At 36.5% G+C, this 114,948-nt stretch overlaps 2 protein-coding genes across 14 annotated transcripts; both read right to left on the bottom strand.

Moving 5' to 3' along the window:
- Positions 1-8,201: 8,201 nt before the first annotated feature.
- On the bottom strand, positions 8,202-103,159 carry LOC127798213 (probable peptide/nitrate transporter At3g43790). Of its 9 annotated transcripts, none has more exons than XM_052331606.1 (19): positions 102,971-103,159; positions 102,711-102,893; positions 102,149-102,189; positions 101,260-101,320; positions 101,055-101,157; positions 100,829-100,931; positions 86,636-86,689; positions 86,493-86,555; positions 59,353-59,402; positions 59,090-59,165; positions 57,466-57,531; positions 56,923-57,138; positions 35,005-35,092; positions 28,399-28,484; positions 28,189-28,296; positions 21,542-21,586; positions 21,312-21,400; positions 18,744-18,787; positions 8,202-8,579 (listed from the first exon to the last, which is right to left on the bottom strand). In XM_052331606.1, exons 2-19 carry the CDS (start codon positions 102,865-102,867, stop codon positions 8,482-8,484), a joined length of 1,548 nt encoding a protein of 515 aa, XP_052187566.1. In that variant the 5' UTR covers positions 102,868-102,893; positions 102,971-103,159; the 3' UTR covers positions 8,202-8,481. The 9 variants fall into 9 exon arrangements, 8 of the variants coding, with proteins under 8 accessions (XP_052187566.1, XP_052187577.1, XP_052187627.1 ...); XR_008022353.1 differs by adding an exon at positions 18,962-19,241 and having other exon boundaries at positions 8,464-8,567; positions 102,711-103,158; XM_052331617.1 differs by having other exon boundaries at positions 8,202-8,567; positions 102,711-103,157.
- A 3,306-nt stretch (positions 103,160-106,465) lies between these two features.
- LOC127810347 (ABSCISIC ACID-INSENSITIVE 5-like protein 2) lies at positions 106,466-114,250 on the bottom strand. 5 transcript variants are annotated; one of them, XR_008025414.1, is made up of 5 exons: positions 114,140-114,222; positions 111,015-111,751; positions 110,841-110,912; positions 107,098-107,839; positions 106,466-106,848 (listed from the first exon to the last, which is right to left on the bottom strand). XR_008025414.1 is itself a non-coding variant. In XM_052349780.1 (4 exons), the coding sequence occupies exons 2-4, from the start codon at positions 111,657-111,659 to the stop codon at positions 106,774-106,776; spliced, it is 792 nt and encodes a 263-aa protein (XP_052205740.1). In that variant the 5' UTR covers positions 111,660-111,751; positions 114,123-114,250; the 3' UTR covers positions 106,466-106,773. The 5 variants fall into 5 exon arrangements, 2 of the variants coding, with proteins under 2 accessions (XP_052205740.1, XP_052205747.1); XR_008025415.1 differs by having other exon boundaries at positions 107,616-107,839; XR_008025416.1 differs by having other exon boundaries at positions 107,722-107,839.
- Between the last annotated feature and the right edge of the window lie 698 nt (positions 114,251-114,948).

Raw genomic sequence — 114,948 nt, 5'->3', positions numbered from 1 at the left:
ATTTTCGGCGATTATAATTACTGCCGGTAAAACTTTTATTGGCAGTTTTTTTTACTTTTTCCAGCGATTTTTTCACCGTCGAAAAAAATCGAAACTCTTGTAGTGGATGGTCGGCAGTGGTTTTTCTTTGGGTCTGAGTTATTCATGCTTTCGTATACTGCTTTATTGATGCTCCTATTTGCTATATGCTTGCTGAGTCTTATGGCTCACTTTTGCTTATTTTGCCATTCCAGGAGAAAGGAAAATAATTATTTGAGGCGAGTTCTGAATAAATATGTATAGAGATGTCTCGGCGTCAAAGATCCATGGGTGTAGTTTTGAGGGTATAAGTAAAGGGTTTCATGTTGTATCTAAAGTTAGTGCCCTTGTATATTTTAAAATGTTTATTTTTGAAAGTGTATGAGTGGTAAGCCCTAGATGAATGATGTAATATTTGTTATGGCTCCTTTGATAGAGAGCAAATATGGAAATGATGTCTTGTATATGTATCCATCTTGAATGCACCTTCTCTCGAATTTCCTATACTAGCGGGTAATTCGGGAGCGGACCTAACAAATAATAATATAAACTTTCAAGGTAAATTATTTGCAAGAAATATAGTCTAGAACAAAATGTATAGTGACATATAAATAAATTCAAACTTACATATTATGTCAAAAAAAATCTCTAACTTAAATAGTACAGTAATCCATAAAAGAATTTAATGTCTCAACAATGCTTACCTTAAAGCATAAAAAATAAATTAAACAGTAGAAACTAAACTTCTACCATATTTTCCTCTTCTTTACTAGAGTTTAAAGTTACTTGAGGCGTTTGAATATGACTATATAATAAATGATCCTTTTAGTGAGGGTTAAAATTATTTTCATGCATGAGTGATACAGATATGAGACTCTTCAGGTCCTAACATCACCATATGATTTAAGAAAGAGTACATTTTCATACATGGTTGATCGAAATCTAATACTACTAGGTGATACAAACAAGGGGGTATATCAATTTTATTTATCACATTATATAATTTTGATAAGTTAGGATCGAGATGAGATCACCTATTCATACATAAGTAATGCAAACCTAATATCGTCATTTGATATAAGGGGTACACCAATTTTATTTATTATCAACCCTTTCATATGATTCTTCCATCTCGAAATGATATAAATCTTGCACAACATAAATTTTAAGATTTTAGAAGAAATCATTCACCTTGATTCACTTAACTCTATATAACTTGCTTATTTGATATTCGTACTAGCCTTAAAATGACATTCTTGATTATCAAATTTCCTCAAATTATTTTCTAAATTTTTTTATTTTTTTCTATTTTCCCTATTATTCTTTTTTTTTCTATTTTACCTTTTTATTCTTTTATTTTCTATTTTTCTCTTAGGGCGTGTTTGATAGCCAATTTTTTCCATAAAAAAGGCAATTTTTTCACCCAATTTTCTACTTGTGCATTGTTTGATAGCCATTTTTTTTTATAAGGAAATCATTTTTCTTGCAATGGTCACGTGAGGCTATTTTTCTTCAAATCATGAAAATCAAATTCATTGAGGAGGGGGAGATGAAATTTTCTAAGCAATTGAAAACAGGGGGTGGGTGGCGGCTGGGGGATGAGGGAGAAGGGCAGGTGGGTGGGGAGGGTTTACAAATTACTTATATTTTGTATTTTTAATAATTAATAAATATAAATATATAAAAATAAAAAAATATTCTATATAAATGATTTCTTTGAAAACAAAAAAAAAATTTGTAGTTTTATTTCTTTGAGAAAATAATTTAATTAATTTAAAATACATTATTATTTTATTTTTTTTGTACAAAATTTAATTTTTTTCAATACATTTTTATCATTGAATTCCATGAAAAATGATCATATTCTATGAAAAATATTACCAATCAAATACCAAAAGATAGAAAATAACATCATTTTTCAGGTAAAAAATTATATCAATCAAATAGATTAAATTTCTAATTTTCAGGAATTCATTTTCTTTCTACTCAAATTTCACCCCTACAATCAAACGCACCCTTATTGACATGCACCCATCTCACATGTGTCTCCACCACATGGATATATATGCTTCATGCACCCAAAGCCTTTCACCTTTAATTATCTTTTTCAGCAATTTTTTTGCCATGAACTGTCACTATAAATTCTTTGACCACCATTTTCTTCTCATTTTATTTTTTCTTCTCTACCATTTCATACTCTCAATTCCTCGAAACAACCATTGGAGGCCAAAAATACCATAGACCAGCCAAAAGCACCTTGAAACACCTCCAAAACCTCCCTTATAACCACCACTCAACTCTTCAAAACCACCATAATAGTAACCCTTTATCAATGTACCTTAAAAACTCTCAAAAACTGATTGATTTTTGGTTTAATTTCTTTAAAAATTTTAACCAAAATTCTTGAATTTATAACCAAACTTGAAGCCTTATCGCCCTAGAGCCGAGATCTGCTGTTTCCAGTGGTTGTCCCCTTTCCTATCCACCCAATGAAAATCAGTCACATCACCAATTTTTAAACAGTGATTTTTTTAAAAAAGTTATAAAATCAAACAAAAAAATTATAAATGACATATATATTAATTATATATGTATTATTATTTGATTTTATAATTTTTTTTTTTAAAAATCACTATTTGAGAATAGATGATGTGGTTGATTTTTATTAAGTGGACAAAAAAAGAGAACCACTAGGGACAGTAAATCTTAGCTCATCGTTCTATGGTCAGTTGTAGGACCATCATTACTCTATGTTCTAGCCCTTCTTGAGATGCCACAGTAATTAGAGGTGACAATGCCCTAATGTAGTGTTTACACGGTTAAATTTTGCAAAATTGCACTTTTCTCTTCTATTTATTACACAAGCCCTACTAGATTTTTATTTATTACATTTTGACCCTTTTAATATATAAATATTACAATTTGTTCCCTCAAAAATTAGAATTTTTTTTCTAAGTCCTCAACATATTTCAATTTTTTATTTTCAATTAAGTCTCTTAATCATTACCTTATCTTATCTTGGTAATGATTATCATCCAAGATTTTTTTCTTAATTTTCTAAATAGTATTAAATATTGATAATTTTTTTGTTATTATTTTATTGTATATATATATATATATATTCCTTAATACCTTGTTGATCAATTGACCTTATAATTCATCTCATAATTCTTTTTGAGATTTATTTTTAATTTCTCCCTAAATAAGAAAAAGGATTTTTTATCTCCAAAAATTTTGGGATATTACATATTCAATATTAAAAATAGAAGATTTCATATATATAATAAAATTGATTTTAGTTTTAAATATTCATCAATATTTCCTATTCAATAAAATGTATCACCAATAAAAATCACATCATATCACATGACGTAGTCGTCATTTATTTATGATGTATCTAAGGAAACCACAATAATTAGTAATCAACAACCAATATTGATCATAAATATCTCAATGAGGAGTATAGTCATAGATCTAACAATGTACAAGTGGACCTAATAATTTTCTTGGGATCTATTCCCAAGTACTTGACAAGGCGTCTCGCGATCAAATTATACCAATCTTTTCTCCTTCTGTTGAGTACCTAAAATTTGCAACAATGTATAAGTAGCCAAACTTTAGTTGTCAAAGTAACTTTGGATTTCCTCAATGGTTCCAAGAAAATTTATAATCACATGATAGCACCATCGATAGGTTTTCCAAAACAATTTCTATAAATACATGTTCTCAATTTGTTTTCAAGTCTATAATTCATTGTCAATTACACAACTCGTAGAAGGGTAGCACTTCATGTTTTGTGTGTGCTTGGGACTTACTGAGCTTTCAAGCTCACAGTTGGATCTTTATCATTTTCCAATTTGCAATGAGGAGATTGATAATATTAAAGCATCATAGGAGGGGATTTGATTGCATACTGTTATCTTTGAGTCATTTAAGCTTGTGGTAATGTATGAATAATATATTTTAATGGTTTGCACAAATTGATTAGGGATGTGATACCTTTATGTTTTATGAAGTTTATTAGAGTGGTTAAACATATTTGGGTTTAACTCATGAGATTTGGGAGTTAAATCACATTTTGAGACATGTATATAATTTAACTCAAGGTTCAAAGGTGTGAAATATGTGGAAGTGATTTTCTAGTTTGTGCATAGACAAAGAAGTCTATGAATCATCTGAATAATGTTAAAGTGGCTTCTAAAAAAGATAAAAAGAAAAGTTTAGAGGTGATTATAGCGACATCTGGTGAACCTAGTAACAGTTAAATTATAATGGGAAACTAGTCGATTGATGGAAGAGGAAACGTTCGAAGAAGTTTTTCAACCTTGTTGACTTGATTTTTGTTTGTCTTTAAATTGTAGCTTATTGAAAGACCCTTCTAGTGGAGATGGATAAGATTTGAGAAATTATTTGACAAGTCAAATGGTGTAGAATTTTTAGCACTTAATAGAGCTAGGAAGGGTTTTAAGAGGAGAAAAGTTCATAAATCTTGGGTTAAGGTTTAAGAGGTCTAATAATTAAATTATGACCTGATGTCATAAGAGAGTTGCCACATAGGAAGTCCAATAAATATTGGGCTATTTTGAGGATTGTTAATCCACAATTAAAGGATGAATTAAGTTCAATTCCCACACCTCAAAATAAACATATTCTCCCTCATTTTAATTGGATTGGAAAATTTTGGATGAGAATTTGCAAAGTACTTGTCTCAGACATACACTATTAATTGGGTGCTAAGTGAAGCCATGGGATTTCCCAAGATAAAGATTTCGCTGTGAAATTCGGCCGAAAAGTGTTGAATATAGGAAGATGAATATTATAAGGAAAATTACATGCAATATCTCTAAGATTTCAGAAAATTACAAAAATACTTCTAATGCTTGAAAAAATATAGTGAATACCCTTAAGATTCAATGCTATGTTTTAATTTTTCCTTGTTATTTGTTAAGCTCAATTAAATATTAAAAAAATTCATCTCAAAATTCGTTTGAAATTTCCTTCTCAAATTTTAGATAGAAAAAATTTGTCTAAAAACTTCATTTCAATTTTTGTGACAAGTATTTTTTTGACGGTTTGAAATTTGTCTCAAAATTCGTTTCAAATTAAAAATTTATCTCAAAATCTGTCTCAATTGAAAATTTACCTCAAAATTCGTTTTAAATAGAATGTTTTCTTGTAGTAGTATAGATCGTTACTCTACTTATATTATGACATTACTCGAGTAACATAACTCACACATCTTAAAATTTTGAAATTTCTAGCTATTGGGTTGCATTTAATGTAGTATGAAATTGCATTTAATGCACTCCGAACAAATCTTTAATATATTTCTTTTTAATATATCTTTGAGTTTTTTGAGATTACAGGTACTAACATGATTTGTTTACAACAATGAATGTTTTCTATCTAATTATATATAAGAAAATGATTGTCTTTTCACCTAAAGTGTTGAGAAGGCATATATAAAGCTCACATCAGTTTGCATGAAACGTGGAAGAAGATAATGAGAAACAAACTAAAAAGAACAAGAGCTCAAAAAGAAAAACCATCATTTTTATTCACAAAAACATAGACCAAGTGATTCATTCTTGTCTATGTGAAAACCTAGAGTGTCATCTTCTCTGTATTGAACTTATTTCAAGGACTCCAAGTATTGAGAGTATTTTTTGAAGCCTGGAGTGTCCTCTTCTCTATATTGAATTTAAATCAAAGGACTCCTAGCATTGAGAGCATTTTTCTCAAGTTGTATTTCATTCTATTTAAAAGTTTTGTAAGCGGGTTGTTGCTTCGGCCCAATGAAAAAGCATTACAAGAGGGTTATTGCTTGAGCCCGTTAAAAAACACTATAAAATTATAACTAAGTTTGCCAAAAGTTAAAAAGTTTGTAAAGAGAATAGTACTTACTTCTCCAAAAAGCACTCGGTAGTTGATTTAGAAAATCCTTAACTGGAAATCAAGATAGTGGATATAGGCAGTTGGTCGAACCACTATAAACACCTATGTACAATTTTTTCTCTTTTTCGTGGATTTACTTTTGTGTTTATTTATTATATTATAATTTTAAGAGATAATTTTGAGGAGTTTAATTCACCCTTATTTTAAGGTAATATGTTTTTCAAAATGAATGTATGAATTATTATGAGTTTTACGGATAATTTACCTTTGTTTGACTAGAGATGGGACGAGGGTACCAAACTTGATTGATTTGTAATCATTAAAAATTGATGATTTGGTTGATATGTAGGTACTTTAAAGTTTTATTTTGGTTTAATGAAAATCTATTAATTTTTAAGTACTAAACATGTAATGACAAGTGATTTGTGTGTTCTAAGATGATATTTAATCATTAAGGGTCATGAGGAAAAGATTTAAGTGAAAATAAGATAAAAATTGAGTGTTTTTAGGGAAAAAATAGAGGGAAACAAGAATAAAGATAATTAATTTTGAAAAAAGTTCGATATGTTTCTAAACAAATACCAAGTTTCGAAACTTGTAGATCAATGTTTCAGAACTTGTTGGGAGATTAAAATCCCACCTTTTGGAACTATTTGTTTCAAAATAAAAATGGATTAGTTTCGAAGATGGGACTTATGAGTTATTAATTATTTAAAATAACCCATACTTTTTCATTTATTATTGAAAATAGACTGTATACTCTTTGGGCATTGGCCTTTAATTCCTTGGATACCACCAAATTAATCTCAGAACTTTTCCAAAATGGATACGACACCTTCTATTAATAATGAAATTAATTAAATCAGAATTAAGGTAAAACTAAATTAAATTAAGAGAAATTTATAGAAGAAGAAAAGAAGAGGAGAATTAGTCGATGGGTACCCAAACCCATCAGCTGGTGGTTGGTTGGAAGAGAAAGAGACAGAGACAGAGACCACAAAGATGAGAGACGGTGGTGGGAGATAAGATGAATGATGGCGATTGAGCAGATTGGTAGAGATTGTAATGTGGCCTCAAAGGAAGGGAAGGGAAGGGAAGGGAAGGGAAAGAAGAGTAAGATTGCGATGCGATGGAGCAAGCAGAGAGGCGAGCTTAGAGAGGAAAGAGAAGTCCACTAATTAATGAAAAGAGGTAATGAGAGCGAGTAGTAAGACGATGGGTGTGTGGGTGGGTCTTCACTAGGGATAGGGATGGCAATGGGGAGGAGGGAAGGATAAGATAAATGCCAACTTCGACAGCTAAAAAGTTTGCGGCCGACCACGTCTGGTTATTATGGCAACAATAAGCGCAGCTGTGGCGGCACGGCACGGAGGGAAAGAACGATGGGGATGGTGGCCAACTTTAATTTTATTTTTAATATAAAAATAATTATTTAATTAACATCAACTTTCATTCACACAAACATAAATATAAATGATCTATATCCTAACATAATTATCGAGACAATAAAAACATAATTATTTTTAAAATCAAATTGAGAGAACGGATAAACACTGAATTGCGTGAGTGAGCATATAATTAAGGGTGATATAAATGCCGTTCTTTTTATATATATATATATATATTAATATTTGGATGGCTGAAACTGATATAGACTAAAACTCTTCTAAATCTGCCCCCTATTACTTCTATCTTTATTTGTGATTACAAAATAGATACATATTTTAAATATTTTTTTAATATTGTAAAACAAGTTTAAAATGTTTTTAAAATTACAAAATCGAGCCCAAAACATTTTCAAAAATATGAAAATGGGCCAAAAACAATTTTTTTTAAAACTTTTCTTGACATTTCAAGGTAAAAAACATTTCAAAAACTCCAAAATGACACCATTTCGGTATTTTCGTGCATTACAAGTTTAATCGCCTAATTTTTCAAATAATAGATTTGTTGCCAAAAACTTAAAATAGTAGTTTTAAGCACTAATATTTAAAAAAAAAAAAAAACAGAGAACTCCACAATTAACACTCTTTGTCAATTCAATTTTTTATTTTTTTTTGCGCGATAATAATTCTACAAATAGAAATATTTAATATACTTTAAAGTTAAGAACTGTTAGTAAGAAGGCACACAACTTTTGCTTGAATTTCAGATTTTTTTCCTAAAGTTTAATTTGATGAATTTATCATTAATCTTTGAACAGTGTTATATTGCCATTAAAGTTTTTGTCAAGGTCACATCATAAGACAACAACATTACATTGTAACAGATAAGATAATAACATTACATTGTAACATATTCTGACTACTTGTATGAATAAATCTTTCAAATTTCAAGGCAATAAAAAAGTTTCATATCTTATAAAATAATAGAGGGATGCTACCCAAACTCTCTTTTAACATTATCATTTTACCACTTTCTCTTATACTACTGCCACATCACCATCAAATGAGATTCCTTCTTCATGAGTTAACAACGTGATATATACATATATTAAGAGTATTTAAGAGGGATATGATTTGACATCTCTCTTCCCTGAGTCATTGCAATGGACACCAATGGCTCTGCTCATGGGCGTGCAAGGAAAGGCTTGAAGGTCAACACCAACCCAATGAACTGTATCAGGTTTAATACGAAGAAGACCAGCTGATCACCTGTGCCCAATACTCCACGCAGGGAAAAAAAAGAAAGAAAGAAGAAAAGAGCACAGAGAATAAAATATAAGAAACAGGTAAAAAACAATGATAATGTGTATTAGACAATTTTACACAAGAATATACATCTATGAATGCCTCAGGTCGTGTTAAATTTTTCTGGGAAAGTGGTATGTGAGCCTATCTAATGGAATATCAAAAAGCTGCAAACTTGTATTACTGCAAGGACAAGATTCTATCCCAATTTTTGACCCGTGAGATCAAGTGAATTCTGTCTAGAGACCATGTCTACTGCTACTGAATTCAGTGGTGCATCTAAGGCACCTGTTACAGTACCTATCATTAAAGAGAACAAGGCTACAAATCCAATCGAGGAATCGTAGAATATTCAAACAGCCTATAGGCTAAATGGTAAAAATTATTTGAAATGGTCTTAGTTGGTTCGCACGTTCTTGAAAGGAAGAGGCAAGTCATTCACTTGCTCTGGGCCTAAGAAAGGGAATCCTAAATTTGAGGCTTGGGATGAAGAAAACTATGGTAATGTCTTGGTTATGAAATTTAATACTTCCGGAAATAAGTGACACTGTCATGTTTCTAAACACAACTCAAGAGATTTGGTATGCTATTAAGCAAACATACTCTAAAGTCCGAGATGTAACGTAGATTTATGAGATTAAAATGAAATTTTTTAGCTACAAAGCAGGGAAATCAATCAATCATAGAATACTCCAATCTCTTGCAAACTTTATGGAATGAGATGGATTATTATTAATGTATCAAGATGACTTGCAATGAGGATTTAGCTCTTCTAAAAAGGTTTGTTGAAAAAGACAGAATTTATGAATTTCTTACTAGACTAAATACTGAGCATGATGTAGTAAGAGTATAAATACTTGGTAAAGAAGACTTGTCATCCCTAAATGAAACTCTAGGTATTGTTCATGCTTAGGAAGGAAGGAGAGGACTTATGCTTGAGACTTTTATGGTAGATAGTTTAGCTCTACTGACAAGAAGAGTGAACCTATGACAACCCAATTCTGAACAAGTAGGTGAGGTTAAAAGGACACCAAATGGGTCTCGGTCAAATAAGGATCTATTGTGGTGTACTTATTGTAAAAAGACTAGACATATCATAGAAAAATGTTGGAAGTTACATAATAAACCTCAAGCTGAGAACAAAGTGGCATAAAGCAAACAAAAAAGATAGGAGTAGGCATATGTGGCAAACACTCAACAATCTCGGGAACGAGATTCTCCAGAATCACTAACCAAATTTAATAAGAAAGAAATTACAAAGCTAAGATAGTTACCTGGGTCCCTAGAGAATCCAATTGGATTAGGTACCTATACTTTAACCTTTTCACGTATTCCTTCCTTCTTTCATGCTCTAAAACACCCTATCGGGCGTTTGGATTATTGATTCAAGGGGCACAAATCACATGACCTATTCCTCCTAGAAGTTTATTTCATATACTCCCAGTCCTAGTAATAGAAAGATAACTATAGTTGATGGCACAATAACTATGACGGTCGGCCAAGGAGATGTTTACATCAATAACTCTTATATTAAGAAATGTCCTGCATGTACCTAAGTTGTTCACTAACCTTGTCTTGATCCAAAAACTCATCACAGACTAACTGTAGGGTGATTTTCCATCCTTATTATGAAATTTAGGAACATGACACAAGAATGATAGGGCATGCTAGAGAGAAGGATGGTCTCTACTATCTTAAGGAACCCAGTGGACAGAAGGATAGGACAGCTAAGTTCTCTCCATTATCTTTTCTGACTAAGTCCTCAAAGTCACGAAAAGAAAGTGTTGACTTTGCAATTACTATGGGATAAGTTCCTTAGTGGGCAAAGTGATGGGATAAGTGGTTGGAATTGGAATTTGAATTTGATATTTTATCTTCAAATCCATCAACATTTTGATTTTAAAAAGGGATATATTTGTGTGATATATATTTAGATACAAGAACAAAGCAGATAAAGGGCTACATAACTCTCTCACGTTCACAGCCTTCTCTATTATTCATACACCATCTTCGGCATACGAACAAAGGGTGGACAAAAGAGAGGGAACTTTTATAGCTTTATTCACAAAAGGTTGTCAGACAAATTGTGAATCGATTCTTCCACCTCAATTCAAGTATATATATACATTCTAAATGTTGTTTTATCAGATTTAAACATAAATAATTTGGTTACAGCACTTACGTTTTGGTCATTCATATATTCTTAGATTGATGTATCATTTATTGTTCAAATGATTAGTTGGAGAGGACTTTCAATGTGATATATGTGAACTTGCAAAGCATAAAAGAACATCCTTTCCAATTAGTATAAAAATAAGTTCTTCTCCATTTTCTTTTATCCATAGTGACATATATATGGGGTCCCTCTCCTATTTCTAACATCATTAGGGCTTGGTGGTTTGTGTCTCTTATTGACGATTGTACTCGTGTCACTTGGGTTTATCTTTTGAAAAATAAATCTAAAGTGAGTTCCATATTTCTAGTTTTCTATAATATGATGAGAACTCAATTCAATGTTGACATTAAAAGAATTATTTCTGATAATGCCAAGGACTATTTCAATTAATCCCTTTCTTCCTATTTTCAAACAAGAGGTATAATCTATGAATTCTCTTATGGTAATACCCCACAACAAAATGAGGTGGTCAAGAGCAAGAATTGTCTATCTTCTTACTATTGCAAGAGCCCTTCTATTTCAAAACATGTTTCAAAACAGTATTGGGGGAAGCTATTTTAACTGCTACTTATCTTATAAACAGGTTGCCTTTGAGAAACCTTAATTCCCAAAACCCACTTAAACTCTTTTCTCAATTTTTTCCACAGTTTTCAATCTCTAGCGGCCTTATTTCTAGAGTGTTTCGGTGTGTAACGTTTCTTCATTTACACTCTCAACACAGAGGAAAACTTGATCCTAGAGCTCTTAAATATATTTTGGTGGGATATTCATATACTCAAAAAGGTTATAAGTGCTTCCATTCACCAACCAAGAAGTTCTTTGTATCAACAGATGTTACATTTGCTGAACAAAATCAATATTTTACTTAGCCTTCTCTTTAGGGGGAGACCTCAGTACTTGAAGATAAGGACAAAGACCTATTCCTTCTTGAGTTTCCATCCTCATCAACTCCCTTTGTTCCACTCTTACAAACTGTTGTTCCACCTTCACAACTTGCATCTAATAATTAGTTCAAGACCTAAGAATTGATATAGGAAGGTCCAACCCGAGAGCCTACCCACCGTCCACTTCAAGTATACTCAAGAAGAAAGGAAGCAGCTGCTTATCTGGCACTTGTTCAACCATTAGGCTCTACTCCTAGTCCTGACACTGGTAATAATGGGGTAATTACTTCTCTTTCCACCTCACCTAATGAGATTGAACCTATTGTTGAACCATCTAACTCAAGTGATAGCGAACTTCCTATTACTAATTGTAAAGGAACTAGAGCTCGCACAAAGCACCCTCTATATCTATTTATATCCTACAAAAATCTGTCTCGTAGCCATAAAGCTTTTCTTACCAACATAAGCTCCATTCCCATAACAAAAATAGTATTTGAGGCATTAAGTGATGAGAACTGGAAGAATGTTCTGAATGTAGAGATGCAAGCACTTGAAAAAAACAAGACATGAGATTTGGTAAGCTTGCCTAAAGGGAAAAAATTCGTGGGATGTAGATGGATATTCATAGTTAAATATAACTCAGATGGGTCATTAGAAAGATATAAAGCAAGGTTGGTTGCTAAGCGTTATACGTAACATCCAGCATCGAGCGGTAAGAAGGACCATATCAACTTACCCTAATGGGCCTACGCGAACTTCACAGGAGTCATCCATCCTTAAGCTTCCCCAGGTTAAACACGTTTAACCCGGGAGTTCTTTTCTTACATTCAGTCTAAAAGGTATTCAGTTGGTGTTGTTTCTTTCTTTACTTATCCTCAATATATACTATCATTCTTTGGGCTTTTGGGGTATTACATTCTCCCCCCTTGAGCACATAACGTCCTCGTTATGCGACCTTACAACCGATCACAGCTCTCCCCCCCTTTGGGGGCTGCCATCCTAGAAGCTTGTCAGGAGTCGCTCCTTATTCAAGCCCTTATGCCCCGGCGCCACTCCCCGCCCTCATTGGATCGCCTTCTCCAAGGGTTGGCTCTGATGCCACCTTGTAACATCCCGCATCGAGCGATAGGAAGGACTGGATCAAGTTAGCCTGATGGGCTTACGCGAACTTTCCAGGGGCCACCCATCCTTGAGCTATCCTAGCTCAAACACGCTTAACCCTGGAGTTCTTTATTCACATTTAGCTCAAAAGGTATCCAACTGGTGTTGTTTCTTTCTTTACTACCCTCGATATATGTACTAGCTTCTATAGAGTCATTTCTTAGACCTGATCTTGGGCTCTCGGGCTTCTCTAGAGTCCTTTCCTGTAAGCATTGTATCAGATAGAGATAGTACCCCTAGGAAGTTTGCGTAGGCCCATCAGGGTAAGTTGATCTGGTCATTCCTATCGCTCAATGTGAGATGTTGCAAGTGGTATCAGAGCCGACCCTTGGAGAAGGTGGTTCGATGAGGGTGGGGAGTAGTGCCGGGGTGCGAGGACCTGAACAAGGAGCGGCTCTTGACAGGCTTCTAGGATGACAGCCCCCAAAAGGGAGAAGATCTGAGATCAGTTGCAAGGTCACATGACGAGGACGTCATATGTACAAGGGGGGGAGAATGTAATACCCCGAGAGCCCGAGATCAGGTCCACGAAAGGACTCTAGAGAAGTTAGTATATATATCGAGAATAGTAAGAAATGAAATAACGCCAGTTGGATACCTTTTAGGCTGAATGTTAATAGAGAACTCCTAGATTAAGCGTGCTTGAGCTAGGATACCTCAAGAATGGGTGACCACTGGGAAGTTCGCATAGGCCCATTAGGGTAAACTGATCTGGTCCTTCCTATCGCTCGATGTGGGATGTTACATTATACCTAAACCTATGGTGTATATTACCTTGAAACCTTTGCTCTGGTTACAAAGATGACCACGATAAGAATATTGTTGTCTCTAACAGCTAACCTTAGTTGGAAATTGCAGCAATTTGATGTGAAAAATGCCTTTTTACATGGAGATCTAGAAGAAGATATCTATATGGAAGTTCCACCAGGATTATGTTCAAGTGTAGGAAAGGATGTTGTATGCAGGTTGAATAAGACATTATATGGCTTGAAGCATTCTCCAAGAGCATGGTTTGGAAGGTTTACCAAAGCTATGCTCAATTTGGGATACAAACAAAGCCAAGGTGATCATACTCTGTTTATAAGACATTCTATTTTCGGAAATGTAACTATGACATCATAATGATAGGGGATGACTTGGAAGGAATGAAAAATCTGAAAAAATGTTTGATAAAGGAGTTTGAAATTAAGGAGTTAGGAAAATTGAAGTACTTCTTGGGTATTGAAGTGGTTTATTCTTAGCAAGGGATTTTTATATCTCAACAGAAGTATATCCTTGATCTATTAATAGACACAAGCATGCTAGGGTGCAAACATGTTGAAACTGTTGAGATTTGTGATATTTTTCTTTAATTAAAGTTGGTTTAATTTTTTGGTTTTTTTATTTATGTCTCCATTATTATATTTTCTATTATATTTTCTATTTGTAACTGAAGTTTGGCATTCATTTTTGGAATGCAAAACATCCTGCATTTAAAGTTTTATTTATAGCTTTTCAGTTTTATTTGCTTAATGCTATGTATTCAAGTCCTATATAAATAGGACATCATTTCTATCCTTTGTAGTAGTGTAAGTTTTAGTGCAAGCTTTCATTTCAATAAGAAGTTATTTTTCTCCCAATTCTGCTTTTCTTCTTCTCACATTTTTCTTTTTTCTATCTCTTTGTCTAACATAACATTGAGACTTTACCATTGCTTCCGTAATACCTTCTTCTATTTTTTATATTTCAACAGTGGTATCAGAGATTAAAGGGCTGTGATTTTGTTTGAGAGAAGAGAATTCTAGTTTTATACTTTACAGTATGTCTTCTAATTTTGGTGTTTCCACTCCTCCACAATTTAATGGTGACAACTACCAATTTTGGGTTGTTAAAATGCAATCCTATCTCAAAGCACTTGGCCTTTGGGAATCTGTTTTGAATGATGCTGATCCTCCACCATTGGTAGCAAATCCAACCTTGAATCAAATAAGACAACATGAGAAGGAGAAGTCAAAGAAGCCCAAGGCTTTATCTTGTATTTATGCTGCTTTATTAGATCCCATTTTTGCAAGGATTATTGATTGTGACACGGCCAAGAAAGCTTAGGATAAGTTGAAAGATGAGTTTGAAGGAAGCACAACGGTGAAGACTGTTAAATTAATAACTCTCAAAAGAGAGTTTGAGATGCTGAAGATGAAGGATTCAAACACTGTGAATGAGTACACTACCAAAGTGATGACTATTGTGAACCAAATCAGATTAGCTGGCGAAGATTTTCCAGATCAAAGGGTTGTGGAAAAAATAATGGTAAGTGTCCCTGATAGATTTGAGTCGAAGATCTCAGCCATAGAAGAGTCCTGTGACTTGACTACTCTCTCTATAGCTGAGTTAATCAGCAAATTACAACCCCAAGAGCAAAGGGATGCAATCCGTAATGAGGAGCATGTTGAAGGTGCCTTTAATGCCAAATTCAAAGGCAAGAAACCTGTTGCAAGGGATGATAGAAAGGCAATCGAAGATTAGGGAGCAAGGGAAAAGGAGCATCAAGGAGGGGAAAATTTCCTCCTTGCTGTTTCTGCAAAAAGACCAATCATGCTAAGGAAAATTGCCGGTACAAAAACAAGCAAGTCTACCATTGTGATTATTGTGATAAGAACGGTCATACTGAAAAGTTTTGCCATGCCAAGCAAAAACCAATCATCCCAATAGCCCCCACAGCAAGCTAATCGTGCAGATGATCAAAAGCAAGAAACAACTTTCTTGTTTATGGCTTCTCATGTTGTTGAAACAGATATAAACTCATGACTTATTGACATGAGTTTATAAGGACCACTCACATGGCTAAAAATATCAGTCTTTTTAGCCAGATTGACAAATCTATAAGGACAAAAGTGGTCCTTGGACATGGAGAGACGGTACTAGCTGAAGGCAAAGGTAATGTCATCATGCATACTAAGCAAGGTGAAAAGAAAATCTCTAATGTTTTATTTATTTCAAGATTATCTCAAAACTTGCTTAGTATTGCTTAGTTGATGCATAGCAAATTTTCTGTGTTTTTCAAAGATCGTGTTTGTACTATTTATGACCCACAAGGAGTGGAGATAGCAAGGGTCAATATGGTTGACAATGCATTCTTTTTGAATGGTGAGAAACTCTCCAAGTGGAGATAGAAGTTTGGTAGGAAGTTTGCTATATTTGATGACATCCAAGCCGGATTTAATGTTTGTTGCAAGTATGCTCTCAAGATATATGAATTCTCCTAGTGAAGTTCATTTTGGTATTGCTAAAAGGGTGCTTAGATACATAAAGGGTACTCTTGATTTTGGAATTTGGTTTGAGTCCATTGGTGACTTGAAATTGATTGGATATGCTGATAGTGATTGGGCTAGTTGTGTTGATGATTCTAAAAGCACTTCTAGTTATATTTTTTCTCTTGGCATTGGGGTTTTTTCTTGGAACTCAAAGAAGCAAGAAGTTGTGGTTCAATCCACCGTCGAAGTTAAATATATATTTCAGCAGCAAGTGCTGCAAATCAAGCAATATGGCTTCGCAAATTGCTTGGTGATTTAGGATATGAACAAAAGGAGCCTATGGAATTGTTTTGTGATAACAAATCTGCTATTGCTATCACCTTCAATCCAGTACAACATGGTAAAACAAAACACATTAAAGTCAAGTTTCATTTGTTGGTTGAAGCAGAGAAAGAAGGCGAGATCAAGCTCACTCATTGCAATTAAGAATTTCAGCTTGCTGACATCCTCACAAAAGCTTTACCGTGTGGTCAATTTGAATTTTTACGTTACAAGTTGGGCTTAACAAAGAAAAATCTCAAGGGGTGTTGAGATTTGTGATATTTTTCTTTAATTAAAGTTGGTTTAATATTTTGTTTTTTTATTTATGTCTCCATTATTATATTTTCTATTATATTTTCCATTTGTAACTGAAGTTTGGCATTCATTTTTGGAATGCAAAACATCCTGCATTTAAAGTTTTATTTATAGCTTTTCAGTTTTATTTGCTTAATGCTATGTATTCAAGTCCTATATAAATAAGACTTCATTTCTATCCTTTGTAGTAGTGTGAGTTTTAGTGCAAGCTTTCATTTCAATAAGAAGAAGTTATTTTTCTCCCAATTCTGGTTTTCTTCTTCTCACATTTTTCTTTTTTCTATCTCTTTGTCTAACATATCATTGAGACTTACCATTGCTTCCGCAATACCTTCTTCTATTTTTTATATTTCAACAGAAACCCCTATTTAACCTAATCATCGACTTGGTGACAACCCAAATGAAACATCAACAGATAAGAGCCTCTACCTAAAGTCAGTTGGGAGGCTCATCTATCTGTCACATACCAGGCCAGATATAGCATATGCTGTTGGAGTTGTTAGCTAATTCATGCATAATCATAAGAAGGTACATTTGAAAGTAGTGCATCAAAGTTTGCATTACTTAAGGGTACATCAGGTAGGAGAATCTTGTTTAAAAGACGACAAGAACTAACTCTTGAGGCTTATACAGATGCTGATTATGCAAGGTCAATGATTGACATGAGATAAACATCTGGGTATTGCACATTTTTAGGGGGAAATATTGTGATTTTGAGGAGTAAGAAGCAGAGTATTGTAGTAAGGTCTAGTGTAGAGGCTGAATTTAGGTCAATGGCTCTTGAGATTTGTGAGATTTTATGGGTAAAAATAATCCTAGAAGATCTGAAAGTCAGGTGGAAGGCTATTATGAAGCTATATTGTGATAATAAGTTAGCTATTAATATTGCACACAATTCAGTACAATATGACCGAACTAAATATGTGGAAGTTGACAGACATTTTTTAAAAGAAAAACTTGAAAGTTGTCTGATTTGTACACCATTTGTGTTTATAGGAAATCAGCTTGCAAATGTACTCATTAAAGGGCTTCCTCGTGCAGTTTTCCAAAAGATAATCAGCAAGTTGGGAATGGAGGAAATCCATTCATCAGCTTGAGGGGGAGTGTCGGAAGATAATGTCTATTTCTTAGTTTTATCCGATGGTTTTTTATCTTATTGTTTTTATCTTTTATTTGGTTAATCTTATCTTGTTGTTATGGTCAAACTTTGATCCATAAGTGGGCTGAGTCCTGATCCTTATTGTTTTGTCTTTGTTTCAGATTAGGTGGTTAGGTAATGTCTTATTTTTAAGGAAGTGGGTTGTTGACCCTTAAAACTGTATATATTAAGTCTTATGCTATAGGAAATGAAATACACAATTTTCTTGCTCAAGTTCTATCACACAGCCATATGACAGACCTAGAATTGAGAAGCAATGAAAAATGTTTACAGTAGGCCTCTTCTAGTGGCCAAGAGTAGTCCATTGTGCATCTGGAGTGCTCCGTTTCAAGAATTCCATATATATGATGGATTTAATTCAAGATTTGTAATAAAAAATCAGGGAAATTGTTTAGTCCTCTCTGTTGAGTAGCCGAAAGAACCAAGAGAGTATGACCGTAGCCCAGTTGCATATCTGAAGTTAGATACGCCTAATATCACCTTGAAGGGGTTTTTACGGTTGAAATTTTATACCACTTGACAAAGCCAATATTTGCAAGAGTGCTACAAAGAAGCAGTCAAGTATGATTGGGTAGAAGGCTCGGGTATCCTGAAAAGAAATAGAATACTATTGTTTAAATACTTTGGCATCCTAAAGTTCCTTAGGTATGTGAGGAGAATCAACATGAAGTATGTTAATTTGGTAGATGGACACACAAGTAATGTAATCAGGGCAGCTAATGTAGTGGCTTAATCTGGCCATGTATTAAGCAGGCACGCCGGATAACGCATTTGGACAGAAAGATAAAACATAAGCATCTGCCCGTGTGTGCATGCACACACACTACAAAGAATATAAATAAGTAAGCAGGAATTTTTATCCCCCAATTAGACTCATTGCAATTGACTGCAAACCTGGGAGGAAAGCAGCAACTTGGCGCTTTTGTGCCAAAGAGAACCTGTAAACATTGGGGCAGAATGTTGTTATCAGAAAACCAGAGTATCCATATGGAATAGAATCTTAACACCTAAAGATGGATTCAGCTTTGTTAATTGTATCCACACAATCATATGCATGTATAATGGACAGATCGCACGCTTAAAATAACTTTAAATTGGATAGTAGAGCTTACAGTTTAGCATGGTGACTGGGAGAGCTTATGCAAGAACTTTGGAGATGTAGCTCAAAATATTTCCATATTGACCTGTATGTTTTAGTCAACCTTTCTCAAAACTTGTAAGTGATATAACATCCTATAATCATCGATGTTATTTTGTTTTCACTTCACATCATTATTCATCAAGCTTCTCCTTAATTCACTGTGGCTGCTTTTAGTGCCTTTTCATCTCCAACTCATTCCTGATGGTTGATACAACCTAACAGGACCCTCCTTTATCTGGGCTTGGGATCATCTGTAAATCAAAATTCAGAGCCTTGAGTTTCATCTCCAACTAGTTAAGGCATGGTTTTCTATTCTTGTGAACAAGTTTCGTTTTTGAAGTTCCTTATGTACAATAATCTGTACATCCATTCAGATGATTAATAAGGGATCATTGGACATTACAAATTGTGTCATTATATGCAGGTATGTTATTGGCTTTCCTATCACTATAGGCTGCATTGACCCCTTGTTTTTCCCCGTTGACAACAGCAGCAGAAACAACAATTACAAGCCTTAAAAGCCATTATATCCTATGCCGGTGATTAAGGGTTTTTCACCAAGTTTTCTTTGGTCTTCCTCCATTTTTGCTACAAACTCTCTCTCTCTCTCCCCCTCCATTGATCCCTCATGTGAAGACCGGAATTGGTTACGTAGGAGGATCTTTAGCTCCTCCCAACTCCAAAGTCCCCTTCTCCGTCGCTCCCATTGATACCAAGCCAAGGCTCCTCCTTCGAAACACAATGTTGCCATCTCGAGTTTCTCCGTCTTTGTCAATTGATTCACTTCGAAATACCTTTTTGCCTGAAACAACCACTCATCTGAGTTGTCTCCGCTGAAGATCAACATCTCTAATCTTGTGTTACAGACTTCCGACCTCCAATTTCTGTTACCCACCTCCCCTTTTTCTCTACTTCCACTTTCAATACTATGGAAAATCCCAGAATTCAAAATGGATTCTGGCGTGGGTTGCTCCATTGTTCCCTTGCACTTCCTCTCCTTTTCTTGTTCCTCCCATTTCAATCGCATGAGGTTGAATTGCTCTATCATAATCCCCATATTCTTCTCCAAGCTCTGCATCCACTGCATCTCCGATTTCAGCGAGTCCAGCCCACTGTGCAATCCATCCAACTGCCCCTCCAAGTCTCCTACTCGCTCAGTGAGGTTTATCACAGGGGTCGATTTTTCTACTCAGATACCAAATGATAGACTACTGATGGTAGTCTAGCTTAAATTACTGAGAATAGAAGGAAATTACAAGGCTAGAGAATTACAGACATGGAAGAAAAATGGACTTTCGAGAGGTCCACGCTCTCCCTCAATTTTCACCAAAATATTACCTACCTTCTACTCTATTTGCTTCCAGATTTACAGGTTGTTAGCACCCCCACCCCTCCTCAACTGAATCTGTTACCTGCACATGCCCCCCCTTGTTCGCTCTTCCCATTCTACCAACTGAATTTGTTGTTTGCACATGCACCAAGTGGTCTTCTCCCATTTCAGTATTCCCACTCTGCCCTTGTTTCTTAAGTCTTTGGTATCAGAATTTTATGGGCTGCCTATTAACATTTTACTAAGTGGATAGCTTTTATTGTTGACCTACCAGATACAAAATCAAATTGGTTTTTGAGACCTTGGTTTCTCTCCTTAACCATTGCACAATTTCTCTCTCCCAAGTTTTTATAGTGTAGCTCATTAGATTGATCACCCTATAATTTTCACAACTTTGAACATCTTCTCTATTCTTATAAATAGGCACCAAAGTATTGCTTCTCCACCTATCAGGCATTGTTTTTGATTTAAGGATCACGTTAAATAATTTTGTTAACTAAAAAATACCCATTTCTCTGTGCATTTCTGTGCTTCTCCATTACTTATGGATTAATTAACAAATGGTGAAACATGTAACAAGATGAGGTACACCATGAAGTATGCAATTTGTTGACAAGATTGCTTTAGTTGACGAAAAAAAGAAGGGATGGTTGACTGATTTCCCCTATTTCTCATATTTTTCACTAATATCCTATAAGGCGGCATAACATCAATTCTTTATTCATCTCATGGGCCCATGATGTTCACTTATACTTTAAAAAATGCTCTAATGATGTTTTAACATTATTATCTACAATGTCATCTGGATTGGACATTAACTTGTCTAATCACAGTTCAAATCATACAATCATCTTGGGGGCCCCCAGCATCTTATACCATGATCTTCTAATAAAAAGTCTGGCTAATGTCAAATTTAGTCATGCTACAATGCATCTCCATGAATATTAACTTGAATTCAAAGGAAAAATGACTATAATCTCACAAGACTTACAAAGCACCTCCTCCTGCTGGGCCAAATGCCTTGGAAACAGACATTGCAGCCATAGAAATCCCATTAGCAGCTCCTCTTTGATGTTGAGGCTGCCATTAAATATTACATTAAAAACTGGATTGTTATCAAAATACACGTTTATGTGAAAATAATTGTTCTCAGTATAAGAATTGAAATGAGTGAAGAAGCATCTAGCTGCATGAATAATGGTATAATAAAAAATAACTTACCACAGCATTGTTCAACAAAATAAATATTCCGGTGACTAGAGATACCTGCGTCGTCGTAGTCAACAAAGTATTTAGTAAGAAACCATTTAGTGAGGCACAGCATAAAACACATAACCTGGGACTAACAAATCAAAACCCTTTTAAGAAATGAATGCTCAGGCATACAAGCATTTTATAGTCAAATAAGCAACAGAAATACAAAATTCTTCTCATTAACTGGTTCATATTTCTATTTTTGCTGGCATGAATTTCTTTTAATTCCCTCCACGTCCCATTTTATTCCAGTTTACCATTTTACATAAACAGCGGTGAGTTGGTTTCTGATATGAGAATGATGAAAAAAATTAATCACACTTGCAGGAATTATGGTGCACTCATTTTCAAATTAATGCATCAAGTGTATGATTAATTAATTTTTCTCTAAATTAATGATCAAATTATATGCTAACGTTTGCTTTGAGTATAAAAGCATACATGACCTTTGTTCTACATGGACCTAGCACTAGAATGAAATGCATTTTATAAATCAAATCCATCCAATTCTAGATCTATATGTTCAGACAGCATGGGTTCACATTGAAAGGATGAAATTTTTTTATGCAACTGAGCAACAGTTGAGAAACTGTGGACAGCATATGCCAAGTAGGTATATATGATGAAGCCAGCACTCACTTTGTATTGTTGTTCCTACTGGTTATCCAAAACCTAAAGGATAATTTCCTAATCCACACGATAAATCTAACACAAGTGTCCTTTCCTAGAAGGGAAGTTTGTATGGTTTTCTTTCACTTAAAACAAGTATCCTTTCCCAGAAGGGAATCCTGTGCGGAGTTCTTTCATTTCTCTTTTCTTTTCTTTTGTCCTCTTGTTTTTTCTACACTCAGCAAAATACAACCTAGAGCAAGCTACTCATGAATGTTGTCTCATTGAAGCATGCTATATTGGAATTTTGATAATTATCTAAATCTTCAAGCAAAGAAATCCTGGAATATTTTCTTATGCATAGCAGTTTGAGTTCTTTAATAGGTAAGCTGCCCAGACACAACACCCCCTCTGATTTGTTTTTAGTGAAAGAAGTCCTTGTACTTTTTCTTTATTGAGAGGGCACCACTTCATTAGGTTTTCATACTGTAGAGAGTAAAAAATGATAGCATAAAAGATAAATATAAATTCTCTATTTAACAACTTAGACTTTTAGATGATATGGTGGTTAACTATTTCACATGGTATCAAGGCAAGCAAAGATCTCAAGTTCAGACCTCATTGCTAACCCACTATTTAAATTGTGATACGTGTTTAGTCTAGTTATGCAATGAAGCCTGATCACATGTGAGACGGTATGTTGAGAAGTAAAAATAATATTATAAAAGATAAAATTTAACCTTTTATTTAACAATTTAAGTTTTTAGATGGGATGGTGGTTAACTATTTCACATGTACAAATGCCGTTAATTAAAATAAGATTAAATAAAATTAAACAACTTGAAGAAATATCTCTATTTAATTTAAAAATGAAAAAAAAAAAATACAACATTCATTGTCCTAGGTTTGAAAATGCCCATTGCTGGTGGTTGGGTGGAGAGAGAGAGAGAGAGAGTTCCTACTAATGGTACTAGGTGCCCATGGCTGATATTCATACAAGGGCAATTCAATATGGGAAGTTCCTACTCGAGAAACTTAATTTTTGATTTTCACGGTCTACTTGGTACCATCAGTTGATGAACATCGACGCTTTTTAGTCACAACAATTGACAAGCAGTGTAAATTCGAGAAAATTTTGAAAATACTATAAATTTCTAAACTATTTAACAAAATGCTACACTTTCCAAACAATTTAACAAATAATTACGAAACATTCACCTAAGCATTCCAAGTTGGAAAATGGGTTCCAACATGGATTTCACAAGAGCAAAACCCACTATTGGCAGTAGCAAGTTTCAAAAGAACTTGCTGCTAGCACTAGCGAGTTCCTAGTACCCCAACCCTTAATCGGATTTTGGTTAGCTGCCCCAGTGTGTTGCCTCTAAGTAGTCTTTATACTTAGAAAAAATTCAGATATCTTGAATATCATGTTTATACAGGTGTTTTTCATCTATTGGATGTTACTTCAATGCTTAGTGCATCCAATCCAAACCATTGTATCTTGTTACTTGGAGTAGCAAGACCAACTTCAACTCACTACTCCCAGTAGCGAGTTCAGTTCAACTTTGCCTTTTTCATTGGCACTTTTGCTTAGTGAAAAATTTTAGGGAATTTGCTACTAGTAGTAGCAAGTTCAAGATAGCCAAAAATTTTCTAAGTATAAAGGCTACTTAGAGGCAACACATTGGGTAGCTTACCAAAATTTGGCCAAGTATCGGGCTCAAGGAACTTGCTACTGCTAGTACCCAGTTCTTTAAGAACTTGCGACTGCTAGTAGGGGGTTCTGCTCTGCTTGCATGAAATCCATGCTGGAACCCTCTTTCCAGGTTAGAATGCTTAGGTGGATTATTTGTAGTAGTTTGTTAAATTACTTGAAAAGTGTAGTATTGTTAAATAGTTTAGAAATTTATAGAATTTTTAAAAATTTCTTATGTAAATCCTTATGAATGTTAGAAAGACAACAAATGACTTAAAGAAGCTGAATGAGAAAAGCAAGTATACAAGATAAAGGGTGAATTAGAATTTCATGTGTGAGGCATCCTGGGTAACCAAATTTTCAGGATGCTCATTTGGTGTATTAGCTTGCTTACAATTGAAGATTCAAGATTTATAAACATTGATTAGAGGGGTCTGGGTTTAATTATGTTACAATTGCTTCACGTGGCCTTTATTTGTTCTAGAAAGTTCTTAGAATTCAAGTTTCAGAATTTCTAGTTTGGAGACTATCCTTTTTTATTTTTTCTCTCTTCACTCATACATATCCAAGTTAGTCTCCAAATTACTCCTAAGACGAAGAGAGTTTTTAAGACTGATTGTGGCACCCTATCCCAATCCTGATACCCAGGGTTCGCCATAATGCCACACTTGGCATGTGCTAGCGTGGTCACGACTTGCCACAACCTAGGTACTGACCTGTAACGCAAGGCCCCATTTTCTTGGCCTGTGTTTGGGGGTACTTTTATAATTTCTCAAGTGTAAGACTTGCCCCACATCTTGTGTCCAAAATTTCCACTTCCACCACATTGAGTGTTTTCTCTCATTTTAGCCCCAAGGGGCCTCTAGCCAATGCCCACAAGCACTCTCCTTCCATTAGGCAGTCAAGAATGCCTTCTCTATTTATAAGCATCCATGGGAAGAATGTGTGGCTAGGGTTGTGACATGTCACTCATCTAATATACATGTAAAGATAAACACAATTTACTAGGAAACTCTAGAAATATCTACAATATCTTACTCTTGTTTAGAATATCTTCTAGGGATCCTAGAACCTTCTAAAGAACTCTAATGACCTCAAGAATTTCTAGATCCTTCTAGTACCATCTAGAATATTCTAGACACTTCTACAATGTTGTAGAACTCTGGAAGCATATAGTATTCCCTAGATTTTTCTAGATATCTCTAGAAATTCCACATTCTTTTGGCTCTCCTCTACACTTTAGGTGTGATCTCTATTTTAAGTGGCTAAGGTCAACGCCTATTTATTCAACTTGTGACACACTCCACAAAGCTAAAGAGAGAAATTCACACTTTCACCCAATGTAGAGAGAAAAGCTCCCAAACTATCATCCTTTCTAAGGAATACCTCATTCTATTTCTAGGATGATTTCAAATCAAACTCTATAACCCACTCTATACTCAAACTCCATACTAATTCTAGAACCTTCCTATTAAATGCTATCTTCCTACCTACCCTAGAACATTCCAGAATATAGGGTATACAAGTAAATACTCTAGAACATATACTAGAATAATCTAGATATTCTAGATCCCTCCAACGTGGTTCAGGTTTTCCAAAAAACCCTAGAATCCTTTGGAACCTTACAACACCTAGAAGACTAGAATAACACAAAAAGCCCTAGGACTGTCTAGAGATTTTAGGACAAGTCTATGACATTTAACATCCATTTGGAATCGTCTAAGACCCATCTAGAATAATCCACAAGGACCTATAGCCTTCCACAACCTTCTAGGTAAATTTAGGACTTTACTCATTACGCCTACATCATCTTCAAGCATGAAGGTTTCCTTCCTTAGCCATCTTGTATATTGATGCATGCCCTTCAGTGTGAGCACAAGGTCCTATGTGGCCTTGCGTAATTGAGTATCTTGCTAAGCATGTCCACTGTTGCATGTTGTCTTGCCTTTGCATGGCCCAAGTGTGTCACTCCTTGTTGACATTTGTCCTTGGTGGCAGTATAGTTTTCAAAGGCATGCCTAGGTGCTAAGGTGTGTGTCTTTTGAACCTATGTGATATACTTTTTTTTAGTTTGATGGACTTAGTAAAATCTAACTAGTATTAACTAGAACAAATTAAAGGACATTTGAGAAAACAATAAAGCACCCGGTCATTTAGTTAACTACTATTGGTTATCCGTTATTTATGATTTTATAAGTTTACATATATCTCTTTATAGGTATATATTAAAAATAATGATGTATAAATATTTTTATCAGATATTTTAAATGTGCGCCTAGCATCCAAAAGGCTTGTGCCTCGCACCTAGGCTCCAAGCACTCTTTTGCCTTGAGCCTTTGACGAGCATCCAATGCTTGTTGAGTATCCTAGTCATGACTTGATATGCCCTCTAAGCTCAATCTTCCCATAACTAGTCACGTCCCATACACAAGTTGCCATCCAAATTGGTAAGGCATGACAGTAGGCTAACCCTCCGGAAGCATCATTCCACACAATACAAGGAAGTCTCACACACATGGCATTGAACCCAAACACACCAAAGCATGCGTCTCTCTACTCATACCAACAACATGCTCACAATGAATACACATAATTACATAAATTATGTTAGAATGCACAACAAGCTGCCATAAGGCATTTCATGCAAATGCCAACATGCAAGAATCATAATCATGCACATACCTAATTCCTTTAGCTTTCTCTCTTTTATCCTCCCTTGCTCTCTACCGCTTTCTCACTCAAACTATTGGAGAGATTCTCCTTGTTAGGACCCTAGGTTTCGAATCAGGGTTTCTTGTCAATAGTCGTGGAGAGAGAGAGAGAGAGAGAGAGAGAGAGAGATTAGGGAAATTAGAGAGAAAATAGAGGGAAACAAAGAATGGATAGATAGAAAATTAGAGAACTTGAAATCAATTCATTCATAATATATCAGTACCAGGTGGTATAGCCTTATATATGGCTATCCTCAACAATTAATTAGTTACATTTGTAACTGATTCTCCTAGTAGCTTATAACAGTTGCAGTAGTTTGTTGCCAACTATTGTAACTATAATAATTACAGTTAAAACAACTTCAATTGCTTTTTGCTATCTCCTAATTTTGCTAATCACGACACTTCCTCTACTTTCTTGTGCTAGAGTTGAATGTCTTGGCCTATGGAGCTTCCTAAGTAACTAAAGTTGTTTGTCATGCCTTGATTACTCCCCAAATTAGCATGCAACCCTTAGCTTTCTACCAAACACCCTTGGTGTTAAGTTAGCTTTCCCCGAGCCTCATGAACTTGGAAGCCAAGGTACCTAGCCGCCACCACTGACAAAACCCCCCATCATTGGGGGTTTTGATTCAATTGTGAGAGTACGGATCAAATCTGACTAAGTTGAATCATGGAGATAAGAGTTATTAGATCCCCTACACAATGAGAGGCTCTGACGATCTTTGAAAGTCATCTCACCTTAGCAAGAGATTTGACACTAGATCTGATTTTGGTTTTTTCTAACACGAGTTATTGTGTCAGTTCTCTAACAATAGCAGTTCCAGTTTTCTAACAGAAAATGAAAGATAAGTTCATTATGTCTTTGAAAAAATTAAAAGTTCGTTCAAAATTGAAACTAAGATAAAAGTTCAGTATTTTTTTGGAAATTTAATAACTAAGCACTTCAAAAATCCAATGGCTGGATTTCTGCCAACACTAATGCAACCTGACTTTTCAAGTTCTAGCTTTTCTTCTACCATCTTTTAAGCCTTAAATCCGCAAGCTTTTGCTTACATACACTCAGCTCAAGGTGAAAAGTTCCAACTTCCAGTTTTGTAATGCCATCTACCAATTTGGTTGTTTGCCTTGCTCGCTTTTCCAAAATTATTAAACTAAGAAGTCATCATTTCACTAACTCTTTCAAGCATCAGCATCTTTTAGCACCATTATTTGATCTTCCCATTACAACAACAGCAAATTACAAGTCTTAATCCCACATGTACAAACATTTCACCAATCACTCTTTTTTATTAGAATATTTGTTGGTTTGAGAACATTCTTCTATTGATTATATATTAAATTAAATCAAACCAAAGTTGAGCAAACTAAATATTTGAAATTAATTCTCTCCTTAAATGTAAAAAGTACTTCAGTTTGAATTGAAAATGTAGAAATTCAAGAATTGGTCAGGTGGGCTGCATATACATAGGGAAACTTAGATAAGCTAAAAGCATGGATACATCTTTTATCAGAAAGACACATAAAAGAATGAAAAGGTTATATGTTGTTTCTCAATCTTGTTTTGATTAACTATGGTAGTTAAAATTTTTACTTACCGACAATGTGTTCCTCAATATGGATGCAAGGTTAATTGCCATATGAAGAATTAAACCTGATAGCATTGCTATGTAGGGATAAATTGATAGCAAAGGAATTGATATAACCTGTGAGAGAGAGAGAGAGAGAGAGAGAGAGTTGATTACAATCCAATACTTATGTGAAAGGGAAATTGTATAACTTGAATATGATGAAGTTCAAGATTGTACCGCTGATAGCCGTGTAACTACAAGTGGCCCAAGCATCTTTTCAATTGATGGATACAATAATAGCTGAAAAAGTAGAAGGCCAAAACCTAACAGAAACCAAGACAAAAATCAAAGGAGCAAACAAGGAAAACATCTTGCAAACACAAATAAACCTACTAATAGAAATGAGTTTTCATGATCTTTAGAATATTTATTTCCTATCAACAAATATATTTTAAAACTCGTATAATACAATCTTCATCACACATCCACATTTAAATTTAGGAGCAGCAGGGGAAATTCAGATAAGGTGTGTCAACTTGCAGCCTTCACAACTAACCCAATAGTAAAAACATGACAATGCAACAATCAACTTCTAAAGCAGTTAAAACATAAAAACGAAAGGTGATCTAGTGATGCAGACATCAACACACTGACAAAGCACTTAAATCTGTCGGTTTAGTAGTTATAACACGCCTTTATAGGTGAATATACATTTCATACTTGAAATTCCAGAGGACATATTTAGGCCTTTCATGAAGTGAGCAAAGATTAAGATGAGAAACCAAGGTGTCAAAAAACCAATTTGGTTTTATGCCAGGTGGGCCAACAACAGAAGTCATATATTTGCTGAGATGCTTAATGGAAAGGTATAGAGGTAAACAGAAGGTTTCACATATAGTCAGTGTTCTAAAAAGCGCTAGGCGCTAGTCGGGTGCCAGGCTGGGGCCTAGCGCCTAGGCGGGGCCTAGGGGGAGTCTAGAAAACTGCTATTTTTTTTTATTTTTTAAATTTTGTAATGTAATTTGATGTTATTTTCAATTAAATCAAAGTTGAAAAGCATTAATAATGCAACATAAATCAATAATAAAAACATCAATATACTATAAGCAAGCAGCAGATTTTTTGCAAATATTATAGAATATATATAATTAATAATTAAAATTAAATATAAATCTAATAATTATATATAAATAGAAAAGAAAATGAAATAAAATAAAAAACATAAAAAAGAAACCAGAAACACAGCAAACGCACAACCCACAGAGAGAGAGAGAGAGAGGGAGAGAGGGAGAGAGAGAGGTTACGAGTCGACGAAGATGGAGCTTGCCATGGCGGAGATGGGGCTCGACGGCGAGGACGGGGGTGGGGGCGACGACGCTGAGGCAACGAGGACGAGGAGGACGCAACAGATAAGAGGCGGTGACGATGAAGCTTGGCGGCGAGGATGGAGCTGGACGTAGCAACGGCGGTGAGCTACTGGCGGGTCGATGAAGCTTGGCGGCGTTGAGGCAGCAACGTTGAGGTGAGAAGAGAGTGAAGAGGGGGAGACGCTAACAGGTTCGATTTATGATTTAGCAAAAAAAGCCCTAAAAAGCCCTAGGCGCGTTGGCCGACTAGGCGTCGCCTGGGCGCCCAAGTCGGCCGTTTACTCGGGCCGGTGCCTAGGAGGCCCGACTAGGGCAATTTCAGGGCGGCCAGCGGCCGCCTAGCGGCTAGGCGGGCGCCTAGCCCGATTTTTAGAACACTGCATATAGTGTTTATAGATCTAGAAAAAACTTATGATAAAGTTCCTAGAGAAGTCTTATGGAGGATTTTAGAGAGAAAGAAGTCCAATTGCTTATACATAGGTTATTAAGGACATGATATGAAGGCAAGTGCATTAATTACTGGCTACCAAATGAGTGTTGGAACTGGCATGATTCGATATGAAGTTGACCCATTTTTGTGCAAGGTAGCCAAATGAGTTTGCTCTCTTTTGTAATGACTGAAGTTTAGGTAGGATTATGTAAAATTCTTCTCTATTACTTCTGCAACATGGTTCACAGCCAAAATAATCCCTCCCACAATGGTCCATATTAAAGTAGAGGGAATGACCACGTTTAAGTAGGTCGAAATCATGGAAGCAGTCAGCTTGGCATGTCCACAGAGTTCAGCTCTGAACTAATGTTCAAAAATTTCATCAATAACTCTCTTCTGCTTCACATTGTACTTTTTTGGAGGACACTAGAAACCACTATTCACATCACTAGGGATGTCACCATGAAAAGTATTAGACAGCGCTCCAACCAAGAATTTATACCTATGTTTTTCTCACCAATGCAAAGGTGAATGGTTGAGAATTTGAAGAACAAAAATTGGGAGTTTTGCAATTGAAAACAATGAATTCAAAGGCTTATATTCAATTTGAGTGGAATGGCTGAATGGTGAACGGTAAGTTCATCTATCCTAGGCAACTTGCTATGGATATTCCCAATAGAGTTCATGAGGCTATGAATGTGAAAGCAATAACGTGCTGTTGGAATCAATGCAAAACCATTTGTGTCAAATAGGAAGCTCCTTCAAAATGGGCCAAGATCAATATGATGGGTCTTTGGTAATGGAACTCTAGAATGCTGGAATGGATAAGCTTATATAAAATTAGAATGGTGAATGCCTGGTTGGCTTATGGAAGTGTTGGCTAGGCTATTGGTATAGATGTTGAATTGTGGATAATGTGCATGGACGAGAACTCTCTCTCTCTCTCTCTCTCTCTCAGTTTTTCTCTTCTTCTTGCTTCTTCTTCTTCTGGACTTCTTCTCTTCTCCAGCTTCTCTTCTTCTTGTCTTCTTCTTGTTCATCAATTCTCCATCCTCAAGTGGTGCCTTGCTGTCCCGCATCAAATTTGGTATCAAAGAAAAACTCAATTATGAATTTTCATCAGCTTCCATCAGTTCTACATCACCGAACCATCATTGTCATCAGCACATAGCAACGGCTGCACAACAACATTCCTTCATCAACAGCCACACAGAATTCATCAAAACCACCATCACCCATATGACCTTTAGTTACATGAGTATACAGAAGACAACACTAAAAGGCCTTCCAACCACTATCCCTATGATTGGGTGTTTGAGTAGTCTAGTCTAAATTCACAAAATTGAGGGTGAGTTTTTATCCCGACCAGGGAGAATGATAGGGATATTTTGATGTGCTTTCTATTTTGATTTTTAAAATAAGATTTGGATTAGGTTTTATCTAATATTCTGTTTTGATTTATCATAGTTGTTTACATGATAGCATTTTATTTCATTTAGTGATTAGATAGAGTTAAATTTGATTTTAGAGATTCTAATCATATTTTGATAAGTTGTTATTAGATAGGTTATCTTTTTATTGCCTTTAAATAGGCAACATACTATAACTTTTTATTCAGCTTTGGATGATTGAATAATATGATTTCCTCTTCTCTCTCTCTAGCTTGGCTTTTCTCTTCTTCTTCTCGTTGTCTTCTTCTTAATCAATTCTTTGTCATCAACTATCTGCAATTCATTATTGTCCCACATCACTAGGGGTACTGGCTAGATCCAGGAAGAGTATTGGGTCACCTTGTACAAGTGTTGGACTTTAGGAACTAGATGTACCGTCTAGTTATTGGCTAGAATTGGGAAGGGCATTGGGTCCCTTCTTGCAATGATGAATCCAGACCATATTGTCATTGAAATATTTGTTGAGATGTTGTATGTTTATTGTTGGTGATACCTGTTATTACATGGGAAATGTTGGTGAATCTTTGACACTGAATGTTGTTTTATTATATATATGAAATCTTCATTTTGAATATTGATTTATTAGGGTAACCATCACTGAGCTTTAAGCTCACCCCTGTTCCAACAATTTTCAGGTGAACAGGATTAATTGGGGCTAGGTGTGGACTAGAACCGGAGGATTTACAAGTGTACTCAGTTAGGCTAGCTTAGATTTCAGTTATTGTTAGTTAATTCAATTATGTGAACTTTAAGGATTTATATGGAATGTTGTTTTGGTTATTTCATTTATGAACATTGGTTATTTTCCTTAGTAATAAACTGGATGAAAGCGTAGGCTTCATGAACTTTAAGTGTTGACTTAGGGTTCAAGGCCAATCACACAACCCATAGAGGGGTGTGTGATAAAAAAGAAAGAGGGAGATACTTATTAATAGGTAAGAGTAGTACTTTAATACAGGTAAGAGTAAAAATAATAATATGAAAGCTATAGTTACCACTCTCTCCAATAGCTTAATCTTTTAGAGGAGATGGGACTCCACAATCTAAAATGGAACCAAAGCTCTAGTTCCAATAGGGGTTATTCTTATATATTTATCCCATTTATTCATGTGCTTGTTATGCACTTTTGGTTCCATGAGTTAGTGCACCTTCATTTAGACTACCCATGTACAAGTTGCACATTCAAAAGTTCGACTTACATTATTAGACCCTCTTCCTAGTGGCATAAAAATTTTGCAAAGGTAACTTAGCATAGCATGAGAGCTTTCATTCACACCTTGCTATGTGTGCTTCTCCATTATAATTATGTTTGTTGTGCATTCTCATTCTGTGTTATTACACCTTAAGTTTAGTGTGCGCATGTGCATGTATAAACATTGCACATGCACAAACTAAAGCTTTAACAAAGTGACAAACCAATACAAAAACCCCAGAAGGGGTAGATTCCCTACTACATAATCATTGATCGTGCTCAGCTGCTTTTATTGAGGGGAGGGGCTTGGTTGAGAACATTCATCTTGCCCAAGAGCTTCTCAGGAAATATAACAGGAAGCGGATCTCTTCGCGTTGCATGATCAAAGTTGATCTTCACAAAGCATTTGATTCCGTCAGTTGGGTCTTCATCGAGGCTGCTCTATCCGGTTTGGGTTTTCCCCAGCAATTTATTGGGTGGATCATGCAGTGCGTCTCAACCTCTTTTTCCCTTATGATTAATGGCAGCTTGCACGGGTTTTTCCAAGGGAGAAAAGGGCTTCGCCAAGGAGATCCTCTGTCCCCCTTCATATTCGTTTGCTGCCTTGAGTATTTTTCCAGGTCCATCAAAGTGGCAACCAATAATTCAGAATTCAATTTCCATCCCAAGTGTGGTGATAAGAGGATCACGCATCTAGCTTTTTCGGATGACCTGCTTCTTATGGCAAGGGGTGACCCCATTTCTATAAAAATTCTCATAGACTGCCTCAATGGATTTGGGGCTGTTTCAGGCCTCTCAGCAAATGCCCTTAAATCCAGCCTATACACTGCTGGCATAGCGGGTCTCGATCTTGAAGATATTCGAAGCCTAACTGGTTTTCCCAATGGGTCCATGCCATTTAGATATCTTGGTATCCCTCTTGCGGCTAAAAAGCTCAAAGTCTCACATTATGCCCCGTTTGTGGACAAAATGGCAGCCTTCACCAGTGCATGGTCCTCCGCCTCTCTATCTTATGCTGGCAGGGCAGAATTAATTCGTGCTGTGCTTCAAGGTGTAGAGAGTTTTTGGCTCTCCATCTTGCCTATTCCTTTAGCGGTTATTGTTCGCATCATCCGTTTATGCCGTGAATTCCTTTGGAACTCCAAGCACCCTCTTGTGCCTTGGAAAGACACCTGTTTGCCTAAAAAAAGAAGGTGGTCTCGGTTTCAAAGATATTAAAGTTTGGAACCTTGCCCTTCTTGCCAGATCTCTGTGGGACATCCATCAAAAGAAGGATTCTCTTTGGGTCAAATGGGTATCTCATGAATATCTCAAGGGACAGTCCGTGTGGGCATGGTCTGGCAGAAGTGATGACTCCCCTCTTCTTAAGAAGCTACGCTGGATAAGGGACAAAATTCTGCTAGAAGCAGGGTCTAATGATGCTGCCATAGCTTGCTTAGATAGCTGGGTCAACAATGGTCGCTTCTTCATCTCGGCCGTTTATAATTTCTTTCGCGACAAAGGCCCTTTGAGGGTCTGGGCATCTGATGTATGGCACCCGAGTGTGGTGCCTAAGCATGCTTTCACCCTTTGGCTGGCTGCCAAAGCAAAGCTTCTTACGAGGGACAGGCTGCTTTATCTTGATATTGACAGAAATTGTGCACTATGTGGGACTGATGTGGAGACCAACAGTCACCTATTCTTTCAATGCCCTTTCAGCAAATCAGTTTGGGGCAGCATCCGTGAATGGCTGGGACTATCGAGGCTCATGAGCACTATTCCAAGTGCTTTAAAATGGTTAAAGAAAGAAGCTCGAGGATCATCGTGGCAAGCCAAGGTCAAGAGGATTGCTCTTGCCTGCACTGTTTACTACCTTTGGAACACAAGGAATAGGAAGATTTTTGAAGACAATATGCCTTGTATTGATTTTGTCATCCGTAGGATCAAAACACAAGTATACAGGGTCACTTTTACTTTGTATCCTCATGTTTTGATTCAGTTTGAGGCCCTCTCTATGGGTCACTAATTGTTTTCCTAGGTATGCCCAGTGTACTTATACAGTTCTTTTGATCTTTATACATTTATCTTTGATCAAAAAAAAATATATATATATAATTTAAAAGAATAATTTTGAACTCCAAAATATATCAGAAAAATAGTTTCTTTACAGAATCAAGAATCTTGGTAGCAACTGTCAGGTTGCGATTTGGAAAGTCATGTGTTCCAGTTGTTGAAACATCATTTTTGCTAAAAATGTAAGGCTGGTAAGGCTGTGTATAAAAGACAACCCTCCCCCAACCCAAGTGAAGTGGGAAGCCTCATTCAATATGTGCATCCTCTTTTAATCAAAAATCTTGGATAAATTCATGCACCTAAATGGTAAAATTTTTGCTAACAGTTATGCTGCAATTCGTTGTATGATACCTGAGATAGCCAAAACTTCACCAACCTCTTGTGAAGAAAAACTCAAGCCACCATATTTTTTGTCACTAACTGCCCACAATGAGAATATCTGCAAGCAATCCCAAAGATGACACCCTCAGTGAATGAAAGAACAATTGTGATATTAAGTAACAAACTCCTATTCTAATTTTTGTTGTTGTTATTACCGATGCTTGATAAGATGAGGGGAAAAAACAAAAAAAGAATAAAATATATGAAATTCATAATACAGGAGCAAGTATGTACCAGAAACAATTATGTGAAGGCATTGAGTCCATGGTTCAATTTGTTTTGGGATTTGGTTGATAAATAAATAGGTGAATTTTCCTACCCAAGAGAGATGAACAGAGGCTGGAAATGTGCAGCAAGTGTTTTAGTAGAAGCACATTGTCGAAAGTAATATGGCAATTTGGAGCCCTGTTCTGATGATGGATATATATGTGATGGGATAGCTGATATAAATAAAGCCAAAAAGAAAAAGAGAAGGAAAAAGGCTGGAAAAGAGGCTTCTAGCTTTTCAGCATTGTTATATTTTTGGTTGATTATATTACAGGCTGTTAAGGATTTGATTCAGTTTATTCTTCAATTCTTTGTTTCCTAATTTCAGTAGACTCAATTATAGGAAATTAGGTTTAGGTAATTTTCTATTTTAGAGATGAATCATGCTAGATGTACACCTTTTTTGTATATCTTAGGCTACATAAAGGGGTATTATGACCAAAATACCCCACGCCTCACATGCGCCTCTATGCGCCTCATGAGGGACTTTTTTATCATTAGTACACCTTTATGTAGCCCAAGGTGTACACAAAGGTGTACCAATAGCATTTTCCTTTAAAGATTAGCTTTATGTTTTATTCTTCATCACCAACTATATATATTCGGGGAATGCTTCCCTAAGAGAATAGATTGGATTACTGGTTCAGTTTTGAACATGGTATTAGAGCCCTAAGTTCGTATTCCTAGAATTGGGCACTGCTTTTGTTCTTTCTGCTATTTTAGAGAATAGCTTTCTGGTTCAGTTTTCAACATGGTATTAGAGCCCTAGGTTCTGCGACTTTGGTAACCAGTGTCGTCCTCCAATCCACTTCAATATCACCCTCAAACCCTTGAAATCATGATGGACATAATCGAGTCAAGCAATACAACAGAGGCACCTTTTGTTGGAAGTAACGACACAGCTTCAAGAGTGGAGTTGCAGAACATTCAAGCAGCATATAGACTGAATGGAAAGAATTACTTGCAGTGGTCTCAATTAATCCGCACATTTCTAAAAGGCAAAGGGAAGCTGAGTCACCTACTCGGAATCGGGCCTAAGAAGGATAATCCTACATATGCAGCCTGGGATGAGGAAGACTCATTGGTAATGTCTTGGTTGTGGAACTCCATGTTGTCAGAAATCAGTGACACAGTTATGTTCTTGGGCACTGCTAAGGAGATTTGGGACGCAGTCAAACTCACATATTCCAAAGTTCATGATGCTGCTCAAATTTATGAGATCAAGACAAAAGTGGCAGCCACCAAGCAAGGATCTCGGTCAATCACTGAATATGCCAACCTTTTGCAAATGTTGTGGCAAGAGATGGACCATTCTAAACGCATTCAGATGAAGTGCAATGATCATGCAACTTTACAAAAAGGGTTTGTTCAAAAAGAAAGAATTTATGACTTTCTTGTTAGACTAAATCTGGAGTTTGTTGCAGTTAGAGTGCAAATCATTGGAAAGGAAGACCAGCCTTCCCTAAATGAGACAATCGCAATTGTGTGTACTAAGAAAGGACAAAGAGGAGTGATGCTTGAGGCAACTGCTGCAGATAGTTCAACTCTTGCAACTATGAAGAATCCGGGCTCAAACAAGCAATGTAGAGAGGATAAGAAGCCATCTGATTCATCAAAAGTGAACAACAAGTACTCTTTATAGTGTACTTATTGTAGGAAGCCCTATCATACCATGGCAAAGTGTTGGAAGCTTCATGGTAAGCCTCCTAAGAATGGACAACCAAGAGGACAGGGGTAGGTTTATGTGGTCAATATTAGAATTATTAGTATAATTGTATATATTTTATGTGTGTTTTATTTGTAATTATTAGGTCTTGTAATTAGCCATAGGTTAAGCTCGTAAATTAAGGCCCATCATGCTTATTATAAATAGTAAGCTAAGAGAGTTTAATCTATTAGATTTTTCTCTCCTAATTATTTTCTCACATGGTATCAAAGCAACCAATGAGAAAAACCCTAAGTTGCCGTTGTGTATCTTTTCCAATGGTCTCCAAACCCTAAAAAAATCCACTTTTTCTCTCTCCTCACTCCACTGTCAAGGCTTGAACTCTAATGTCACTATTGCCACCATAGGGTTTGCTATTGTCAAATCGGCCGACCACAAAAGACCTATCATTGCTAGAGTTGCCATACGTTGTCTAACTTTTTTTGGCCAATCGCCACGCGCCGGTGTGTGGGAGCACGTGCATCACTGAAATTTTGCCATCTTCTCATCGAAACCTTGACAAAGCCTCCTAAACTCATCCCTGGGGTCCATTTTCCCAAAAACCATCCTAATTTGTGTGTATCAATTACCCAACAGTTTTTTAAACACCGAAGTTTCAGTCTATTCGCTTGAACCCCACCATGTCGTCCTTGAGTGATGCCAACTCTATTCCAGGTGCCTTATTTGCATCTCAACCCTTCACCATTTCCAATATAGGGACCCTTGTTATCACCTATGACAAGTTGATAGGGTCTGCCAACTATCTCTCACGGGCAACATCTATCAAGATGTGGTTCAAGGGGTATAGGGACAAGCAAACCATCTTACCAAGAAGGTAAAGGATGTTAATGCATCCAACAAGGCTAAATGGGACCGGGTTAAGGCTCAATCGTGTAATATTTTATAGAATTCCATTGACCGATCTGTTCTGCAGCTCTTTCGGCCGTTTAAAACTTGTTTTGAAGTTTGGAAGGAAGTCGTTGAATGTTATGCCAATAACATTCAACGTCTTTATACTGTTGTCCACTTTATCAAGAACATCCAACAGAGTCAATCTATGGAATCCTATCTGCACTAGATGCATTCTCTCATGCAGAAGTTTGAAGCTCTTCTTCCATACGCTGCTTCCAAAGCCACTCATGATTCTCAACAGGAAAAACTGTTCATGGTCTTTACTTTATTCGGTTTTAAGCCCGAGTTCGAGGCTGTCTGCCATCAGATCTTGACTAGGTCCACTAACCCTACTATGAAAGATACATACAAAAGATTACTTAATATGGAAGGCAATTCTTCCTCTACTAGTGCTTTTACAGGTACCCCTCCCAAGGCCTCTGCTCTTATATCTTAGACTTTAGGTGGTGATCAGGGTCGGTTCGGTAGCTGCTCTCGTCCTCAATGCAACTTTTGCAAAAAAAAAAGAGACATGAGGAAGACAAGTGTTGGAAGCAGCATGGTAGACTAGCTACCCCTCTTGCATATCAAACATCTTGGGCAGCTCACTTTGCACAAAGTGACCCTAGTCCAGCATCGGGCCCTTTGACGGTAATCCTATTTGCTTCTGACTATCAGGCTTTCTTGAAATCCTAGGCATCTTAGCAATCCACTGGTAATCCCATGGCTTGTGTTACTCAAAGCCCTTCTAATGGGTCTTGGATTTTGGACTCAAGCGCCACCGATCACATGTGTGGTAATAAAGATCTTTTCTCTACCCTTACCTTTTCTAAACGTTTACCAACAATCACTCTTGTAAATGGCACCAAAACGCCAGTTAAAGGGATAGGGAAAACCTCTCCTACCTCCTCTTTCTCTTTAAATTTTGTGCTTTATGTCCCACGTAGTCCTTTTAATTTGCTTTCTGTTAGTCAGCTTACTAGAGAACTAGACTGTTTAATAACCTTTACTTCCACTTCTGTTTGTGTGTAGGACCGGGGTATGGAGCGAACAATTGGCTTCGGGCGTGAATTAGGGGGCCACTATCATCTTGATGTGCCTAGTTCCTTGGTAGCTTGCACTAGTGTGGCTTCCCCAGACCTTCTCCACTCTCGTCTTGATTATCCCATCCTCTCTAAATTGAAGAAATTAGTTTCTAGTTTGTCATCATTATCTACTTTTAATTGTGAGTCATGTCAGCGTGGTAAACACGCTTGTAGTTCTTTTTCTAGTCACGTTAATAATAGGGCTGAGCTCCCTTTTCCCTTGTGCACTCTAATGTATGAGGGCTTAGTCGAGTTAACTCTACTCTAGATTTTTCATATTTTGTTACTTTTATTGATGACTTCTCTCGTGGTTGTTTCCCAGGAAGAGTCAGTTCGAATTGTTTTCTACCTTTCAAACATTTACTGTTGAAATAAAAACACAGTTTGGAGTTTCCATACATGCTTTACATAGTGATAATGCCCTTGAATACTTTTCCTCTCAATTTACTACTTTCATAACTACTAATGGCATCTTGCATCAATCTTCATGTCTTTACACACCTCAACAAAATAGTGTTACTAAGCGTAAAAATCACCATCTCACTGAAACTACACGGACACTACTTTTACATGTCAATCTTCCCACCAAATTTTGGGGAGATGTTCTTATTGCATGTTATCTAATAAATCGCACGCCATCTTCAGTGTTATAGGACAAAATTCCTCATTCTCTTTTGTTCTCTACACATCCACTTTACAATGTTCCCCTTCGTGTATTTGAATGTATCTATTTTGTGCATTCTTTTTCACCTGGATAGGATAAACTTGCTACCAAAATCTCTCAAGTGTATCTTTCTCGGCTACTCCTAGTTGTAGAAAGACTATAAGTGTTACTCTCCAAAGCTGAACCATTATCTTATGTTCGCTGATGTCGCCTTCTTTGAACAATAATCTTTCTTCTCGGTTGCTTAGCCCGATTCACAGAGTCTTGACTAGGTATTGCCTATTCCTTTTTCTTCTCTTCCACTACCCTCTTTGGGTCCGTTTGTCTCCTCCTCTGTGGACACCCCACTACCATTTTTAGGTCCACATTCCACGGATCCTCCACTTCTTACATATCATCATCGTCCTCAGCCCATTGCCCGCGCTAGCATTCCTCCCGAACAGGACTTTCTTGATTTACTCTCTCTGTCAGTGGTTCCTCCTGCCATGGATCTTAAGCCAAATAGCCTTCTTGTTACTCTCCACAAAGGTACATAGTCTACTCGTAATCCACACCCTCGCTATAACTTTTTGTGCTATGATAGTTTGTCATCTGCTTATAGTGCCTTTGCTTCGAGTCTTTCCTCTATTTCTGTTCCTAAAACCACAGGTGAAGCCATGTCGCATCCTAGTTGGCGCTAGGCTATGTTAGATGAGATTGCAGTCTTACATTCGTGCCTTTACCACCAAGAAAGACTTTTGCTAGTTATCAGTGAGTGATCACCCCTAAAGTGGGCCCTGATGGACAGGTGGGTCGTCTTAAGGCTCACTTGATTGCCAAAGGCTTTATATAGATCTATGGGTTGTATTACAGTGATACCTTCTCTCTTGTTGCTAAGATAGCCTCTATTTGCTTATTTCTTTTTATGACTATCATGTGTCATTGGCCGCACTATCAATGGGATATTAAAAATGCCTTTCTCCATGGTGATTTGCAGGAGGAAGTTTATATGGAGAAACCACCTGGTTTTGTTGCTCAGGGGGAGTCCAATGTAGTCTGCAAACTCAAAAAGTCTCTCTATGGTCTGAAACAATCTCCACGAGTGTGGTTCGACAAGTTTAGCATTGTGGTTCAAGCATTTGGTCTCACCTAGAGTGAAGCTGATCATTCAGTTTTCTATCAACACTCCTCTTCTTTATGCATCTACCTTGTTTATGTGGATAATATTGTTATTACAGGGAGTGATCAGGTCAGCATACAAAAACTGAAGGAACATCTATATCAGCACTTTCAAACCAAAGACATGGGCAAACTCTGATATTTCTTGGGTATTGAAGTTGCACAATCAAGAGATGGTATCTCAATCTCTCAGATGAAATATGCACTTGACATCTTAAAAGAAACTGGTATGGTGAATTGCAAACCGGTTGACACTCCAATGGATCCAAATGTCAAACTCTTGCTGGGACAAAGGGAGCTCTTTCCAAAGTATCGAAGACTGGTAAGCAAGTTGAACTATCTCACAGTCACTCATCCTGACATTGCTTTTGTTGTGAGTGTAGTTAGTCAGTTTCTCAGTTCTTCACGTGATTCTCACTAGGATACTGTTATATGAATTCTGAGATACATCAAAAGAGCATCGGGTGAAGGGTTACTCTATGAGGATAAGGGATACATAGATATTTGTTGCTATGCAAATTGGACAGGATCTTTATCTGATCGTAGGTCAACCTTTGGGTATTGTGTTCTTCTGAGAGAAAATTTAATTTATTGGAAAAGTAAGAAACAAAATTTAGTAGCTAGATCCAGTGTAGAGGCAGAGTATCGGGCTATGGTTAATGAAACTTGTGAGCTCATCTAGCTTAAACAACTCTAGTAAGAACTCAAGTTTTGTGAAGTGTCCCTGAAAACTAAGGGAGATGAGAAAAATATTTCTCTATTTCTGTAATATCAAAGATACATGGATTCCTCTCTTGTATTTAAAGAGGAAGGGTACAATATGAAAGACAAGAATAATAATAAAAAGAAAGAAGAATAAGAAAGAAGAATATGCTTAGCATATACTCCACCAACAAAATATTTCTACATTCCCCCTCAAGCTGGCTTGAAGATATCTTTCATGGCTAGCTTGCTCACTAGTTTTTCAAATTGATTTTTGTGCAAACCCTTTGTAAGAATATCGGCAACTTGATTAACTGTTGGAATGTAGGGCATACAAATTACTCCATTATCAATTTTCTCTTTAATAAAGTGTTTATCCACCTCTACATGCTTAGTTCAGTCATGGAGTACTGGGTTATGGGCGATGGAAATCGCAGCTTTATTATCACAATAAACCTTAGCCGGTACGGAAGCAAAGACCCTTAAGTCCTCTAATAGTCTCTTTATCCACATGACCTCACAAATTTTGTGGGCAACTAAACGAAATTTAGCTTCAACATTACTTCTGGCCACCACATTTTGTTTCTTGCTCCTCCAAGTGACAAGATTACCTCCCATAAAGGTGCAGTAGTCCAATGTAGATCTTCTATCAGTAGCACTGCCTACTCAGTCTACATCTATATAAGCCTCTATGTAAAGATGCCTACATTTTCTAAAGAGTAAACCTTTTCCAGGAGTTCCCTTTAGATACCTTAGAATTCTATAGGTAGCTTCAAAATGTTGTGAACCTAGTGAGTGTATAAATTGACTTACTACACTTGCTGCAAATACTATATTAGGTCAAGTGTGGGACAGATAGATGAGTCTTCCCATAAGCCTTTGAAATTTCTCCCTTTCTACCACATCTTTGGCTTCGATAGGTTGTAGATTCAAATTAGGTTCTGTAATACCCCGAGAGCCCAGAGAAGTTAGTATATATCGAGAATAGTGTAAGAAAGGAAACAACACCAGCTGGATACCTTTTGGGCTGAATGTTGGCAAAGAACTCCCAAGTTAAGCGTGCTTGACCTGGGGCAATCCAAGGATGGGTGACCCCCTGGGAAGTTCGTGTAGGCCCATCAGGGTAAGTTGTTCCGGTTCTTCCTATCGCTCGAGCGGGATGTTACAGGTGGTATCAGAGCCGACCCTTGGCGAAAGCGGTCCGATGAGGGCGGGGAGTGGCGCCGGGGCTTGAGGGCCTGTACAAGGAGCGGCTTCTGGCAGGCTTCTAGGATGGCAGCCCCCAAGGGGAGAAGGTCTGGGACCAGTTGTAAGGTAGCATGACGAGGACGTCATGTGCTTAAGGGGGGAGAATGTAATACCCCGAGAGCCCAGAGAAGTTAGTATATATCGAGAATAGTGTAAGAAAGAAAACAACACCAGCTGGATACCTTTTGGGCTGAATGTTGGCAAAGAACTCCCAAGTTAAGCGTGCTTGACCTGGGGCAATCCAAGGATGGGTGACCCCCTGGGAAGTTCGTGTAGGCCCATCAGGGTAAGTTGTTCCGGTTCTTCCTATCGCTCGAGCGGGATGTTACAGGTTCGATGGGAGTTTCAACTATCTTGCACTAGAGCATTCCTGTTTCATTGAATAAATTCAGGACATACTTAGGTTGGTTGACAAAGATTCCCTCTCTAGATCTTGCAAACTCCATTCCAAGGAAATACTTTAGGGGTCCTATGTCCTTGGTCTCAAATTCATGTGCTAGTTTCCTCTTAAGTTCTTCAATCTCTCCCCTGTCATCACCAATCATTATTATATCATCCACATAGACAATTAAAATAACCTTCTTACAGTTATCAGAGTACTTGAAGAACATTGTGTGGTTTGCTTGACTCTAAGTATAACCATAGCTTTTTATTGCCTTTCCAAACCTTTTAAACCACACTCTTGGAGACTGTTTCAAACCATATAAGGATTTTTTTAGACTCCATACTTTGTTGGTATCGAGATTCTTCTCAAATCTAGGTGGGAGGTCCATATATACTTCTTCCTCCAAATTGCCATTTAGGAAGGCATTCTTTACATCAAGTTGGTCTAGAGGCTAATCAAAATTCACCGCATGAGAGAGAAGGATTCAAATAGAGTTTATCTTTGCCACTAGAGCAAAGATCTCTTGATAGTCGATGCCATATGTTTGGGTGGACCCCTTGGTAACAAGTCTTGCCTTGTACCTCTTTATGCTTCCATCTGCCTTACATTTTACAGTGAAAACTCATTTACAACCTACAGTTATCTTGCCTTTTGGTAGTTCCACAATCTCCCAAGTCTTGTTTTTTTTAAGAGCATTCATCTCCTCCTTTACTACTAGCTTCCAATTTAGATCACCTAAGGCATCCTGAATTGTTCTTGGTACATGTAAGTTAGAAATATTTGTAAGAAATGCCTTATGGTTATTAGATAGTTTTTGATAGGACAGGTATTTGGCAATAGGATGTTTATACAAGATCTTACTCATTTTCTAGTGGCAATGGGGACATTAGGATCAGACAAGTTAAATGAGGAAGAATTTGAAGGAGCAAGTTTAGAATTACCCTGAGTGGAAGAAGGACCATCATTTGAAAATGCCAACTGCTCAATTACTGGAGGAATATTCGAATCAATAGTATTTCTCTGACATTTTCTTTTAATATAAAACTGAAGCTCAGGTTTTGGATTGCTTTCACCCGTTTGTAGTAATTCTCCCCTTGGTTCCAACTCCATTATACTTGACACCTATGAACTAGATGCATCCTGTTCTTTATTGTTTTGGGCACTAGTTTCCTTGGATTGTTTATCAGACTCGAGTGGAGTGTCAATCATATCAAACATATTTGGAAGAGATTCAATAATTTTCAAAAAATTATTTTCTTCGACAGGTTCAGAATTTTTCAAAAAATTTTCTTCTTTTACATTATTCTCCCCCTGAAGATGATTTTTGGTAAAATAGGGTCGATTCTCCATGAAAAACACATCCATGCTTATGTGAGTTTTCTTTATCAAAGGATTAAAGCACTTGTACTCTTTTTTCCTGGGAGCATAACTAACAAAAACACATTTTTCAGCCGTTGAATCCATTTTGGATCTAAAAATTTGTGGAATGTAAATAAAGCAAGCGTATCCAAAAAAATTTAAAGGTAGCTCAAAGTACAACCGGCACATAGGAAAAGTCTTTTTATGGAATTTAAAGGTGTCTCAAAGTTTAAAACTCGAGTGGGCATCCTATTGATTAAATAGCAAGCAGTTAAAACATCTCCCTAGAGGTATTTCAAAACATTCGTAGAAAACATAATAGCCCTAGTTACCTCAAGTAAATGTCTATTTTTTCGTTCAGCTATGCCATTCTGCTGAGGAGTTTCACGACATGCTGATTGATGTAAAATATCTCTCTTTCAAAAAATCCCCTAAACATTCATTGAAGTACTCTATTCCATTATCAGATCAAAAAATACAAATTTTTGTTTGAAATTGGGTTTCGATCATGTAAAAGAAATCTTTGAAAACCCTTACTACGTTGGATTTCTTGTTAAGCAAGTAAACCCAACGTAGTCTAGTATGATTATTGATAAAAGTTATAAACCATCTTTTACTAGATGAAGTGGTAACTTTTGAGGGTCCCCAAACATCACTATGGATCAAATAAAATGGTTTTGAAGGATGATAAGGTTTGAGAATAAATTTAACACGATGATCTTTAGACAAATGACAACTTTCACATTGAAACATAAAGCAATCCACTCCTTTAAACAATTTAGGAAACAAGTGTCTTAAATAAGGAAAGCTAGGATGGCCTAACCTAAGATGCCATTGCATTATTGAATTAGAAACAGAAATTGAACTATTACCACTCAATCCGTGAGCTTTTTTATTACCGAAGAAATCCTCATTGAAATAATAAAGTCCGTTTATCTCTCTAGCACTGCTAATTGTCTTCCTCGAGTTCTAGTCCTGAAATAGGCAATAAGATTTGAAGAAAGATAATATGATAGTTAAAATCTTTTGAGTTTATTGACCGACAAAAGATTACAAGTAAGTTTAGGAACATGAAGTACTAATTGAAGATCTATACTTTCAGAGATTTTAACGAGGCCTTTGCCAGCAAGGGAAGAAAAATTGTCATCTGCTATTCTTATTTTCACTACCTGAACAAGGAGTATATGAATCGAATAGATTGGACAAGGTAGTCATGTGATCAAATACCCCTGAATCAATGATCCACGGAGTAGATTTTAAGAAACTTGACAAGGTAAAGAAGTTTTACCTGAATGGGCCAAAGAACAATTAAGTGTACCCGGTAACAGATTAGATTGTAGTAGTTTCAGAATTTGAACGAGCTGTTCTTTTCTTAAGGTTCTTGCTTGTGGTTGATTGATTAAAGAGTCCAACAGAGGAATATCGTATTTCAACGTAGCCATTAAATAACCCTGAACAATATCAAATCATTTAAATGAGAAACCCAATTGAAGACAAATCAAAAGTACCAAATCTGGGCAAACAAATAGATCTGAAACAGGCTGACACTTTGTAATAGGTTTGGAGCAGCCAAACGGGTTAAACCAGATTTGGATCAGATCAGAATTGAGATTCGGGTTCGCTAAACAGCCAACAATGGCAGACTTAAGATCTTCTGTCGAAGAGAACAGATACAACCGACCAACGAGGACGATTCAACCCACGAGGACGTTGTCGGTGACCTTAGGACGAGGCAGCAACAGTGGTGCGGAAGACTGGGCCGACGGTGGCGGAGGCGAAGGTGGCCGTTGGCGGTAGTGGAGTGGCAAACATCAACCGGATTTGAGGAGGCAACGATGGGCCAGATTTGAACGTCAGTGGCCAAAAGGAACGCGACGACGACCAATAATGGATGACAGCTGTGGTGGCTGACGGATCTAGCGAAAACGCGACCGATGGTGGCTAGATCTTGACGCAAAATGGTCGGATTTGATGACGGTGGCCGAAGATAGATCTGGTCGACAGCGACGACAGCACGACTGGAGCGGGAGCAGCCTTAGGACACGGCGGCGGCTACAACCGAGGTCAGATCTTGGTTGGCAGTGGTCGATTCTTGAGTATGGAAGGAGACCTTTCGTCTTCTCTGCTCCTTGCGCTTAGCTTCTAGTTGGCAGCTCCAGTGGCAGCGGTGATCGGTTCCGACAGAGGAACCCAAAGAGACCCTTCGTTAAATGAGGGTAGGTTAACCAACGATGAAGGTCGGGAGAAAGAACAAGTTCTAGGAACCTTGCTCTGATACCATGAAAACTAAGGGAGATGAGAAAAATATTTCTTTATTTTTTGTAATCTCAAAGATACATGGATTCCTCTCTCGTATTTAAAGAGGAAGGGTACAATATGAAAGACAAGAATAATAATAAAAAGAAAGAAGAATATGCTTAGCATATATTCTACCAATAAAATATTTCTACAGTCCCCTATAAAACTTGTTTGTAATAATCAGATTGCCTTGCACATTGTTTTCAATCCAGTGTTCCATGAACGGATCAAGCATATTGAAATCGATTGTCACTTTATTAGAGAGAAGTTGGCTTAAGGTGTTATTGTTACAGAGTTTGTTAACTCTAACGATCAACTTGTAGATGTCTTCACTAAGTCTCTAAAGGGTCATCGAGTATAATATATTTGTAACAAGCTTGGTGCATATGATATCTATACTCCAGCTTGAGGGGGAGTATTAGAATTATTAGTATAATTGTACATATTTTATGTGTGTTTTATTTGTAATTATTAGGCCTTGGAATTAGCTATAGGTTAAGCTCGTAGATTAAGGCCCATAATACTTATTATAAATAGTAAGCTAAGAGAGTCTAATCTTTTAAGTTTTTTTCTCCTAATTATTTTCTCACAACCAGTATACAGTAGCCAGCTGAAGGAAGACCCCAAGAACAGTCAAGTCTAGTGGAGCTCAATAGGGAGGATATTGAAAAATTAAGAAGTCTATTGGGATCATTGGAGAAGAAAATTGGGACAAGTACTTGCACTTTTACCTTTACAGGTATATCTTCCTCTTCTCATGTCCTTCATGCTTTAGATATAGCCCTCCAAATGCTTGGATAATTAACTTAGGAGCCACAGATCATATGACTTGTTCTTCCCACATATTTATTTCTTATACACAATGTCTTAGTACTAGGAAAATAACCATTGCAGATGGCTCGTTAACAATTGTGGCCAGCCAAGGGGATGTCCTCATAAATAGTCAACTCACCCTCAAAAATGTTCTTCATGTCCCTAAGCTATTCACCAACCTTGTGTCAATCTAAAAACTCGCCACAAATTCTAATTGCAATAGTTTGATTTCAAGAAAGTGTTCTTGCATAGAGACCTTGAGGAGGAGATCTATATGGAAGTACTGTCAGGCTTTGGATCAAAGACAGGGGAAGACGTGGTGTGCAGGTTGAAAAAGGCTCTATATGGATTGAAGTAATCACCGAGAGCATGGTTTAGGCAATTCACCAAGGTAATGCATGGTATGGGGTACAAACAGAACCAAGGTGATCATATTCTATTTGTAAACCACTCGGACTTAAAGAGCTGGACAGGTTGAAATATTTTATGGGTATTGAGGTTGCACACTCTAAGTAAGGGATCTTCATATCCTAACAGAAATACATCTTAGACTTGTTGACTAAAATTGGTAAGCTGGGAAGTAAAGTTGCTAATACACCCATAGAGCCTAATAACTGACTTGGAGATGTCCGAGAAGATGGTGCAGTGGATAAAGGGTCCTATCAAAGGCTCGTTGGAAGGCTTATTTACTTGTCACATACGAGGCCAAGCATATCTTATGTTGTGAATGTGATAAGCCAGTTCATACATAATCCTAAAGAAATACATCTCAAACAATACATAAGATTCTGCAATATTGAAAGGGGACACTTGGAAAAGGAATATTGTTTAAGAAAGGGGAAGAGCAGTCTCTTGAGGCCTATACTGATACAGACTATGTAGGGTCGATTGTCAATAGAAAATCAACATCAAGATATTACACATTTCTAAGAGGTAATCTTGTGACATGGAGAAGTAAAAAATAGAATGTTGTAGCTAGATCAAGCACAGAAGCTGAGTTCAGATCAATGGCCTTGGGAATATGTGAATTACTATGGCTTAAGATAATCAAGTGGAAGGAACCTATGAGGCTCTACTGTGATAATAAGTCATCCATCAACATTGCTCATAACCCGGTACAACATGATCAAACAAAATATGTTGAAGTTGATAGACACTTCATAAAGGAGAAACTTGATAGTGGCCTAATTTGCACCCCGTTTGTGTCCATCGATGATCAACTTGCCGACATTCTCACAAAGGGACTTCCCAACACCATATGTTAGAGATTAACAAGCAAGATTGGAATGCAAGACATTCACTCACCATCTTGAGGGAAAGTGTTAGAAGATATAATTTCCTTTCCTAGGAAACTATATTTTTGGTTGATTATATTACAGGTTGTTAGGGATTTGATTCAGTTTATTCTTTCCATTCTTTGTTTCCTAATTTTAGTAGACTCAATTATAGGAAATTAGGTTTAGGCAATTTCCTATTTTAGAGAATAGCTTTCTGTTCTTGTAGTCAAGATAGGGCAATGACTAACGTAGAGGTGAAGTGCTTTCGATGTGGTCAGAAAGGGCACCAAGCAAATAATTGCTCATAATCGGCTCAGTCTCAATATGAAGGGAAGAGATTCAGGGGACAGGGACCCTAGCTTAACTAGAGGCCAGTAACACCTAGGGCACAAGGAGTAGTTCCACAAATAACGATGCTGCAACACCCTGCTACTACAGACAAACCCTGTGTCTAGGGAAAGATGTTCGCCTTGACGGCAGCAGATGCAGAGGAAGAGAGCGAGATTATTCAAGGTATTTTTTCTTTATATAGTGTCGATGTGCATGTACTTTTTGATATTGGTTCCACTCATTCTTTTATTGCACTGCATGTTATATGTCATGTTCCCCTCCCTAGAACTATATTGACATATTACTTGGTTGTGTCTACCCCTGGGGGTGTGGTATTAATGGGTAGTGAGGTACTCTAGAATTGTGAAATTAAGGTGTATGATAAGGAATGTCCTAGCAACTTAGTGGTGCTGGGTATCAGGGACTTTGATATTATCCTAGGTATGGATTGGTTATCTCGACACTATGCTAAGGTTGATTCTCAGAGAAAGGTGATTCATTTTGAGTTACCCAGCAACTAGTTATTGTGTATAGGGGTATTAAGCCAATGAGTTCAATTCCAATGGTCTCGATAATGAAGGCAGAGAGGTTGGTACGACATAGTTGTGAGGCATACCTTGCCTTTGTGACTACTGATGGGAATAGTAAGGCAAAATTATTGGAGCATCCGATAGTTTGTGAGTTCCCTGACGTGTTCCCAGACGAATTGCCAGGATTGCCACCTCGAAGAGAGGTTGAGTTTTCTATTGATCTAGTGCCAGGCACCCAACCCATTTCGAAAACTCCTTATAGGATGGCCCTGAATGAATTGAAAGAGTTAAAGACTCGGCTGAAAGAATTGATTGATAAGGGGTTCATATAGAAGAGGTTGTATTTGGTAACTTTCATATAAAAGAGGTTGTATTTGGTAGTTTCAAGAATATGAAGAATATGGAAGATAAGTAAGTTTCATATTCTTGTATTTGGTAGTTTCCTATTCTTGTATAGCCTAAGATAGAAAGATCTCTTGTATACATGTATTGTACAACTGATTGCTGGAGGTAAGAAATCAAGTAATTTCTTTCAAAATTATTTGTTCATGGTATAAGAGCCAGGCCTGACGCTGGTTTGACATTCAACTCATCAGTCCTTTTTTTTAAACTACAATATCAGTTCTTTTATGGCAAAAACTAACTCTTCTTCGGAAGATTGTTCCATTGCTCCTATTATTTCTACTACTTCAGCTAATCCCATATCAACCCTTGATTTTCATTCTCTTCAAATCACCCAACATAAACCCAATGGAACCAACTTTCATGAATGGTTCCAATCTGTGTTACTTGTTATGAAAGGCAAAGGCAAAGTTGGATATCTAACGAGTGTTATTCCTATGCCACCTTCAACTGCTGCTAACTATTCAACTTGGGATGCTGAAAACTCTATAGTCATGGCATGGCTCATCAATTCTATGAAGCCTAAGATTGGACGGACCTACCTCTTTTACAAAACTGCAAAGGAGATCTAGGATGTTGTGCAAGAAATTTACTCAGATCTCGAAAACACAGCCCAATGTTTTGAAATCCGTTCTGCCTTTTGAACTACTAAACAAGGTAACATGTCGGTCACCAAATACTATAATGTTTTAACTGAATTTTGGCAGGAGATGGATCTTTTCTATGATATTAGTTGGCATTGTATTGAGGATAGTACTAAGTACACTAAAATGTTGGAGAAGGAAAGGATATTCGATTTCCTATATGGCCTCAACAAAGATCTCGATGAAGTTTGTGGTTGTCTCGTTGGTACCAAACCTTTCCCTTCCATCAAAAAAGCTTTTGCTGGGATTAAACGTGAGGAGAGCCGCAAATGAGTAATGATCAATGTTAAGTTGAACCTTAGAATCACTCCGATAGAACACTTGAACACACACTTGCATACACAATCGTTACAGAAAATAATAAATAGAAAAAACAGAACAATATGGAAATTTAAGAACAAACAAGAACTCACAAGACGCAAAGGGATTATCCTCATTTAGATCATCATGGTTTTGATGATCCTACATCCAGCCTTAAAACCGAGAGCCAATCTTTCATTGATCTTGATTGAATAGTACACACGAACACAAGCACACTTACAGAGATTACAAAGTCTATCGTTTACTAGGCTTTTCTCTCTTGAGACACTCGTTTGTTTCAATGCTTCTAATCGAACAATCCAACCTTCTATTTATAGAACATAGAGGCTGATTTTACAATGTAGTTGACAAGTAATTACCGTTACAAAACCGGTAGTTACCGTTAAGAGTTCTTTTAACTAACTGCTACCTTACTACATGAAACTTGACTTAGATTAGAACGCACCTTTGGGCTTACTCGATGCAAACAAATAACAATTCTCCACCATTTCCATAAGTACTGCCCAAACTTGAGGTAGAGATCTACTCTCATTTGGCTCTCCCTGCACACCTGATCATTCACATAGATCGGTCTTCATTGCAATCTTCCTTGAACCTTTTCTTGTCCCTATCTAAGTATGTCAACTGTTTCTTAAGATTCAACCTCTGCGACTATAGGTGAACTATCGGCCACACCTATGACTACCAACACTAGGAATGATTTCCAGAGCATAAATCCCTTTTACTGGCTTGATGGAACTAACTACATGCAATAGAGCTAAGTAGTTCGCACATTTCTCAAGGGGCGAGGGAAGATCGGGCACCTTACTAATCCTAGCCCAAAGGAAGAAGATCTAGGTTTTAGGGCATGGGATGAGGAAGATTCAATGATCATGTCCTAGTTATGGAACTTCATGAAACCAAAGATCAACAAGAATTTGATGAAACCAGAGATCATCAAGAATTTGATGTTTCTTACCACTACAAAGAAAATATGGGAAAACTTGCAGCAAACTTACTCCAAGAAGAAGGATGCAACACTTATCTATGAATTGAAGAACCCGGTTAGTTCTACCAAGCAAGGGGGTATGTCTGTCATCGAGTATTACAATCGGATGAGTGGACTTTGGCTAGAAATAGATCGCAACTGGGATCTAAAACTGAAATGAAGCCATTACATTCAAGCTGTTCAAAAATTACTCGAAACAGATCGGGTAATTAAATTTCTTGCAAGTCTGAATTCTGAATATGATCAAATCAGAATTCAAATCCTCAGTAAGGTTCCTACACCAACTCTTTGTGAGTGTTTCTCGATTATTCATGCTGAAGAAAGTAGATGAGGTGTTATGCTAGAACCTTATACACATGAGGCTTCAACAATGGTCTATCGAAAACCTAGAGGAGGAAATAGAGGAAATACAAATCTGCAGTCTGTTGATTTAAGGAAACAGTCTAGCAGGGATGGACTGCGGTGCATCTACTACAACAAACCTCGCCACACTCGTGAGAACTGTTTTAAACTATATGGTAAGGCCTAAGTTTTGGCACGAACAAAAGGATTCAAGGGACAAGCCAATGTGGTTAGTAAAAAGCAATCTCTAACTCCTGACACTACTCAATTGGACAAGGAGCCCACAAAATTCAACCAAGAAGGCATAGGAAGATTGAGGCATCTTCTTGAATCTTTGGACAAACCCTTAGGTTCTTGTTCTCTTGTCAAGAGTGGTATGTGTCTCATGACTGATTCTTTTAAAACATCACATGCTAAACAAACTGATCATATGACCCATGATCTCTCCTTCTTTGATTCCAATGTACCAACCTTAGGAAACCAAAAAATTACTATAGCTGATGGTTCTCCTGCTAATATTGTTAGACAAGGAAGTCTTTACCTTACCCCCTTTGTGTCTATTACAAATGTCCTTCACAGCGCGAACCTTTCAACCAATCTTATCTTTGTCCAAAAATTTACGAAAGAACTCCATTGCAAAATAACATTCTTTGACTCTCATTGTGTGTTTCAGGATCAAATCTTGAGGAAGATAATTGGATTTGCTAGAGAATGTGATAGGTTGTACTACCTTGAAGATCTTGGAGGTGGTCCAATAAAGGGAAACCAACCTACTCCTTCTCAAGCCTTTTTAACCATATTCAACAAGCAACAGATTTGGGCACATCATCTTTGACTCGGTCATCCACCTTTTTCTCTCTTAAAATATATGTTTCCTTTGCTATTTAGAGATACAATTGTGTCAGATTTCCAGTATGAGGTGTGTTAATTTGCAAAACACCGTCATGCTTCCTTTCTTATAAATTCAATGAAATGCAATCAGCCTTTTACTTTGATACATTCTGATATTTGGGGGCCAACAAAAATCTCTAATTCTCATGGGGCAAGATGGTTTGTTACTTTCATTGATGACTGCACTAGGAATACTTGGTTATTCTAAATAAATGACAAATATGATGTTAGTACACTACTTCCTCAATTACACCGAATGATTCTTACTCAGTTTGGAGCAAAAATCAAACGACTTCGATTAGATAACGCCAAGGATTATTTCAATCAGAATCTCTCTTCCTTTTTTCATCAAGGAAGGTATTATTCATGAATCATCATGTGATGAAACCCCACAGAAAAATGGACTGGCAAAACAAAGAAATCGTCATCTCCTAAAAGTCACTCGTGCACTCCTTTTTTAGTCAAATGCTCCAAAATTTCTATGAAGGGAAGCCATACTAACAGCCACTTATCTCATTAACCGTCTTCCTTCTAGAGTACTAAAGCATCATAGTTCTATAACTATCTTGTACACACATTTTCCAGATATTGTGTCTCCGAGAAATCTGTCTCCCAAAGTGTTTGGTTGTGTTGCTTTCTTACATTAGCCCAAAACTCAGCAATCTATGTTGGAGCCCCAAGCAAAGAAATGCATCTTTGTTGATTATTCTTCCACTCAAAAGGGTTACAAATGCTATGATCCTTCCAGCAGATGCACTTTTCTTTCTCATGATATTACTTTCAATAAGTCTCAACCTTTCTATGAATCTCCTCACACCCATCTTCAGGGGGAGTAGTCTAGAGGAGAAGATGTGTGCTCAGGTTCCATCTCCTTTGCAAAGCTACTTGACAAACCATCACCATCATCATCAGCCTTACCCTAACAAACCATTGAACAGACTATAGATAGATCACCACTGAACCTGCCAATACCATTGAACAAGTTGCAGATGACACTACTATTGAACTTGCCAATGACACTGCCATTGCTAAAAATGTTCCCAAACCTGCCAATCCTATTGAACCAACCAATGACACTACCAAAGTTCTTGAACCTGCTCAAATCTAGAACCTTTTAAAGCCACTAAAACAGTATTCAAGAAGAGTACAATCATCACACCCTCTCCAGCAAGTCCAAGAATCAACTCCGAGCTTAGGTAATGTAAACACTTTCAGCTTGCCTAATTCTGACGTTAATAGTACTACTTCTTGTGATACTCATGCAAATTGTGATTTTAACCTTCCCATTGCCTCAAGGAAAGGTACACGAAACATCCCATAGCAAATTTCATCTCCTCACATAGACTATCATCTCAGCAAAAAAGTTTTCTCTCCATCTTGAACTCAATCGAAATACCCAAAACAATATATGATGCTTTAAAGGACAGGAACTAGACATATGCAATGAAGGAGGGGATGAGAGCTTTGGAAAAGAATGAAACGTGGGAAATTGTGGTGCATCCCAAGGAAAAGAAAGCAATTGGCTGCAAATGGGTCTATACAATCAAATTCAAGACTAATGCAACTATTGAACAATACAAGGCAAGGTTAGTTGCAAAAGACTACACACAAACCTGTGGAGTGGATTACCAAGAGACACTTGCACCAGTGGCAAAGATGAACATGGTAAGAAATCTATTATCTCTAGCAGTTCATTATGGATGGGAAATCCAACAATATAGTGTAAAGAATGTCTTCCTTCATGGAGATTTAGAAGAAGCGTACATGGAACCACCACCAGGTTTTGATGAGAAGTATGGCCCTAATAAAGTGTGTAGACTGAAGAAAGCCTTGTATGGACTAAAATAGTCTCCACAAGCTTGGTTTGGAAAATTCACTAAGGCTATTATGAAGTTTGGGTATAAGCAAAGTCATGGTGACCATACTCTATTTGTGAAAAATTCTGGTAAGGGAAAAAATACAGTCCTACTAGTATATGTAGATACTATAGTTACCAAAAGTGATGAGGAAGAAAAACTCAGGCTAAGAACACAATTGGCTCGAGAATTTGAGATGAAAGAGCTAAGGAAACTAAAATACTTCCTCGAAATTGAAGTGGCATATTCCAAACAAGGGATATTTATATCTCAACGAAAGTATATCCTTGATTTGCTCAAGGAAACAGGTACCCTTGGATGCAAACCAATGAATACTCCTATTAGTCCAAATCGTAGAATGAGGCAAGAAAGCAAAGAAGGAACAATTGTTGATAGAGGACGATATCAGAGGTTGATAGGGAGATTGATTTATCTCTCACACACCATACCTAGCATTACTTATGCAATGGGAGTAGTCAACTAGTTCATGCATGATCCTAAGGAAGAACATCTACAAGCTGTTCAAAGATTTCTCAGTACTTGAAAGCTACTCTAAGAAAAGGAATTTTGTTCAAAAAGGGAAGTGATCTGATAGTAGAGGCATACACAAATACTGATTATGCAGGATCTCTTACAAACAAGAGGTCAACTATAGGTCATTGCACTTTCTTAGGAGGAAATTTGGTTACTTGGAGAAGCAAGAAACAAAATGCAGTAGCCAAATCGAGTGCAGAAGCATAATTTCGTGCTATAGCTCTTTGTATTTGTGAACTCCTTTGGATAAAAAATAATTCTAAAAGATTTGATAATTAAAGGAAGTGGATCAATGAAACTATACTGCGATAACAAATCAGCTATCAATATAGCATATAGTCTGGTTCAACATGATCGAATGAAGCATGTGAAAGTGGATAAACATTTTATCAAAGAGAAGATTAACAGTGGACTAATTACTATCCCTCACATGGCATCAAGAAACTAGTTAGGTGATGTTTTAACCAAAGGGTTGCCTACTTCAAGGTTTCAAGAGATTGCTAGCAAGCTGGGAATGGAAGATATCCCACTCACCAGCTTGAGAGGGAGTGTTGAAAGAAGCTGAATAAATTAAAGGATTTACCCGAGATATGGAATAATAGATACGGAATGTATAGATATTTTCTCTGTTTTAGGTAGTTTCCAATTGTACAGATTTCCTTTTCTAACTTAGTTTCCTTAGTAGGTTGATTGCTAGTTTCCTTATGTAGGTGTCAAGAATCACCTTAAATAGAGTTGTAAGTTAATTCTAAAAATGTAGAAGAATTATGAGAATTTCTTCATTAACTAAATACTTTTATTGACATCTGTGAGAAGTTAGAGGTAGAACTCCAACCTAAAAAGCTAGCTTAACAGGTGGAGGGATCCTCCTCCTTGTATATAGCCCAGGTCTCCTTTGTGGAGGCGATGTGGGATTCTCAACACTCTCCCCCACGCCGAAACTTTTCCAATAACTGATACATGCCCAGATGATCGGGCAGGGTACTGGTCCATGACCATGACAGCCAAGGGTTAACTCTGATACCATGTGGGAAGTTAGAGGTAGAACTCCAACCTGAAAAGCTCCTTATATATAGCCCAGGTCTCCCTTGTGGAGACGATGTGGAATTCTCAACAACATCATTCATAGAATATGCCATAGTTCCTTAAAAGAAGTCACTAGAATAGGGTAGAGATAAGAGAAATGAAGACAACTTACTTCTGAATAAGCAACTTCTTGAAGTGAGAAAACACAATAAACAATGATTGTCGACATCAAAGGCCAATTCTTTAACAAACTTCCATAATAAGAACTTTTTATTTCTCTAGCTTCAACGATGTCCCCTCTCTTGTCAACTGAATTTGAAGAATCTTCTAACACATGGCAGGTGCCACAACTTTCTTCTGCCTTCTTTTTGTGAATGTGCAAGGTTTCCTAGATAAAGTGAAAATCTTCATTACTAAATTCATTGCTAAAAAGATCATCTAAAAGAAAGTTCTCTTTATAGTAACTTAAAATTGAGTGGTCAATTTCCAATTGATCTCATACACTGTAGTTAGGATTCACAAGAGTGAATGCAACAAAATAGCATGCATATCTTGTCAAATACTAGTCGTGCAATATGAATTAACAGATAAACATCTTTTAACCAAAATAAAATTAAAAAATTGAAAAATATTCCATCTAAACAAATTTAATACTACTATCCAGTAAAAAAGAACAAAAAAAAAAAAAAAAGAAAGAAAGAAAATGCAGTCTTACTGTTGTATGTCTCCATGGATATGTTTCATCCATAAAGTTTCCATGAGTACAAAACTCGCTGCAGAACTTGACAACAAAGTCATTAACATGTACTCCACTAACATTACTGTCTAAACTATCATTCCTGCACAATATCATATTTCCCCATGTGACACCCTATTTATAGTAAACAAGACTGCACTTTTTCAGGAAAGGATACATGGTTTCTCCATTTTTTATGACCTGATAGTGGATGCTCCTAATAGCATGAATGCTATGGCAAAATAATTTTGAAAGCTCCCCATTTCCCATTTTGACTTTGTTCATATGATTTGTTAATTTCTTATATGCAAAAGATGGTCATAACTCTTCGATATTGAAAATGCTTTCATTCCATGAAGCATGCAAAACAGTTATACAAGGAGAAAACCACCTAGGCATGTAGCTCAAAGGAAGTCATCGTGAAGAAGCCAATTTCTGGCCCCCAGCAGTCTGTCATAACAAGATCTGGTAAGTTCACTATCCCGGCAAAAACATACAAGGAGGAGCGAGCAATATCCAAGCCTCATTATTTACCAAACAAAGATCTAAAAGGGTTATCATAACAGTACCATAAGTAGATGATGTTGTGGTTCCCAAGATGGAAGTTGATATGTTATGCTCTTGAAGTATGAACTACATGAGTGCTAGTACATGAAAGTTTGAACTTCTGTGGCACTTTCTGGGCATGGAAGTTGTTAGGTTGAGGGAAGGTATTTTCAGGAAAAGGAAATAGTTTGGGTGGCCATGTCTACATGATTAACCTATTTACCATACCAGATTTAATAGATATTAAGTTTAAGCATTTGAAGATCCTGGACCATACAAAATTTGTTGCAGGAATATTAGTATCTTACTCTAGCTTGCAAAGCAGCACTCTTGTGTAGATTGGTAAGTCAGTTGATAAAAGCACTATGGAAGACTGGGAAGTATGCTTTATCTTTAGATAATCATAAGGAGCAACTAATAATGCAACAGTAGCAAAATCTTATAAGCTTGACATTATACTTCTAGTTAAGATAATTGCTAAGAAATCACCTCAAAACTATTGTATTATTTTCTATATCTGGTTTCTTTTACCATTGCAAGTTACAGATTAGTTGAAATAAGAAGCGACATATGGCAGCACTTGGATACTTGTTAGATGCTACAGGAAAGATCATTGTTGGATGTATCAAGTGTCACTAATAGAAACCCAATAGATGTTATGACAATAATAAGATAACTGTCAAAATCTGGTGCTTCAGGAGGTGTAAATTCTGAGTTAACTATCTCCATGTGTATCGAAATCTGGTGCTTCTGGAGCAGAGTAAAATTCCGAGGTTGACCATGTTTATGTGTGACTTTAATTTAATGACAAATATTGCAAGTTCGAACTATCAAGCCTCTTCATATACATTCATATCCTATTTTTATGCAGGTCAATTTTCAAGAAAAAAAAAAAGTTTTTATCACAATAAATATCCATTCTCTAGAGCACCATTTACCAATAAATCATAGTTGTTCAAGATATATTCAAGTATCACATTGGTGCTCTAAAGAATCCAAAAGCATAAAGTGTTGATCCAGTTCTAACTATAAAGGAGCAAGGATTCGGGACACTTACGGGAAGCCACCAACAAGAAATAAATACTCCCATAGAATAAAGTGATATTATAAGGCAAGGTAATAAGTAAGGAAACCTGCACAGTTTGAAAAACGAAAACAAGAAATAATTACTCCCATAGAATAGAGTGATATTATAAGGCAAGGTAATAAGTAAGGAAACCTGCACTGTTTGAGAAACGAGTTATTTTCATGTAGAGGAAAGCAATTTATTGATATGGATGACAAGAAACAAAAACCATAAACATCAGAGCATTGGCATACCTTCCAAACAAGGAAATTCCAGAAAATATATCTGGATACTTCTCCACAGGCTGATGATGCAGAGAGAAGCCATTAAAAACTGATTAGAATCTTTATTATCAAAAGAAACTTGCACAAAACTATTCAAAAGTAACTTTTTACTATGTGTGAATCCCATTTAAGGTAAGTTCGACTAACATATCTTCTTTGGAAGAACTTTACTATAAGTTCAGAAATAAAATTTAGGCTGATTTTGCTTAAATAACTTGAAAGGAGATGAGAAGTGTTAACAAGAACTTTAATTTTCAGCATATTATGTGGAGAACATACTCCACAAACATTTGAAGAGGCAATATTTTGTTTGTATTTCCAACTTATGTAACCATTTTCTCCGAAAAAAAGATCTATAATCAAAAGTAATGAACCATGCATAACAGTAAACCATACATTAAGGAAATGGCTACACATCCAAGTGAAATACAAAAGATATGATTCTTTCACTCAAACTGGGGCTAGGAAGATGCGAATCATAGACTCAAACTCATTCAATTAACAACAAACAAATCGCCCAAAAGCAGAACATTTTCTACTTTAAAAAATGATAATGGTCTGTAGCACCACCAAATTAACTAGTGTGCTAGGAGATTAACACCTCTAGTGTTGGAGTCTTACTTATATTGCTTAAACATCAGAGGTCCTTTGAAAATTCACAAAACACATATAGTTAACTAGGAAGTCATCAATAACATAGTTGAGGCAGGAACTACTTCAGGTCTGAGGACGGATATTGATCTGCAACCCTTACTTTTCCTCTACCTGTGCAAGTATTATAACATCGATACAGTCTCAATCTATCACTATCATAAGGTGCTAAGAGAATGGAATAGGAGAAACTTCATAAAAGAGAAAATGAATTTGAAAGGAAGGGCATACAAATCGCTAAGAAGAATCATTTTGTATATGTAAGTTCTAATCTTCCTCTGTTTCCCCATGCTACTGCTACCACCAATATTGATAATGTAAGAATGTCAACAAGAATAAGAATTCAGTACTTAAGAGTCTAAGTTATTTATATGCCACCAATAACATTTTGTTGCAACATATTAATGTAAAGATTTGGAAAAAATAATAATAATAACAGTAATTCAATTTTAAAAGAAATATATATATAAAAAAATAAATATATATATTAAAAAAACCAGAAAATATAAAAAGAAAAGGGGGAGGTGCGCGGGCTGCCCCCCCCACGAAATCTTCTCTCTCTCTCTCCTTATCTTTCTCTCTCGCTCTCTCTCGGATTTTCGTTGATTTCTCACGATCCGACTGTTTGATCTTCGATCCGACTTCATTTCCACTGTTTAAGCGCCCCCGATCTACAAAGAGGTAAGTGCTTTTGTATGGTTTTTGTTGGTTTGGCCATTATTTCGCGAGATGTATGTGTAGGCACGATGTGAGTTTTGGCCGGTTGTTTAAAGTCAGATCTATGGAGATCTGACCGTTGAATTTGTTTGGTCTTGAGATATGTTGGTCGGAATGCTCGAGGGTATCAGATGGCGGTCTCAGATCGCCGAAAATCACCGGCCACAGTGGCCAGCAGTGACTGGCAGTGAACCTTTGTTTTTGGCCGAAAACTTAATCTTAGATCTACGAAAATCTAGCCGTCCGATCTTTCTCATTTTTTGGTATGTTGGTCCCCTTGGTGTTGCGCACCTCATGGTAGCCTCCGATCGTCAGAAAAATGGCCGGCAGTCGGCGATGGCCAGAAAGCGTCCCTATGTTGGCCGAAAATTAATTCTTAGATCTGTTAAAATCTAACCGACTGATGGCTCTCATTTTGAGATATGTCGATGTTCGTGGCGAGGGCTTCGTTTCGATATCCTGGTCGGCCATGTTTCGTCGGCCGGTGGCGGCAGATTGTTGGGAAGAAAGAAAAGAAAGGAAAAAAGAAAAAAAAAAAAAGAAAAAGAAAAGAAGAAAAGAAAAGAAAAAGGAAAGAAAAAAAAAGAAAGAAAAAAACGGCGTTTGGGGCTGGGCAGGTTGAGTAAGGTTTTGGTCTAGGATGGCGGGGCCCGATTAGGTTATAGAATGACCCAATGTGTTGGGCATGGTTTGACCTAGTTGTGGCAACTATTGGGCTGGCTCACTCGGCTTGTTTTCCCTTGTTATCGCTTGTTCGTGAACCTAGGATGACTTGGTTAGGTTAGTCCTACTCAGGATATCGACGTCAGTCTAATTTGGATTCTCCCTAGGTCTCTTGGAATTGGCGATGTGACTGGCGAGTCACTTTGCTGATTAGAGTTCTAAAGATGAAGCCCTATTAGATGACTCAAGGCCGAGCAAGACTGACCCCGGGTGCGTTCTAGGCTAGCCTATAATGATGACTTGGGTTTATCCCAAATCCTGATTTCTGATGGATTCATTTTATCCTGAGACTAGCACATTGCAAATCATTTCTTTTAAGTCATCTATTAAATCACTAATTAATTAATTATTATGTTTTAAAAAAATTTACTAATTGAGTTATAAATATAAATATATATGTATTTTGAAAAAGATAAATTTTAAAAATATTATCTATATTAAAAGAAACCTAGTTTATGAGTGAATATAGAAATATATATATTATTCTTATTGCAGCCTATAAGTGGGTGTGTAGTTCCACTATACACTTATGTGTAGCATGCAAAGCGAGGCATGATGACGTAGTCAATGGCTAAGCTCGACGAATTCCATGGCGCCAAATTCAAATATTATGCGAGCCAAGGTATAAAATGACTGATTCAGGGTGTTAGGCAATGGTTAAGACTTTAAGTAATTTTTATTATGTCACTACTTTTATTACCCAAATGTGATCACCCTATTTTATTTATTGTAGGCTTGGATTCCCAGGACTTTACTCGATCTTCTCCCCAGACTCGGACATGAGTCATCCTTTCCCAGGCGAGTAGACATGATATGTTATGTTTACCTTATTTTGTGCACGTATATATTGTTCCATGCATAACTTGTATATGATTTTTATATGCAAATCACGGAAAAACACTTTTAAATGTTTCTAAATTGCATGAAATATTTTCATCTTACTAGGAGAGACATAAGTAGAAATATACCCTAACTGATTTCTTGTCTTTAAATATGTGAAATATTGAATGATATGGTGCATTTTGGGCACCACATGAAATGATAAATGGTTATGACTTATGCATTAAGTAAGGTATCATTTGCATTATTATTAGAGGACTATCTAGTAGATTAGATTCCCTGGTGACTCACAGCAAGAAAAGATCATGGTACTGTGAGGCTTGGCATGCCAAGGCCATGAGACACATGGATAGTATGTTTCAGCATTGCTATCACGTGGGCTATGATGGTATTATAGTGTGATGATGATATATGTGCCAGTATATGTACTTGTGTGCATTTGTGTATAGGCGTTAGGCCAGTTTCTACTAGTGTGTTCTCAGACTCTGTGCATGCATCACATATAAAAAGTATAGGAGACTTAGGTGGTTAGGTGAGCAACTTATGGGAGTTGTCTCTAGGCACCTATTTTTTCTACACTATGTTTTCCTTTGAACCTCAAATTGTTTAGACTTATGGTACATATTCTCGTTGTTCATATTATTATTATGTTATTGTATCCATGATGTTCATCCTAGCATTTTTATTGCATACTCTTCTAGTAGACATGACATACCTTATTCTCGCAAGTCCACAAAAACTCACATTTTTTTTAAAAAAAATATTTTCAGGAGATTCTTCTTTTGAATATTGGTCCAGCAGATCTTCTGGTATGATGTCAGACCCCTTTTGATTCTTGATGTAATATAGGATGCTCTGTGGAGACGTACACGTATTGTTGAGTCTGTTATTTTGTATTTTATTTTTGTGATACATAATTGTGCCAAAGGCCCTAGATATGGGACTGTATATGTATTTATGACAGCAGGAGGATGGATATTCGTATTTTTGTGTAGCTGCTGTATATGAGATATTGAGATTTTTGTGGAATGTTGATATAGTATTTGATTCCATGTCTCTATATTTTGTCAGTAGTATTAATATTTTTTTTTTTAGCATATCGAGCTAGAGAAGAGGCTTACTAATCCACAGTAGGACTGCTGGGCCTAGGGATTAGTGCCGGTCATGACTTATTAAAAATCGAGTTGTGACAATTAACCCACAGTTTACCCCATCAATATAGCAATTGAAAGGAACAAATTGGGCATGGGCCTAATCTATTAGCTTCACATATTCTTGGTATCTACAGGCACTAGGACATTTTATTTCAGATAAAATTTCATGTTTGGACACCTTAAGTGTTGAACCTAGAAGATAGCAGAAAACAACTACAATATTTTAGACTTCAAATCAAATAATACATGTTATCTATAGAAACTAGGCAACTAGAGCATTCAATGTCGTAAGAATAGAATGTGTAGGAAAGTCAACTCTATAAATATAGAAAGTAGAATATCCTAATCATGATCCTAGGATCTACAATGTTTATATAATAGTGTAAGTTGTCTCTGCAATATAAGAAAGAACAGAATATTTTTCTCTTTTTACATGGTATCAGAGCCAGCCCGTTTGCCCTATTTGAGCAAGCCCGTCTGTCCGAGTTGAAGCAGCCCTTGTCATGCCCAAGATCCGATTACAAGGTGCAGTTCCAAGCCCAGGCGAGCCCAGTTCCAGTTCAAGTTGCAGTTGTGGTGGCATCCTGTTGAATCCCGACAGTGCAGGATTCATCCCAGTTCCAGTTCTTGTTGCAGTTGTGGAATCAATTCTTCCCTATATCGTTCCTATTCTATTCCCCTCGTGTCCACTTGTTCCAATCATCTAGTCCTTCCTGTTCGTCCAGTTGAGTTAGTTGGGTTAGTTCTTGATGGCAGCCCATGACCTAGAAAGAACTAATGCCACCGAACAGGTAGATGCCAAGGAAGTAAAGATTGTGATTTCTGATGTCATTCCCCTTGACAACAAAAATCACAGAACATAAACTCAATGGTAGGAACTATTTAGACTAGAGAAAAACCATTAGGGTACATCTTCGCAGCATTGAATGAGACGACCAACTCACTGATGAATCACCATCTAATGTTGCTGCTAAGAAGGCATCATTGCATGAGGATGCCAAGATATTTCTGCAGATCCAAAACTCTATTGACACTGAGGTAATTGGGTCTAGTGAATCATTGTGAATTTCTTAAGAAGCTTAAGGATTACCTAGCCTTTTTGTACTCCAGCAAAGATAATGTCTCTCGCATCTATGATGTCTATAAGGAGTTTTACCCCCTAGAGAAACAAGATAGGACCCTTATAGAATATTTTATGGACTTCAAATGGGGGTATGAAGAGTTGAATTCTCTTCTTCCATTTAACACCGATGTAAAGACGCAGCAATCTCAGCATGAACAGATGGTTGTTATGAGTTTTCTAGCAGGATTACCAGCAGAATTTGATGCTGCACAAACGCAGATTTTGTCCAGCCCGGAGGTTGGATCACTCCATGATGTTTTTACTAGGGTTCTACGAGCAAAAAATCCTTGTCCTCCTCCAGGTACCAATTCTGCTCTTGTAAGTTGCAGTAACTGGGGTGCAAAATGAACATCGTGGTGGAAAGGGCGATTGGAATGGTCGTGACAAGAGGCACAATGGTGATACTAGTGGCAGTGGGGGTCATGGTTCTGATAATAGCAGTAGACCTACATGTTATCACTGCAGTGAGGTTGGTCACAACAAACATACTTGCTGGAAACTTCATGGGAAACCCTCACAGTCGCAAGTTGCCAATATTGTTGCTCATGATAAGAGCCCTTCACCTTCTAAACAAACAATTCTAATTTCTGCTGATGAATACGCTCGTTTTACCCAATACCAAGCCTCCAAATCATCTATCAATGCCCCGATAGCCATTAGTGATAGCTCAGGTAATCCTACTACATGTCTTATGTCATCCTTTGCCAAATGAGTCATTGATTCCAATGCTACAAATCATATGACAGGTGACCCAGGTATTCTTTCATCCTTTGATTCCCAAACTCCTTTCCCAAATGTGACATTGGTTGATGGGTCCATTGTGTTTCTAGGCTTGCCCACGTACTCCATCTCTATCATTGTCATCTATTTTATACCTACCTGATTTCTCTTTTAATGTACTCTCTATTAGCAAGCTCAATCATATCCTTAACTATTGTGTCTCATTTTTTCCTTCCCATTATGTCTTTCAAGATCTTATGACGAAGAAGATTATTGGTAAAGGCAATGAGTTTGGTAGTTGTATCTCCTTGACACTATTCCTACCCCACTAATTCCACAACCAACCACTTGCTCTAGTATCCTATCTCCTCTCGATATCCACTGTCGTCTGGCATATCCCTCCTTGTCTACATTAAAGAAGTTGTCTCCTCATTTTTCTTCTTTATCTCATTTAGAATATGAGTCTTGTCAGTTCACTAAACACCATCATATGTCTTATTTCCCTAAAATTAATAAACGCACTTTGTCTCCTTTTATGTTAGTCCATTCCAATGTTTGGGGTCCTTGTCTGGTACCTCCCAAGTCTAGATATCAATATTTTGTAACCTTTATAGACGATTATTCTCGTGCTACGTGGCTCTATTTAATGAAATCTCGCACTGAATTATTTTCTATATTTTGTTCCTTCCTTGCTGAGATCCAAACACATTTTCATACTAATGTGCGTGTTTTACATAGCAATAATGCCACTAAATATTTTTCTACTGCATTTACCTCTTTTCTGTCACAACATGGCATTCTTCATGAATCGTCTTGTATTGATACCCTACCCCATAATGGTGTTGCCAAAAGAAAAAACAAACATCTATTGGAAACTGCCCAAGCTCTTCTTCTCCACATGAAAATTCCTAAACCATTTTAGGATGATGCAATCTCTACTACCTATTTCTTGATTAATCGCATGCCTTCATCTATCCTTGGGGGGATATTCTCTATCTTATTTCCTTCTCAATATCTCTTCCCTATTAACCCCTGTATCTTCGATTGCACTTGTTTTGTCCATGATGTCCATCCTCACTTGTCTATGTTGGATCCAAAATCTCTCAAGTATATTTTACTTGAATACTCTTGTACTCAGCAAGGGTATTGCTATTTTTCTCCTACTCTTGGTCAATACTTGATCTCTGTTGATATTACCTTCTTTAAGACCATACCTTTCTTCCCTATCTCCACTGTGACCACTCGCGTTGCTCCAACTGTGTCTCCTAACCCACCTATTCTTCAAGTGTATTCTTCTAGGGTGCCAACTTCACATCCTCCACCGGCTTCTTCTTCATCTGCGAACCCTCCTACATCCCCTACTACCCTGGCTCATCTATCTACTAATTTGAGTCTTGAACTTCCCATCGCTCTTCGCAAAGGTAAATGCCAATGTACGCATCCTATATCTTCTTTTGCTTCTTACACACATTTATCTCCCTCCCCTCAGTGCTATGTTTCATCTTTAGATTTTGTCTTGATTCCTAAATGTTTATCTGAAGCTCTATCTCACCATGGTTAGCATGCAGTTATAGTTTATGAGATGTGGGCCTAGGATGAGAATGGTACTTGGGATCTTGTTCCTTCACCTCTTGGGAAGACAGCTATTGGATGCAAATGGGTCTTTGCTGTCAAGGTTAATCCTGATAGTTCTGTGGCTCAGCTTAATGCCAGTTCGATTGATAAATGGTATGCTCAAACCTACAGTGTTAATTATTCTGATACTTTTTCTCTAGTGGCTAAACTTGCTTTTGTTCGCTTGTTTATCTCTCTATATACTACGAATGATTGGTCCTTCTATCAATTCGATGTCAAAAATGTTTTTCTTCATGGTGACTTACAAAAGGAAGTCTATGGAGCAACCACCTGAGTTTGTTACTCAGGGGGAGTCCGAAAAGGTCTGTAAACTTCAAAAATATCTATATGGTCTAAAACAAAGTCCTTGGTTTGGGAAATTTAGTGAGGTTGTTCAGGAGTTCAGACTTAAAAAAGGTTCCTACGATCATTTTGCATTTTATTAACAATCAAAAGCTGGTATAATATTGTTAGTCGAATATGTTGATGATATTGTCATCACAGGGAGTAACAATGTAGGCATTGCAACTCTTAAGTCCTTCATCCAGTTGAGATTTTAGACCAAGGACTTGGGAGAGTTGAAATATTTCTTGGGAATTAAAGTAATGATCTAAAAAAGGTATATTTCTCTCCCAACGTAAATGTGTCCTTTATCTTTTAACTAAAACAAGGAAGCTGAGAGTCAAATCATGTAGTGCACCAATGATTATGAACTTGCAACTTACAACAAATAAGGGAAAGTTGTTTGAAAATCTTGAAATGTATAGAAGGTTGGTGGGGATACTAAACTATCTAACCGTGACTTGTCCTGATATTGCTTATCATGTCAGCAATGTAAGTTAATTTATGTCCTCTCTAAGAATGGCACATTGGACTGCTTTAAAGCAGATTTTATGTTATCTCAAAGGAGCCCCAGGACATGGCATATTATATAAAAATCATAGGCACTTTAATATTGAATGTTTCACAAATGCAGATTGGGCTTCTTCTAAGGTTGATGAAGATCAACAACAGTATGTGGTGTCATCGTTGGTGGCAATTTGGTCTCATGGAAGAGTAAGAACTAGAATGTGGTATCTCAATCTAGTGTAAAATCAAAATATCGAAGAATGCACAGTCAACATGTGAACTTATCTGGATCTATCAACTAATGAGTGAAATTGGATTAGACAAACCTCTGCTTATGAAGTTATGGTGTGATAATCAAGCTCCTCTTCATTTGAATCAAATCCAGTTTTCCACAAGAGAACCAAACACATTGAAGTTGATTGTCATTTCATCCGAGAAAAAATCCAACAAAACATCATATCAACTGGTCATGTTAAGATAGGCGAACAACTAGGTGATATATTCACAAAGGCATTGAATGGTTCTAGAATTGACTATCCATGTAACAAGCTGGACATGATTAACATCTATGCTCTAGCTTGAGGATGAGTGTTATCCATAGAAACTAGACAATTGAGCATTCAATGTTGTAAGAATAGAACATGTAGGAAAGTCAACTTTGTAAATATAGAAAGTAGAATATCCTAAGCACAATCCTAGGATCTAGAATGTATATATAATAGTGTAATTTGTCTCTGCAATATAAGAAAACACAATATTTTTCACTCTTTACAATACAAAAAAGCTTTGAGACAACTGTCATCAAACCCTAACCAGTCATGACCCTTCTACAAGAAATCAGAAAGGAACTTAACTCTTCCAGCCTTAAGCCTTGATTATCTTCACACAAAGTCTCCATTTATTTACTTCATAATAAGGCCTGATGTAGAATAACCCTTTACAATTAAGTGGCATGTATGTTGGCCCTTACACTTGCAATTTAAATTCACACAAGCCATTTTAACAATTCTAGGTCAGATTACATTTTAACTGCTTCGATTTCAGCTTTCATAGTCTAACTATCAAAGGTCCTTCCAACATAAATTATTCATTCATGATAATTGACGAGGGGATAATTAAAATCATTGTCACAATATAAATTGCCTACTCATTATGACTGTCCAAACAACTAGCTACCCTGGATGTGTCTTAGGTATACCGAAAGGACCTAGAACCTAAATCATATAACACACAATAATCAAAAACCTTAATTGCAATTTATTCCAAAGTAAGAATAACTTATATTAAATTAATACCCAATTAAAGTAATCCCTTCATCAAAGTCGCTCATCTTGGAAATATCATAAAGATATTCTGGAAATAAAATAACAGTTTACTCAAAAGACTCAAGTAATAGCTGGATTGTTCTCCTAATCTTATGGCCTGAAAAATAGGAGATGAAAGGATAAAGTGATTGGGAGATTTGAAAAACTCCAAGAATAAAGGTAAAGGCAGCAGCATAATTCAAGATATCTCAACAAATTTTTAAATTCTTATTGCTATATTTTATCTTCAAAACATATTCAAATATGTTCCTAGAATATAGGAGATAACCTAGTTGTCGTGTATAAATATCCTATACTACTTGAGAATCAATCAAGCATCTATAATTTTCTCAGCTTGTTTCATTTTTCTATATGGTATTAAAACCTCCTTTCTTAGAACCCTAATTCTTTTTCCACCACTATCTTTAGTTTTTTTTTTTTTGTGCCATTACAACCTTCATTGCTATTCAACCACTACCCTCAACTCTCCCCCTTTTTTCAGTCTTCATTGCTGCATCTATTTTAGCCAATATTGTCACTACCATGTCTATAATTTCTAATGCAATCACCCCAAATCATTCCGATCTTCTATTAGGGGGATCAACCCATTGATTTCTCGGGTGATCTTCAACCTACTGAACATACACCTATCTCTCATAATGATCTTCATCCTATCAATTCAGCTTATTGACTCCAGGGAAAGAATTATCTCCAATGGTCCCAAGTAACCTCTACCTATCTAAAAAGGTGTGGAAAACTATCTCACCTAAGCGGTATGGGTTTTAATTCTACCGATGCAAGGTTTGGGGCATGGGATGAAGAAGATGCCATCATTATGTTCATGGCTTTGGAACTCCATGTTACCAGAAATAAGTAGAAACTACATGTTTCTATCTTCTGCCCATGACATTTGGGAGAGATTCTGCAAAAGCTATTCCATGAAACAGGATGCTACAGTTATCTATGACATTCAGACCAAGGGTGCTACTATGAAGCAAGGAGGGATGACAGTGACTGATTATTACAACACACTTACAAATATTTGGTTTGAGATCAATCATTACTAGAATATGCCAATGATCTGCTTTGAAGATACTATAACACACGCTGCATTTGTGGAGAGAGATAAAATCTTTGATTTTCTTACTGGTCTTAACCTAGAGTATGACCAAGTAAAAGTGCAGATTTTAATTTCCCAGCTGCATGCTGATAGGATGATTGGTGTCCCCTCGGATCAGGAGATTAAGGTGCCCTCTTTGATATTGGGGATGACAAGGCTCCCGGGCCAGATGGGTTCTCTTCCTGTTTTTTCAGGAAAGCGTGGAGCATTGTGGGGCTTCAGTTTTGCCAAGCTATTAAGGAATTCTTTAGCTCGGGCTCGCTATTAAAGCAGATCAACCATACGGCTATTGTGCTGGTGCCTAAGATAGCTCATGCCTCGAGTGTAGCTAATTATAGGCCTATATCTTGCTACAATGTTCTGTACAAAGTTATTTCTAAGACATTGGCGTCTAGGTTGGTCCCGGTGCTCGGCTCTATTGTTGACTAGGCCCAAGCTGCCTTTGTTGAAGGAAGAAGCATTTCAGATAATGTTCACCTTGTCCAAGAGCTGTTGAGAAAGTATTGTCGTAAGAGGATTTCTCCGAGATGCCTTAAAGTGGATTTAAGTAAGGCGTATGACTCTGTTAATTGGAGTTTTATTAGGCAGGTGTTGGTGGGCCTTGGCTTCCACTCTCGATTTGTTGGTTGGGTCATGGAGTGCATTACTTCTCCTTCATATTCGATTGTGGTCAATGGAGCCTTGTGCGGGTTTTTCAAAGGGGCTAAGGGGCTTCGGTAGGGAGACCCTATATCTCCTTTCATTTTTGTGTTATGCATGGAATATCTTTCTAGAGCCTTAAATTATGTTGTCTGCTAGCTAGATTTCAACTTCCATCCCAAGTGCAGCAAGCTCGATATTTCTCACCTTATCTTTGCTGATGATATTATGCTCATGTCAAGGGGGGGATCCCATTTCAGTTTCAATGCTTATGAGCTGCCTTAATGAGTTTGCTACTATATCTGGTTTGTCTGCTAATTTGAGGAAGTCAAGCGTGTTTTTACTACTGGGATTCAGGGTGTGGATATGCAGGATATCCTTAGCATCATGGGCTTCCAAAGAGGCAGCATGCCCTTCCGGTATTTGGGGCTGCCTCTTGTGGCTCAGAAGCTAAGAGTGAGCTTTTATGCGTCTCTTATTAATAAAATTTCGGATTGTATCAGTTCATGGATAGCTTCCTCATTATCATATGCTGGGAGAGCAGAGCTAATTCAGGCTGTTCTTCAAGGGGTCGAATGTTATTAGCTTTCAATCCTCAATGTTCCTGGTGCAGTGATTGACAATTTATCCCGGTTATGTAGGCTCTTCTTATGGAATTCAAAGATCTCATTGATTCCTTGGAGGTCTGTGTGTATGCTGAAGTCTGAAGGTGGCCTGGGCCTCAGAGATCTTAGAAGCTAGAACAATGGGTTGTTATCCAGGATTTTATGGAACATCCACTCCAAGAAGGACTCTCTTTGGGTGAAATGGATTGGCCATCAGTATTTAGGGGCAGCATCCATATGGGAGAGGGAGCGCAGAGAGGATGATTCCTCTTTATTCAAGAAGCTGCTGAGTATCAGGGACACTCTTGTACAAGATAGAGGTTCCCTCAATGGAGCTTTGGCTATTTTAGAAGGGTGGAACAAAAATAGGTCCTTCAGCACTAAGGCAGCGTATGATTATTTTAGGCCCAAGGGGCAGAGAGATAAGTGGGCTTCGGTGGTCTAGAAGTCCAACCTTATCCCCAAGCATGCCTTCATTTTGTGGTTGTGTGCCAAGGAGAAAATCCTCACGAAGGATAAGCTTATATTCCTTGATATTGATCGCTTATGCCCTATGTGTGGTGATGCTGATGAGTCCGTGGGTCATCTTTTCTTTCAGTGTCGGATCAGCACGGTCATTTGGAGCTCGATTAGAACTTGGCTAGGCCTTGCTCGTGCTATGCCTTCGCTGCCGAGGGCGCTTAAGTGTATCCAGCATCAAGCTAGAGGTTCTTCTTGGCTGAGTCGGGTTAAAAGGATGGCTTTGGCAGCCACGGTCTACCACATTTGGGTTGCTAGAAATCGTGTTGTTTTTGAGAATGTCCCTGTTGTGAGAGCATTTCTTATAGGATTAAAACCTTTGTATACAAAGCTATGTTTTCTTTGTATCCCCATATTTTAATTCAGTATGGATCTCTTGCTCATGTTCTTTAGTTTTTGGGTGGTTCTCTTTGTCCTAGGTATGCCCGGTGTATACTGTACATTTTGATCTTTATATATATTTATATTTTGATAAAAAAAAAAAGTGCAGATTTTGGGAAAGGACCCTATTCCTCTGGTTGCAGAGGTATTCTCTATTGTTCAACGAGAAGAGACGTGGCGCTCTGCCATGTTTGATCCACCAACACCAGTTGGATCTGCTATGGCAGTAAATAAGACCATTCCAGTTACAGTTAAACCAAGATCTAAGCCCAACAAAGATGGTTTATGGTGTAGCTACTGCAAGAAATCGAGACACAAAGAAAATTGTTTCAAACTTCATGGAAAAGAACAAGTACTCAGCAGATTGTGAGGCTTTAAAGGAATTCCCAATGGCCGAACTAATCTCACTAATCAAGAAAACTCTCAGCCAAAGCAAACTTCCTCATAGAGAATTGATATCAAGGAAGAGATTGAAAGACTAAAAGGTCCCCTTGATACACTTTCCAAGTCCTCTAGTTCTTGTTCATTTGCTCAAAATGGTGTCTGTCTTATTTTTTCCTCTTTTAATGCTTCTAGAACATCTCTACCTAAATGTTGGGTACTTGATTTGGGTGCTACTGACTATATGACCAATGAGTCTACTTCATTTATTTCCTATAAACCAAGTTCAGGGCATCATAAAATCACTATTGTTAATGGATCTTCTCTTACTATTGCTGGTAAGGGAAAAGGGTTAGTTGTCTGATCGAAGCCACTATTTTGATCAAATTTGCTTAATGATGCAAGGTTGTGGGAGGGTTTCTATATAATTTGCTAGATATCAACACACGCTCAGCATAGAAACTGGGAACTCAAAGAGCAAGTGGATGACATGTATTTCGAACTGTTGTGTACTTAGATTATTAGATTGTAATAAGGAGGATATTGTAAGGGCAAGATAGTAATTGGGGCGGTAGTTAGGCGCAACAAGTTGTAATGCTTGTAACTAATTTTGGCGCCTACTTTTTAGCTGTGGAACTCTTTAAAGGCAGAGTCCCGGCTCATTTGAAAGGTATCTAATAAAATTTGAATTGCCTTTTTCTCTAAATTCCCTTCTTAATTTCTCTCTCTCTTTTCCTCTCCCTCTTCGTTCTTCATTCTAATTCTTCAATTCCCTTCTTCCCACCTAAAATTCCCTCAGTCAAATCGGTAATCTAACAAAGTGGTATCAAAGCTCCTTCCTAGCCAACGTCTGGTGACCTTCTACGATGGCCAACGGTACTCGTATGAAGCAGATGGAGCTGCAACTACAGCAAGTGTCAGCAACGGTGATGGAGGTACAACAACAGATGGGATCTATGGAGGATACAATTAGAACCGTTGTGGATAAGAGATTAGAGATGGTGGCGGATTGGTTGCAAGGAGACATGTGTAGCCAGATTCGCACGAAAATGCGAGAGCAAAGTAATATGGTTCGAGAACAAATGAAGCAATTCATGCTGATGTTCTTGAATTAGACTCAGGTACGAATATCTCCCGATTTTCCTCCCCGGGAACACTTGGATCCGATACTTCCAAGTGTCGGAGTGAGCCAGCGAATGGTAGTGTCTTTGAAATTGGGGGGTGATCCAATAGGTATGGGAGAAGTTGGAGTAGAAAGGAGACTAGAAGCTTCGACAAATGTTGGACCTACGCATTTCCCGGTACCGAAGTTGGAATTACCTATTTTCAATGAAATGAAGCCACGATGGTGGATCAAAAGGTGTGAAAAATTGTTCAACATCCACCAGGTAGCTGACGACCAGAAAGTAAGTCACTTTGGCTACCGCCTTCCTGAACGATGTGGGAGATATTTGGTTCCAAGGATGGTCAGGCGTGAGAGGGGACTACAATTTGGAGGAATTTGCGAGAGGATTATGTGAAAGGTTTGGAGAAAGGAAAACGGTGGATATCGTAGAAGAATTTAATAAGTTGAAGCAGAGAGGTATGGTGCAGGAGTATCAACTCCAGTTTAAGGAGCTAAAATCATTAATGCTCAGTTGGAATCCATATATGACGGAGGAATATTTCGTATCAAGCTTCATCAGCGGTTTGAGTGATGACCTTAGATCTATGGTGAAGATGATGAGGCCTCGAACAGTACAAGAGACTGCGGAGGATGCATTGCTACAGGAACTAATAATCTAGGCTTTGATGAGGAAACAAAGAACCCAAGGAAGAGGAGGTGTCTACGGAGTAAATTCCCCAGGAGGGAGGGTGCAAGGGAAGGAAATGGTTAGATCAGAGATAAGATCTAAATTTCCAGCAAACCCTTCCTTGGGACAGCAAGGAGTTAGATAATGGGAACACTAAAGATCAGCAGGGTTATGCTACTAGTATGGAGATAAATACACTCCAGGGCATCAGAGTAAGAGACAACTTCTTTTTTTGGAAGGGAGGGAGATGGACAAAGATGCTGAAGGAGACACAATAGTCGTAGCTAAGGAGCTAGAAGAGGAAGACAATGGGGTTATTTCGCTACATGTAATTAAGGGGATTGCAGGCAACAAGATCATTAAGGTGGAAGGGAAGTCTCAAGATAACACTCTCATGGTGTTGATTGATAATGGGAGTACCCACAGTTTCATTGATGAGGGAATCGCCAGAAAGTTGAATTGTGAACTATCCAATACTCAACCACTCTCGGTGACAGTTGCTAATGGAAGTAAGGTCCCAAGCCAATCAGCCTGCTTGGGGTTTTGCTGGATGATGCAGGGGGAAGCCTTTATTGTTGATTTGAGATTGCTAAAACTTGGGGGGTGCCACATAGTCTTGGGGGTCGATTGGATGAAAGGAGTGAACCTGATTAGTTTTGATTTCAACAAAATGGAGACAACATTGGAGAAGGAAGGCTAGAGAGTAACCCAGGGAATGTGGAGAATGGAATCTGCAAGATGATCAAGGGTAAGATACTTCAGAAGTTGTTCAAGTACAAAATAGCCCAAGTAACCCAACTATTCTCGATTGAGACCCACGACAAAGAAGAAAACCAGGAAGGTCTAGGAGGACAATGAATGATGACCAACAACAGTCAAAACCCATCGCCATGGCAAGTACATGAATTGGAATTGTTAGATTTATTGCTGATTGAATTCCAGGACTTATTTGTAGAGCCTAAGGAACTACCTCTTACTAGACCCTTTGACCATTCTATAAACCTCTAACCCAACTCAACGCCTATTAATATTAGATCCTACCGATACCCACCAAAACTCAAATCTGAAATTGAGAAAATGGTGAAAGATATGCTAGCCAATTCTATCATTAGACCCAACAAGAGTCCTTTTGCATCACCCATCCTTCTAGTTAAAAAGAAATATGGCACCTGGCGCTTTTGCATTGATTGCCGTCAGCTTAATACCATCACTATCAAAGATAAATTTCCTATCCCCATTATTGAAGATCTATTAGATGAACTTAGATATGCGACAGTCCTTTCCAAACTTGATTTAAGATCCAATTATCATCAGATTCGAATGGATCCAAATGACATCCACAAAATGGCCTTCAAAATCCACCATGGCCACTATGAATTCACAGTCATGCCCTTCGGCTTGACCAATGCCCCAGCCACATTCCAAGACTTAATGAACCACATATTTGAACCCTATCTCAGAAAGTTTGTGCTGGTTTTTTTTGATGATATCCTACTTTATAGCCCGACATTTTCTAAACACCTAGACCACCTTAGGGTTGCATTCCAAGTCCTTCAATTCAATCAGCTATACATCAAAAGATCTAAATGTGCCTTTGCCCAACAGCAGATAGAGTATTTGGGGCATATTATTTCGAATGTTGGAGTTAGCACAGATCCAAAGAAAATAGCTGCAATGACTGCTTGGTCAAGACCCACTAGTGTCAAAGCCCTGAGAGGCTTCTTGGGTTTAACTAGATACTATAGACGTTTTGTGAGGAATTACGGAGTAATAAGCAAGCCCCTCACAAAATTGTTGAAGAAAGATGGGTTCAAGTGGGATGAGAAGGTTAACAGATCTTTTGAACAGCTGAAGAAGGCCATCAGTGAGGTCCCTATCTTAGGACTTCCTGATTTTAACAAGCCATTTATTTTGGAGGTAGATGCTAACAGCACAGGGGTGGGAGCAATCCTAGTTCAAGATGATCGGCCATTAGCCTTCCTAAGTCAAGCATTAGCCCCAAGACACCAAGGCCTCAGCATCTACGACAAGGAATTACTAGTTGTACTTATGGCAGTTGAGAAGTAAAGACACTACTTAGAAGGAGGACAATTTATAATTAAAACGGATCATGAGAGCCTTAAGTTCCTCCTCCAACAACGGCTACATACACACCTCCAAAGAAAAGGGATGGCAAAGTTGATGGGTCTCAATTATGCGATCCAATTTAGAAGGGGAAAGGAAAACGTGGTAGCTGATGCCCTCTCACGATGCTTTGAAGGATTAACTGCAGCCATCATTGCAATGGTACCAGACTGGTATCAAGAAGTGGCTGTTAGTGGAGCAACTAAGCATAGATGGAAACAACAGACTAGGGCATACTATGACCAAGGGGTTACTGAGACACCAAGGCCGATTGGTGATTGGGGAATGTGAAACACTAAGGAAGAGAATACTCCAAACATTGCATGAACCGCCTATTGGGGGGTACTTGGGCATCCAGAGTACTTACAGGAAGGTGAAGTAGGTATTCTACTAGCCTGACTTAAAGAAATTTGTCATGGAGTTTGTCCTTAATTGTGATATATGCAAACGGTGCAAACACGAAACTATTGCATGCCCTGGTCTCCTACAGCCCCTTGGAGTACCCACTCAAGCATGGGCTAACATTACCATGGATTTTGTAAAGGGATTACCTAGGTTGGAAGGTAAGGACTTATAAACTAGGTATTTCTCTATTTTTTAAGATACATAATATGTTGATTCTCTTTTCTCTTTATAGAGGAAGAGAATAATACAAAAAGAAAGAGGAATATACACAGAATATACATAGCTTCTAAAAATACAAAGAATATTCTATATCCAAAAATACTTCTATTTCTACACTCCCCCTCAAGCTGGCTTGAAGATATCTTCCATGGCAAGCTTGCTCATAAGTTTCTCAAACTGAGTTTTGTGTAATCCCTTTGTAAGAATATTAGCCACTTGGTCAACTGTTGGAATGTAGAGCATACAAATTACTCCATTATCAATTTTTTCCTTGATAAAGTGTTTATCCACCTCTACATGCTTTGTCCTGTCATGGAGAACTAGATTATGAGCAATAGAGATTGCAGCTTTATTATCACAGTAAACTTTAGCTCGTAGAGAAGTGGAGACCCTCAAGTCTAATAGAAGCCTCTTTATCTACGTGACCTCACAAATACCATGGACAACTGCACGAAATTCAGCTTCAGTACTGCTTCTGACCACCACATTTTGTTTCTTACTCTTCCAAGTAACAAGATTACCTCCCACAAAGGTACAGTACCCTAATGTAGATCTTCTGTCAGTTACACTGCCTGCTCAGTCTGCATCTGTAAAAGCCTCTATATGAAGGTGTCCACGTTTTTTAAAAAGTAGACCCTTCCCAGGGGTTCCCTTTAAGTACCGTAGAATTCTGTAAGTAGCTTCAAAATGTTGTGAACCAGGTGAGTGCATAAATTGACTTACAACACTTACAGCAAAGGCAATGTCTGGTCGAGTATGGGATAGATAGATAAGTCTACCCGCAAGCCTTTGATATTTCTCCCTTTCTATCACATTCTTGGCCTCAATAGGTTGAAGTTTTAAGTTGGATTCTATGGGAGTTTTAGCAACCTTACACCCAAGCATTCCTGTTTCACTGAGTAAGTCCAGAATATATTTTCGTTGGTTGACAAAGATCCCCTCCTTAGATCTTGCAAACTCCATCCCAAGAAAATACTTTAGAGGACCCAAGTCCTTTATCTCGAACTCATGAGCTAATCTCCTCTTAAGGTCTTCAATCTCTCCCTTGTCATCACCAGTCATTATTATATCATCCACATAGACAATTAAAATTGCTTTCTTATCGTCACTAGCGTGTTTGAAGAACAGTGTGTAATCTGCTTGACTCTGAATGTAGCCATAGCTTTTCACCGCCTTTGCAAATCTTTCAAACCATGCTCTTGGAGATTGTTTTAGACTATACAAGGATTTTTTTAAACGACATACCTTGTTTGTACCAAGGCTCTTCTCGAATCCTGGTGGGAGATCCATAAACACTTCTTCTTCTAAATCACCATTTAGGAAGGCATTCTTTACATCAAATTGGTGAAGTGGCCAATCGAAATTCACTGCAAGGGAGAGGAGAACTCGAATGGAGTTTATTTTACCTACTGGAGCAAATGTTTCTTGATAGTCGATGCCATATATTTGGGTGAATCCCTTAGCAACCAGCCTTGCTTTGTATCTTTCTATGCTCCCATCTGCCTTACATTTTATAGTAAATACCCACTTACAGCCTACCGTTGTTTTGTCTTCTAGTTTATTCACAATCTCACAAGTTCCATTCTTTCTAAGAGCACTCATTTTCTCCTGGACTACTAACTTTTAATCTGGGTCACCAAGGGCACCCTGAATTGTTCTTGGGACATGCAGGTTAGAAATATTTAAAAGAGAAGCCTTATAATAATTAGACAATTTTTGGTATGACAAGTATTTGGCAATCGGGTGTTTGGTACAAGATCTCACTCCTTTCCTAGTAGCAATAGGTCTATCAAGATCGAACACGTCAAATGAAAAATAATCTGAGGGAGTGAGTTTAGAGTTACCATGAGAAGAAGAAGTACTGTCAGAAGACCCATAATTCGAAGACGTCGATTGTTCAATTGTTAGAGAAATATTCGGAGTATTCTTCAGGGTTTGCCTTCTTGTATAAAACTGAAGCTCCAGTTTTGAAATATTTTGATCCATTTGTGGTAATTCTCCCCCTGATTCCAATCCCATTATGCTAGGCACCTGTGAACCAGACACACCCTGTTCCATAACGTTTGGAACATTTATATCCTTGAGTTGTTTATCAGAGTGGATGGGAGTACCAATCATGGTAGGACGAGGGTCATAGAGTTTCAAGGAATTATCCTTCTCAACATTAGAATTCAAAAAATTATCTTCTTTCTCAATATGCTCCCCCTGAAGATGATTTGTGGTAAAGTAAGGTTGAGTTTCGAGTAAAGACACATCCATACTAATATAAGTTTTTTTAGTGACAGGATTAAAGCATTTGTACCCTTTCTTATTTGGTGCATAGCCCAGAAAAACACATTTTTCAGCTGTGGGATCCAATTTGGAATGAAATATTTGAGGAACACAAACGAAGCAAGTGCATCCAAAAACTTTTTAAGGGCAACTCAAAATATATACAGCATAGAGGAAAGAGTTGTTTTAAAGAGTGTAAGGGAGTTTGAAATTGTAAAACACGAGTGGGAGTACGATTGATGAGATAGGAAGCAGTTAAAATTGCATCACCCCAGAGATATTTAGGAACATTCATAGAAAACATGATGGCCCTGACAACCTCTAGGAGGTGTCAATTTTTTCGTTCAGCAATACCATTTTGTTAGGGAGTTTCTCGACAAGTGGCTTGATGTAAAATTCATTTTTCTTTTAAAAACCCCCCAAGGATTCATTAAAATATTCAGTGCTATTATCAGATCGAAGAATATAGATTTTTGTGTTAAATTGAGCTTTAATCATATGGAAAAAATCCTTGAAAGTTCTAGACACATTTGATTTTTTTACAAGTAAGTAAATCCAACAAACTCGAGTATGATCATCAATAAAAGTAACAAACCATTTTTTGCCAGACAAGTAGAGACCTTAGAAGGGCCCCAAACATCACCGTGTATCAAATAGAATGGTTTTGAAGGACAATAGGGTTTTGGATGAAATTTAACACGATGATCTTTGGATAAATGACAACTCTCACATTGAAACATAGAAGGATCCACTCCTTTAAATAACGTAGGAAATAAATATTTCAAGTAAAGAAAACTGGGATAGCCTAGCCTAAGATGCCATTGCATTATTTGATTAGAAACAGAAGTAGAACTAGTACCATTCAGCTCGTGAGCTTTTTTATTACGTAAGACATCCCCATTCAAATAGTAGAGTCCGTTTATTTCTCTAGCACTGCCAACCGTCTTCCCCGAGTTCTGGGCCTGAAAAATGCAATAGGAGTCAAGAAAGATAACACGACAGCTAGAGTTTTTGGAGAGTTTACTAACAGATAGAAGATTGCAGGCGAGTTTAGGAACATGGAGTACTGATTGAAGATCAATACTACCAGAGAGTTTAATGAAACCTTTACCTGCAATAGGTGAAAGACTACCATCAGCTATTCTTATTTTTTCATTACCAGCACAAGGAATATATGAGTTGAATAGATGCGATAAACCATTCATATGATCAGATGCTCCTGAATCAATGATCCATGGAACAGATTGGAATGAACTAGACAAGGCAAAGGAATTTCTAACTGAATAGGCCAATAAACAATTGGGTGTACCAGGGGACAAATTAGGCTTTAGCAGTCGCAGAAGTTGATCAAGTTGCTCTTTGTTGAATGGTCTTGCATCAGCTTCATGGGCAGTAGGTTGGGATCGCTTCGATCTAGGCTTCCAATTGGCTGGTTTGCCATGAAACACCCAACAGGTCTCCCGAGTATGGCGTGGTTTATTACAATGATCACACCAAACACGAGGCTTTTCTTCAGCCTTTCGTTGACCCGTAATATGTCGTCCACCAGCATTAGCATCAGCAATCACGAGCGCCATATTTTCAGATAGCCCACTTTCACCACTCTTCTTCTTGCCCAACATAACCAGTCTTCGACTTTCTTCACGCCGAACTTCAGAAAAAGCTTCACTTAGAGATGGGAGTGGATTTCTACCAATGATCCTCCCACAGACTTCATCATACTCAACATTGAGTCCAGCGAGAAACTTAAATACCCGATTAGCATCAACCATTTTCTGATAATGTTTGCAATCGTCTGAGTTCTTCCACTCATATGTGTTGAAGAGATCCAAGTCCTACCATATACGCTTTAAAGAATTAAAGTATATGGTGACAGTATCACTACCATGTCGAATCTCACCAAGCTTCAAGTTGAGCTCGTAGATTTGGGATTGATTCCCCAAATCGGAATACATGGCAATGATTTCATCCCATAGTTCCTTTGCTGTAGAGAAGCACATATAATTCGAACTTATCTCTTCCTCCATGGAGTTTACAAGCCACGTCATCACCATTGAATTCTCAGCACCCCACATGTCATACAGTGGGTCTTTACTATCTAGGGCTGATGTGGTGCCAGTTAAATAGCCAATCTTTCCCCAACCTCGAATGTACATACGAACAGATTGCGACCAACGTAGAAAATTGGTACCATTGAGACGAATGGTTGTAATCTGTACCGGATGTGAGTCGGAGGAGCTTCAGGGAACTCGAAATTGGTCTTGAGAGGACTGAGATTGTTGGGTCAGAGTGACTAAAGATGCAGAATCGGTCATGGCGGTTGAACAATCAGATCAGGGTATTGCACTATGTGGAGGCATCAGAACAATCAGATATGGACAACTAGATCTGGTGGCCAAACAATTAGATCTAGACACACCAATTGTGACCCACGGATCTGGACCTAGTAGTGACCCACGGATCTGGGTGCTTCAGAGGATGGGAGCGACTCTGATGAGCGAACAGGGGCGGCTCACGAACGGTGACCAGGGATGGCGCTGAATGGTGGATGGGAGCGAATCTGATGCGTAGACAAGGGCAGCTTCTGATTCGCAATGCCGAGGCAACAAGGGCAGCGACAGGTCCGACGAATGGAAGCCGACCTTCGCAAGGGGCTAGGAGGCCGCGATCGTTCTAGAGTTGAGAATCCCACTGGAGAACGACAATGACCATGGTGGCGGCAGCGACAGGGATGTCGGATCGCAGAGGCGGCTGCCGGTGTAAGGGCGGCGGCGGCCTAAGGATTGAGCGATGAATGGCAACCGGTGTAAAGGCGGCAACAGATCTTGGGTAAGCAGAGGAATAGGAGAAGTTAGGGTTTCACAGTGGGCAGCTGTGATTTAATCCCTAATTCCAGCTCTGATACCATATAAACTAGGTATTTCTCTATTTCTTAAGATACATAATATGTTGATTCTCTTTTTTCTTTATAGAGGAAGAGAATAATACAAAAGGAAAGAGGAATATACACAGAATATACATAGCTTCTAAAAATACAAAGAATATTCTATATCCAAAAATACTTCTATTTCTACAGGACTGTATTTTGGTAGTCGACAGCCAGAGTAAAACCTAGTCGGATGCAAATATGAATTCTAGACAAACTATCTGTTGGGATGTAACCCACATAAAAGTCTAGAATTCATGTAGCCAACCCCACATAGTGGGATAACGGCTGGATATGTTGTTGTTGTATTTTGGTAGTGGTGGATCGGCTCACGAATTCATCCATTTCTTAGGCCTTTCCCATCCATTCTCTTCTCAAGAAGTAGCCAGCTCTTTGTGGATAAAGTGGTTAGTTTACATGGAGTGTCACAGACTATTATATCCGACAGAGATAAGGTGTTCACCAGTCTTTTTTGGCAAACACTTATGAAATTCCTAGGGTCTAAGCTCCACATGTCTACGGCCTACCATCTAGAAATGGAAGGCCAATCAGAAAGAGTTAACCAATGCCTAGAAACATACCTGAGATGTTTCTATTTCCTAAGGCCCAAGGAATGGCACAAATGGCTGGCATTGGCCCGATGGTGGTATAACTCAAGCCATCATAGCTCTATCAACATGATGCCTTTTGAAGCATTGTATGGGTACAAACCTAACTTACTACGGGCAGTTAAGGGACCTATTATAGTGGCAATAGTGGATGATTACCTACACCATCGACAACACAACTTGCAAGCTCTCAAAACTGGGCTAGCCAAAGCTTAGAATCGAATGAAACAATTGGCGGATTGAAGACGAACTGATAGGGAGTTTGAACCAGGAAAACAGGTGTACTTGAAACTCAACCCTACTTACCTCAAGTCACTATCGAGGCAACCGGTTTCCAAGCTGAGCCCTAAGTTCTATGGGCACTATCCAATCATTTCTAGGATAGGGAAGGTCGCCTACAAGCTACAGCTACTAGAGGGAACTCAAATACACCCAATGTTTCATGTCTCATTACTCAAAAAATCTGTTGGAAATAATGTGACAAGTCAAGCCCTGCCCCCTATGATAGAAGATGAAGAACCTGCAGTAGCCCCTATAGCCATCTTGGATAAACAAATCCTCTATCAACAGGGAATTCCCTTAACCCAAGTGTTGGTGCAATGATCAACGTTTCACATGGATAACAATACCTGAGAGTATCTTCTAGATCTCCTCAGGCAGTTCCCCAGCTCGGCCAACCTGCCACTTATTTCTTGAGGACAAGAAATCATTTAAAGTGGGGGATAATTGTCATGTACTTGGATTACTAGATTGTAATAAAGAGGATATTGTAAGGACAAGATAGTAATTTGGGCGGTAGTTAGGCGCAACAAGTTGTAATGCTTGTAACTAATTTTAGCGCCTACTTTTTAGCTGTGGAACTCTTTAAAGGCAAAGTCCCGGCTCATTTGAAAGGCATCTAATAACATTTGAATTACCTTTTTATCTAAATTTCCCTCTTAATTTCTCTCTCTCTCTCTCTCTCTCTCCCTTTCCCTCTTCGTTCTTCATTCTAATTCTTCAATTCCTTTCTTCCCACCTAAAATTCCCTCGATCAAATCGGTGATCTGACACAAACACATTGGTGATTGTAAGATTGTGTATCTCCCTTCTTCTCTTAGTGTGAGCTACAATTAAGGCTAGGTGGTCATATATATAGATTGTGAATCCTCTTTCGATTTGGATTCTAAGTTGTTACAATGTATGAGAGGATTTGTCTCCCTATCTATCATTTTTTATTTTTCATATTGGTTTTAGTCTATTATAATTTGTTTTTTTCCTATTATTATTATTTTATCCTAATCTCGATATTTTAGATTATCTTGTTCATATCTCTTTTCTTTTTTTTTTTAAGGAAGATTTGACTATATTAGATTAATGCATAAAAGCATGATGGCCACTAGAAGATTTGATTCTTTACATCTATCCATATCTATGTGTGTGTGTTGTGTGTAAATATATCTTTATATTTCCCAATTATCTTTTCCTAAAATTTTGGGCATCTACATGCAATTGACATTGAAACTCTATAACTCTCCATTTTATGTGTTACTCTTTGCTTGAAATTTCTTTACAACACACAACAAATTAAAAGATTAAAAGAAACTAACAACATATAACTTTAATCCCATTATGTGAGGACAGCTATATGAATTCCTACTTAATCATTTCTATCTATGGTCTTATTTCTGTAAAGCCCTTATAACTAATATGATACATAATAGTCTCCCACCAAGTTTTTCTTGATATTCATGTATCTTCTTTTGCTAAATACTTGTTCCATATTTATTGGTCTTTTTCTCACATGAGCAAACCATTTTAATCATGTCTCACGCATCTTATCTTTAGTAAGACCCACTTTGACCTTATAACAAATAACCTTATTTCTAATTTTATTTTTTCTTATATAATTGCACATCCATCTTAACATCCTTATTTGTATTACGCTCATATTTTGCACATGTTGGGGCTTACTACCTAACATTTTGTACTATACAACAACGTTGGTCGTAAAGAGAATTACAAAATTTTTCTTTTAGATCTAATAGAATATTACTATCATAAAACTTTGTGTGCATTTTTCTATTTTAACTATCTTGCATTAATTCTATGAGTAATATCCTCATTAATCCCCCCCCCCCAAAAAAAAAAAAAATAAATAAAATAAAATAAAAATCTTTGGATGATTAATAGATGATATTTGAACTTGATCTTTTCTTGGTACAACTTGATCTTCAAGTTTTACCATAACATTATCCACACTTATATTCTACTAAACTTACATTGCCCATATTCACTTTCTAGTCTGCTAAACTTAAAACTTATAGATTCTAAAGTGTTCCTCCATATTTCGAATTTAATATTCACACCGTCTTTCATCGCAATATCATATTGCAAATAGCATACATCAAGGCACCTCTGCTAGATATCTTTAGTGAGTTCATCCATTTTGTAATATTTATAGCCCAACTTGTGATGAATATGTACTACCAATATTTATAGCCCCTTCTCAAATAACAACTTTAGCTACAATCATCCTATCTCCCATTCTCTTCACATCCACTACCACATCCTTTAAAGTCTTATCCAAAATAATCCCCACTCCATTCTTAGCTCAATCCTTCCCTAAATACCAATTTACCAAAGTTTATATCTAGATTCTTGTCAACATTTTAGCCTTCTCTCTAACCCATCTTGTCTCTTAGAAGCACATAATATTAAATTTTCTCCTAATCATAACATCCATCACTTCCATAGATTTTCCTATCAAAGTTCTGATATTCCTTAATCCAATCCTTAATCTATGATCCTGGACCAACTTCTCTAGTTGCATTTGTCCCTGAAATGACAACCCCTACCAATTTAACACTACATCCAAGAGTTGATGTAGCGACCCTATCTCATTTTTCATTTGTCTAAAATTCGTATTGTTTGATATGAAGAGTTTTATGGTAGTTTTCGGATACCTAATGCAACCCTCCTCCTTTATCTGGGCTTGGAACGAGTTGTAAATAAGAATCTTTCAATGGAGTTATTGAAAGAAACTAAGATTCTTAAAAAAGGTTCTATTTACTCAATTCAACCCCCTCCCCATCGAGCCAACCACCACAAACTAAGGGACCAACAATAGTAACTTAGGAATGATTTGATACTGTTCTTCCATCTTGCAAAAAGGGTGGAATAAGACATTAAAATTATGAATATATAAGATGTATTAAGTGAAAAGGTTACAGAAACCAGACTAAGCAATTCAAATGCAAAAGTCTCCTATAAAAAGAATTTCAAACAAGGAGAGGCTAGAAGGGTCCCCAAGGTCAAAATGGTAATCCTTTATATTGAGAAAATTATTTCAATTTTTATGATCAACTAGGCAACCAAGAGATGAACTATTTGATACCATAATTAAGATGAATTATAGAAAGGGATAAAGAAACTTGATCCAAACCTGTGCAAAGAAGCCTCCAATTGCAGGTCCAATAATCAATCCTATTCCTCGAGATGTACTAACCTGCAATAAAATACTAATGCAGATAACTATTTTATGGTATTGAGAGACAACTGACAGAAGAGAAAAAGAAATTATCTTACAACAGACAATGCTAGAGCTTGATGCTCTTCCCTACATATTTCTGAAGCATATGCCTAGAGAACGGGCAAAAACACCATTAGAGAATTTCCATGATATAAAAGTTAAGGAACTGCATATGAATAAGAGATCCTAACAAGAAGTTATACAGCCTAACAATATAAACATACCAACACTGCTCTTGAGTTTGGATGTATAAAAACTAAACTTAAAGGCATTAATACATAAAGAACAAAAGGGCACAATAAACATAACAGTGGGGTGTTCACTTGTAATGAGAGTTGAACCCATAACTCCCTAGAACCAGAACTCTAATACCATGTTAACTTTCCACTTGCCCAGAAAGCATAAGGTGTTATAAAAGAGACCCAACAATTCCAAACTTCCGGATAGATTGAAATTTAATCCTTAAACCACGCGCCCCCCCCCCCCCCCCCCCCCCCCCCCCCCCCCCCCCAAACCCCGAGGGGGGAAAAAATCTACACACCTATTTTTTATGTGCAGCAATACGTTGCATAAGCAACATATATAGTATTTTTTATCCCGTCTTTTCTCTCTTTTTGTGTCTTCATTATTTAATTAAGTACATTAGCGATCTGAGGTGACAAGTAAAGTAATTACTGACTGTATTAGTGTTTTAAACTAATTGAAACATGCTATTTGAAGTGTATCCAAGTCCAGCAAGAATTCTGCGGTGAAAAGAACTCTACCTCTATCACAACTCAAAATGGAGACCCATCACCAGCACAGGACCCTTGATGAGCCGCTGGCTCACTAGGATTAAGCAAGCCTCTATGACATTGACAAATATTCAATCATAATCCACTCCCAGATTTCAAGAATTTATAACCAAGACAAAAGGTGAAAACTCAATATTACTAAACCAAACCAAAGAGTCTACTATACAAACCTGCTTGTAAATAACCAAACCAAGCTGACTGCTAAGAATGTCTGACAAATAAATGAAATAATAATATTGACTATACCAACATGAACAAGTGTGAGATCTACCATTAAAGAAGATAATAAGAATCCAAACATCTCTAAGTAAACTGGTTTGTCAATCCTAATGTGGACCTATAATTTGAAATAGACATACATAATGACAATGTGAATCAATGACTCAGTGAATAGACAACATATATCATGATGGAACCAAGACAAGCAAACGCACAAGTGTTTATGTAAGAAAAGTTTCCTTTTGAAAATATGCAAGAATATATTTCTTTAAACAATTTTTTCCTATTTTAAGAAAAATCCTTTTTCATATATTAACATAAAACTATGAGTTTTTGATTCATGGTGGTACACTAAGAAGAATGAATCCATCATTGGTCATGCCAATGTATAACAACTCTATCATTGGTCACATCAAAGCATATAACCATCAAGTGTGCTAACCAACACACGGGGTCAGTAACGCCCTTGCTAACTAAAGTCATCAAGGTTCACCAAGGCTAACATCTATGTCGTCAACAATAGCATCACGACAAAGGTTCTCCCAAAAGATTTTTCAAATAAGAAATCCCAGTATCCAATCTATACCAATGATCATCCAATTAATGAAAATAAATCCCATATCATCCAATAATTGCTTTCACATGATAAAATAATGCTAATGGAGAGAATAACAAAGGCTTGCCCCTATGCCCTAAGCTCTAACAGTTTAAGGACAAACAATTTTCACATTACGTAAATAATGATGGTAAAAATTTTCATATGAAGTGAAATTCCAAAATATGTGGAAAAGAATTTGATGAATGAGGATGGTAACAGAAATATAATCTTGCTATAAAATAAAATGTCTACTGAACATTGAATATGCTCGAATTTACACATTCACACAAAACATGAATTATCGATTTCAAAGAAACTTGGTCAAATGAAGACTCGCCAATGACTCATTCCGTCAATCCTTCTCCATCTCTCTAAACTATCTCTCCTCACTCATTTCTCTTTGTTTTTCTCTCTTTTATCTTTATGCCCCCACATGCTATCTCCCTCTATTTATGTATATACATTCATATATTATTATTCCTACATGTGATTGGCATAATTCCCACATAGATTAGGCATAGTATATATATTTATTCCTACATGTGATTGGCATAATTCCCACATAGATTAGACATAGTATATATATTTATTCCTACATGTGATTGGCATAATTCCCACATAGATTAGGCATAGTATATATATTTATTCCTACATGGATTTGGATAGTATGTATAATGATGACTAGATGAATATGGTGTGGAATGCATCCTAGATGGATTTTGGTATAGCAAGCATACCTATTCCTAGATGGATTTTGGAATGGTATGTATACCTATTCCTACCTGGCTTTGGTATAGCATATATACCCATTATTCCTACATGGATTTGGGTTTTTACATCATCCATGTTACATGGACTCAAGTATGAATGTTGAGCGTTGAGTGTGCATTCCCATCTCAGACTTTCTTAAAAATCCTTAATCTCATAACATTATGTATCCACATGTTGGACCACCAATAAACAAATTTGGATGAGATGAGTCTGGAGGTAGGCATTGAATTTTGGCCAAAGTGGCCATGCACCAATAAAAAGATCTAAAAAATGAGCCCAATGTGTTGGCAAGAAGGTCGTGCCTGAAGGAGCAGGCTAGGTTTAAAATGGCCAATTTCACTATTAGGACAATGAAACTTCTAGCAAGGTGATTTGGAGCAGACAACTATTCTGTGCACAGTTTCTAAGCAATAGCAACCCCAGCTGTAATGTTGTACAACTACAAAACGTGTAGAAACCAAAAAACAATATTATCACAATTTTGAATAACTACGATGGACTAAAATGTCTGATACCATGTGAACTCCGCATGAAATGCTAGAATGTTAGATGACCAAGGCTAACTTAGTTTGTTTTTACACTCAAAACATCATATATATACACTTTATGACCAAAACCTTATATAATTCACCTACATACACAAGTACCAAACCTTATTATCATTTATTAAACAAAATGGAAATGGAGAAAGGAGGGAATAAATCCAAGTAGAACACGTGGGCCTGCCAGACTTGCCAGTTAAAAGTCACTTAACACCACAAAGCACACATACAGGTTGTAGTCAAGTTGTAATGTGGATCCAATTAAAAACAGGTCAGATGTGTAGTGGATTTGTGTTTAGGAATAGATTGACTATTTATGCAAATATTTATTAGGTATACAAAATAATTGACCACTAACTAAATAAAGAAATCTCACACATAACCATATTTTGCAATTTAATTATAAGAGTAAACTCCGCCTAGGGATATCCACTGCCGGTCCCAAACCCGGATAAAGGAGGAGGGTTGTGTTAGGTAGCCAACAACCAACGTAAAACCTAGTCGGATCCAAAACATGAACTCTAGACAAACTATAAAAAATCGTTGGGGTATAACCCTTCATAGCGACGCGTTACACTGTCCGCATGTAGTGTCAAATGAGTTAGGGTCGCTGCATCAGCGCCCAGATATAGTGACAAATGAGCAAGGGTCCCCGCATTTGCTTGGACTGATGTGGGTAAAGAAGCTAGTCCAAAATCAAAAACAAAGTCAAAATAAAAAACAAAATCAAAGTCAAAGCCAAAACCAAAATCATAGATTAAGGATTGGGTCATGGAACATAGGAACATTAACAGGCAAAGCTATGGAAGTGGTAGATGTGATGATTAGGAGAAAGATTAATATTATGTGCCTTCAAGAGACGAGATGGGTAGGAAAAAAAAACAAAAACTTTATCATAAACTGGATATAAAATATGGTACATAGGAAATGATCGAGCGAAAAATGGAGTAGGGATTATTATGGATAAAAGCTTAGTAGATGAGGTAGTGGATGTAAAGAGAATAGGGGATAGGATTATTATGGTGAAGGTTGATCTAGGAAGAATGACTATGAATATCTTTAGTGCATATCCACCACAAGCAGGATTAGGTGAGGAGATAAAAGTAAAATTCTGGGAGGACCTAGAGGAACTCATACAAATGATACCAAGAGGAGAGAAAGTGATTATAGGAGGTGACTTAAATGGTCACGTGGGTAGAGACGGAAATGGACATAGAGAGGTACATGAAGGGTATGGATTCGGGGAAATTAATAATGAAGATAAGTCTATTCTAGATTTTGCTATTGCGTATGGGCTCATCATAACCAATACTTGGTTCAAAAAAGGGAATGAACACTTAATCACATATATAAATGTCGCATCAAGCACCCAAATGGATTACTTCCTCATGAGACAAGAGGATTGGTTATGTTGTAAGGATTTTAAGGTGATACCGGGGGAGTGTTTGACTACTCAACATAAACTTTTGATACTTAATGTCCAAGTAAGAAATTGGAAGAGAAAAAATCACATAAAACAAAATCTAAAAATGAGGTGGTGGGATTTAAAAGGGGAGAAACAACTAATCTTCAAAGAAAAATTAAGGGATAGAAAGGAATGGAATGGAGAATGACAGGCAAACCAAATGTGAAGGGAAATGGCTACTGCCTTGAGAAGCACAGCAAATGTAGTCCTTGGAAAGACAAATAGTAGATCCCCAAACCTTAAGGAGTTTTGGTGGTGGAATGAAGAGGTACAATTGAAAATTAGAAATAAAAAAACTTGTTATAAGGCTGTATATCAGTGCAATAATGAAGAAAATCTAAAAAATTATAAAGAAATGAAAAAGGCAGCAAAAAGAGTTGTTAGTGAAGCAAAGTTAAAAACATATGAGAATTTATATAAACGACTTGATACAAAAGATGGAGAAAGGGATATATATAAATTAGCTAAAGCAAAAGAAAGAAAAACAAGGGATCTAAACCAAGTGAAATGCATGAAAAATGAAAATCAAAATGTATTAGTGAATGAGGGAGCAATTAAGGAGAGATGGAAGGAGTATTTCACAAAATTATTCAATGATGGTAAGGACACAAGAGTTAGGTTAGGACGTGTTAGTAACTCCAAAGGGAATGTGAGCTATACATTTTATCAATGCATAAGTCCAAATGAAATAAAGTAAGCATTAAAAAAGATGAAAAATCATAAGGCAGTAGGACCGAATAATATACCAATAGAAGCAGGGAAATGCATGGGAGAAGAGGGCATCTCTTGACTAACGAAATTATTTAACGCGATCCTTAAATCGAAAAAGATGCCAGATGAGTGGAGGAAAAGTACTTTGGTTCCTATATACAAGAACAAATGAGATGTTCAAAACTGTGAAAATTACTAAGGAAATAAGTTAATGAGTGGAGGAAGAGTACTTTGATTCCTATATACAAGAACAAATGAGATGTTCAAAACTGTGAAAATTACTACGGAATTAAGTTAATGAGCCGTACCATGAAACTCTGGGAGAGAGTAATAGAGTAGAGGCTCAAAAAAGAAACAGATGTCTAGGAAAATTAGTTTGGTTTCATGCCTGGTAGGTTAAAAATGGAAGCTATATACCTACTGAGGCACCTAATGGAAAGGTATCGGGATCATCAGAAGGACCTGCATATGGTGTTTATAGATCTAGAAAAGGCCTATGATAGGGTCCCTAGAGAAGTATTATGGAGGGTTTTAGAAAAGAAAGGAGTCCGGATAGCCTATATACAAGCTCTTAAGGACATGTATCACAGTGCAGAGACAAGGGTCAGAACATGCAGAGGGGATACTGAACAGTTTAAAATTACAATAGGACTGCATCAAAGTTTTGCACTAAGTCCATACTTATTTGCTTTAGTAATGGATGAACTCACTAAACACATTCAGACAGAGGTGCCATGGTGTATACAATTTGCAGATGACATAGTGTTGGTGGAAGAAACAAAAGATGGAGTGAACACTAAGCTTGAGTTGTGGAGAAACAACTTAGAATCTAAGGGATTTAAATTAAACAGAAGAAAAACAGAATGTATAGAATGTAAATTTAGTAAGAATGCAAGAGTGGAGGATATTATAATAAAATTGGAAGACCAAATCTTATAAAGAAAAAACTATTTTCGATATTTGGAATCAGTGATTCAAAAAGATGGAGAAATTCACGAGAATGTCACGCATAGAATTAAGGTAGGTTGGCTAAAATGGAGAAATGCATTGGGGGTGTTATGTGATAGTAAAATCCCATTAAAACTGAAAGGAAAATTCTATAAGACAACTATAAGACCAGTCTTGTTGTATGGCTCAAAATGTTGGGCAGTCAAATACCAGCATGAGCAAAAAACGAGTGTAGCGGAAATGAGGATGCTAAGATGGATGTGCGGCCACACAAGAAAAGATAAAATTAGAAATGAGATTATTCATAATAAGGTAGGAGTACTACCAATCGAGGAGAAAATGAGAAAGATTAAACTAAGATGATCTGGTCATGTGAGAAGGAGACCAAGAGACACTCCTGTGAGGAGAGTTGATGAAATAGAACAACTAGTCAAAAAAAGAGGTAGAGGCAGATCCAAAAAGATTTTGGCAGAGACATTAAAGTTTGATATGAAGTGTATGGGCCTAAATGAAGATATGACAAAATATAGAAATACATGGAAGTCTAAAATTCATGTAGCCGACTCCACATAATAAGATAAAAGCTGGATATGTTATTGTTGTTGTTGTTGTTAATTATAAGAAGTAAATTGCAATAACCACCCCTTAATTGCAAAAACTACTCCCCACATTTCAAATTAGCAATGAACTCCCCCGCAATTAAAAGAATTTAAGTAAAAAACCATTAGACCACTACCTTCTCTCTCCTCTCTCTTATTTAATCACTGAAAATATATTTTAAATTTAGAAAATGTATTGTTATTTCCAAAATATATTTTTTTAATTTTTACATACAAACTATAAATTGTAATCTTTAACTAAATACATATATAAATTTTATTTGGAAAAATATACTTAGAAAATCTAGTTCTAAACTAAAAATATATATTTTTCTAAAAATATATTTTCTATTCACAGAAAATATATTAAAATTATAGGAATACATTTTTAAGTTATAGAAAATACATTTTAATTATAATTTTTTTTTCTAATCTTTATATTTTCATTGTATATACATATTCTATACACATTTATATGTTATCTTTATATTAAATTAAAGAAACAAAAACGATATCTAGCATCATCGGGGAAGCTATACAGGAACCCTATCGTCGGGGTTCCTTCTCAAGAGCCAGATCTACTATTCATCTTTCCTTCTTCTCTAGCTGTGTCTGAAGAGACATTGAGGAGATAGACTGTCAACACCTCACTGCAATGGAAAACCCCTTTGGTTGAAACCTTCCTGAAATGGCAGAGAGAGACAACAAGGTTGATTTCTGGTGTTTTGGTGCATGGAGCAAGGGTCAGAAAAAGCAATAGCCTGAGCTCAAATGGAAACAGTTCCCTCTCCCCTTCTTTAGTGGCCAAATCTTTACAGCAGTGTCGAGAATTCCTTTGACTCTGTTGATATTCTGGCTAGAGCCCCCCCAGCAACCAAACAAAGTGGAAGATCAATGTCAAAAGTCGCTGAAGTCATCCAACTCACTATACATGTATGAATTTGGTTGTTCTTTGTTCATAATTGATGCAACAATGGTAACTCTATCACACCCCCTCAAGTAGGAAGTCCCTCAAGTTTCTAGAAGTGGTAGAAGGACCCCAAAACTTCCCAAAAAATTACAAAACAGCCCCTGTAGTTCTAATTAAAAAAATACCCTGTTCTAACAAATGGCAGAAAATCCCTGAAGTCTTTGTAATGACAGAACTACCCAAGTTTTAAAAATGAAGACTTCTACATTGCTTTTAGGTTAGATCTTCTCAATAGAGTTACATTAATTTTGGACAAAAATGACTATTCAGGTCTAGGAGTTATTGAAGAGTAGATTCCTTCAGTCCATTTGTTTCTTTCCATGGCTGTCATTAAACATTGGCCTCTTCATAAGCTTGATATTAAAAATACTTTTCTCCATGGTGATCTTCTTGAGGAGATTCCTACGAAGCAACCACCTGGGTTTGTTGGTCAGGGGGAGTCTTCTCATCTAGTTTGTCACCTCAAGAAGTCATTGTATGGTCTGAAAGTCAAACAATCACCTAGGAGTTGGTTTGGTCATCATGCTCCTATTGGTGTTATCTACTTGGTTGTCCATGTAGGTGATATTATCACTAGTAGTGATGATGAGCAGAGGATTTCTCAATTGAAGGCTCATTTACATTCTCATTTTCAAACTGAAGATTTAGGTCCACTACGATATTTCTTGGTTATTGAGGTTGCAAGATCTCGGCTTGGCATTTGTATCTCTCAAAGGAAGTATGCCCTTGATATTCTAGAGGAGACGGGCATGTTGGATTCTAGGCCCATCGATACACCTATGAATCCTAATTCTAAGCTTATTCTTGGATGAGGAAGCCTATTCATGATCCAAGGCGTTATATGAGACTAGCTAGGAAGCTAAATTAACAATGACTGACCAAATACTGCATTTGTTGGTGGTGTGGGTAGCCAGTTTTCGGATTCTCCTTGTGATGATCATTAGCAGGCTTTGAGGATAACGGTCATATACATGTGACTGGTTATGCAAATGCTGATTTGGCAAGCTTTCCATCTGATAGACAACCCACTTCTGGTTATTGTTCTTAGTTGGAGGCAATATGGTTTCTTGGAAGAGTAAAAAACAAGTTGTTGCTCAATCTAGTACTGAAGTGCGTATAGAGCCATGGCATTAGCTACATGTGAGCTGATTTGGCTGAAACAACTTCTTAAAGTGCTGCAGTTTGGTGATTCAGGTTCTATGTAGTTTATGTGTTATAATCAAGTTGTTCTTCATATTGCCTTAAATCATATTTTTCATGAAAGGACTAAATATATTGAAATGGACTGTTACTTTATGCAAAAGAAACTAGTTTCTGGAGAGATTTCTATAGGATTTGTTAGGACTATAGATCAATTGGTTAACCTATTTACTAAGGCTCTTCAAGGTCTAAGGATTGAATATATTTGTTCCAAGCAAGGTGATAGGACTTAATTGTATGCATATTTTTATCTAATTTTTATCTTAATTTTGTGCTAATTTTTCTACATAAAATGTGTATTTATATGATTTTTACATTATTTTAATCTTTTTTGTAGAAACCAGCAAAGGATATTATTTCAAAAATTTGAGAGTTAAAAGAAAAGAAAAAAAATATATTATAAAGTTAATTTCAAAATTAATATTATAAATTAATATTCTAATATAAATATAAATAAATAAATATTTTATATAATTAATATTATAATATAATTAAAGTTAATATAATTAATAGTATATTAAATATTATATATTATATTATATTATTTAGATATATATTATAAATTATATTATAAAGTTAAACAGTGGCGTGAATGTTGAAGACTTGGGCTAGGGCTCCATGCGTATATATATAAATATATATTATAATATATAAAGGATTGGGGGAAGGAATTAAAGGGAGCAGCGGCCGGCTTCATACATATATATATATATATATATATAATAATAGGAGGAGATTGGAGAAGGCAATAAGAGACGGCGCACAGTGAAGAAGCAAGGCACATTGGAGGAAATTGAAGCGGCGGACAGAGAGATTGGAAGGCAATTGGAGACGGCAGGGAGAATTGCAGTGCGGCGGCCGAGGAGCAATCGCAAGCAAGGACGGGCACATCCGACCCAGATCTGTTTCAGATCTGGGCAGGGAACATTCTTCTCCCTTCAACTTTCTGTTATGTCTGGCCACAACTTTTTGTCATGTCTAGCTAAAATAATTTAGCTAGGATTTGCATGAATTTTAATTTTAGGATTATGTGATTATTTGTTTAATTTTATTTAAAATTTAATTATTATTTGTATAAAAAATTTATATTATTATGTTTAATATTTTAAAATATTGACCACATTTTAATGATTTATACATGATTGATTAAAGAATAGTTATAAATTAAATCCATAAGTAATATAAATTACATGTTTAATTATGATATCAAGAGATGATTAGCTCATGTGTGAGAATCGAGGTAGCTCAGTGAGTCACATCCCCTTCCAAAATTAGAGGTTTCTAAAGAACTTAATGTTTATTTATTCTTTTGACATCTGCTTAGAAATTTGACGGTGAAATTGAATTAATAAATAATTAATATAACTTGAAAAAATTTATTAATTAATTGAGGAAAATCCACCATTACATGTAAATAATTATAAAATACTGTAAAGGTATTTTTGATTTTGAATCGGGTTGAATAGATAACTACATAACTTAGATTAAATAAAATCTAAATTCTAGTGCATTCATTAATTAGCTTTTCTCTCAAAACAAAATTTCGTTTTTCCTTTATTTTTTTTATTTATCCGATTAATTAATTAGTCTAACTTAGGTTAAATTAAAATTATTTTGGTATTGTAATCTAGTTCTTGTGAGATCGACATTCGTTTTATCACTATATGCATATTTGATTATGGTACACTTGCCCAAATTAATTATGCATAAATTACACATCACAAGGCACATATGATGTGTGAAAGTTAAATCAAGATCACTATGAGACAAATAACGTAGTTCAAAAATTTTTAACTTTACTTCGATCCTAGCGATTGGATCAACGTTAAAATCAAAACATTCACATATATAATAAAATAAATCTAACCTTTAGATTTTCGAATTATTCGCGGATTCAAGCCGTCCAAGTGTCTAGTCTCTAACTCGTGATACGGGACACGCGTGTTCTTTGGCAAGGAGAGCGGAATGGGAGTGCTAGCTCTTCCTTTTCATAACTTGTGTATGAACAGAAAGAACCTCCTTGTTTCGAATCGATGCCGAAGAAAACGAGAAAGAATGAATGACAATTTTTTCAACTTTTAAAAAATCACAAAAACATTCATAATTTGGACAACCCTTAAAGGGATATTTATAGAGAAGCATAGCCTCCTCAATTTTCCTAAATTCTAAAAGATACGAGCCGGCCCTTTTTATCCTAGTCCAACTAGGAACTTAATTAAATGGTCCAATTCAATAATAAATTTAAATAAAATATTTAGTTCAAATCCAATTTAGTCTAAATATAATATTAAATTTAGTATTTGATCAAAATACTTTATTTAGCTCAAATATATATATATATATATATTATTTCCTATTTGTCACTCTAACAAATATAGTAAATTATTAAATTAAAAACTCATTCCTAATTTAATTAATTATCATCTTAGGAAACTCTTTCGTTTATGACGATCCCTCGTCAAATCGACGTCATTACATCTATTTTTTTTTTCCGTGAGAACCTACGACAGCACAACTTATTGTCGAAGTGTCCCACTTAATCATACGTCCGCTCTTCTGGTTTAAGCCAAGGACTGTACCTTTTGCATATGACTCATTAGGTTTCCGAATATGTTGGCAATGTATCGGTACTAACACATAAGACAAGATTGACCTCTAACAAAGCATTATGCCTACCCAATTATTCAGAATGATTCATAATCCATAAACAACCTTTCACGAACATGGTCACCGTGTAATTCAATCATCTCGTCAATATATCTTCTATGATCTCAAATCTGGCAATGTGTTGCTTGATTACGATCACATGAGTTTTCTTAGGTTCTCCTGATATCCTCACTTAATAGAAAGTGAATCAATAACTCCTTATTGATCGCTTTCACCATGGCCATGTATTTAAAGTGAATATCTATCGAAGGCGCCTTAGATACATCATACTCTTTCAAGGGATAGACGAGTCCTATCTTGGTTATGCATCCATCTCCATAAGCCTCATGATATGCCCAACGATCGCCCATGTGCAGCCTTTCTCTAGGCCCATTGTAACGATATCAAAGCATATCAGTCTTCTTATGAGATGATTGTAATAACTTCATGTCTAACGATTATCTACACCCATCTCGTATGAGAATTCCATCAACATATAACCAAAATAAATTTTTATGGCAAGTCATGTCCAGTAACACACTCTCCAACATTGGTCACTTATGTACTTGTTTAGGCATCCTCATGCCTATGAGTGTGAGACCCCCAATGCTATCAGATAACAAAAACATAACACATACAAGTCTTACCGTAATTGTCAATGTTCATTCTTGACATTGCTACAACTTGGGACATTTAATGATATCTACAAAACGTGATGCATCATCTCACATCTTTATAGATTAATCATAGTATACATCATATGGATTTCTATCTAGTTTCATCCGATCATTATAATAATGACAAGAAACTAATATAATGACTTATTATGAAATTGAATAACTCCTTATCCAATAATAAATATGATTGCAATTGTCAGTGTACAATATGTCCAATCTGATTAGGTTTAAAGCACCTATACTAATAATGTGCATGCGCCTACTTGAGGGAGGAGTGTTGAGAATTCATATTAGCTTGTACTAGGCATGCTGTATGGACTAGTTGTACCTTGTACCTAACATAGATAGCTTGCACATAGCAGTTACAATGCTTTGGTATAAGTACTTGTAACCCTAGCTTAATAGATTTGATTTGTTCTTTCCCTCCAATCTCTTTTCCTCTCTCAATTCTATGTACCAGTTTTTCAAAACGTAAATGAGCTAGTTTATGAACATAAACAAACCTATGTTCAAACTCGGCTTATTTATTCGACGAGCTTTAAACTCTTGTTCATTGTCATTCAATTAAATAATAAATGAACATAAATGAGGCAAAACAGAACTTGTTCACGAGTTATTCATAGAATGTATTGGTTCATTTACACCTCTATCCACCATATACTATGGGGTATCACAATACAAATTTTTGGAAATATATGAAAATACTAATTTCATTTCATTTACGAGATTCTTCCAAAATTTGTATAAAAGGCAGGCTGCAACATTGCAGTTGTGGTTCTTTAGAGATGGATGAGCTTTCGCTCCCGACTTATCCAATGGCTCTCCTAAGTCACGGTTGTCGGCCATGGCAAAACAAAAGAGAGAGAGACGGGCGTTATTTTTGGAATTTTTAAAAATTCAACTAGGGTTAACTAGCATCAAGAGGTTAGTGTAACTAGGTTTAAAATTTCAAGGGAGATCATTGTTATTTCTTGAACCTCAGGGGCACCACCTGCTTTTAGAGCAAACCTCAAGAGTAGCAAGAGCATTTTTCTCAATTATAAAATCACCACCACTTTTTGCAAATTGCGTTTTATTAGATCTACTCTGATGTTCAGATTTTGTTTATAACAGTGGTGTTTTTGTAATTTTGAACAGTTTGGCTTAAAATACATATAAAAAAAGAGGGGCAAGGCAAAAGTACAAAAAATAAAACCTTAAGGAAATTACAAGTAAGAAGAAAATCTAAGAGGGGCCTGAAAAGGGCAATGCGGGGCATTTTTTGGTCATTTTGACCCACAAGGGGCATCTTGGTAATTTTGACTTCAAATTTTAAAAGAGGGCAAAAGTGGCCAAAAATTTTATTTTGAGATCTAATTACCCAACAAAATAAGGTTTAGATTGAAAATAATTGGGTTCAAAAAAGTACATTTGTTATGTGAATAAATTCGGAATGCATACTCTGTCCAGAAAGGTTTAGGATGCTGAAACTAGAAAAAGATGGAATCTGGAAGGGGTCAAAACAATTTTGAAAAAATTCTGTAAAAATATTCAAGGCACCCAAAATTGTCTATAGGTTTTTCTGGAAACTTAAAGACAAGGTAAAAATCATTTACCAGCGATGGGAGGTCAAATTCAAAAGGGTGTTTTGTGAATACCAAAAGTCCCGAGACCAAACATGAACTTGTTTTGAGAAGTTATGAATAGAGATTTAAATTAAAAATTTGGTACAAGAACATTTAAAAAAAAAAATACCCATCAATTGTCAAAGTATCAGCAACTCTAGGTCGTGACCCTACTCTTTTTTGGAGAAGCTTACCTGTCGATTTTTATTTTTCATATTTTTTTCCATGAGATCCCACATGTAGCATCAGCAACCAGCTAGTAAATAGAATAATCAAAGTTTGTTGTGCAAAACCCACACATAAATAACTTGCATGGGTTTTTGTTCTTGAGGTTTAGACCATGTGCAAGTAATGGTTTCAATGAAAACTAGAGGGGGAAAACTGAAATTTTCTCTGAAACATTGGAAATCAAACATGCCAGCACATGTATCTACTTGTCCAGTCTTATGTGCATATATATGCATAAAAAAGAACACCTTTATCATTAGCCGAAATAATTGCATACCCGTATGGTGCCGAGAAGGCTATTGAAACATCCAAGAAGAAACCTCATAGAAAGTGCCATCCAGAAGTTTGTACTTAGCCCAAACAGAGTATTGAATATGAACCTGAGGAAATGATGAGTGCAATTATCAACTACAAAACCAACAGATAAAAACTAGAATTAAAATTAACTTGACTAAATATTTTCAGAAAATAAAAGTTGCATTGACTAGATAAAGACTGCTTACACTGATAATGTGCCAACTAAAACGATAGGTTTTCGACCATATCGATCAGCTAAGATCCCCCAGAGAACAGATGTCAAAGCTCTTCCAACCATAAATGAGGATCCTAGATTAAATAATTACAATTATAACACCATATTTAGAAACTTAATCCAAATCTAATAGCTCCAAAAGATACAGTAAAAATCCACACAAATACACATATTACCCAAAATTCCTGCATAGTAACCAATATCTTCCTCTCTTATTGCAATATGGAAGTCCCTAATCTGCAAACACAACACATGCATGTTTATATTTATATTTATATGTATGACTGCGGTGATAGCAATGTCTAAAATAGCAAATTTTCAGGTCCACTTTATTTTTTTTTCCTATTATTTCGTGCTTTGGGTGTTTTCCGAGAATATTTGATGTTGACTGGCGATGGATGTTTTTTAATATTGCAATGAAGCTTTGCTGGGTGACCATCTAGTATAAGTTTTTTAACATTGTTTTATTCATTCAGTGATTTTTTTGTGTTAATTGTTATCGTAGATTGAATGGTATCTTCGTGAATTAGTGAGAATATTTTCAATATTTTTTTGGTTTTTTTCATTAGTGTGTTGATAAAATTGCTAAATAAAGGTTATAGAATAATATTTTTGTTGCATATCGAACAATATCTGTATCCTCATTTGCTGAAAATCACTGTATCCTGCCTTCTTTGTACAATTTGTATCTGTGCTTCTTGCCTTAAGAACAATCACTCATATGATAATCTTTGAAATGTTTAGAATAGATCCGAAGGATAACAAACCTGTAAGTATGAAAATCTTTTAATATGGCTCCTGCAAAAAACCTTTTACCTATTCAGCTATTTATTGTCTGTTTGCATGCCTACTTTACCGTATTTACCTACTGGCGATTTGTGCAGCAATTTTGTGCAAACTTCACCATAATCACAGAATCCATTTACAAAAACCGAAAAGTGCAATAAAGATCACTGTAAAAGTCAATTACAAAAGAAATCCTTTCACATTTATGTATGAACTCACTGAAAGAGTGAAGATATCCGCCCTCAAAAAATGACATAACTTGGTTGGATGCATACATACCATAAAGTAGACAAACGGGTACAGAGATGATGTTGGAAGAGCTGAAAAAAGACAGAAAGTAAATAAATTGAGTAAGCATCATGCACCATACAAAAAGAAGAAAAAATAGAATATAAAACATCTCTGCAGGTTTAAAATCAAAATTCATATTTGAAAGCACCAGTTCAAAATTTTATTGACTAATTAACCCTACAATCACTTAGGAGCAAGGAAAGAAAGAACAAGGCCATAATAAAAAATAAAAAAAGAGTTGTGTTTGGAGCACATTTAAGAGTTCTACATTCCAGAACCAAGAAGCAGAGCTCTCCAACAGTTGGAAGTTAAGGCGTCAATAGATGAATCCATAATTTGGAACATTTATATTGTCCCCAGCAACAAGATAATCGACACAAAATTCAGCAATATAATCAACATTACAGGCTAGTGAACCTTTTTTTGTTCTTTATTTGGCCAAAACACAATTCTTTCACCATTTACCGATGCCAAACTCCAATTTCCCAATTAACTTACATAGACGACATAAACCCAACTAACATAATTACATAAACAATCTAGTTGTTACCAGTGCATAGAGAGACAAGCCAGATGTAGGAGAGGAATTTGTAAGGAATTCCAGTGTTCGTCTGTTTGAGACGGTCCGTCTGACAACCAGGGCAATCGTGAAAGTGAACTTTTTCGTTCTTGCCCAATAGCAGCGAAGTACTTGAATTCTCGTCCATCGAACAAAGCGATTGAAGCGTTGTGTCTGTGAAGAATCAATCAAAATTCAAACAGTTGGCTGGCACCCAACTCAAAGGAGGGAAGGAGGGAAGGAGGAAGAACCGAAGGAAGAATCGTCCGTGGAATATGAAATGCGTGAATCAAGCGGCAAGAGACAAGACAAGAGGCAGTCTTTCAAAGGGCCGATATTTAAAGGGCGAGCCACCGAAGTATCCCAGCAAGATCATCTGCGCCCCAGCTGACGCGGGATTTGGAGAAACTCATCCAGTAACAAAGACTTACGTATTGATTTCGGAAGTGGGATAATATGCTTATTTATTCCCCTTGTTTGGTCGGTCCTGAGACAAGGTCACTAACGAGATGTAGTAAGATTTGATTATATAAAACTATTTAATACATTTATTAAGTTGTGGTAAATTTAAATTATAATTATTTGATAAAAGATAAAGGCTTATTACATACGGTTTAACAATTTAAAAAAATGACACTTAATTCTTAATGTGTAAAAGATCAAGATTCTATATCTAAATTATTAAAAATTGTTGTTTTAAATTTTTATCGTCATAAAATATTAGCACGTGCATGAACACGCCTACGTCTGTTTTCGTGAGTGACACATTGCGTCATTAAAAGTATCATGCATGTTCACCTCCTTCTCTCGTTAATTTTTTGACTCAACTCATCAGTATTCTCTCTTTCTTTCCCCCCAAATTTTTCTCAAGTTTTCTCTCATTTTCTTCGCTAATAACGAAACAACATTGATTGTGTGTAATTATTTTATTTTATTTGCTCTTAAAAGGCATAGGTAAGACGATCAATGTAACAACCCCATGTGCAACTGGAGTATTTGTTTTGGATTAATTGAGGTATTTTGGTCATTCTCTTTGGTACATCAATCTAGGTTTTTTTGGTGGTTGGCTTTAGGTCAAGAGGAGTTATGTGTCAAAAATAAAATGGATATATTTCATGCAACATTTTTAAGATTTAGAAAAATAACATCGACCGCCCTTATATTTTCAAAAATGTCACCTATCTCCCTTGCCATTAATAGTGCATGAGAAAATCATTTTACTCTCATCTTTAACTCGTCGAAAGGCATTACGTCAATAGTGCTACAAGTATCCGATCGATTGATAAATTTTTCCACAACCATGGCTCCTTCCTTTTTATCTCTATGAAACATATTGGGTTTGCAAATGAGTGAAACATCAATCCAAATCTAGAACAAAGTTTTGTTCCATCATTCCAAATCTAAAACAACCTAAAACGATTTGTTCTTGTTATTACAAATCTAGAATGAAATGGAATAATTATCATTACGAGTTCAGACCAAATTTGGATCATAATGCACATATCTCCTCCACGACAACAATTAATTAACTTTACATTTCACGATGAGATCCCTACTTTTTTCCCTTCCCATCCCTTTCCTTTTCTTTTGGGGATCGGCACAAACACCATCATGCCAATGGTATCAATGGGGTTCTATTCAAATTCCATTGTCTTCATTAATAAGGTTCAAACAAAACCCCATCGATTGCTGGTGAGGTCATGAGGAGGTTTTATTTTTTGAGTCTCATTGCACTAATAGTTGTAGTGGTGTAGTCAATAGATAGATAGGCAATAGTTGTGATAGGTATGTCTCACTTTCTTCGTTGTTCACCATGGTGGATTTGAACCATCTCTCTCTATTTATATATATATATATATATATAGCAAAAGTATTTGAGTTTTGATATACAATTGGTTCTCGTTAGAGCTCAATAGCAATTTCCAAAGGGTTTTGATGGATGGGTTTTTGGTGATTTTCGATAACCACCAACTATTCCCAAACAATCTAGCCTTCCAATGAATTTCTAAAGCCTCATATAGTTTTTTTTTTCTTTTTTGTGTGTGTTATTAATAAGGGCATTTTGAAAATTTTAACAAAATTAACTATTGTTCTTTAACAACAAATAGCATGCGTTGTGAACATGATTGTTAAAATCAAGATTTTAAATAAGATCGAAAGATGAATCATAAAATTAAATCGTAAAATCATAAAATTTTAAAAATAATTAAAATTACTATTAAATTTATGTAAATATATATTTATAATGACATAATCCTTATTATAAATGAAATACATGTATCTATTTAAAAATTATTTCATCTATCAATTTTAAAAATACTGAATAATATAAAATTTTTAAATATTAAGTCCCATCATTTATTATTATTTATTTATCCATAATCAAAATTTCAACGAACAAATATTACCATCATTATCAACAAACATTGTTAAATAATTCTAAACATAAGTGTGTGTGACTCTGATTATGAACAAAGAACAAAGAACTAAAAAAAAAAAAACGAGAGAAAACAATATTAGAGTAGTATTAGTACACTACAGTATATCACCCCCTCCCTCGAAAGGGACCAAAATGACAACGTTGAGCATTATATATATATATATATATATGTTGGTTAGAAAGAAAAATTTTCATCTCTAACCTGAAAATAGTTTCCAAGGTAAACTCAGTTTGAGTTTATCGGTTTGATTCGTGAGTATGCTTCGATTCTGTAAAAAATCGATATCATACGCGCGAGTTCACTCGTTTTATACTTAATGACTCGTAAAATCGTACGAGTTGACTCACGAGTTTAACAAAAATGGCTGTGTAGTAATTATCTCAAGAAATGTGACTGACATTACTAAAAATATAGGATAATTAATATCTTTTAGTCAAGTTTCAAGAGTAATGACGTTACTAAAAACATAGAATAATTAATATCTTTTAGTCAAATTTCAACAGTAACATATAAAATTTTACCCTAATAAAAATCCAAATGAAAGTAATACCCTCTTTAACCCTTACAACATAAAAAATTTCATACGTCCGATACAATAATTTCTCACAATATATCCAGCATGTAATATTTTTTCACAACAGCTTTAATTTATCATTACTTTTTGTTGTCATATATTTATTAAATATACGATTATAACCACTGTTGTTCATTGGCTTTCATTTGTGACTTCTTTTCAACAATATAAGGTGGCTTTGATCAATGTTAAAAAACAATTTGAAATGTACGCCTAATATAAAAGAACTTTCCTAACTGCCTTTCTACTTATTGTAATTTTAGCGTATCTTAACCGCAATAACTTTTGTTAGATGGTATATGGTTGTGCTTTTTAAAAATTCGAATACAAAATTAATGCAATAAAATTGATATTGAAATCAAAAGTTTGGTATTTAATTGATAATTTAGTCTTTAAAAATAAAATTACTTTTCTAAGCTAAGGAATTAAAGAAAAACAACACCTTCAACACTATGAGCAATTACAAATGCAAGACTCACCAAGCAAAGCAAATTGAACATGATTCTAAGATTCTTAGTCAGTTAATTGTGCAAGTTGAAACCTACCATTCCAAAATCAAAATTATCAGTCCACTTGTGCCTCCCTTGAATTTAGCATGCTGACTGTGGTATGATCGATTGATTGCATGCAAATCTTAAATCTCACTAGCCCCATATAGAATTTGACACAGAATGTTCTTCATGCCTTCACCCATACAATTTACATTTTTACAAAGCAAAGCAAAAGCAAACTTGTAAGCACAAAGATTGAACATTCATTCGGTCATATATATTTCAACACTACAACATGGAGAACCAACATCTGGCCGAGGTAAGTAACCTTTCTTTTGTTCTTTATAACCAACCCCCTATATATGTGCAACGAGGTACAGAAAATCCACAGCAACTTCTTCAAGGGCCAAGGAGGATAGACCATATAGACCGGTAACAAGCCAATTGTTGATCAAGCACCGGGTACCCAAAACAAGTAACAGAAGAGACAAGAACCACAGATCTTGTATCCTAACATTTGGGAACTACAAAACTTCCGTACGGATTTGTCAGACTGAAGTTGTTCTTCGTAGCTGATATCTTGGTTCGGGAGACAAATCCCAGGGCAATATCTTCTCCAAGTCCTTGACAGTAGAAAATTAAATGATTAGTTCCTAAACAGGAAGCAAGACGGCAATGAATAAATATTTTGAAGACCGACCAACTGTTCTAATTAGAGATACAATCAGTGAGAAGATGCTGGTTAAAAACCGCAATAAATAGTCACACCTGTCTTGGGAAAAAGTTCAAATTATATAATATTCACAAGCAAAACCTATTATTTAAGAAAGCAATAGGGATAACCAAACAGGTGGCAATTTAGATTGCTTTACCTCGGAAAACAGAAAATGCTGCCTTTTTCACCAAACCATGAGCAAAATTCTCACAGCCAGAACAACTATAAAAAATACTATTACACCACACCATTAGATCGCTGTCATCACCAAAATGCCTCAACCTGAATGACAATCTGAAGTTGCCCAGACACATAGATGTTAGGAATTAGTATTGTTTTTTTTCATTTCCTAAATTAGTTTGTTGATTCCATTAGAATCCCCATTAGATAAGGATTATAGAGCCCCCATTAAGGGAGTATCATAGCTATTAGTTGCCTATATATGGTATTTAGGTTGTAATTGAAAGTAGTCTTGATTATTGAATTGATTTTCATTTTTAAGTTTGTTCTTCTTCTCTTGGTTCACTTCAATTCGTTTTAGAGCCAAAATTCCTAGATCTTCGGGGGGGTTTCTTAAATTTTCAAAACAAATCCCTAATTGAATGTCTTAGCAATTCCCAGAAAATTTCAAAAAATCAACAATTCATTGCAACCATCTTCTTCGTCACAGCTCACCATCTTCACATCAGTCCAGAGTCATAAATCCATCATTCAAACCATCAACCCAGCACTCAATCCTATCTGAGTTGTCTACAAGCATCAATGAAGGCATCAAAGGAACCTGCTGACATCTGTGTTCACCAGAATCCCATCAGATAAGCGTGGACCACCCCTCCACTCTCGCACCAATCACAACCCATTGCCTACTTGTTAACGGAGCCAAAAGCTTCATCGCCAACCTGAAGAAGAATCAGCCACTTGCAAACTCAAATTCAAGTACATATATCATATATAACATAATAGATTACATAAATATAATCTATTAATAAATATATATTATTTCAAAACTTGAAACCCTAGCTGCTGCCAATGTCTCAAATTCTCCCATCTCAACTTCTCAAAGGCTCAAACCCTCAGAGCTTGCCCAGTTGCTGCTGTTCTTTGTCGCTTCTCTCAATTTCCCTCATCTCCAATTGTCTCTTTGGTCTGATTCTCCCATCTCACACTTACAATGCCAGTTCCTCTCTCTCTCTCTCTCTCTCTCTCTCGTTTTTGTAAGAATTAAGTATAGAGAGACTCCAACACATCAACAGCACCGCAAAGCTCCTGTAGGAGCTCAGATCAAGAATGTTATAAACTTGCTGTTAGTAACATGGAAAGCGTTGACATGCTGGAGTTGGCTCTTCCCATTGTCAGAAGCTCAAGGAAGTTGGTACTGTGAGACCAATTTCTTCTACCTTTGACTAGAAATAAATGGACTGTGCAATTAGAATCTACACCATGTCAAGTAACAGCCTAGTCCACATCTGATGATGTACTAAATGACAACCATAGTGAAAAAAACCTGGTCTTCTTGATACCAAATCAAAGCAATCATAAAGAGGTCATCAAGTCTCCTCAATAAGCAGGTAAACCATTACAGATAGCTTATGATCCAAGTAACTTAAGCACATCAAAAAAAGTAATGAATGCCATCAAGAAAAGAGACAATGAAATTTCAAATACCAATTTTAGGATAGATCAATTCACCAAATAATAGATATATACACAAACAAATAAATAAATATGCATAAAATAAACAGAAAATAAGATCAAGGGTACTTTTGGCAAGTTAATTGTGCCAGAAATAAAGGCAAGGCTCAACTATGATTTCAGGTCATGAAATATAATTCTATTCAGGTTTAGGGCATAAAGTTTGGATTCACAAACATGGTTCCAGTCAATGGATGAATGCGACAAACTGGCCAGTATTTAACAGGTTTTCTGGCCTCTCAAGCTCATGTATTACCAGTAATTAAAGAACTTAAAATCATAACAGCATCAGATAAAGGACCATTTTGTTTTCCTGTTCTTTTTCTTTCTCTGGACCTACTACAAAGCTGCAGCTCAATGGTTATTTACAAACCAAGGATTTATCTTTGCAGAAATTAATACAAAAAAAAAAAAAAAAAGACACCCACACCCCAATGCATGAGCCTCCCAGCTTTGCAAGGTCCAGGAAAGGGTCATTTTGTAAGCAACCCCTTTCTTTGCAAAGAGGTCCTTTCCAAACCTTGAAGCTATAACCTTTCAATCCCCCCCCCCCCCCCCCCCCAAAAAAAAAAACAAAAAGCAAGCTTACCACTGCTAGTAAAGCTCCCACTCTGCAGAAATTAATACAAAGTGACCTTATTATGCTTTCCCATTCTAAGAGTGCATTTAGTGTCGCTTGGTAGAGTTGATTGACAGTATAAATTTCTCCAATTCATCAAGGGAAAGGTCATTATGTAAACAATGAAAATAGGATACCTTAAAGACATGTTTCTCACACTAACTTGTAGCCTTAGGTACCTTAGGTTTAATTCATTTTATGTGTGAAACTTTAAATTAAATTAGATGCAAACATAAAACCCAGCTGTTCTTTATATACACTCTCTTACCAAAAATCGTAATAATATGCAACTGTTGTTTTTCATCCCACTCCAGCTGGTTCAGATTCCCAGTATTGTCTGATTTCATCTAGTTTTGGCCTATTTTTGGTTCTGATAGTCATATGGCATTGATTTCATTGAATAGCTCATACGTTTTAACTTAATCAAGACTTAGCTGGGAACTTGTGTAGTATATATACAGCATGGGGTTTTAACCTTTTTACTTATCCTTTTGCTATTGAAATCCATTCCTTTTTTGTTTTTGAACTTTCCATCAGATATCATGGCATGGATGCGCAAATTGGAATAACAACCATTCAATTGACAGCAACCTCATGGGTGAGCATGTGATAACATCAGCAGTTGTATGGATTCAAGAATCAACAATAGTCATCATGATCACAAGTCTTAATCCACTAGGTGGGGTCTGTCATGGGATCCTAGCTCCTCAATATCCCTATCTATGGCCATATCTACTATAAGGTCATTATATCACATCACGTCTAAGGGTTTTCCACAAAGTTTCTTTGGTCTTCCTTTATGTTTCTTGCTAAAAACCTCTTCCATTTTATCCACTCCCTTAAAAAATGTGTCTATTGGAAACCACCTTAGTCATGTCTCACACAATTATTTTTATAAGCACCACTCCAACCTCATTACGAATAATCTCCTTTATAATTCTATCTTTTCTTGAATACGTTTACATCCATCGTGACATTCTCATCTCAATTGTGTTTTATATTTTGCATATGCTAGTTCCAATTATTGATGTCAATTAGCAGTGCTTCAGTAGGATCCATCAAAAACAGACCCATTTACATTTAAACCACATTTCACAAATTAATATTGCAGTCATTAAATCAGTCCTCAACAGCAATATGATCTCTGGTGTAGGTTCTAGGTTTCTTGGTCTCCGGGATGTGGAGCCCTAGCCACTGTATCTAGTGTGTGTTTGCTTTTCTCGATTGCTTGTCTTGTGCTCAGGGTATGCCCTAGCGTTGCTTGTGTACAGTTATGTTTTTTTTGTGTTATATATTCAGTTAGAGAAAAAGAAAAAAAAAAAAAAACAATATGATCTCATTATTTTTTCTAGATGGAGCATGTTTTCAAGCTATCCAGCATGAATATTTTGAGGAGAAAATGATAATCTTGTCAAATAACAAGAACTTTTACTTCTTAATTAAATAATCGGGAACAAGTAATGTTCATCCCTTGTCTTGAACAAAAAGTACCCAGTAATTTTAAGTGAATAGTTAAATGCACAAGCAATATAAACACTTTAAAGAATAAATACAGACTAAACACAAAAAGATACCTAAAAGATCCTAACCTTTTCTTTCCTCAGCTTCATATTTTCCTCTTCAAGATGTGAAATCTTGCTCACAAGTTCATTGTGGTAAGCCTGTGTATTACAATATGAATCCACTAAGCCACAGCCGAGTGAAAAAACAATATATCAGAATGGTCTTTTAGCAACACAAAAACAATAATTTTAACAGGTTGCCTGTTTTCTTGCTCGTGAACGTGCAGCTGATTCCCTGTTCTTGATTTTTCTCCTTAGTCTCCTGTCAAGGATCTTCTCAATTGCATCTGCGGCATCCCTCTTTTGACCAGGTGCAGATGTATCTGATATTGAGTGAAAAGACGGATTCAGTGATAGGCCCATCTGTGGCAAATGCTTTTCTGGAGTCGCCACATTATTCACCCCTACAATAGGTCCTGAAGAAGCCTCGGCGAAAATCCCTGCTTTTATCAAAAATTGTTCCAAGGTTATATCTCCAAGAGTTGGTTGTCTTTCCTGACCTTTTATCTCCCCAACATTTTTGATCTTCTGCCCTTGTTGGATCTCTCTCCATACTTCATCAACAGTCTTACCATTAAAAGCCTTAGCCAATGTTTGGCTGGCCTGATGCTCATCAGAAGACACTGAAGAACTATCCATGATCATACCATTGATCTGATTTGCTTCAGCAGTCCATACATTTTTCAGTAATTCATCAAGATTCAAGCTGCCTAGAGGCTTGCCCAACTCTCCCAGTTGGTTCTCAATTTCACCAAGGGTGAGGCTAAACCATGAGTCTTGCCTTGCCACTGGCTGCAGATGAGGCTGTTGGCCACTCCCATTAGAACCCATGGTTTGAAACCCCATTTCCAACTTTCATCAAAAGAGCCTACTCCGCATAGAATTGTATAGGGTCAAGTAAAGGCAACCAAATTTCAAAAAGATAAAGTAGAAAAACCCTGGCCATGGACAAAATCTATAATTAGTTTTCTATAACAGAAGCTATTCTAAACAAGGATAGTGATCAGACTGCACAACCTATAAGTTGCTATGACTGCCTAAATATTCCAGACCACAAGTACAAAGAAAATATAGGGAAATGGGTAGATAGATTCAGCACAATAAGATTTCTCAAAGGTCTCTAAATCAATCAGAGTTCCATGCTTATAGATTGATAAACAGAAAGACAAGGGAGATGGCAGAGAGAGAGGGAGAGAGGGAGAATAAAATCACAAACAACATTCATATTGGAGGTAACCAGCAGCAGTAGTAGAAACTAGTCTAGGAGAAATATGGAGATGAACAATGGCTTACTCAAGTGATCTAGCTAGAAAGATGGTACACTATATTTTTTACAAATCTCAAATTTTATAGACAATTTTTTTTTTTTTTTTTGCTTGCAAATTTTTTACACACAATTATTGCTAATGTAAACCAAAAGTAGTACCCTTCATGGCACAATGAATACAACCAATTGAGAACCATTATGCCCAAATAAATAGTATCATTTTCAAGGAATTAGTCATTTATCAATCACTCTCATGTTATAGAGACAACATGTAGGCAGACAAACAGAGGAAATAACCCACAATCCTCAAAGACTAACTAGTTAACCACACTAGGAGAAGTTAATTAAATAAGCTACAACTTCTCCTTTGCTTTTTCACTTAATCTAACAAAGGAAGCCCAAAATCATCTCGAACAAAAAGAGAAAATAGAAAATTAAGTTAACTGCTTGCCAATATGATACAAAATAGTAAGAGGATTAATCTAACCAAATAAAAACAATGTAATTGCTCAACCCAGCCCCAGATGCATGTTGGCCTCCAAAAGCTACTAGATTACATGTCTAATTTACAATAAAACCACAGAAAAGAAAAGACTGGAACACGAGGGTTGAACTCCAGTGATCTAGCAATAAGTATAAATATATATGTACATATATAAAAGAAATGTGAATATGTTCCCAACATAGTGGGATTAAAGCCTACCTGTAGGTGAAAAAGGAACAGTTATCCAGTGTGGTGCAGTGAAAGCAGCCAACAGCTCATAAAAAATTACACAATAAATTAGCATCGCTAGTAATTAAACCAGAGACACCATATATCATCACAACTATTACATTTTATTAACTTCAATAGTCTGTTAACCTTCCTAACATTACAAGCTTTCACCTTTTCTTTTCAACAAAACAAGTTGAAGTAAGAATGCTAGCATGTATGTGTGAGTGCGTGTACATGAGTGAGCTGGACAGCTACCAAATACTGTAAGCAATTAAGTGTTTTACCAATGATCTCGCATTATTTTATCCATCATAAACACATAATCACAGATCAGCATTTTGCTGTCAGATCAACTAGAGTTAAAATTGGCGTACTTTATGAACATCATAAGCCATTAACATATTCATAATAAGCATAACTGAAATAAAATAAAGTAAACTAGGAGTTCCTGTTTTTTGTCAGAATCGCAAGTGTATGGAAAAATAAAATTAATATATACACAGAACAGCACTAGAGTGCACTCTAATTGCTTAGAGAGCTGGGTTATACAAAGACAAGACGTTACTCAAGTTAATAATTAACATAAGCATACTTCTTGCATTAACAGCTTGGAAGTCATAAAAGACAAGAATCAAAATCCTTCGGCTTTCCTAAAGCTAGCATCACAAGAAGTAAACGAAAAATGATTCTTCTGGGTTATCCATCCATAATTCAGCAGATGTAAAGAAAAACCAAGATTATTATCTTTAAATATGACGATAATGAGATATCCTGGACTTTTATAATGGCTTGAACGGGGAATCGCTTGAGGAACAGAATGTCTAAAAACAACTTCAGATATAAACTGTGCAGACAATCCATACAAAATTGGAGAGGGACCTGGGTGAGAGAGAAAAGAGGAATTAGGGTTTACATAGTGAAGAAGACGACCATGAATAGTGGCAGATCGATCAAGACTAGAACATCAAGAACAGGAAAAAATAACAAAACCCCCAAGGAGGAAAACTTGAACCCCCCAAGAGATGCAAAGGAATCCAAATCAGAAATCAAAACCCCCATTCATAAAAAATTAGCCAAAATCGGAAAACCCCCAAATCAATTAAGACCTAAACATCAAGAACAAGATAAAAAAAACCCAGAGAAGTTAAATTCGATCAACGAAAGAGAAGCGAATGGCACAAGGAAAAAACAAAACCCCCGTTCATTACATTACAACTGAGCCAAAATCGGGACTCCCCGAAAGCACCCAAATCGAAACTGCAACAGTCAAAAACGATAGAAGTGACGATCGATCCAAAAAAATTCAAATGCTCAATCGCGAACATACCTGGAAGTGGGAACTACCTGAAAACCGAACTCCAATTTCAATCAAAATCGCAACACAGAGAGAGAGAGAGAGAGAGATGAACGCAGAGACTAGAGAACATGAGTGTGCTGCAAACACCCAGAAACCCCAATTGTATTTAAATATAGCTAGCTTTGAAAAAATAGACATCATTATTTAAAAAAAAAAAGAAGCAAAATTATTAATCTATTATATTTATCATTTAAATAATATTAAATACGATCAATGTCAAATAATTGTTTACTTGGGTCAATTAGGTATTATTATAATCTTAAAATGTAAAACAAACCATTATATTTCTAAGTCTTACGTCCAATTGTATTTAAATATTTTGGGTTTAAATATTTGTGCGAAGTCCTTTTTATTAGGGAAATAATTGACGTTATTGAAAAATTAAAATTTATTAAAAAATATTGACATGACATCTTTCCTAATTATAATAGAATTTTTAGTTTACAATAAATTATTTAAAAACTAAAGATAAAATGTTTTCAAATCTCCTATTATTTAAAAATTGTTCTAAAGATATTTATAGTTTACTTTTTTTAATCGGACATCCCCTCTATTATAAATATCTTTACTTAATTCTAATTAAACTAGAATTAACCATAATACATAAAAAAGAAAACATAATTATCGATTGGAACTATAAAGATGGGTTCTAGTTGACATTAATGTGTAATGTAACCAATAAATCAAAAGGTGACATGTCATCGGAGATACCTTCGACAACCTCCAGCCTTCACTGCCACAACAGCACACCGATTTTTCCATTTACCAAAAATTAAATTATAGTAATCATTTATTA

This window comes from Diospyros lotus, chromosome 1 (assembly GCF_014633365.1).
Source record: "Diospyros lotus cultivar Yz01 chromosome 1, ASM1463336v1, whole genome shotgun sequence".
Classification (NCBI taxonomy): domain Eukaryota; kingdom Viridiplantae; phylum Streptophyta; class Magnoliopsida; order Ericales; family Ebenaceae; genus Diospyros; species Diospyros lotus.
The sequence above is the reverse complement of the archived record's forward strand: the minus strand, read 5'-3'. Positions and strand labels throughout refer to the sequence as shown.

What these genes read in the sequence shown, in the direction of transcription:
- LOC127810347 (XM_052349780.1), bottom strand. Translation starts at nt 111,659, where the DNA reads ATGGGGTTTCAAACCATGGGTTCTAATGGGAGTGGCCAACAGCCTCAT. An exon ending in GTTCACGAGCAAGAAAACAG is followed by an intron (nt 110,913 to 111,014) that starts GCAACCTGTTAA and finishes TGTAATACACAG; the next exon opens with GCTTACCACAATGAACTTGT. An exon ending in TGAAGCTGAGGAAAGAAAAG is followed by an intron (nt 106,849 to 110,840) that starts GTTAGGATCTTT and finishes TCTACTGTCAAG; the next exon opens with GACTTGGAGAAGATATTGCC.
- LOC127798213 (XM_052331606.1), bottom strand. Translation starts at nt 102,867, where the DNA reads ATGGACGAGAATTCAAGTACTTCGCTGCTATTGGGCAAGAACGAAAAA. An exon ending in TTACTATGCAGGAATTTTGG is followed by an intron (nt 101,158 to 101,259) that starts GTAATATGTGTA and finishes TATTTAATCTAG; the next exon opens with GATCCTCATTTATGGTTGGA. An exon ending in AAGAAGTTGCTTATTCAGAA is followed by an intron (nt 35,093 to 56,922) that starts GTAAGTTGTCTT and finishes GATTGCTTGCAG; the next exon opens with ATATTCTCATTGTGGGCAGT.